The sequence below is a fragment of the Diplotaxodon limnothrissa genome, linkage group LG7, assembly GCF_057381915.1.
Source record: "Diplotaxodon limnothrissa isolate DT_005_m linkage group LG7, D_limnothrissa_male_GT1.1, whole genome shotgun sequence".
Taxonomy (NCBI): Eukaryota; Metazoa; Chordata; class Actinopteri; order Cichliformes; family Cichlidae; genus Diplotaxodon; species Diplotaxodon limnothrissa.
In genome coordinates this window covers 15,028,523-15,172,701 of record NC_140602.1, presented here as the reverse complement: position 1 = coordinate 15,172,701, position 144,179 = coordinate 15,028,523, and the positions used below count along the sequence as shown (strand labels likewise).

The 144,179-nt window shown below is 40.0% G+C and overlaps 9 protein-coding genes across 10 annotated transcripts in view; 6 read left to right on the top strand and 3 right to left on the bottom strand.

Annotated features, from left to right (window-relative positions):
• kcnc1b (potassium voltage-gated channel, Shaw-related subfamily, member 1b) overlaps positions 1–6,343 on the top strand; it is a 9,501-nt gene extending 3,158 nt beyond the window's left edge. The window contains exons 2-4 of one of the 2 annotated variants that reach the window (XM_085359293.1): positions 581–1,496; positions 2,140–2,316; positions 6,234–6,343. In XM_085359293.1, the coding sequence (XP_085215419.1) occupies positions 581–1,496; positions 2,140–2,316; positions 6,234–6,343 (1,203 nt within the window). Of the gene's footprint in view, positions 1–580; positions 1,497–2,139; positions 2,317–3,432; positions 3,573–6,233 lie in introns of those variants that run through there. The other variant, XM_085359292.1, reaches the window with a different exon arrangement.
• A 2,418-nt stretch (positions 6,344–8,761) lies between these two features.
• On the bottom strand, positions 8,762–20,272 carry sergef (secretion regulating guanine nucleotide exchange factor). The gene is made up of 11 exons (XM_085359302.1): positions 20,211–20,272; positions 19,796–19,934; positions 19,322–19,474; positions 15,235–15,329; positions 15,003–15,063; positions 14,415–14,528; positions 14,260–14,322; positions 13,870–14,028; positions 13,615–13,781; positions 11,404–11,440; positions 8,762–9,009 (listed from the first exon to the last, which is right to left on the bottom strand). The coding sequence occupies exons 1-11, from the start codon at positions 20,250–20,252 to the stop codon at positions 8,822–8,824; spliced, it is 1,218 nt and encodes a 405-aa protein (XP_085215428.1). The 5' UTR covers positions 20,253–20,272; the 3' UTR covers positions 8,762–8,821.
• Positions 20,273–23,657: 3,385 nt separating this feature from the next.
• On the bottom strand, positions 23,658–27,899 carry tph1a (tryptophan hydroxylase 1 (tryptophan 5-monooxygenase) a). The gene is made up of 11 exons (XM_085359300.1): positions 27,810–27,899; positions 25,902–26,036; positions 25,618–25,801; positions 25,431–25,531; positions 25,271–25,338; positions 24,993–25,189; positions 24,754–24,889; positions 24,543–24,669; positions 24,337–24,432; positions 23,982–24,115; positions 23,658–23,832 (listed from the first exon to the last, which is right to left on the bottom strand). The coding sequence occupies exons 1-11, from the start codon at positions 27,897–27,899 to the stop codon at positions 23,658–23,660; spliced, it is 1,443 nt and encodes a 480-aa protein (XP_085215426.1).
• Positions 27,900–38,203: 10,304 nt separating this feature from the next.
• Positions 38,204–46,256, bottom strand: saal1 (serum amyloid A-like 1). Its single transcript, XM_085359298.1, has 13 exons — positions 46,176–46,256; positions 44,042–44,241; positions 43,794–43,895; positions 43,088–43,171; positions 42,893–42,972; positions 42,546–42,605; positions 42,350–42,465; positions 42,018–42,183; positions 41,771–41,853; positions 41,471–41,656; positions 39,346–39,503; positions 39,145–39,237; positions 38,204–38,479 (listed from the first exon to the last, which is right to left on the bottom strand). Exons 1-13 carry the CDS (start codon positions 46,177–46,179, stop codon positions 38,402–38,404), a joined length of 1,410 nt encoding a protein of 469 aa, XP_085215424.1. The 5' UTR covers positions 46,180–46,256; the 3' UTR covers positions 38,204–38,401.
• Positions 46,257–54,630: 8,374 nt separating this feature from the next.
• Positions 54,631–73,056, top strand: LOC146628003 (uncharacterized). The gene is made up of 43 exons (XM_085359268.1): positions 54,631–54,706; positions 54,848–55,103; positions 55,507–55,621; positions 55,994–56,084; positions 56,172–56,305; positions 56,407–56,623; positions 56,854–56,979; positions 57,075–57,189; positions 57,280–57,430; positions 57,553–57,666; positions 57,747–57,816; positions 57,936–58,073; positions 58,510–58,674; positions 59,089–59,183; positions 59,267–59,393; positions 59,501–59,756; positions 59,892–59,944; positions 60,039–60,142; positions 60,256–60,407; positions 60,548–60,686; positions 61,138–61,248; positions 61,365–61,544; positions 61,797–62,036; positions 62,127–62,283; positions 63,244–63,372; positions 63,473–68,532; positions 68,710–68,884; positions 68,965–69,212; positions 69,325–69,508; positions 69,596–69,806; positions 69,907–70,082; positions 70,204–70,273; positions 70,435–70,535; positions 70,622–70,653; positions 70,747–70,927; positions 71,015–71,119; positions 71,312–71,352; positions 71,441–71,563; positions 71,691–71,789; positions 71,919–72,047; positions 72,146–72,185; positions 72,625–72,748; positions 72,849–73,056. Exons 1-43 carry the CDS (start codon positions 54,631–54,633, stop codon positions 73,054–73,056), a joined length of 10,818 nt encoding a protein of 3,605 aa, XP_085215394.1.
• Positions 73,057–81,232: 8,176 nt separating this feature from the next.
• Positions 81,233–91,179, top strand: LOC146628002 (uncharacterized). Its single transcript, XM_085359426.1, has 4 exons — positions 81,233–81,489; positions 84,397–88,421; positions 88,482–90,017; positions 91,061–91,179. Exons 1-4 carry the CDS (start codon positions 81,233–81,235, stop codon positions 91,177–91,179), a joined length of 5,937 nt encoding a protein of 1,978 aa, XP_085215552.1.
• A 127-nt stretch (positions 91,180–91,306) lies between these two features.
• LOC146628001 (intestinal mucin-like protein) lies at positions 91,307–102,877 on the top strand. The gene is made up of 18 exons (XM_085359423.1): positions 91,307–91,333; positions 91,441–91,615; positions 91,739–91,983; positions 92,172–92,355; positions 92,433–92,631; positions 92,716–92,900; positions 93,070–93,139; positions 100,624–100,724; positions 100,912–100,943; positions 101,065–101,242; positions 101,346–101,450; positions 101,543–101,583; positions 101,677–101,787; positions 101,888–101,986; positions 102,077–102,205; positions 102,328–102,367; positions 102,446–102,569; positions 102,667–102,877. Exons 1-18 carry the CDS (start codon positions 91,307–91,309, stop codon positions 102,875–102,877), a joined length of 2,256 nt encoding a protein of 751 aa, XP_085215549.1.
• A 5,772-nt stretch (positions 102,878–108,649) lies between these two features.
• Positions 108,650–110,398, top strand: LOC146628000 (mucin-2-like). Its single transcript, XM_085359419.1, has 6 exons — positions 108,650–108,713; positions 109,043–109,304; positions 109,413–109,527; positions 109,917–110,001; positions 110,083–110,195; positions 110,393–110,398. The coding sequence occupies exons 1-6, from the start codon at positions 108,650–108,652 to the stop codon at positions 110,396–110,398; spliced, it is 645 nt and encodes a 214-aa protein (XP_085215545.1).
• Positions 110,399–110,420: 22 nt separating this feature from the next.
• On the top strand, positions 110,421–141,014 carry LOC146627999 (mucin-5AC-like). The gene is made up of 31 exons (XM_085359411.1): positions 110,421–110,493; positions 111,381–111,506; positions 111,890–112,007; positions 112,086–112,224; positions 112,348–112,452; positions 112,543–112,612; positions 112,716–112,853; positions 112,936–113,100; positions 113,176–113,270; positions 113,374–113,500; positions 113,584–113,842; positions 116,195–116,244; positions 116,362–116,462; positions 116,566–116,717; positions 116,944–117,082; positions 117,159–117,263; positions 117,868–118,047; positions 118,137–118,376; positions 118,466–118,622; positions 118,772–118,900; positions 124,698–124,766; positions 129,243–130,931; positions 131,070–134,186; positions 134,655–134,785; positions 135,141–135,309; positions 135,421–135,674; positions 135,789–135,972; positions 136,311–136,509; positions 136,594–136,769; positions 138,064–138,129; positions 140,887–141,014. The coding sequence occupies exons 1-31, from the start codon at positions 110,421–110,423 to the stop codon at positions 141,012–141,014; spliced, it is 8,850 nt and encodes a 2,949-aa protein (XP_085215537.1).
• The last annotated feature ends 3,165 nt before the right edge of the window (positions 141,015–144,179 follow it).

Genomic DNA, 144,179 nt, shown 5'->3' with positions numbered 1-144,179 from the left:
AGTACTTTTTTTTTCCCATTAAGGGAAATTATGGCTTCACATAAAAGTCTGTCCTCAGCTCAGTGAGCCTCTCAGCTCACCGTCATTCCCAAGAGCTTTATGATGTGGACAGTATGACCTTGTGTAAGGGAAGACCTGCTGTGGTGATGGAGCTAAAGGGAAGAACCCCAGCTAAATTTAGTCCAGTGGGTTGACACTAGTGTCCTGTCTGCTGCTACTGCTGCTACAGGCGCTTAATAATTATATATGTACCATACCCTTGAAAATGCCACAACCTTGATATACAGCAGATGGATGAGAAGGAAGAACAGCAAGCTTGCATTAATTGTCCCTGTTGCAGTGGCGCTTCAGATTCAAGACACACATCAGAGAGGAGTGCAGCTGGGGTGTTATTGCCACTGTCAAACTAGATGCCACTGTCTGCGATAGAAGATTAAATTGCATTGTGTCTTACTAAGAATGGCTGCTAGGCCGTCAAGCTTGATTACACTGCATGTATTAGTGTGCTCATTCTCCTTTCTGTCCTTCTCCTCTTCCTTCTTTCCTTTCTTTTTCTGCCCCCTAAATATTTCCTGCTCAGTGGGTGGCTCTGGCTTCGCTGTTCTTTATTCTGGTGTCCATCACCACCTTCTGTTTGGAGACCCACGAAGCCTTCAATCCCATCATCAACCGCACAGAATGGGACGTGGTGGACAATGAGACAGTGATGAACACCTACCAGGAGACTGAGACCGCCATCTATCTCACCTACATCGAAGGTGTCTGTGTGGTGTGGTTCACGTTTGAATTTCTAATGCGAATAACTTTCTGCCCAAACAAATTTGACTTCATTCGAAATGCGCTGAACATCATCGACTTTGTGGCCATCCTTCCCTTCTACCTGGAGGTGGGCCTAAGCGGCCTCTCCTCCAAAGCAGCTAAGGATGTGCTGGGTTTCCTGAGAGTGGTCCGCTTTGTGCGGATCCTGCGTATCTTCAAGCTGACCCGTCACTTTGTTGGGCTGAGGGTGCTGGGCCACACGCTGAGAGCCAGCACCAATGAGTTCCTGCTCCTCATCATCTTCCTCGCTCTCGGTGTCCTCATCTTCGCCACTATGATCTACTACGCTGAACGGATTGGAGCTAATCCCAACGACCCAAGAGCCAGCGAGCACACGCACTTCAAGAACATCCCGATTGGATTCTGGTGGGCTGTAGTGACCATGACGACCCTCGGCTATGGAGACATGTACCCTCAGACGACCTCCGGTATGCTGGTTGGAGCTCTGTGCGCCTTGGCAGGTGTGCTGACCATCGCCATGCCCGTCCCCGTGATTGTCAACAACTTTGGAATGTATTACTCGCTGGCGATGGCAAAACAGAAACTACCAAAGAAAAAAAACAGGCATATCCCTCGGGCACCCCAACCAGGCTCTCCTAACTTCTGCAAAACAAGCATCAGCTCCCAGCATCAGAGCCCCATTGCCAATGACGATGTTTTCGAGATAAAGTTTCAAGGTAAGAAACAAGCGTGACATACTTTCTGATAAATGAGTTGTCTCATTTCTATTCATCCTATTTCTATTGTGCTGTTTCACTGTTCGTCTGTTCCCACACTTCAATCAGTTTATGATTCAGGCACGAGATTAAACAAAACGAGTTCTCCGCTCATAACAAATCAATAAAATATGTAATGAAAAGCATATTTGACTGGATAGGCGAATAGAGAGATTCAGCAGACTGTGAGTAATCTTGCTATTGATTTTGCACTCCTTAATGCAGTGATTCACTCCTCCTCTCTCTTAAAACTAACCGGATGCATGTATTTGTAAGATTAAGAAAAGTGTAAGTAGTTTGATGTCCCCCACCCCACCCTTGGTGTCGTTACAGCGAAGATATGTTGACCTTTGATTCAGTTTGCGCTCATAAATCTCCAAGCTTCAATAACAAAGCTTCAAACAGAGCTTCCGCAAAGGAGTGGAAGGTAAACAGCAGTTATGCAGACAGCATTATTGAACGAGTTTATCCCAGTGTGAATTAAGGTAGCAGAACATAAAAACAAACTACATATTCAAATATGTAGTGCTTGAATTAAATAAACAGCCTGTACAGAAAAATCTGATTGTTTGTTTGTTCGTTTTAATTTTTGGTTTCTTTTAAGATTCTAAACTGAACGGTGAGGCAGCTAACGCAGCTCTGGCCAATGAAGATTGCCCTCATATAGACCAGGCCATATCTCCGGAGGAAATCTTCAGCCCCAGCGAGAGAGAGCGACCCTGCTTCCTGGTCACCACTACTACTGAACGCCCCAACCACACAGGGGGCAGAGTGAGGAGGGGTACGTACAGTAACAGCCAATCACAGGCCCCCCTGAGACACTGACACCCTGTAGACCATATAGGCAGGACAAGCCCCCTTTTTTGCCTCTTTGCTGAGAGTTACACCTCAGTTTTTACACAGGCTCTCTCTCTCACACACACACATACACACACACACTCACAGAGACACAGGCACAGTTACACACACACATGCACACAACAACAAACCTCTTTATTACAGCTATCATACACGTTCACAGCAGCTGCTTCTCCTCAGTCATCCTGCTGGGATTTGTATATATTCCGATTCACTAAAACATGTTAAGATCAAGCACAATCACCACAAATGTCCAGAGTAATTGTCCACATCTACATACTATATTTTTTGATACGTGCATAATGTAATACCCCTATTTATTTACAAGTAAGAAAACTATTTTCGAGATTTATATGATCTAGAATGTGTTGTCTTATCTGCCTAAGAAAGTATTTACGTGTTACGCGTGTACCATGTATGTATATGTGTTTTAATGATAAATACCATGCGGAATCCTGACTTTTGAGAACATTGCTCTTGATCATAACGGTGCATGAAGTGTCTTGCTGATGGGTGCTATCAGTATGGTGAAGGAGCACAACACAGATGGATGACAGCTAATATCAGATGTTATTATTAAGAAGACAAGACAAAATTGAAATTTACAGATTTCTATACTTTAATAATGGGGATCGCCCCTTTGTTTTTGTTTTGCTTTTAAATTTTCTATTAATGATAAATCAAAACATTCCTCTAAGAACGTCCTGTAAGTCTCCAGCTGTGTGCAGAAAACGGCATACAGTGTGATATTCTACCTGTAGCTGACGAAACATTCCCTGCCTGAGGTGCCTAGCTTTCTTGACTTTTTAAGTGTTATACTCCAAACCATTCCAGTACCACCCGGTGCATGCTGTTGTACTCCTAATGCACTCAATGCATGGAGAATAATAATGTGTCTCACGTCTGTGTTGACCTGTTTCTTTGGAGTCAAAAACAAGAAAGCAACAGGTGTAGTATAACCAGTGAGGAACACCAAAACACTTTGTCGTGGATTCAGTGCTGCAGTGTACTCAGAACGTTCTCTGTTTTTCAACTGAAGGTTATGAAAAGCCTTGGAGCCTTAACAGCATGTCTGGCATGAGCGGGGATGCCTCTGGAGTGTCCTCAGTGTCCGCCCTGCCCTGCAGCCCACCCTGTCTAATGCAGCACTCACATTCTCCCATCCCATCCATTATGTAGCATGGTTGAGTAGCAGATACAATGCCATTGGAAGGCCAGTCCACACTTCTTATATTTCCTGTCAGATTTTGCTTTCACACTTGCCTTCACACCTGCTTTTGTTTCTTTTTCTTTTAAAATTATTATTATTTTATGTTTATTTTTCTGGAAAATTGTATCTTAACTGTGCTTATACTTAAGCTTCCCAAGTGTTCTCCTTGGGTGTGTCATCATATCATAGACTAGAAAACATTGGCACATGCCACTCTGCATGGGTCACCTCAGTTGCAGACAAAGCACCGTTCTACTTCTTATCACAGGCTAACCACACTCTTTTCCTTGTGTTTACATCATTGCCTGTTGCTCTGTTGCTTTTGATCTCTCATTCTCTTCTGCCAATAACTTATCTCATTTGCTTTTTTGGTTTTGGTTTTTTGTTTTTCAACAACTTTTTTTGTGAAATAAATTTTCATAAGATGTAACCCCTGCCAATAATATGCTGGACATTAATTATACAAGGCTTTTAAAACATATCCAAAAGCTGTTAAGGGAACTTCTCTTAAGTGCTTTGTACGTTGCAAAGTAGAGACGTCATTCTGAAAGTGCAGTCCAGATAATGTTACCCGAGTGGCCATTAGAAAAGAAAAAATGAACATACAGTTCATGATGTCCGATGCAATATGGAGATGATGACAATTCCTATGATGCCAGTGATGAATACATCTAATGTCAACAGAACTAAAACTGTTCATTTGCATGAACTGCATGAGAAATTATGTTCAACAAGAAGCTAACTGTATTGCAATTACCTGTAAGGAGAAAAAAAAAAGGTTTTCTTTCAAAAGCTTCATAAGCTTTGTCATTTTTATGCATTTTGAAACAGCTTTACAAGAGACTCAGTCATAGCAGAGGTTTTTATGTAGCCACCATTCTTTGCCTTTCCCCAAATTCATATATTTATTTTCTTGTATTTATTTGACTGGGGCCTCCAACAGAAAAAAAAATAGCGTGATTTAACTTGAACAATCTGTCATAAAGCCAACTAATGCTGTTATGAGCATAAATAGTTTTTATACAAATATATTTACTGGTAGTCACAAGTTTTTAAAGGGTATCAGTAGACTGCCACCACGTCTATACCGCTGTGCTGCTAAATTAAGGCAGGACTCATGAATTACGAAACAACGGTGCCTTCATACTTGGAGAGGCAAAGTAAAAACGAGTAATAAATTGACATGATATTAACATAAGTGCTCCCAGTGTAGCATCATTACACTTTATTCCATGCTCATAACAGTGTAACAAAAGCTTTATTTATAACCTTGTAGGTGAACCTTGTACCTTTTGCAAAACCCTCGTTCCCTTAATCACAGTTTTAAAAAAAATAGCCCTCTTGGATATTGTTGTTACACCACTGAACACATACTAGGACTTAACCTTTAGTAGGGATACATAGCACCAAGCAAAAAAAAAAGAAAAAAAAGAAGCACTAAAAAAGAAAACCTTAAAAAATCACTTATTAGTCCCCACGTCTTTTGTATAATAAAGCACAAAATATAAGTAAAGGGGACAAGGCAACTCCACAGAGCAAAAATATATTGAGTTAGGATCAGTTGGAGATGTCACGATGACTCGTGCAGTATGTATGTCTATTGATTTAAAACATCAATACTGTTACGGTTACATGTATTGATACTGTCCCAATAATTATGCACAAATTTTTCAGGGCACTTTAACAAATTTCTTCTTCTTTTCTTTTCCTCTTTATTTTTTGTTTTGTTGACCAATCAGAAATGTTCATTTCTAGAAGAAGATAGGCAAATTATAGCAACTAGTTTCTGTTTTTATTCTGAATGAGCAGAGTTTTACATTTTTTGAGTCATGTCTCTTGTGGTATTTAAGTGATGTTATATATTTAAAAAACAAAAAAACAACAACAACAACTTGTTAAGATTTGATGTGAAGAGATGCAGGTGAATTATATGCTCATGCAATTCAAGTGGAGGGGTGGGAAGGAAAAAAAAAGTACAGTGAGACATAGCATGGGCTGTGGGTTTACTTGGGGAAAGGTAAATGCATGTATTTTACATTTATGCAAAAGAAAAGTATTCAAATAAAAATATGTAAATATAAGTCCTTGCATGAAATAAATTTTATACACAATGAGTGTTTAGACTCCGTTTTTATTCAACAGCACATGCATCTACATACATCTTTCCTTTCCTACTAGCGTCCGGCTAGTGTTACCAACTGCTGTTTGACCCTGTCCAGGTCAAAGAGAGCTTTAAAAAAAAAGAGAAGAAAAAAAAGAGGTGACTGTGAGAGCATGACGCAAAGTATAAAAAAACGCATGACAATGACTGAACTACTGTACATAAACCTGTCAAACGCAGCATGATTGGGCATGTTTATTAACCGACTCAGAGTCTAACCTCTGCACACAGACAGTACATTGGTGTCTGACGCCTTCCGCTAAGCATGGGGAACAAAAACCCAAAACATGGTAAACCCATGTTTACCATGAAGAACTAACGGAGCACATTTTCTTTACTCTCCAAGCCAGTGTCATTTCACCTCTCCCTGCACCTGCAGAGGTAGCCATCATCGCCATCATTTCCACCATTATACATAATTTGTGTAATAATTTATTTTTGTTATTGTTGTTTTTTTATATGTTTATAGAAACCCAACGACAGCACCGGAGCAGACAACCAACAGAGTCAGTTTGTGTTATGAACCATGGTGTACCAACCACTATGTGTATGACCCATAACGGCCCATCACCCACCTGATAGTGCTGTAGCATTGTTGTGTGTATTAGTATTTTTAAATGGGTGTGACAGTGACAACCTGTACATCACAAAACTCAGCATAGATGTAGCACAGAGGACGTTTTGTTGTCAAGCCTTATGTAGCTCAGTATCTGTGACTGGTTAATGTGCTGTAATTTGTGTGCCTATTTTTGGTGTGTGCCAGTGCTGTAAATATGCTTTTTGTGTGCTGAAGTTGTGTGTACCAATGTTTTTTGAGTGATCATCAAATATTTGTGTGCTTCTTCTGTCCAAAAGTGAACAAAAAGAAATGTTGCTCCGATTTTAAACCGCAAACCCCCTTCAGCAAAAACCTGTCACGTGTCACGTCAGCCAGACTAAACCGTTGAAAACAAGTCATTAACTTTGCACTGTCATCGTCACACCTTTGTAGACTTTTGCACTGTTTTGCACCAGTGAACCTTTAACATTCCTTCGATATGTTTTCATGCATCAAAGATAATGTCCACAACAATATAGTAATAATAATGTCATGCTTTAAAAAAAAACTTTAAAAAAACTAAAAAACACACCACTCTTACCTTGTATTAAAGAGGCATTAAAATGGCAAGTTGTGCTGTTACAATAATAATAGTTTGTGATGCAAATCTTGGTTTTGCAGGGTAGGTAGGAACGAAATGACAGATTTTTATTTACTGAATGATGGTATGCAGTTGTACTTTGATTATCAAAGACGGCTCCTATATAACATGCATTCTCGTATCAAAGCACAGGCATTTAAATAATTGTTTAATTGACAATCACGTATAATTGGATTATACCTCTTCATCATTTTTTTTGGACACATCCAAATTGCTACATTGGTATGTAATACTAACTAATACCAAACCATTATCCTCATCATACTGGACAAGTGCCTCTGTTATGTAAATTCTTCTTACCATTCAGGATTACAGCTTAACCAACACGACGATGAAACAATATGCATTTTCTTTTAAATTAACCATCAGTCACCAGCACATTGAAAACAAGCATCAGCTCAGTACTTGAAAGCACGTGTACGCAGCATCGACCCCAGTGCTGATCAGCTTCTAAAGGCAAGCAACGAGCATAACCTAGTTAAAGATACAGAGTCCTGATCCACTGTTTGTGTAGACAAAGTTAGTGAGAAGGGACCAACTTTTTACCAAACAACTGCAAACACACTGCCAACCACTTGCTGAGATCTGAGTGCAGTCTGGTACAGCAGATCTGAATATGTCAATAGAGCTGGGGGGACTGTGTGCTGGTCAAGTTATAATACATGTAAGACAGAAAGCAAGAAAGAAAGCTATTATCATGAAACAGAATCAATTACACAACTTAGAGGCAACTAATTTGTGGCATTTGGTGCGATTTCAGAGTGTGTGTTTTGAACACCGTGCATTTTGTGGTTAGTTATCTCAATAAGGTGTTCAGTGGTCGTTCTGATTGGTTTGTTGTTTAGGGATTTTTGTGTCTTTTTTGACCAATACAGTTCAGACTTGTACAATAGTGATAAATAAAAAAGAACCACAGAAATTATCACTTTTCAGCGAGTGTCCATTTATTTTCCCATCCCGAACATAATCCTGGTAAAAGCACTTTAACATTTTTTAATGTTTCCACATTTAACTTATATGAACATTTAAAGTAAAAATTTTCATATAAAAGAAAGTCACGGAAAAGTCGGCATCAGCTTTTCTGAGTACCTTCACTGCCTTTCTCAAAGGCACTGCCTTAACAACTGCAGTTGGTATCCAGGTGCTGCACTGCGGAGGTCTACTCCTTATAAATATGTAGGTTGGGTCATGTCCAGTGGATGAGTTTCTTCCAAGATTAATGAAGTATGAAAGTGGTGCAAATCAGACAAACAGAAAATCAAAGAATATGACACAGATGGGCAAAGGCATAAATAATTGATAGACCAGTAGAAAAATGGAAAATAAAATGCTGTTGTGTGTATGTGCGAGTGGTACATCACATGACAGAGAATTTTTCACCATGGATTGCTGAGATTGACTGCCTCCTGACATTCAAGATCACAGCAATAAAACCCCTGACATGAGAAGATGGAGCTGTAACACTAGTCTAGCCCATCCCTCATATGACCTGTAACAGCTTCATTGAGGAAGGCAAACACGTCAGGTGGAGTTGCAGCTACAGGCGTGGCCATACCCTGCAAAGCCATTGACCCCATCGTGTCCATCATAGACAAATTATGGCCACATGAAACATAAATCACAGAACCATACAAGGATATTTATGACAAACTGCAGATTAAAGTGTGACCGCTTCAAGTAGCTCAGGTAGCCTTTTAACATGTGAAAGTTAGTGTTGAGTCAAGGGCACTTAAAATGATCGCACGTGGGTTTCACAGGGCACCGATAAACCACTAAAACACAAATGTGTTAACTCCCCAAAGCATTCGCTTTTTATAGCCTCTGATTGTCATGCAGAATAAATGTCCCTGCTCCAGCGTTACTCGAGTGGTGCAGAATTTTTTTCTGTGCCGGTCGTTGCAGCGCAAACTGCCATGGAGTGTCCGGCTCCGCAGCCAATGAGAACAGGTCTTAGACCAGGAACGAGCTGTGGATGAAAGACGTTGGCCTGCGAGCCGTCTCCGCACATTCCATGTTCATTCCAGCCCCACGAGAAGAGACTTCCCCCTGAAAGGGAGAAGGATCATGGGTCAGTGTAACTGACAGGAGAAAGAATGAGGGAGCTGTAGTACAGTGTGTACAATGTAGGCTAAAATCAGCATCCTGGATTACAAAAAAACAGGGTGCAAAAGAAAACACACACAGCTCCTGTTCCCCACCCTGACACTTGGTCAATAACAAAGCCTCGCTGCTCTTCACAGCTGGAGAGCCTATCGGTGGGTGTGGTCAGGTCTGCATCACCGAGGAGACACGTGCCATGGCAACACAGTTACCTAACAGGCTCCATTGCCATGACAACAGAAGCGAGCTTGCTTTCTCAAGGGTAACACATCTTCAAGCTCTCCCCGTACTGCAGTCGTGTGCCTTTCGTGTCATCTTTTCATTTGTTTCATCGCGAGGTTGTCTTTGTCTTTGTCTGCGTTTTCAGCTCGTCCCCGAAAAGCCGCAGCGCTTGCCAGAAAGACGCATATGTTTTCACCAGTTCACAGACCTCGATGCCATGCCAAGCAGCTCATGCCAATGTGACAGTTTGCCAGAAACCGCTTATGCGTTACAAACATGCATGTAGTGCCCGTCTTAAAGACAGTGCATGTATTTACGACTGGACTGACACCTTTTCTTTGATTTAGTGTTCAGAAAGTATTATTGGACTAAATGTGTTGAAACATTTGGTTCATTGGGAAGAAAAAAATCTTTATTTTGGTGCTGTGCTTAATTCATGGGCTCACTGACTGGAGTATAGCACATCAGTGTTTCCATGGCAACAAAGTGTCTGCATAATATTCTGCACGACAAAAGGATAATAAAAAAAAATAAGGAATCTCAAACCAAAAGGCCATTTGTGCATGCAAACAAATGCTGTTATTTGTTTTTGAAATTTGTCAATTTAAAATTTCACACCCAAATAACAACGCCACAGTGACACAGTCTGCGGAGGTTGCCTTTTTTTTTAGTGTGACTTGCATCATTCTACAGATACAGCTCTAATTTAAGGTGTTCGTGCTTCTACAATCCCATTAAGTGGAAAAATGTTCACATGAACCAAAAATCTTTCCTCAGATTGGCTGAGCTGTGGCCACAGAGTCTTTGACCCATCTCCCTACCTCTGACCACCGCTGATGATTTTCACACACCAGGAGAACTTGCTCAGGTTCTAATGAGCAAAGGATGAGCAGGCAACAGATATCATAAGCAGCATGCAATGCTCTCCGTTCCTTTCTGCCTGACCTACTTCAGCACCCGAAATAGCAGCACTCAGGTCTGCGCTTCCAATCCTGTTTTGCTATTTCATTGCTCCTGCCACCACACGTCAGACAGGAGGAGGAAGAGAGGTGAGCGTGGCAGAAGATTGAGATGCTGGAGGTTCAGATGAGACCTCTATTTGCTAGTTCTGCCTTCACGGCCCATAACTCAACTTTTTCAAAGTGCTTCTTGCGAACTATGGATGATGGACAATTTCCACATATTCAAATTAGAATCGCACATTCATTATCGCTATCAATTAGTGAGATTAACACCAGTGAATGGCATGGATGCTTGCAGAAACACCACCGATGTTCACAGTTTCCTCTCTTATGGAAGCATGCGCCTGTATTTCAGTGATAATCTGTGATATTTATATTCGTGCTCATGTAAAAAAAACTGGGTCAGTGTTCAAAAATTAATGTGATAGATTTTACTTCCAAAAACCCTTTTACATGCCTAGCTGGTTACTATAGAAAAGCAGGAGACTTTTGGCAGGCCTGGCAAGAATAAAAGCACATTTAATCTAATGAGCGATCGCAAACAAGCAGTCAGACATGTCTATCTTTGTTCAGTTCTCTTTGAGGGATGCATGTGAGTGTGCGGAGTCTGTTCAGCGGTTAAGCAGACAAAGGGAGATCGTTCTACAAACATATGACTGGAAAAACTTGCCTGTAAATGGGCATCTGGTTAATTCATCCCCTTTACAGGCCTGTTCGGGTAATTGCTTCTGTCAATGATATCCATCTATCCACACTGTAATTACATCCTCATGCAATAGCCACTGAGCAATGAGCTGACCTCAGAAATGCTCTGCAGCTTTACAAGGATTAATTGTTAACACTGTAATGCATTAGACAGCTCCCTTACTAACTTTTTAGTAGGGGTGAGGGCAGCTTGAAATAGTTTAGCCTCACCGATGTGTCTTCTACATTACTTCACGCAAACACAGCCAGAGTCACCTCAGGCCATTGAGGATGTCTCTCATTTCAGCCATGAGAATTTAAAGAACCCAGTAAGTTCAAACTTTGCTTTTAATTTTTCATAAAAGGCTTTTGTTTCCTATGGAAATGTTGAGTGCACTTGTGCATTATGTGAATAATAAGTTAGGAGAAAAGTGAAGAAACTGCAAGGACATTTTTGAGAGAACACACTCACCTACAGTAGCAAGGTTATGTTCTGATCCACAGCAAATCTGTGGAGAAAATAACTTTTAAATACATGTTGAAAAGCAAATGTGCAATTTTAAGACTCTAATATTCAATGACATATGATACTGACAATTGAATTAATCGCATTCTCCCTTACAAATTAAATAAAATGACAAGATAAAGCCACTTAGATTTAATTTTAAAATTTGATAATTTAATAATGATTTTTTTTCCACATCTTTACATACGTTTGGTACTCCAGCATACGATTCCCTTTAGCGCATAATATAAATTGAAACTATAGCAGAGACCCAACTGATTCATAACTCTTAAAAGCCACTGCTGGGCTTGCTGGAGGAGTTAATGCAGCCATTTGAGGATGCTTATACAGTCTTGCCCTTTGCTGACCGAAACCTTTTAGATTTTAATGGCCTTTTCTCCTGCTTCCCCCTTCACAAGTATGACAAGAATTGAGTGGACATGCTTAAATGCTAATTGAATCCTGCATATGAGACACAGTCCACTGCATGGCTGTTAAATGCAATTAAAGTACTGTCTTGAGCCACCCCTCATTTCTTTATATTTTGTTTCCAAAGAGCCAGACTTTCTTGCAATCTGTCTTGCAAGCAGTCTTGAGCAATAGTTCTCCAGGTTTTTTGAAGGTCTTTCAAAGTTCAAATAACTGTCAATTTGCATGGAGGAGGTCAGGATAGAGGTACAACAGTGAGTGTTTGCAGCCATCTGTAAAAAAAAGAAAAGAAAAGTGGAGGTTGTGTCATGGCTTGGGTGTGCACATTAGCCAGTGGCTCTTGTCAAAATTGATGGAAAGTACTGTCAAATTTTGATTTGTCATGCAGAACTATCTGGAACGCATCTAATTAGCAACAGCTTTAGTTTTCACAATGACAACGATCCTGAAAACAATAAAAGCATAGATGGATAGAAAAACATGCAAGAGATGGGCATGTGATTAACTGAGCTCATGTACAGGGACACCATCGGTCATGGATTGGCCTCCCCTCTGCCCAGACCTCAACATTATTGAAGCAGTGTGGGAACAGAACAGAATGACAGTTAGTCTGAAGGTCCTTCAAAGGTCCTGGAGAACTGTTCCTGAAGACTACTTGCAGAAATTACAACAAAGCTTCCCTAAGAGAGTTCAGGCAGTGTTAAAGAATAAAGGCAGCCATAACAAATATCAACTTTAAGCTTCGTTAGAAAGGTGCAAACGCAGTTTTTTCCTTATTCACTGTATTTACATGTATGTTTGCACTTTAACCAATAAATAAGTGTACAGAATTCCCATTTTTGTAGCAAAATATAGAATTTTGCATGTAGCACTTTATTTGACAAAGAAAACAAGTGATTAACTGAAACTGACCCACTGATCATGAACCACTGACGGGTTGAAATTTGTCCATCAGTAATGCTCACATGGCTCCCTCCTGGCACTAACAGCCATGTCACATTCAAAGTCACTTACATGACCTTTCTTTCACATTCAGATGTTCAGTTTGAACCTTAGCACATCGTCCTGACCACGTCTTCATACATCAGTTGGTGTCATGTGATTGGCTGTTGGTAGATGTACCTAAAAAGTGGCCAGTCAGTGTATATGTACAGTGCTTTAACAAAGTAGTGTGGCCTGAGTGATTCATATCCCACTCAGCCAATTCATCTTACTTCACGCTCAACACACAAGGTGACAAAGCTTTGACACCTTGTGTGTTGTTGCAATGATCTGTGCGCAGTGGAAAGATGAAAGGAGCGCTTGTCCTTGTTTGTCCCTGACATTTGCTTCATTGGCAATGACCATATTGTCACTATTTAGACTACAGGTTAGTTGCTACAATCCCATTCACATGTAATTGTCCTTACGGGAGTAGAGAAAACTGCCTTCACTGATAAACACAAGTCGTTTTTTTCCCCCTGCTGAACTATAATGACAGTGCGAGTATGCTTTGTACATAAGAGATAATTATCCAAATCATTAAGAACCTTCTGTTCAGGGGAAACATGCTTCGCCTTATACTAAACAATCAACAGCTACTTTAACTGTAACTGTCTGCTGCCTCCTGCTGGACGTCTACTGGCATTTTCAACAAAGCACTATCCTCAAGACCAACAATCCAAACACAAGTCAAGAAAACATTTAATTGTTACTGATTGCAGCACAGCTATAGGTTCTGCCATCTGGCGAAGTGCTAAACACTCCTACCTGTGTTGCTCCACAAAGGTTTTCAACCTCTGCAGGGAGTCCAACCTCCTGGGTGCCACCTTGTGCCGCAGGGCCAGCTGGCTGCTGCTCTGTGTCCTCACTGGCTGATATTTGACGGCCCAGCTGTCCATAATTTCCCCTTCCCCATGTGAACACTCTCCCGCTCTCTGAAACAGATAATGGGATTGCTTTTTCAGTTTGGGCAACTGTCCTCTAAATCCTGTAAAAACTACTGAACATCACAGACCCGAGTACCTGTCTGAGCAACATTATGAGTCCAGCCGCTCCACACATTTATCACTTTTTCTCCATCCAGCAGAGATCGCTTCAGAAGAGTGGGAGAAGACAGGAAGGGCTCTGTGGTGGTCAGCTGACCATGCTTGTTGCTTCCCCACAGAAACAAATCGCCATCTCCTGCACACATGACAGCGACAGCATTACTCTTCATTCAGCACAAGCAGCAGCAAAAAAGCAGAACAGCAATTGAGATGCTCTGGTGAACTAATTACAGGACATCAGAGAGGGCAGACTTGATGTATGATAAAGAAGTGTGCTTATGTGTGTAAATTGTCCCTATGAATGAGCAGTGCAAAATACATAGCTTATTATTGCAGAACATATTGAAGCAACTCACTACCATCCTACCTGTAAGGCACACACAGTGTGCTGACCCTGCAGTTACCCGGTGTGATATTCTTTGATCCAGACCTGCAACAAGGTCATAAATATCTGTCACATCTACAAATCACCAATAATAGAATAAATTATTAATTATTTATGTTCAGTACAATTTACGTTACCTGGTACCAGACAGGGCACCTTAGAGTTAAAGTGAGATGGGACAGCATGTGGACTGAATGCTCTCTTAGCATAACTGAAAAGACCAGTTCCCCACTGATAAACACAGCCTGAGCCTGAAAGTCAAACAGAATTACAGGATTTATAGCTTCACATGAAAAACAGGAGCAGTCAGAGTGCATACCTCCACCAAGACTGAAAATTCCCTGCATGCACTAAGTCCTATGAGATGAAAGATATCTGGTTGCAGACTGGTTTATGGTATTTTCTTGAGAACATCAAGCCAAAGTTTAAATTTGATAAAAGGCTATTTCAGCTCCACAAACAGCCGAAACGTGGTTTGGCTGTTTGTGTGTGTGTGTGTATATATATATATATATATATATATATATATATATATATATATATATATATATATATATATATATATATATATATATATATATATATATATATATATATATTTATATATTATAAATACAGCTAAGAAACATAAAGACAAAGAAACAAAAAGACAGGCAAAAAACCAATCATGTAACCACTTTGGCAGATGTTAAAAAAAACGAGGGCCGTTCACAATGCTACCTTACCAGTAACAGCAAGTGAGTGTCGGAGTCCTGCTGCTACACTAACTAGTGGCTCCTTCAGATTCTGTCAACAAACAGCACAATGACATCTGCCTTAATGAAAGTGATTAAGATGACAGGTAAGTAAAGATCATTTATACTAATGTAGATCACTCAAGATGTATTGAATGGATATTTTAAAAAAATAAATTAAAAACTTTACTTTATAAAAACTGCACCCCCAACGTGTTCTCACCTCAACAACCAGTAGAACTGCTGAGTGTGTCACAGTCTCTCCAACACCCAGTTGCCCAAATGCATTGGAACCACATGCTAATAGTTGCCCACCGTCTGAGAGTGTGCCATAACAAGAAAAGAAATATGCCTTTAACTAAGACACACTGAAAAATTACGCTTTTGGATGAGTGGAAAGTAGTTAAGGTGTCCTCCGTTATTCCCATTCTGTTAAATATGTAGGGTTTTTTTTTTTGACAATATAGCAATGAATGTGAGTTAGTTTTTTTTCCACCCTTTTTCTAGAAACACATGTATCATAATGGTCTAAGGATAATATACAGTGGCTTGCAAAAGTATTCGGCCCCCTTGAACTTTCCCACATTTTGTCACATTACAGCCACAAACATGAATCAATTTTATTGGAATTCCACCTGAAAGACCAATACAAAGTGGTGTACACGTGAGAAGTGGAACGGAAATCATACATGATTCCAAACATTTCTTTTTACAAATAAATAACTGAAAAGTGGGATTTGCGTTATTATTCAGCCCCCTTTGGTCTGAGTGCAGTCAGTTACCCATAGACATTGCCTGATGAGTGCTAATGACTAAACAGAGTGCACCTGTGTGTAATCTAATGTCAGTACAAATACAGCTGCTCTGTGACGGCCTCAGAGGTTGTCTAAGAGAATATTGGGAGCAACAACACCATGAAGTCCAAAGAACACACCAGACAGGTCAGGGATAAAGTTATTGAGAAATTTAAAGCAGGCTTAGGCTACAAAAAGATTTCCCAAGCCTTGAACATCCCACGGAGCACTGTTCAAGCGATCATTCAGAAATGGAAGGAGTATAGCACAACTGTAAACCTACCAAGACAAGGTCGTCCACCTAAACTCACAGGCCGAACAAGAAGAGCGCTGATCAGAAATGCAGCCAAGAGGCCCATGGTGACTCTGGACGAGCTGCAGAGATCTACAGCTCAGGTGGGGGAATCTGTCCATAGGACAACTATTAGTCGTGCACTGCACAAAGTTGGCCTTTATGGAAGAGTGGCAAGAAGAAAGCCATTGTTAACAGAAAACCATAAGAAGTCCCGTTTGCAGTTTGCCACAAGCCATGTGGGGGACACAGCAAACATGTGGAAGAAAGTGCTCTGGTCAGATGAGACCAAAATGCAAAACGCTATGTGTGGCGGAAAACTAACACTGCACATCACTCTGAACGCCATCCCCACTGTCAAATATGGTGGTGGCAGCATCATGCTCTGGTGGTGCTTATCTTCAGCAGGGACAGGGAAGCTGGTCAGAGTTGATGGGAAGATGGATGAAGCCAAATACAGGGTAATCTTGGAAGAAAACCTCTTGGAGTCTGCAAAAGACTTGAGACTGAGGCGAAGGTTCACCTTCCAGCAGGACAACTACCCTAAACAAAGCCAGGGCAACAATGGCATGGTTTAAAACAAAACATATCCATGTGTTAGAATGGCCCAGTCAAAGTCCAGATCTAAAACCAATCGAGAATCTGTGGCAAGATCTGAAAACTGCTGTTCACAAACGCTGTCCATCTAATCTGACTGAGCTGGAGCTGTTTTTCAAAGAAGAATGGGCAAAGATTTCAGTCTGTAGATGTGCAAAGCTGGTAGAGACATACCCTAAAAGACTGGCAGCTGTTATTGCAGCAAAAGGTGGTTCTACAAAGTATGGACTGAATAATTACACACACCCCACTTTGCAGTTATTTATTTGTAAAAAAACTGCAAAGTGGGGTGTGTCCTTTGGACTTCATGGTGTTGTTGCTCCCAATATTCTCTTAGACAACCTCTGAGGCCGTCACAGAGCAGCTGTATTTGTACTGACATTAGATTACACACAGGTGCACTCTATTTAGTCATTAGCACTCATCAGGCAATGTCTATGGGCAACTAACCAGAGGTGGGACCAAGTCATTGTTTTGCAAGTCTCAAGTAAGTCTCAAGTCTTTATCCTCAAGTCTCAAGTCAAGTCTCAAGTAATGTCAGGCAAGTCAGAGTCGAGTCTCAAGTCACTGGTGTAAAAGTCCGAGTCAAGTCACAAGTCTGAAATTTTGAATTTCAAGTCCTTTCGAGTCTTTAAAAAAAAAAAAGAAAAAAGAATGTTGCAGTTATGCTAAATGTAAATATTAGACCATGTAATTTTAAAAGCTGTGTTTTTCTCAACACATGACAAAATAGTGAACTTAGAAAATATACACAAATTGTGAAATTGCACCTCTTTAAAATGCAGCTCAATTAAACCTAGCTCCAAGAATAATTTTCACCGACAGTTCTGAGATAAGCTGCATGTTATTCTTGGATGCGGTTGTAGGACCGGCTTTAAAAATCGCATGACAAAAATATCATACATATTAAAAAAAACTGCATCACCAACGTAGCCTGGACAACATTTGCTAGTTAGATGAAGTCAGCTATCTCATTGTAGCACATTTATATGCATATTTATAATTATATGGTTCTTGGAGTGAGTGCACACACTCATGAAGTTTAGTAACTTCAGGTCACTGCAACAAGCCCAGGTACAGTTTACCGACGGATGGGTGCAGGACCTTGAAATGCACCGTGTAGAACGAAAGACCATCGTACGTATCATAAGTTTACCAGTCTCACAAATTGTCTTCATAAATACACATTCATTAACCGTTTATTAATAGGACCTTTGAGCTCAATGGTAATTAATTAGTAGGGGAAATAATTTCTGGTAGCGTTACAGAAATGTAGCAGTGACAATAATACTGTATGCTGTAATCGTACTGGGCAATTAGTGATACAAAAAACTGTTTTATCCTGTGAATAAAAGTATAGTTTTTGTCAATGTACCATAATAACAGAAGCGAAACGCAATATTGTGTCAGGACAATTCACTATTTATGCACAATAAACAAAGGAGCATAACGCGACAATTTCTGTTCAGCGCCAGACTTGCTTGTAACCTATATCACCAGTTATGTTGTGAAAATGACGCATTAACTACAACAGCAGACTGACCTTCGTGTAAATGCTTGGAGCAGACTAACCTGTGAGCTGGAGTGTTCTGGGACGTTATATTTGGTCTTTGAATGGCTGCAATCCAGGCCATCCGTCGCCTCTTTGTTACTTCGGAAACATGGCTCGAACAATTTCTCTTCAACGACGTAATCCGATAACAACCGATCTCTTTACCCGTCGGCTTCCCGTGGCTGTCATGCGACCGGCTATTGCAGTTAATAATACAACGGCTTCTTGACATTTTTGTGTTTCTTTTTATCGCTGTGTGACTGATTTCAATTGAAAGCCTGCGTGCGCTAGTACCTCTTGCCACGAGTTCCCAGAATCCTTTGCGGTTTACCCCTGAATGACGTCACATTTTCAATCTCTATATAATATGCATGTTAAATTTTATATTTGGGGTGAAATATCAAGTCTTTTCAAGTAAACCGGTTCAAGTCCAATTCAAGTCCCAGGTCATTGGTGTAAAAGTCCAAGTCAAGTCACAAGTCTTAGAACATTTTTTCAAGTCAAGTCTAAAGTCATAAAATTAATGACTCGAGTCTGACTCGAGTCCAAGTCATGTGACTCGAGTCCACACCTCTGCAACTAACAGCACTCAGACCAAACGGGGCTGAATAATAACGCACACCCCACTTTTCAGTTATTTATTTGTAAAAAATGTTTGGAATCATGTATGATTTTTGTTCCACTTAAGTGTACACCACTTTGTATTGGTCTCACGTGGAATTCCAATAAAATTGATTCATGTTTGTGGCTGTAATGTGACAATATGTGGAGAAGTTCAAGGGGGCCGAATACTTTTGCAAGCCACTCTATCTGCACTTTCAGAAAAATTAGATCTAATATAATGAAATTTCTAATATAACACAGCTATATTATTTTGTTTTATATACAATTCATCTATTGTATTATTCAAATATAATAAAATGTTATATTAGAATAAAAACTAACATTGCCATAAAAGATCTATTATCCCTGCCCCAAAGAAACACCTGTGGTTTGGCTAGCAATATCACCCTTAAACCAAGTACAACTAGAAATGAGGATAAATTCCTGGTAGGAAACGGTGCTGACTGCTCACCAGTGAGAAGAAGGGTAAAATCCCAACCACAGGCGATGTCTGTGACTCTCTGATTCAGGATGGGGCAGTGCTGAAGAGTTGCGATGTCTCCACTGTGGCCAAGTCCCAGCTGGCCTCTGTTATTCTGTCCACACACAAACACCTGGCCACTCTCTGTCCAGCATGGAAACAATCAAAGATTTTACTTAGATGTGTTATTTTTGGGACAGTTACACCTGTACACTCACTCTAGACATTTACTTAAACAAACGAGACTGAACTGAGTGGAAGTTTGCTTCTACCGTTTGCTGTTAGATCATTCATAATTTTTGCATTAACAGATTATCAACATAAAAACAAACAATTAATTTCACTGGCCAGAAGGAGGCGCCACATGACTTATGAAGGTCTTGCTCACAATACCACAACAGACTACAAACATCATTCGCTGGTGGGCTGAAGTTTGTGTTTAATATAGGACGAAAGGATACGTACCGGTAATAACTACGGAGTGTCCCCCACCGCCGCTGACAGCCCGGACTGGCCTGTTTTGTAGGGCAGCAATGTTAGAGAGCCGGGGCAAAGCCTGGTCCTCTACATGTCCCTGGCTCAGTTGCCCGTAACTGTTGGCTCCCTGACAATAACAGCACAGCTTAATAAAAGTATATGACAGACCGAAAACTACTATCAGTGCTCAGGTGACCGTGAACCAGATGTTAACATCTGTTTTTTGTCGCCTCACCTGTAAAGACAGTAAGTTTGGACGCTAGTTAAGCTAACGTTAGCAAAAGTGCTACGTCTTCTGCGTTTCCAATTGAAGAGTCACTTTGTTCCTTGCATTTAAATAAAGGAATTACACAACCAGATATACGCGACTTTTACAGTGTACTGTTCAATATAACAAACTTACCCAAGAATGTAAACAAAACTCCAACCGTGCGTGTGTTTCCATGTTGTATCTGGGCTAAACACTCAAGTATGCTTTGCGACACTGTCGCGAAGGCGCTTAAAACGGATATATGAGTGGCAAAAGTTACAAACTAAGTTATGACTTTGTAGAAATGTAATATCTAACAATATCTAACATACAGATACATAATATCTGGTAAAATAATGGGTGGATTTTTTTATTCACCTCAACATAAACTCATCATCATATTCTGTGTTATGATTAACTTGTTTGTGTTCGACAAGGTTTGTGGTTTTGCCAAACCACGTTTCGGCTGTTTGTGGAGCTGAAATAGCTCCACACGTGACTTGCCTTACTATCACCCATTATCACTGATTGAGAGAGTAAACACACATAAGATAAGATAAGATAAGATAACCTTTATTAGTCCCACACGTGGGAAATTTGTTTTGTCACAGCAGGAAGTGGACAGTGCAAAAGTTGTGAGGCAAAAATTAGAATACAATAAGAATAAATACAGTACACAACTGTACAGAATAGAATAAAATAAAATACTATATACAGTAGAATAAAATAAAATAAATATACAATAAGATAAAAATAGAATACAAATACAAATACTATATACAACTGAGTAAAAATACAACGATGACAGAAAGGATTATTGCACTTAGTATTATTGCATATGTATGGATGTGTGTGCTTGATCAGTTAAAGTCTTTATTATGGAGTCTGACAGCAGTGGGGAGGAAAGACCTGCGAAATCTCTCCGTCCCACACCGTGGGTGCCGCAGTCTCCCACTGAAGGAGCTGCTCAGTGCTGTCACAGTCTGCTGCATGGGGTGGGAGATGTTGTCCATCAGGGATGACAGCTTAGCCGCCGTTCTCCTGTCACTCACCACCTCCACTGGGTCCAGAGGGCATCCTAGAACAGAGCTGGCCCTTCGGATCACCCTGTTCAGTCTCTTCCTGTCCCCAGCAGAGATGCTGCCGCCCCAGCAGACCACGCCATAAAAGATAGCAGAAGCCACAACAGAGTCATAGAATTTCTTCAGGAGTGGGCCCTCCACTCCAAACGACCTGAGTCTCCGCAGCAGGTACAGCCTGCTCTGCCCTTTCCTGTAGAGGGCGTCTGAGTTATGAGTCCAGTCCAGTCTATTGTTCAGATGAACACCAAGGTACCTGTAGCTGTCCACAGCCTCAATGTCCATACCTTGGATGTTCAGTGGTTGCAGTGGAGAATGCTTGTGCCTGCGGAAGTCTACCACCAGTTCCTTGGTTTTACTGGCGTTGATCTGTAAAGCCTGATGCACATAAGCCCTGATGCATTTATACAGCCGTATTTCACATATCACCACGACAGGTGGAACTAGTGGAAGTAGTTCCTAGGATCCCAATAATACAGTTACGCTCCAATGTGTTCTTGTTAATCATAAACTACAAATTTACCTCAAATCACTAAAATGTTGATATTTTAATATGAGAATCAATTCTAGATCATAAATGTCTGGTATCGGAGGAATCGATATTTCAGTATCGATTGTAACGCCACTGCAGAAGAGACTACAGCTTCACAAAAAAACAACTTCAATGCTAAATGATCAAATTCTTCAGGTGACAAATTTAGAATAATCTGGGCAGCACTATTATGCTGCTGCCTAAGTTTTAATTTTATTCACCTTTAAATATAAGCTACCATTATGTGTGTCATTTCTTGAAACTATAGTTTTGATGTGTTAAATCAGACCAATTTCTTAAGCTGGGCAGTAAAGTAAGTTTTCTGCTCTGTCTGTCTGCTCTGTCCTTTGCTGCCTCTCCTCCTGTCATCTTCACTGTTCACACATATTTATTCTGTCTTCCTTCTAGTGACTTTAATTCCTCTTCTCCCCAGAGCATACCTCTATCTCTCCAGGCTGTCTTCCACCTGCTCTACTCTCACTACAAATCATACTTCTGTCTGCAAACATCATTGTCCACAGAGACTCCTGCCTGACCTCTGTCAGTCTGCCCACCAACCACTGAAAACAACAAGGGCTAGTCTCTGATGTTATCCCACCCCCACCACTGTCTTGCTGTCCTCATAGATGTCCTGCGCCACCCTCACATATTTCTCTGGTGCGGTTCCACTATTTGCACCCTGGCATGTGCTTTATCTCCACGTTTATCATCTGGACCTAGCACCTTTCCAGTCTTCATCCTCTTTCTCCTTAATAATCCTTTGTACTTCCAGATTCACTAACTCTCTTTCTCATTTTCTTCATTCATCAGATCCTCAAAGTATAAATAAATAATATAAATATAATATAATAATAACAACATAATAAAAATGAAATTGTATGACGCCATTTACGTGTCCACGAAATGCGTTTAAGAGTCATTATTGATTTTTCTGCTACCTATCTTGGAAAGTTCTGTTCCCAGTTGGACTTTTTCATTAGGTAATAAGCGTCCTGGCTCTCAAATCAAAGGCATATTTTTTTCTGCAACACTTTATTGAGATTTTGCAAACTCCAGCCTCAAAATAATTGTTATAATCACTTTCAGAGTCTTCGCTGCCATCATCTTGCATGTCTATCATCAACAGCAGCAGCATCCTCAGGGTTCAATAACAAAGTTACATCCACAAAAACTAATAAAAGTAATAAATCAACAATTAAACAACTGTTTTGGCATGCTATAAACACACAAATGACTTTTTTTTCCTTTTTTTTTCTTGTTTGATTCATAACCTAGTTCTAATTTCTATATTTCTTTACAGTAGAAAAATAATGTCTTGATTTCTGGAGTTCTACAACTGAATTCAATTCAAGAGGAAGTATTAAAAATCATCACTGTAAAGTAATCGCTGACATGGGTCAAATCGATCATAATCAATCACAAGAGCATTCTTATAAGAACAGCTAGTTAAAGGTGTCACTTTCATAATTTCCCTCAACAGCACACAAAAAAGGAATATTACACACACACACACCAAAAGACAAATACAAAGAAGGTACATTTTAAACATTTCACTGAAGAGAGGAGTATTAAACATGAAGAAGAAGAATGAAATGATTTACAAAAAAAAGAAAAGAAAACTCACACAATCATATACAAAAGCAGAAATAACAATTGGAGGTGTCTGTAACAGCTGGAAGTGTTTCAAAAGTGAACTGAAGTACCATCAAAGCACATAAACTGTTTGGACTATAGAAGCCAAATAGTACCTCAGATTAAGCAGCTCTTTGGGTTTGTCAAATATCTTAAAGTTAGCGTCTAAACATACCTAGTGCACCTGTAAATTGTGTAAGCTATATAAACCATGCAGTGGAGACGACAGAACATTTTTGCAAAAAAAAAAACGACGCACATTCATGTTACTGGCAAAGGACAACACACAAGCAACGTCTCTACAGCAGTGCCGGGGATGACAGACTGTCAGTGTAACTCCATGTGAACTGTGCGCAGTCAGACACCCAGGTGTTTGTTCAGCCGGCTGAGTGCGTCACCGACGATGTCAAGCTCGTGTCGCAGCTCCTCCACCACACTGTTGATGCTGGGAGTGTCTTTTAGCACGTCCACACTCTGGGTGTAGGGGTTGTATCGAACCGTGAAGGGACGCTTGATGGTCTTGGCAAACTCCCTGAAACACAATATTAAATAATATGCTATCAGCAGTTTAGCTTAAAAAGCTTACAGCTATTCTTGCTGGGTCTACCTATATATTATAATGTATAAGTTAAATGCTGAGTGTTGTAGTCTTTACAACACAGTCTTTACAATTAAGCTCACCTCATTTTGACTTTGGCCTCCTCAAAGCTGTCTGACACAAAGTAGACATCCTGAAACGTTGTGATGATGCATTCCTGCTTTGATGTAATTTTGGGGTCGAAAGGCATTATCCTTGCATTACCAGAGAGCGCATGCTGTCAGAGAGAGACACAGTGGAGATGTTGAAAACACAAGTTGATCATTTAATAAATGTGCATCTATATTTTCTCAACAAAAAAAGATTATTTATTGTGTGTCCTAAGGTGGAATATGATCAAGTTTGTAACGTAAAAAGACTATTCTGTCTGTGTTTTTAAAGCTCTTTGGATAAAGGTGCCCACTGTACCATCCTACCATCCTGTTTGGATGTCTTTACCTTGAGCTCACTGATAGATGACAGAAGTCCAGCTCCATAAGCTCGCAGCTGCCCCTCTTGTTTGCATAGACCAAACTCCACAGTGAAGAAATAGCACTGCAACCCAGAAGAAGAACACAAGCAATTAGGACGACCTTGTTGGATTTTAAAAAAGAAATATCTTCATAAATATTGTTTGAAAAGAAGATTGCAGCAGTGACTCTTACAGTGGCCAGTTTTTGAACTGAATCATCGGAGGCTCCAAGTGAAGCGAGACCAATCTCCTGAGAAAACTGAGCAAAGCTGGGCTCTGCCAGCAGCGGGACGTGGCCCAGCAGCTCATGGCATGTGTCCCTTAATAATAAAAGAAAACCAAATATTAAAACCAAAATTAACATTTAGATTACATATTTAGATATAGTGTTGGCTAGTACTCACGGTTCAGGGGTGTACAAGGGGTCGGAGCTGTGCCGCACATACTGGGTGCAGTGGAAAACGCGGAATGCCAAACCAGCAAGAAAGTCACGGGGGGACAGGTAACCTGCCACAGGCCTGATGGTAAATCCAGTACGTTCTAGAAAGATAGTGAAAATATATTGCATTGAGTGATTGCACCGCTAAAAGTGAACAAAATGATTTAAATCAAAGGAATATTTTAATCAAAATTGATAATTTACCCCTGAGGAAGCGTGACACATCTTCCAGCTGAGGGATGTTGTCCTCCCGACATTCACAATATTTGGACAGCAGTGGCAAGTTCTTCAAGTATTCCCGGCAGGCGTGGGTAGGGTACAGCTTGTTGAGCTCCCTGTACACAACACCCCAAGTCTTCACTTCCTCCTGTGTGAACTCAATACGAGGAATGGGATCTCCACTGGAAAAAGACAGAAAAAACTCCATAAGAATCATGATTTTTTTTTAAATACAATAGACATTTAAATAGATCAAAACTTACTGTTTGTAGGCCATGGCAAGATCTGCAAAATACTTTCGCCTTTTCCGATAGACATTGTCCTTGAAACCCTGATAAAGAGAAATGTAAAAATATAAGAATGCTTCATTTTAAGAGAGTTTGGTTTTGTTTGCTGAAGTGAGGCAGCGGGTTGATAATGTACCGGATGGTCAGCATCCAGTTCAGATCCATACATCAGGACTCGGTTAGCACACTTATCCAAGTCTGAAATCTTCTTTGGGAACCAGGGTACTTCATACATATCTGAGAACAGAAGAAAAAAGGTGCTCAAATTTAATGTTGTACCTTTAATTCAGCATCTGGAGTGTATTCACTCACTACTTTCTCACCTTCCTCGCGTAGACAGGAGTTATCTGGAGGCTCCATATCCACCACATTCACATGCTTCCGCAGCAGCTGGATGATTTCATTCAGTTGCTCGTGGTTGCTGTCACAGTCCACAAAAATTTCAAACTCAGAGTTGCGTCTTTTGGATTTCCTGGACTCAATGTGTACAAGGTTCACGTGGTTTTCCTGCGAGAATAAAACAAAAGAATTCTTTATTCATTTCAAAGCTAACAATGTGTCGCAATCAAGTCATTCTGTAAAAAGGAGCAGGGTTTGGGGGATGTACCTGGAAGAGTTTGAGTGCCTTTACAAGTCCCCCAACTTCATTCTTCAAGGAAAAGATGATTGTCGCTCTCCCTTTCTCTGATGAATTCTTCTTTTCGTTGTTTTCTTCAATTTTGGTGAAGGTTGACTTGTTTATCTGAAAATGATCAACAAAGACAGAGAGATTCAGTTGTGTATAATAGGGAGAAAAAAAACAGTGGAGCAAATGAACTTTTGCTAGCCAATCTAAACTGGCTTTAAAATAATAATTAAGTCTACATATTGCACTTATCCACAGACTTGATGCAGAGCTTCTAATTACTTAAGACTATAAAACCATCCTAAATAACAACAATAATAATCCTATAAATATAAAGAGTTGCAGACAGTCAGTCAGTCTTTAAAACATACACTGGCAGGTATATTTGTTACTCTAAAGGGAATCATTGGCTTTTTCTTGACATCGCTGGTGTAAAAAATGAGTAATGGAAGTGCAGTGCATGCGCACAGGCAGGGCTCAGATTAAGGCTGACCAACTTCTTTGTCCAGTTCAGCACCTCGGATAGCGCTCTCACGTTGACGCGTGCCTGTGCGCGCTGCACACGCCAGGGGAAAATTATTTTAATCCTGCCTCAGATTTTAGCAGCGAGGCTGTTAAGATGCCAACAGCACAGAATAACTAATCTGTTTCGATTGACTCCAAAGTCTTCTCCTTTACTCTACCTGTATACTGCTTATTGAGGTATTTTTAAAAAAATTAACCCGCGCTCCCCCCCAAAAATTTTCGAATTTGTCATCAAACAATAGGTACATAATGCCAAAGTCCAACGTTTAGACTGGATTAAAAGGATCACGCCCCTCACGTGAGACAATTAAATTCAGTTAAATTATTTCCTACCACATTTCGCCCTTCGTACATGGTGTAGACCGCGCGGCACACCAGTTTTCGGTGAGCCCTTGCCGGTAGTATCCCTGAAAGCATTAGTGCATGGAGTCTGGATCAGGACGCTGCCCGAGGTCAACGTTTTGCGTCTCGGTTTAACGAAGATGAACTTGTCTCTGTCTCAAAGAATCGCCTTACAGCAATCTCATTTGGAGAGCGGGGAAGCCTATTATTAGCTCCCCTCCACTCTGAAATCTCGCCACACGTTAGGGAAGCGCTTAATCACTACAGCGCGCACGTTTTTTAGGCCGTTAAGTGGGAGAACATCGCTTCCCCTCATCAAATACTTTACTTTTTATAGTTGTGAAATAAATACGATTTTTTTTTTTTAATCCAGGGGTATAAACGAGAAACATAAAAAATGTTAGATTTTTTTTTAAAACAGGTGTGATCACATTTGCATGCATGGGGGTATAATTTGTCCAGCTTTTACATTAATAGGATTTAGTAACGTGTTCCGCTGTAAAATCTGCCTTAAACGTCGTTGATTTCTTTTACTCCAGTTTAAACATGTGTGTTTTTCGTTTTATCTCCATGTCTAAAGCAGCTGCGATATTGTCCTGGAGTACCTGTCAGCGTTTTCTATTTTCCCCTTGCATGTGCTTGGAGACATCACATACTGCAGGTTGATCGGTTTATCTTTTATCTCCTCTGTCTGCGAATGGTGCTCAGCATGAGCACTGAAGTGTCTTTTATCATACCAAATTCAGATGTCTCTCTTTCTTTAACCCTCTTAACTCTTTGACGTAAATTACGGTATAACAAAACGGCTTAAATTAATCTGCGCTGACGACAAAGTGAAAGCTTATTCGATAAGATGACCCGCACAGATCTCCCCACCACTGTCCAAAAAAGTCACTTAAAAACAAAACAAAGCAAAAGTTCTTCATCTTGTTTGTTTCTATTGATTTGATCGAAGATAAAGGGGTTTCTTTAAGATAGAATAATAAAACCTTCCTCCTTCTTCTCTTTCTGTGAAGTTCTTACCTCATTGTTCAGCAGTTTTTCTTCAAAGCCGAGGTTCATAGAGTCAAAAGATCTTCCTCTACGTGGTCCTTCGATTTTGTTTGAGTACATGTTAAAGTGCTGCTGTTCTTGTTTTTTTTTTGTTTTTTGTTTTTCCCCTTTCAGGCCTTTTTATTTAGTTGGCTTTCCTCTTTGCAAAGTGGGGTGTCTACCCAGTGGAGTGGCGCGCCGTGCTATTTAACCGCACTGAGAAATAGGGAGGGGGCAATAAGCTCACCCAAAGCAGCAAATGGAAAAGGAGCAGCAGCACCGCCCACATCATTAGGGGGAAAGGGGTGTCTTTTTAATTCACCTAAAGGCCCGATCAGTCACGAAATCAGATTTTACCAGGAGAATACCAATCACGTTTCACGCCTATTAGGAAGCTTTGCTCTCTCTCTCTCTCTTTTAATGTTTGAATTGTTTAGCTATTACTAAATATGTTAAATGTGAACTCATGTTAGATTGGTACACAGAGGTCATTCTTATTGCTTGCTGACACCCTGAGACAAAGAAAAGATTGAGGTTTAAGATTTAAGTAGCCCACCAGCCTTCCATCCAGTGATCCAAACATGCTCCCCCCCACTTCGAAATCCCGCACCATAAGCTCCTCTAAGTTCTTGCACATAACAGCCATAATCTGCATGCTTTCCATTCTTTAACACAATGCACCTTTTTAAATGAGATCAAGACAGAAAGCAGAGAGAGCTTCAGAGGCCTCTACAGACAGAATCAAGGTGAAGCGGCGCTGGACGTGAGAGACCTCATTACTTTAAACAGATAACACCACTGTTTACTCTTAAGCTTTAGTCACCTTACACATAGGACGGGTGACATGTCTCTGGCTCTTAGCAAGCTCTTTTAGCTGCTCGCTGATCTAATGTGATGATACATGTGGCTAATGCACATGCTGTTTGTCTCAGGTGGTCCTGGGCTGTGTCACTCGTGACACGGACAGATGCTTTACACAACCCAAGCGGGCAATGAAGGGAACTTCCTCCTCAGATGTTGTGTAAGATAGAGCTAGAAGTGTTCACCTGACAGCCTCTTAAGACTCGCACTGATGTGATGTGGCCATAAAGTTTGTAGCAAAGAACGCGTAAACATGTTTACCTTACTGTTAGCTTAAGCTCCTTATTGCTTCCATGTAGAAGGTGAACATTTCTGCTTCACTGTGCAAACACAATATGCACACCCTGGGTAACAAAACACAGGCTGAACATAAACAAATCAGAATTTTATTAAGTTACATTATGGTAAGAAGCACTGAAACAGGAACTCTGTTGTTTATTTAGGGAGATGAAATAAAAATGTCAGTTAACCGTTTAAGTTCAGATACCCAGCTTTTTAAACCTAAGGATTTGTAATAAGTTAGAAGTTAAATTTCCCAATTTCCTCAATCCTAATTTTAAGAACATAATAATAGTATTTATTAGCAATAGGAAGAAAAAACAAAACCTAAAAAAATACACTATATATATATTTGTATATGTCTGTGTTTGTCATTTTGGTGCACTGCTAGAAAAAAACTAAACTGATTCAACATGTCATAAAATATGAAGGAATCAGCGCAGATCATTTTTTAAGAATAAATCAATCTCCATATGATGCAATTTAGACCTCTGATAAAAGTCTTTGTAATCCAGAGGCTCTTTATTTACACCACAATATGTTGAAGGTTATTAAGAAGACTGCTGCTGTGTAAAGCAATAAAGAGTGCTCTGGCAGGTATTGTGGCCACTAGAGAAATGTTAATAGATGGAACATTTTTTTCCTCTGCAAAGTATTGTGTCTTGCCTCTTGAGCACGAGGAGAGGAAAGCAGCCTAATGAACAGTGTGTCAGTATCGTTCAGGGCTCTCTAACGAACGGTACCTTTCAAGAATCAAGTAAGACGGTGTTGCACACAGAGCACCGAGCACATCCAAATTCCCTCATAATATAATTTCCACAGATCTGACTTTTATGCTGCACAGGCCCTGTCTATGTCTTTGATGTCCTTGCATCTTGACAGCTCCAGGACCAGCTCCCCTTTGTTTAATGAGTGTCAGAGGCTATTAGAGTTCATGTTGGATCCAGTTTAAAAAGCATCGGTTTATCTGTCCCCTCCTGTCTTATGTTGGGAATATAATTTTCTTTTAAATCACGTTTAAACAAAAATCTAAACTCTTATTAACAATGACTAGTGGCTCGTGCCGTTTCTGCTTCACCACTCAGAGGGGAATTGACTCAAGATGCACTGAGATGCTTTAAGCCAACAAGGGTCAGAGAGTGCAGCATGAATAAGATGGCTCAGTCTAGTTCGTTCTCCTGATGACTCACCTCTCTTATGTGAACAGTAGTCTCTTGATAATTAAGATGAAATGCTACAGTGCAACAATATAGCTAATAATAAACATCAATCTGAAACCCTGTTGTCCAGCTGAAGTATAATAATTATATTATTGGAAATTATATCATGAAAATTATGCAAAACCTCTTTTGTGAACACACTCATCACACAAACCTTCTAAAGTTTCAAGTTAAATGTGCAATTTTTGGTATAGTTACAGAAATACATCTACTTATACTCTTTTTTTTCTTGAACTCAAATACTCTTAGACTCAAAACAGATTTCTTCCAGCTTTTGATGAGGCTTTTCATGCTCTTCTAGAGTAAGATAATGAGACTACTCAACACATTAACACATCCGATTACAGAAACATAACCTACTTTAGAAGAAACCAGCCATGGGATTCTCTAATAGGCCTGCTAGGCTCATTGTGCAAGCACAGTTGTTTTTTAAGTTTCAAAGGAAAACGCAGCACATAAGTCACTGTACACACTCTTATTCCTGTGGTTTGTGACAGACGTGACTGAGCGCGTTAAAGCTGCATGGTAGCCAGTCTGTCCCAGTTCTGTTCCCTTTAATCAGAGGGATTTATTCACAGTGTCTGAGCATCAAGCTGCAAGAGATCTCTCTGGCTAATCTCACCCATGGCTATGGCTAACACGCGCATTATGTGTATTAGAACTTACTATATCTCACAGAGTGTTTGGAAAAAGAACAACACTAACTCACTACAATAACAATGAGCATTCATGGTGCACTCTCCAAGGAGAGGTCAGGGGTCACAGTGCAGGAGGTTTTGCTTAATGATACTTCAGCAGGGCAGATGCCACCTTTTGATGCACTGAGTCCTTCCCTAGTTTAGAAATACAAGGTTTACATTTGCACTCACATGATCAGTATACACCAACAACAGCTACACATACGCAGCACAGCAAAAACTACACAATAAAGAAGTAAATGCTGGAAAAAAACATGATCAAACATGCCTGTTTGTTTGGGATGCAATAAGAAAGATAAGAAACACTTCTTGATGCATTCTCAATCATCCAGGAAAGTAAATCTCCAAAAGTTGATTCTGTTCATCTGGATGTAGCGTTTTGTGGGAGAAACGTTTTGTCTCATAACGCTACGTCCAGATGAACAGAATCAACTTTTGGAGATAAGAAACACTTATTTATCATAAAAGATCATGATTAATCAAGATCTAACGAGGAGCTTAAATACAGACTGAATGTAACTATTTTGGTGTGCTATTATGTGCTAGCATTTATATGCTGATATAAAGATTAACTACAACTGCCTGCTATGCTGTGCTGTGTTATATACAGTGTTGGGTAAGTTACTTTAAAATAGTAACTTAGTTACATTACTAGTTACTTCTCTCAAAAGTAACTCAGTTACTTCAAGTTACTCGTTACTTTCAAAGTAACTAGTTACTAGGGAAAGTAACTCTGGTTTTACTCAGAATTCTCTTGTTAATGTGTTTCTTCCATAACTTTGCCAGTCTTCTAGCTTGCTTACTTGCCACAAGTGCACTGTGCCACCTACCAATAGAAAGGAAAAGATAATGTGCATATTTCCACGAGAGAAATCCCACGCCTGGACCGTCATTGACTGCTGCCATGATTCTAGCCTACGTCACAGCGTCATGTGCGCCTTTTACATCCAACACAAAAACTGCAGTCGTGGTGCTTTGATTGTACTCAGAACTCGGAAATTCTGCCTTCTGAATAGGAAGATGTAGGTAACACCAGACTGCAGATGAGCTACATACAGGGCTGGACTGGGACAGAAAATTGGCCCGGGCATTTTGACTAGGAAAAATCATAAAGCCTTTGAATGAAAATAAACACTGTTGTGACAGTGATGTACACTGTTTTGATGGTATATATGCATCAATCTATCAATCGTTTGTTGTAGAGCTGGGCGATATGAGATTTTTTCATATCACGATATGTTTTTTTCATTTCAGGCGATAACGATATCTATCACGATATAAGCCAAATAACTATATTTGTAAGATTTAAATGTGCCGTTGCTCACAAGTAAAATGTGAAATAATCAGCAGCTTGTTTTTATTTAAATATTTATTTCCCATAATAAGTTCAACAGGGTAGATGTACTTAAGGAACATGAGACTTTTTCAGATAAATAAAGGCAAATATTGCAAACTACACAAAAGGCAGCCGCTAAAGCGTTTAAGTTTCAAAATAGAACAAACGAAACAGACTAAATTGTCAATTCCACTTAGAAACAAAATATTAATTCTAAAAATAAATCTTAGTTTGTTTTACAGAAGAACAGACAAAACTGACTAACTTTTGTCAATATCAAATAAACTGAGAACTAAAAGGAAATTCTCAATCTCTCCTTGTTGTATAGCTGAGCTTTTCAAACAGTTTTAACAGTTACTTTAGTCTGACAAAAGCCGAATGACGAATTAGCGCTTCCAGTCAGAGACTGAGGCTACGTCCACACGTACACGGGTATTTTTGAAAACGGAGATTTTCCGTTTTCGTTTTAAAAAATAATCCCGTCCACACATAAAGGCAGAAATGAAGGAAAACGCTGCTATGAACATGCCAAAGCAGCAGGTGGCGCTAGATTCCTAACCGTGCAGAAATGTTGGCCAATCAGAAGTCTAGAAGCCTCGGTGGGAAAAAGTAAATAAAGCTGGGGCATAGAAGCAGAACCGAGTCGTATGTGTGGAGGGACAGTAACTGTGTGTATATGTAAGCATTTAAACACTGCAGAGAGTAGAATTAACAGTAACAGTATTGTAGAAATTCATTTCACCGAAACAATAACGCGGCGCACAGTGTGACGCATGCACCAGTTTATTGTATTTCCAGACTTGCTTTCGGCACAATTTACAGTGCACGCTACTCTGTTTTTTGTCAGACTTGAAATAGCCGAAATACCTTCACACTACGGAACTTCTATGGCTCTTCCGTTCGACAATCTCTCCGGCATTGGAACCATCATCTGTTTTCTCTTCGGTCACGCTCGGTTGATTTTTCTAGTCGGCGCACTCATTTCCTCCATTACGCGCTGGCTGCTTCCCAAACAAACACACGTGCGGCTTGGCACTTGTGCGGTACGTAACAAGTCACGCGACGTGACGCTGCGGCTGTGATTGGTTCGGCTCTGCGCTAGTTAATTTGGATTGGCTGACCTTTTTTTTTTTTTTTTTTTTTAAGAGGACAAGAGCGGCGAGGTCTATCGCGATAGCTTAATTTCTCTATCGAGTAAAAGTTATATCGCGATACATATCGTTATCGTTCTATCGCCCAGCTCTAGTTTGTTGTAAGATTCAGATAATTATTTTTTTAAAAGCTAGACATTTTAAATGAGAATAAGAAAGAAAAGTATTTCTTTGTGCCCCCCAATTCCCCGTTAATGCCCTACATGCCCCCCTGGCAACACTTTGCTAGATCCGCCCCTGCACAGTTACCAGCTGTCAGCTACCTAAAAAAGGATCCTGGGGTTATTTGTCTCCCAGAAACAGTTCATAACTTCCCTTCAACTCATTCATGTCACCTAAAAGGTAAACCTGTTTCTCCATCACCTGTTCAAACAAACAAGAGAGCCGATCAGCTGATCATTGATCAGTTTTCATGATTGAAGCAGAAACGGGAGAGGGAGGGGGGAGAGGATGAGAGAAGAAGAGGCAGCTGTGCAGTAAAGACACAGAATAACTCCAGCTTTGTGTCTTTTTCATTGTAGCTGAATTACGGGACAAACTGTTCCTTTTCACCTCAATAAGAAACGCGTAATATTTTCTCTGAATACCAGGCGGGACGGTTGGCAACTCTAATAACTTATGAACAAAATAAAGTTCAACATCATTAACTTCATAGCACCCACCCAGCTGTATAGAAACTCCGTCATGCTAGCTAGCACGCAGTACGGAAAAAGTCAGAATAACGAAAATAAACTCCACCTAAACTTGGTTCATATCTGACCCAGAGAGACTGCAGGTCATAACTTCTTACCTGAAGTTCAGTTCACACTTGGACCGGCGGCCGCCTCGGGTCTCTTTTCCTTCTGCGTCCCTTTTCCTTCATCCACCTGCTGGCCTCCACCACTTGCTAATGTTACTGAATCTGTGGAAGCTCCGCGATAGCCACCACACGAAGTAACGAGTAACGACCCTATCTAAATCCCAGTAACGACTAACGCGTTCCTGATTTTGGCATAATAACTAGTTACCGTGCTCGTTACCACAATAATAACGTAGTTACTGTAACGCGTTACTTAATAACGCGTTAGTCCCAACACTGGTTATATACCAGCGGTCTCCAACCTTTTTTGCGCCACGGACTGGTTTATGCCCGACAATATTTTCACGGACCGGCCTTTAATGTGTCGTGGATAAATACAACAAAAACTAGTACCGGTACTGGAAAAAAGAAGATTTATTCATAACACACGTGAAAAGACCCAGGAAAACCGAGTTAACGATCAAAACGATAACAAAATAACACCGAAAACCGATAAAAACCCTGAAAATCATACATTTCACACATGAGCCTCAACTCTCGCGGCCCGGTACCAAACGACTCACGGACCGGTACCGGTCCGAGGCCCGGGGGTTAGGGACCGCTGTTATATACGATGTAATTATAAATACATATGTAACCATTCACACTGGACACGTACAGATTTTGTAGAGTTAGAAAAAAAGAAAGGCAATTTACCCTTACAATTAAGGCTTTATTTAATATCACAGTAATTTGATTAGTTAATTGTGTGATTTTATAGTAACTTTATTTATTAATGAATCGAGTAATTTGTATTTTATTTGATATACAATTTTGTAATTTGACAGGCTTCAGTTCAAGTAAAGTACTGATTATTCTTCCTAAATAATAAAAGTTATTAATAAAGACATTATTGGAATTCGTTTAATGTGTTTTATTGAACAAACTCAGCCACACCAAATTTCTTTTAATGGTATATCAATAGTGAGGACTTGCATTTCATAGGAAAGCTCAGATACACGAGTGGGTATAAATTAAATAATTTGAGCGAATGTTTCTTTTCATATTGTAGGAAGATGAACGTTACCAGTGGGATGGGATATCTGTGCTCCCTTCCCAGCAGCTGATTATAAGACCAGTGTTTGAATTTCCAAATATCCAAGGTCTTCTAATAGCACTTCATCAATAGAATTCCAGTCTTTCACCTAATCCTGAGCTCTGTTTCAACAACTAACTAATCAGAGCAATGAATGGTCAGCTTGCGTACACTTCCTGTGACAGGGCTGCTTCTCTTTAATTAGCTCCATTTCTTTCAATGCAGAACAAACAGCAACATATGCCACTTGGTGACAGGCGTCAGTGTACACAAGAACCGGCTAGAGCTGCACCCATAAACACCTGCTGCATTCAAAACAGACGCGTTGGACGTGATGCAAAAAAATGATAGAGCATCACTGAACATGTTCCGCATGTTCTGTTTATTCTGGTGTCATATCAGATCATGTAAAAAACACAATTAGTTAAAGTGATGGCAATGGCAGTATTGCATCCCTAAATGTAACAGATTCACCAATACAAGCAGCTTAAAACATAATTCAAGGAAAAATATAAAGGATGTTTTTTAACACAGCACTTCTTGAAAAAACAAAAATATATTAATTAATTTACTTATGTGATACTAATTTATTTTATGAAATCATTTGCCTTCATATAAGCCTTTTACACTCTAATGATGACGTCCAGATCAAGGCAAGCAAATATAACTCTCATAGGCTGATGTCTAACAAATATGAAACACAGATTAATTCATTCTTAATTTATAATTATTATATCATTATATTTGAATTCATTTATTTGGTGATTCAAAACCTTTCCACCTCTCTATAAAAGAAATTGAGCTGCTAAGTAGCGCCCACGCTGTGTATTTTATCATTACAATATCCTTCCTTGATAACTTTATTAAAGAAGCACAAAAGGCGGTTAAGGCAAACGCAAATATCGTCGTAGCCACATCACTTTTTTGCGAGCAGCAAAGGTCAGAGGCTTTGATATCCAGGGATAACGTGAGGGGAACATTTTCATTGTCAATCTGTTGACAAGAGATAGAAAGCCAGGGAACTCAGGAAATGAACTGAAGGGGGCTTTGATTGCACCCACTGCATCACGCGTCTTTATTAACACGCCTTAACCAGGCGGATCTGAATAGGACGGGCCTTGGAATCAAAGGATGGGGACGTGACGCTGCACACGCATTCTTCATCCCTTCATTATCGCTCATCCACCCCCAGCAACAACCGCTAGAACAGTGTTGGGGCCATTCTGCACACTTGTGACAGCTCAATTATGATAACCCTGGCTTTAGAAAATGCACTTAAAGCACATTGAAAGATCAAGTCACAAAATCATAAAAATTAAACGTCTGCTGATTTTGACAAATTCCTTTTAATCTTAAATAGTCTTCTAATTTCATTGATGCGGTCCCTCAATTTAATGTTTAATGACTGTTTCTTGGTGTAGAAGAGACTTTTATTAACTCCTCAGTCTCTCAAAGAGAACATTTCCATGTCAGTGTTTTATGTCAGTGCTTTATAAAAGCCCTTTCACAGGACGTGACCTTAAGGTTAATCCAAAATTCAGTGTGAGGGAAAATGTTATGTCATTTAAAAGACCAACACATTTGTGGGCAAAAAACAAAGAAATCACTGACATCCAACATCAGGCTCAGACAGATCTGACATGCCTCAGTGCCAGTGATGTGTATAATACGCCATCCACGCAGCGAACAGCCTGCTGTGTTGTGTTCACAGAGTCGGATCATATCAACTCTACATGAAGAATGGCAGACCGACAATAAGGTTTGGCAGGGCAGCAGGAAACATCTGGGCTTCACCCTGATCTCAGTGACATGACACGCCTGGAAGCGAGGCTCCGAGACAGAGTAGCGAGCACAGTGCAAGTCACTGGCTACAAGCAAGCTTGACAGGCCAAGCGTGATTACACTCTAGCCATTTACAGCACAAACAGGTCATGACGTCTAGATCAAGACACTGGTTACCTCAACCTACGTGGATCATGGGTGTAGCTGACGCTCAAACACGTGTTTTGTTCTGTGTTTTCTCCCCCCACATAGGGCGATCTGTCTCACGTACACTCGGGATTTCCATTAGAAAGAGCGTTCACATCAATCCAAGCTTTAATTAAAAAGCTGCTATATTCACAGAGCCTTCCTGAGCTTTGCTGGAAATGCGCAGGTTCTCTTGCTCTTCTCCATGAGTGGGCGAAATGGGGTATTTGGAAACCAAATGAGTTCATTGTTGCCAGGCTCAAGCCTTTCATCTAATTTTATTGTCCTTACAAGAGTGACTGTCACCCTCTGGTAAACACTTGATGTTGTCATCAGCATTAGCATCATTACTCATATGCTTAAAAAGGTGAGCCCATACACTTATCTCAGTTTTATCTTAAATAAATATTTATATTTTTTTAATTTAATTAGATAAAAATCTAGAATTAATCAAATATACATACATTTAGAATATTTAACAGTGCATTTCGAAGTATTTTAGAAGTAAGCATACAGGTTTGTTAATGTTTGGTTAGAAATTTCTTTTCTCAGCCTGTGAGAAGATATTTTCTCCTGTGTATGTTCCTGACAGACACAAGGAAAGAAAAAAGAAACAGTCAGAAGCATTTAAATAACCAAAGTGAGTTCATTTACTTATAACCAAATATATAACTACTACCTTATATAAAAAAACACTTAAAATTGTGGTTTGACATTATTAAATTTTAGTGCCAGTTGGCTGTCTTAAAAGCTCTAAATTGTGTTGACTGAAGCTGAATGTTAAGAAAAATACTTTATTCCTAAAGAGTCTGGAATCAGAACGTAGTATTAATAATGACTTGAATTCCTCATTGCAGATTATTCAGCTCTTTTTTTGCAATTTCTACATGAAAAAACACTAAAAAAGGCTTAAAGACAAATTACTTTTAATTAAACACTGTCTGTAATTAAATACAAAAATAGTATTCTTAAAAAAGGCTTAAAAAAACAAACCCAAACTTTAATTTTCCAGACTTAACTTAAAAGTAGCTTACAATATTCAAATACATGACAGTTTGCCATTCGTGATGTTGTCCTTCCAGTGGAAATGCAAATAGCTCGTTTTGAAGCAGGATCTTTGGAGAGGAAATACTGGCTGCTATAAAAAGCAGAGGTGAGAGTCTGAATGAGTGCTGAACACTGATCTGCAGGGTGCTTCAGACGGGACACTGTGTCCTTATCACATCTGCCAACTGGGGATCAGCCTCTGACAACACGGTCTGCAGGTGCTGAAACTGCACAAGAGGAGGAAGGGCAGGGTGGAAACATAATGTTTATTTTCCACAGGAGCTGTGGGAGTATGGCAGCAGTCCATCACACATCCTGATCTGACACGAGCTCTAAAATAAGTATTTTGCTGTATTAATAGCATTACAGGTCAACAATTTCTGCCTACAGTTTACATCTGGACAAGTATTATGTGATGTTTTTTAAATAGTATAGTAGTATTCTATCTTGAAAACCCACCAAAGGTATTAAAGTATTAGAAATTCTGAGCATTTGCTTTTTATACCCAGTGAAGAATGTCATTGTTCATTTTGCTATGAATAAATCTTTTTTCTCAATAAATCTTTTCAAAATAATATAAATTTGAATTTTAATCAGAAAGTTTTAGGATTTCATGATGAACTGTGACTCACTGTAACATACCTACAAGGACTCCAGGTCTTAAAAATCTGACTGTAACTCTGTAACATGAGTTCATCCTTCTCAAGTAAAAGCAATAAGTCTGTGTTAAAATATTTGACAAGTTGTCCTGTTATTTCTGACAAAACAACAGTTGGTTGTGTTTGTGCAAATGAAACCTCAGTTAACTTAAAACGGCCTAAACCCCTTTGAACGGTATCTATTCACATGTACGTGTCTCATTGTAAATTAACCATTTAGAAGGAGCACTTACTGAATTCTTAAACTTGGGAAGTAAAGTGGCAGCAGCTGCGAGGCAGGTTTTCTCTGTGAGGTAAACTTTCTTCACCAAATCTGCAACTGTGTCCTAAAATGGGGGGTAAAAAAAATCCATATTTAAACCTTGGTTTTTACTGGCTGCTGATTAAAATGATCTGGCCCACAAAAGTGAGCAAAATAAATCCCTAAATATTACCTTTTGAATGTGAATGAAGAGGTCAGCCAAAAACTCTGCTGTGATCTCTGCAACAGTCTCGAGGTGCTCATCTTTTTCATCTTCTTTGTTTGCACTGCCGTCTTTGCACTCATTTTGGTACTGGCATACCCGCAAGATGCTCCCAATGAGAGGCAAACCTAGAGGTATTCAACCAAAAACGCAGCAAATTAAAAAAAACAAAATAATGTTTACCGTATATTCATTCATCACCCAAAAAACTGAAACTGCACAGATGGGTCATCCTTTTCAAAGAGACTAAAGCCCAAACACTTCCACACAGTTTAATCTTTGTTTACTGTTTGCAGTCCTGGGGTCCGTTCTTCGTACCTCGCTAAGTAAGTTAGCTGGATTTGATTGTTGACGATTTCGCGTGATCTTGGATCGTTCGGTTCTCCGAAGCTAATCCGGGACTTGCTGTCATAGCAACAGATCCGTAAGCGTAAACCTGCTCGGGAGCAGGCTTACTTTATGTAAACAGGATTAGATCGCAGCCACTCAGGTATGTCCGCTTCATTTATACGAAAGCAACAGTGACATTTTACCACTGTTTTACCATAAATAAATATTATCAATGTAACTAAAGATAATGCAGTACTTGATTCTTTTATTGATTTCATACAGATACATACAGGTCATTTCCTAAAAAAAGGGAAATGTACTATTAATCATTCTATTTCATGTATTTGATTATTTCAGATGTAATTCATATTTTAGAGTAGTAATAGTAAATTACTTCGTGTAATCAAGATGAGAGACCACGGCTATAAAAGCGAAGGTGGATTTGGGAAGTCTGTCGGAGCCATGTCCTGTCCGTATACGCGAGCCACCCATTGCGGAAGGTGCAAGATTGATAAGGAGAGTCCTCAGAATTCAGCGTATATTGCGGGACAGACAGGATCCTTTAGCTCAGCGCGACAGTGTGCTCATAGAGAGATATCGATTTTCCCGTGAGGGTATTATTTACTTAACCAACTTGTTGACGAGGGGGTGCAGGACCACCACCTGTCTTTTTTTGCTCTGCCCTTTTCTTGGTTGCTGTGATAAACAAACAAACAGATTATTTCAGGGTCTCTTTTCAAGAGACTAAAAGCAATATAAGTGATAACTATTACAAATTCTGTAGAATATTCTTATATTTCACTTTTACTTGTTCCCATGTTCTAGTGGGTCCTGTTGTGGCTCTAATGTGAAAGAGGATATAATGTAATATAATATAATAAATTTACCCTACCGCCTGCTGGTGTTGGCCAGAGGGGCCGATGGCGCGATATGGCAGCCTGGCTTCTGTCAGTCTGCCCCAGGGCAGCTGTGGCTACAACTGTAGCTGCCTCCACCAGTGTGTGAATGTGAGAGTGAATGAATAGTGGCATTGTAAAGCGCTTTGGGTGCCTTGAAAAGCGCTATATAAATCCAATATATTATTATTATTATTATTAAATTACTTACGAGTTTAATTTGTCAGCAACTTTCTGCCAGCCCTCTCTCCTTGCTTTTGCAGCCTTTGCAGTGTTCCCTTGCATTTTAATTAAACTCTGAAACTCCTGAAATCCCTCACTCAAGAGTTCTTGCTCTGCTGCCGAAAAATACCGAGCGCGCTCCTTCGACATTTTCGCCGACCAATCAAAGGGTTGCCGATCAATGTTTCTACTATCGATGCGTAGCCCCTGTTAAGCCACCCAGTGATCTCACATTACTTCATCCAGCTATACTAATCGTCAACAACAGGTGTGTTTGGAGAACCGGAATAGCGAGCTCAGAGTTAGCGCGATGATTTGGTCTTGGATGTTTTAAGCGAGGTACGAAGAACGGACCCCTGCTCACAGCCTAATGAGCTCAGCTGAATGTTTGTGAACACTGGTGACCTCTGGTGGTGTTTTAGGCTTCAATATGACAACAGCTTAACAGACAGACAAGTCTAATTTTAGGATGGCACTGAAAATCATACCGTGATATACAGCAACATTCATTTAAACTAATTATTCAAACAATGGGGTGACCACAAAATCTGCTTTCTTCACTTCCTGTATGGCTATCAAGAGGACTTATTATTATCGGCAACATTCTCTGTGCAGCTAAACATCAGTGTAGCTTTATGAAAACTTACTTCTGTCACTTTTGCTGCACCACTCATCGTGACATTTATAAAGAGCCTGCAGCACAGCAAGTGCTTGGACCAGAATGCTTTTCTGTTCATGCAGTACAACTGGAAGATCATTTGGTTGGCAGAGGTCCTCACACACGACGTCACAGACAAACTCCCACACAGATTTCCCCGGTCCATCAGAAGCAGCTAGAAGAAATACACAAAGTCTAATTTTAAAAGGCAACCGCTTCTCTATTGTTATCTGATAATGGTTTAAGAACAAGATTTCAATAAAGACCTTTTAGTACTGAAATGTCTCACCAAAAACCTGAATCCCCTCATCTATAGTTGTAAGTAACTGGAGGATATGAAGGTAAACCTCTAGGCTATTCGGACTCTCTGATCTGTGAAAACAATTTAATACTGTGGATTCTTGACAATCAACCTCACCTTTAATTTCACAAGTACATTGTATTTAGTTTAACTCTGCAGTAAGAGCCTGGTTAAATGATATGCGTCATCAAAAACAGTAATACAAATACTTCATAAAACAGATTCAGATTCCCACCTGAGCTGCTTGGCTGCTTCAAGAAGACATGAGGTCATCTCCAGATGGCTTTCACCATCATCCCCCTGCTCCTCATCAGGCTGAGCTGTGATCCAACTCTTCATTAACTCTTCATCAAGGTCAAACAATTTGTCAACTAGTTCTCCCACCTTCTCAAGCAGATCCGCTGTAAACACATTCAGTATATACTTATAATGGTAAGTTTACAACACACTCATGTCAACAATAATTATAAGCGTCACAGGGACTTGCAGTGTCAAACAATACAAGTAACCAGGTTATTACTGGAGAAATGGACTAAAACTGGAATTAAACAGAATAAAAATAAATACTATTGGTGGAGCTGCACATGATGAAACAGAGATTGGAGCGCACAGATGTGTGCTGTCGTATTCGCTGAAGCCACAGTGAACAGACATCTTTCTGAGAAAGACAGGTCAGCAGCAATCTGCAAACATCATGAGGAAATATGAATATTTCTCGTTCCGTTTCTCTATTTCACACGTCTACATAAAATGCAAATCGCACCTGCTTGTTTCCAGCAGTGTTGGAGGATCGGTATCTCCCAGAAGCAGCAGCACCACAGACCTGTGGACACAAAGAGTAGATTGAAACCCATTTATGTACAACAGGGGTGGGGAGCTCTGGGCCTCAAGGGCCAGTGTCCTGCAGGTTTTGGATATCACCCTGGGTCAACAAACCATTAGGTCATTACCAGACATCTGGAGAACTTGTTGAGGAGATAATTTAAACATTTGAATCCGCTGTGTTGGATAAAAGACACACCTAAAACTTGAAGGACACTGGCCCTTGAGGCCTGGAGTTCCCCACCCCTGATGCACAACATCTATCAAAGAACTTTTTTTTTTACCCACCCCAAGTCCTCATTTTGGCTCAAAGTCATACAAGTTTCAGGAAAACACGAAATATTCCCAAGGATTCCCACACTAATTTCCTAGAGGAAAAAAAGAAAGCACTGTATCAGAAATGTATTACCGGTAGAAAATAAATTAATTGTACAGGATTTATTCTGGTAGAGAAAGTATGCGTAAAAAAAGGATTTCACTCACTGTAAGTCGTGGACAACGTGATTTGGAAATCACTCCTAGAAGAATATCTGCAGCTTTAAATTCCTGCAGAAAACCAGCCACATCCTACAAACAGGTGGTAAATAAATAGTCAGTTAGTAAATATATAAACATTTAATTAATCACTTTTAACTGCAGACCATGTGAAAGCCAGGCAGGTAGAAACCAGCTTTATTTGCACTGCTTTGTAATTAAATTATTTAAATGCAAAAAAGATAGCTATTATAAACTCTGTTGTAATAACTCATACCAAAACAAGGTGTGATAAAACCAACTTGAGTTTGTTGACAAAACTACTTGCAGTAAAAAAATAGGCAACAGGTGAATTGTCTTGCCCAAGGACACAACGACCGAGACTGTTGGAGCCGGGGCTCGAACCGGCAACCTTCCGATTACAAGGCGAACTGCCAACTCTTGAGCCACGATCGCCATTAAACAGGACACAAGCTGTATGCATCATGTGTGACAGAGCAATATTTTAAGCTTTAACATCATTTGGTATTTGGAAAGTTTACCTGCAGAAATGCAAATTCTATTGTTATTTTTCAATTTTTCTTTAACGAGTAATTGATTTCTCTGTTCTGGGCAGTATACTTACCTCGATGCCACTTGTTCAAATGAAACTATTCTCCTTTAACAAGGAAAACAAACAGTGTGTGGTCTTTGGAACACAGAAGAGAAAGTCTACCTTATCCATTGCCATATCCCACACTCTGCACAAGTCTTCCTCCTCATCATCAGATAGCTGCATTGGACCTTCACAGCGCTCTTCTGAATGCTCTGTGACCATCTGCAAGACAATTTTACAGACATTAGCAAATGCTGCTGTAACACTGCACACTTTCACCTACCAAACCAGCAAACCGATGCATGACTTAAGTGCTGAATGAAACGTGCAATATTTATCACTTCAGTTTACATCAGCAGCCAGCCTACATGGATGAGATGAGTCAGGGTGCTAAAAAGCCAGTGCTTGCTGTAAACAGTGTCTCCAATGGCATCCACATCTTCGTCCTCCGCTCCATCTGCTGCGTCTGGGGGTGGTGATGGGTTACGGTCCATGATAGGAGACTGTGTTTCAGCTGGAGGGGATGAGCTCTCTTTCTCCACTTGCCCAGCACCGTCAGCGCCACCATCTGAGGAAATAAACCAAGGAACGCATTACAGAAATGATGAAGGAGATTATCAGCCAATATTTTGGTGTTTCTGATTTCTACAAACTTCTCCGTAGCACTTGATGTAAAGGCTCAGTGATTATGCAGATCTCTTCAGATTGAAAAATTTAACATCAATAAGTGGCAGCAAAATCTAAGTCATTTTACCCCTTACTTCTGTTAATACCCTAACAAAAGCACTTGAACCTCTATCCACATATGTACAACTGTAGTTAAAAAGCTTGGAGTTTTAATAGCTACTTCCTTGCATTTACCAACTACAAAAAACGTACAAATAATTATCCCTGCTTGTATTACCTCTTATATAAAATACTATAATTCCCTGTACACACGTTAATCCAATTCCAGTCATTTTTGATTGTCAATAAGACTGTGTGACACAAACAAAATGTTAAAAATCCTGTTACAAATCATTAGCAATGGATATAACAATATAGTGCATTTTCCGTAAAAATGAGGGAATAGTTTATATTATCACCACATCGAAACTACTATTTATATTTTTACATTTAAATTAAATAATTAAAAATGAATTAAATATGGGCCTTACATGGCATTATCCCGTTGTGACACACATTAGCTGACCCCAGTCACGCAAGAGCTTCCTCAGCTATCATTACTGCTCCTGTATGATTGTTAGAAAACTAGCTTGTCTGCAAATATTGACTACAGAGTGTCCAGTCTCGAATCAAGTGTGCCATTAAGCTCATACAGAGATGCGTTGTTCGGCTTGTCATTGCAGTGCAGCATGCTACATTGCAGATTTCCTCCAAAACTTCGGCCCAACACTCATAATGTGAAAGCAACAACTCAACTTGTTTGAAGTGTTTTCGGCTGGGCGTCGTGCTCCTTAAGTCTAGTGTTTTGAACAATGCATGAAACAATATATTTATAGATGTAAGTTGTAATAGCCGCATCTCTCAGGTCTGTTTCAGGCCATTGCTGGATTTTGAGTCAGTTATCTTTTTTTTTTTTTGTTGTTGTTTGGGTGATTGATAGGTCACGTGTTAAGTGGCTTAACAAACAAAGAAACAAACAAGGAAAAATATTTCTCAGAAAATAGTCAGGTACAAAGACTGGACTAAACCCTTTCTCCTTGGAAGCAAAATATGGCCAGGATGGCTCAAGAATTTGGTAACCAATATATTTTAATAATTTTTGAGAGCCCTTTAAGGATCAGCTGCATGATAGATTAGAGATCGATTATCTCCACATATGTCCTCATATTCAGCTCCCAAACCACACCTAAAAACCCAAAGTGGCTGGGATTTCTCTGTTATAGCCTGCTTGACTGTTGTCAAGCCTCATAGATTCCTCCCCCCCAAAGTCCACAGTCAAGGTTTTTCTTATTTACTCTTTTAAGTTTGTTAGGTTTTTATTTCACTTGTTTACTTTACCTTTCCTTTTCGTTATAGTCGTGCTTTAGTTTACGTTTGCCTTTTACATTAGACGTTTGCAATGAATCGCATTTTAAAGTGTGCCATATACGCGACAGCCACTGCGCTTGACATGCTCGGAGCATTAGAATGACGGCATACCTTAATTTTACAGGCATTTATCCGGACAAGGAAAAGGCAGCCAGCCCTCCTGGCACTTTGTCGTTAACGTAACGTTAAATGTACCGTGGCAGGGTTTGAATACAGTTTATAGTTCACCACACAAAGCTTAAACAGATTACAGTAAATCTTGTTGTATCATTTCAGTGTCATGCTAAATATTGAAACGCTAAATATCAAGAAACAACAAAGGCACACCCAGTAAAAGGTAAAGGTGGTGCTTATAAATACTAAATGTTGTCCATTTCACGTTCATTGGTTAAGCTAACAGCTATAATTAGTTATTAATGGTGGATTTCTATCTAACTTTCGCAGGCAGACGCACACTTTTTAACTCACCCATACTGACCGCTCTTGACTACCGTTATTAGCAGGCAATTAAAGGCAATATCATCGGATGCTTTTAACTTTTCCACCACAGCAAGCCGCTCGGTTGTTTCAAACAGCCTCCATTTAGTACTAGTGGGTATCTGCGCATGCGTGAAACCAGGACCAAGCTTCCTGCCACCCGCAAATAAATAACGCCATCTGCAGTGCGCAGACGGAACTACGTGTCCACATGTGAGAGAAGCGAAGCTGGTAGTGGATTGAATCTGCAAGATAGTGTCATATTTTAAAAATTATAAGTTGATTCTGAAAACTGTTGCACTTACAGCAAAAAACAAACAAACAAACAAACAAACAAAACGCACAGAGAGGCTTGTAGCATGTCTCTTTCTCCTTCTGTAAGGCACCTTCCGCTAAACAGCTTCTCTGTCCATGAAGTTACATAAAGGGCTGGGTTTCACTGATTTCACTGATCTCACTGATTTCATTCGATTCAATTTTGACCCAGACAGTCAGAAATATTAAAATTCTGATCATTTATCAGAATGTTTCTGCAAACATGAGGGCTTGAACTCACTGTACACAGTAGTATCTAGGTTATTGGAATATCAATTTACTTGCTGAAAACATAAAACAAGTTTCTGTTGTATTAACCAAGGCTGCTTATTAATTTAATGCTGATTTGATGTAAAATCTCCAAATAATATTAGAATACATAAACCAGGGAAATTCTATTAAAATTTAAGTCCAGTCAGAGAAAGTTTCCTCAAAGAAAGGTTCAGAATATCATGATGCTCCACATGCATTACAATGGAAACTTAAAAAAAATGTTTTTAATACTATATTTTTTATTTTTTTCCATAGTACACCAAACTATATAAGCAATACAAATGTATAATTTATAGATTAAAAAATGTTTTAATCTATAAATTTATCTTTATAATCTCAAATATATTACAAAATTTGATTCATATCTTAAGAGCATGCTTAAGTTGCTTAAGGACTTTATTTTATTGGTTTAAGCAGTGTTGAAACAAGTATCTAATGTTAAATAGTATTATGTAATCAGGGACCCACCTCTAATCAAAATTGTCTTGGAATAATTTGATGCATGTACTGTCCTCCCTGAATCAACACAATGTATACTCATAGACAGGAATAGCAAAAGACTTCTCATCATGCAGCTGTCCTCACTTGGGAGTGGTTCAAAGCCCTGTTTGCACTAAGAAGAGCTTTGCGTGCAAAATAACATTTGATTAAACATGTGTTTATCTGTAGATACATCTAATCACAGATAGCTTGGTTACATCCCTGCTCACCAGAGGAATGACTGCACCAGCTTCAGTAATTGATGACTATACAACTGCTTATACTTGTACTTGTGACGCACAATGCTCAAAAACTCTTTGACTTTTGCATGTAGGCAAATTTGTAAATTTAAAGCAGTTTGTAAAAATGCACATTTCTTGAAATTTGTTGTTAAGAAGAAACAAAATACATCACAGGACATCTGTGATTTTTGGACAGTAGAAATTTAATAGTGAACATAAATCATCATAATCATTCTTTGGGCATCTCTGAAGCTGCCCATCTTTAGTTTTTCTCTCACCAAGTTACTGATCTTTTATCCCATACAATTATTTGGTAAGCTGGGCCCAAAAGCCAGATGTTTGGTAGAATTTGGTAGAAGGTGTTAAACGTAGCCGAATGTGTTCTAAAAGCAAACACAAACCTACTGTCCAGACTGTGTGTGAGAGTTGAAAAATTTGCAGCTTAAGAGGCCACCAGACCTCATACAGTATCATGCAAACGTGATACAACACGTCGGCAATGGTGGTCACCAAGGATGTAGACCAGTCATTTTATTTGCACATCCTGTGCAATTCATGAGCCACAAGCAATTTAGATAGTGCCTTACACACTCTTACTGCACTACCAAATATTAACTTTAAGTAAGTAATATAATTTTATGATATGTTTTAAAATCTATTTTATTGTCAAATGAGAATGTCTTGATTTTATGGTAGCATTTATTGTTTTGTAGGATTTTAGTTGGATTTAGATATTTTAAATATTGCGAAAACAAAAAATCTTCACTGGAGCTGTGTGATTGAACATATTATAATTTCATTCGCAATTCTGGATATCAAGATATGATCACTGTCCCACAATTTGCTTTGCACAGATGATTTTTTTATTTTTGTTTTATTCACTTTATTTTTTTCTTTTCCATGTTGGATTGAAATAAAGTACAACAGAAGACTTGAAATACATTTAAAAGTTATAATATGATCATTCAAATATATGATCATTCAAATATAACATGCAAGACCAAGGAAGCAATAACTCTGTCTGGGGCTCGTTCTAAGTAAGCTCTAGCCTGTATGTTATACTGCATTGTTAACAGCTCATTTCACTGAACTACAGCACAATTTATTAAATTAATCTCAAATTCTTTTTTTATTAGCATTCTTATTATTAGATGAATATGTTATAAACAGGGAAAGTTAAAGATTAAGCTCTCAGAGAGGGAGTTGTGTTTGAAGGCCTAATGGGCGTCCATCCAGCCATTTTTTAACCAAGTGTCACAGGCTGGGTCTCTGTACCTGTTTTGAGTTTTATTTTGTATTTTTGAGTCTCTTATGTTAGGTTTTTGGTTATAAGTTCATGTTTTAGGGTTTATTTGAGTTTAGGTTTTTCATTATTTCTCATCTGTTTCCTTGGTTTATGTGTTTTGGTTTCTTGTCTAGTCCGTCATGTGTTTTAGGTCTGTCAAGCTTGCTTTGTCATGTCTATGTCTCCATGTTTCCGGTTTATTTTGAAAGAGTCTGGTGTGTTCTTGTCATTGTGTTGAGTATATGAGAATAATGGCTCGTTTGTTTTTTTTGGGGGGTTTTTTGCAGAAAACCGCAGTACCTCTTTTTGGTCCTGTAGTAAAACACACCCTGCCATGACAGCAAGTGTTGAATTCAGCATTATGCAGGGCTGGACTCTGTCCCAGTGTACATTTGGAAAGATTCCAAGACCAATTTACAATTACCATTTATTTACCATGCATGCTTTTGGAGCTCCGGGAGGAAACCTACTCATGGAACAGAAACAACAAGAAAACACAAAGATGCTATTAATGAAATTGAGTTTCTAGTTTTCAAAAAGTAGCGGGATCTTTTGAGAGATCTCGCAAAAGTTCATCTTATTTTTTTTTTCCCCCATTTTTTTCCGTACTACTCTGACACACCTGGAAGATTATTATTTCTTATGGAATGTGCATGTTTTGTCTTGTACCCAGGACCATGTACTGAATTTCATCGCACAAGGTTTGCCTTTTGATTAAAGCAACCATCTTTCCCCATCGACTTCAGGAAGTCCACAGAGCCCCGTGTGTCAATTCACAGGACAAAGGTTGTTGATGATCTTTTGGCTGTATTTATGGACAGTAACATAACGAATGTGACTTTAAAGATGAACTTTGTAAATGAAAATGCTTTTGATGATGCTGGAGTGTCAAGGGAGGTTTACACTGCATTTTGGGAGCGATTTTTGGAACAGTGTGAAGGTGAAACTGAACGAGTTCCAAGGCTGAGGCCAGCCTTTTGTAATGCTGAATGGCAAGCAGTTGGGCAGATACAGGTGAAAGGCTTCCTAGACCATGGTGTCTTTCCAGTGAGACTGCCAAATGCTTTCATTTTAGCTTGCATCCTTGGACTCAGTTGATCATGATTACGTCGTGGAGGTGGCCATTCTATGGCCACCTCCACGGGACAAGACTCGGCTGTCCATCTGCATCTAAAGAACAAAGGTCACTCTTTCAAGGATGCCAGTGTTCACATTTTTAAACAGGTGAAAATATATTTATGAGCAACAGGAATTAGTGGCGCTGAATCTTTGATTTTATTTATTTATTTGATGTGTTTTACTTGCATCTATTTGAAAGAATTAAATTAAATAAAATTTTATTTCAATAATGACTTTCAAAGTAAAACAGAACACATAACAGACACAGACTTGACTAAGGGATACAGCTGACAGAGAACAAAGGGAACAAAGCGGTAGGGATGACTGTTCACTAAATAGAAGGAGCACAGAATCACAACCTCAGAACTAGAACACAAGAAATGCTAAGCTGGGAATACTAGAGAGAGAAATCAAAAACCAAGAGACTAGGAAAGACGCATCATGAAATCAAAGATAACTGATGCAAACAGAAAAACATGGAGCCCACAGACACAGAACTGTGACATTTGTAAAGCCCATGTTGATATAATTGCTCCAATTTTACTCAGGATGGTGAACTGCTCCATTGCATGGTGCTCTTTTCTGATTGTGTGTATGATGCCCATGTTTGTCTTCTTCCTAAGAAGGACAGAGACCCCACCAATTAGTCTATTAATTAAAAAAATCATCTTGTCTTCACGTCTTAATAAATTTGGGGGCACTTTGATTTGACAGGATCAAACTTGGTTTATCACTGACAGATCTGCTTTCTCTAAGACCTGTCATATGTTGAATGTACTGTATGGAACAAACCCACCACATTGAGCTGCTATTTCCTAGACAACATTCTAGGAGTTGACTGATTGTTGGTAAATGGACTGATTTTTATATAGTGCTTTTCTACTCTCCCGGAGTACTACACAACATGCCTCATTCACCCATTCACACCCACCCATTCGAAGCACTTCTAAACTCAAGTGCAAGCTAAACTACATTCACACTCTGATGAACACATTGGAGGGCGACTTGGGGTTAGTATCTTGCCAAAGGATATTTGACATGCAGACTGGGAAAGCCAAGGTTCGAACCACCAACCTTCCGATCAGTAGCTGATCTGCTCTACCACCTGAGCCACCACATGTTGGGGTGGGTGTAGTTTTGCTGGTGTGGTGTGGTCAGGTGGGCTGCCCCGTGCTCTGTGGGTCTTGGCAGTGCTGCTGCTGGGACCCAGTCTGGATGGGCCTAGGGCCCCTGCTCTTGGTTGATTATGGAAAACGGGGGTGCCCACTGGCATCAGCAGGGAAGCTGGGTCCAGGGAGGGGGTAATTTTGATTGCTACTGTACCAGAAAGGAGAGGCAAAAAGGGAAAAAAAGCAAAAAAAAAAAACCCTAATTAATATATCTATATCTGTATCTATAGATAGATAGATGCAATATCCCTGATATAGCAAAGTATTTTATTCTATTTTCGTATAGTATATTATTCAATTTTATCTTATTCTATTTTATCTTACTCAATTCTATTAACGTTTAATTCTCTTAACTTGTACTGTCCACTTTCTGCCGTAACCAAAAAATGTCTCATGTGTGGGACTAATTAAGGTTTAACTTATCTATCTTATATAGTACTTGTGACACAAAAATGCAAAAATCTGAACTCTGACTTTCACATTGACTCAACATGGAGCCATATTTGTACATTTAAAGCAGTTTGAAATGTACATTTCTTAAAATCTGTTTTGAAGAAGCACCTTTAAAGCTGCATTTGATGTTTAGTTTTCCTCTCACTAAGGTGTTGATGATTTATCCTATACAAATATTTAGTAAGCTGTGACCAAAATACAGGTGTTTGGTAGAATTTTGTAGAAGGTGATGAAAGTCGTTCAATATGTTCTAAAAGTAAAAATCAAAACTACTGTCCAAACTATGTGTGAGAGTTAAAAAATTTGAAGCCTAACATGCCACCAGACCTAATGCATGTAAACATGACGCTGCAGGTCGGCAATGATAGTCACCAAGGATCTAGACCTGTGAGTTTATTTGCACATCCTGTGCAATTCATGAGCCAGTAGCAATTTAGACAGCGCCTTACGCACTCTTACTGCACTACCAAATATTAACTTTGCGTAAGTAATATAATTTTATGATATGTTTTAAAATATATTTTATTGTCAAATGACAATGTCTTGATTTTATGGTAGCATTTATTGTTTTGGTTGAATTTATATATTTCAAATATTACGAAAAATCTGTTCCCTCTGTGATATTCTCATAAGGGTCTTCTGAATCGCCCTTTGTCTGGTCCCTCACCCAGAACCAGTTCGCCATGGGAGACCCTACCAGGGGGCAAAAGCCCCCGGACAACATAGCCCCTGGGATCCCTGGGACACACAAACCACTCCACCATGACAAGGTAGTGATTCGCGGAGGGGAATTTCAAACATTGTAATGTTTAGACATATAGAACAAAATAAAACAAAATAGATTTTTATTGTTATTGCACATGCACAATAAAATTGTGGGTGTTCCACACCATCTGTACATGGACTAAAGCTATAAATAGTATTGCAGCAAGAATAAATATCAAACAAGAGGATTATAAACAAATAAGAGGAAAACGCATAATAGAGGATAGGTTGCAAATTGCTTGAAAGTAGTGCATTGGACTTGGTCTGAGTATAGTCCATGTGTGAGTGGCCTGAGTGATAAGGGTTCCTCAGATCATGGCTTAGATTGGTGGGTGGGTGGACAGGGATGGGGTGTGGGGGGATAGTGTTTGTTGACAGTCCAAAAGTCAGCAGCCGGTATCTTATGGACCCAAAATGCAGATACAGGAGAACGGAGTTGAATTCAAACAAAAGGCGAGACTTTATTAGGGCTGATGACAGGGGTAAAAAATAAAAGCAAGGGCGAAAGAGGAATGACAACTAACCTTGTAATCTAAACTAGGAAAATTAAAACAAGATAACTATGACAGAACTGTGAAGCTATGAGACAATATGAAAGCTCTGACATTATGAATGCTGTGACGAGCATGGAGGAAAATAGACATCCTGACAAAGATTGATTGACAACACAAAGACTAAATACACACATGAGGTGATCAGAGAAAGTGGAGACACATGAGGAAACAGCTGACTAGAAAGAAACATAATGACATCACAGGGGAGAGTAAAACTAAACACATTGTACAAAGAAACACAAGACATTTCAACATAAAACAGGAAATATGGAGAGACATAGACATGACACAAACCAGCAGGGAATACTTAACACAGGGGTGATGACATAAAGGGATCTAATAAACAAAGAAGTAAACTAAGTAACCTGGAAGCTACTACCAAAAGAACTAAACATACACAATCAATATCAAAATACATGGAAACTCAAAGCACTGGGTCACACGACCCAGGACCATGACACTGGCTCAGGGGAAGAAGTTTATGCGTTTGGAGGTGTGGGACCTGATTGACCTGAGGCGCCGACCAGAGGACAGCGGGTCAAGCAGGCAGGGTGCAAGGGGTCACCTGTGATAGGTCTGATTTTCCTGAGACAGAACGATCTGGCGATGCCCTTCAGTGGTGGAAAAGTACAGTGAATGATTTTTCGTGGTCCCTGAATAGAAAACATCCAGGCAGTAGGAGAACCCGCTCTCCACTGAGGGGCGGTAGTAGGCCAGTAGCAGCTTCAGGTCGAGTTTGTTCTTCCTCTGGATGCAGAGGAAGTGTGGCCGCTGATGGGCCTTCTGATGGGTCCCAAACTTAAAGTACTAATATCTGAGTTCTTTTGTATGAGGGAGGTTCAGTTTCAGGTTATCAATTCTCAACCTCTGCCCTGTACGCTGTCTCATCAGAGATGAGCCCAATAGCGGTGGTGACATTGGTCTACTTAACGATGACATTGGTTGGGTTGGTGTTCAGTCATAGATATATAGGGCATACAGTAGGGGGCTGAGAATGCAGCCCTACAGGGATATATGAGTAAACTGATGAAAATTAGTTAAAGACATACATTGGTCAATTGTGTATGTAATGTGTAAAACACCCCCGATCAAATTGAGACTTTTCTTTCCTCGGTTTAAAGTTCCTTTCTGTTTGTGAATTTGCAACATTCCCAAGAATGAGCTGCTAGAGATAAAGCTGAAGGAATCAAACTCTGCTGCTTAATGGCTTTTGAGTAGAACATGAATACATGAGCAAGCTCCCGAGTATTGCAGGATGTTTGTCAATGATCTTATCAAATGTAAAGCAGATGGTAGACAAGTTGGCATAAGCTTTGCTTAAAGCATGTCACGTAGATTTCATATTATGTTAGGTGATACCTGCATGGTCATAGTCACTCATGAGATCTTTACTTCCTTGGCAGGTTTGTAAGAAATTTGACATCCCAGTGTCTCATTTTCCCCTTTTCATTTCTGTTTTTAATAAATTATAATTATTGGATCCTTATGAAACAATAGATTTAGAACAGAGGAGCATTTTATTGCTGCCTCTGTTGTCTTGAAATGAAGATATATTCAAGTGCAAACATACTTGTTCAATCAAGAGGAAGGATGTAATAATAAGTTATATGGGATTTGTGAAGGGTGTTGGACAGCCATCCAGCACATGTTTGCCACGACTAGCAATAAATCTTCACGTCTTACACAGGAAGAAGCTGTGAGAAAAAAAAAGTCTGATCTCAATATAAAAGGTAGTCAAGAACCACTCTCTACATTACCCACTCAGGGAACATCAAGTCCACAGTGGCAACAATGAGGGGGAGTTCGGTGGGGTTGTGCTTCCTTGCTTTGACTATAGCCCATGTCACTGAGATCCAAGCCAGATTGGGTAAGACTCAAATAATTTTGGTCTGCTTTTAAACCTCAATTATTTAAATAAATGTATCTTCTTCATTGATGCATATATGAACACAACATTTATAATACTTCCACCAATATTCATCTTTTATTTACGTGAATGTTTCTCCAGTCCGCAACCATGTGAGCAGCATCTGTAGCACATGGGGCAGGGAGCACTTCAAGACGTTCGATGGTGATGTGTACCAGTTTCCTGGCATGTGTGAATACAACCTGGTCTCCGACTGCCATGACACCTTCCCAGAGTTCTCTGTGCACATGAAGAGGAATGAAAACAATGGAAACCCGACAGTCAGTTATGTGGTGGTCACCATCATCGATTTTGCATTTCACCTCAGCAAGGATGTGGTCACTGTGAACGACCTGCCGTAAGTTTAAAAAAAAAAAAAGCAACTCTGATAGAATTATGATGACAATGATAATCTTTTATCTCAGATATATATATATATATATATATATATAAACAATACATACACACAATCCTAATGACATGAATTAACCACTAAATCATCATCAAGTCTGAAATGGAGTAGGAAGAAATATCCACATGCTTATTAATCTTTGATTGATTGATTGATTGATTGACCATGTTCATCATTACGCACACTTCCCCTCAGCACTTGTATACACTCATAAAAAGCACAGCTGAAGTTCACAGAGTGATTTACTAATGCAAAAGACTTTATTCATTACAGAGATGCTTCTTATATAATGTTAATTATAGATATAAATGAATTATAATTGTCAAAAAGATATTATCTTTCTTCTCAGTGTCAAACTGCCACACTACGAGGCCGGAGTACAAGTGGAAAGAAATGCAGTCTACATCAAGCTCCAGTCCAAAGTTGGCATCATTGTCATGTGGAACCTTGATGATGCAGTCATGGTAAATCCTTAAAATAGACAGATCCAATAGGACATTATTTTAAACACATTTCTTTTATTAATGACTAACAGCCCAACCTCCAGAAATACTTAGCCATACTTTTATATTTTGGTCTGTGTGGCATTTAAATAAACACATTGTCCTCGAGTTGAATTGCCGATTACCTGGTTCACTACAACAATAGTTACAGTGGTTACTATTGTCCTTGCATACATGTAAAGTCCTTAAATGTGGCAACTTTGATGCATTCGTTTCATTTTATTTTGTTATTATTATATATATTATATATTATATATATATACTGTATTAATATCTTAAACATGTCATGTCTGGTTTCTAAAACTTTTTCTAACCCTTTACTCCATATTTAAGGTGGAAATTGATAATGATTACACTAACCGCACTTGTGGACTTTGTGGAGATTTTAACGGTGTTCCAGTTTACAACGAGTTCCTCCTTGATGGTAAAAGCTGTTCATCATTCATTAATTTTTAAAATCTTCAATATGCTGGCTATTGCGTGTCCCTACTAATGTAATTGTATGCAAAAGGTCGGAAAATCAGCCCCATTGAGTTTGGCAACATACATAAAGTCCATCGTCCAAATGATGATTGTGAGGACCCATATGAAGAGGAAGATGTCTCACAGGAAGCTATGAATGTGCCAGAGTCATGCAAAGAGTTTGTGAGTTTTGTTACCTACTTTAGCCAGGTTTAACGAAAGAGATCTGATGTTTTTTTTTTTGTTTGCATTAAATAATTGTGCATGTGTTTACTGTCGTTTAGCAAAACACCTGTGAAGAGATGCTGCATGCAGAAACCTGGAGCTCCTGTACCAAACTGATTGACCCCGAGCCTTACATTCAGGCCTGTGTGCAGGACATGTGTGGCTGCACCAACCATTCAGATGACTTTTGTGTCTGCAGCACACTCTCTGAGTTCTCTCGACAGTGTTCCCATGCAGGAGGGGAGCCTCCCAACTGGAGGACTTCTGAGTTCTGTGGTAAAGTTTTGTTTTTTCTTTCTTTTTCTTTTTCTTTTTGTATTTTATATATTAAGCGGTAGAGAGAGTACCAAAACACTGAAATCACCTGAGCCAAGTATATGGTGAAATTTGGCAAATGTCAGAAGTAAAATAAGTGCACAAAAAAATCTGCTGTTTTTACACTCAAGTGAAAAACTTCAACAAGTTGATGTTTAGACACTTTGCGTAAATTCCCACTTCCTTCACAGCCAAACAGTGCCCATTCAACATGGTTTATGAAGAGAGTGGATCCCCTTGTGTGGATACCTGCACGCATCAAGACACAAGCTCATTCTGTGAGGACCACAAAATGGACGGCTGCTTCTGTCCTCCTGGTTAGCGCGCTTGTCAAATAAGTTTCTTTCTACACACCTGTTAAAGCTTCTCTTTTCATGGGATGTTACCTTCAAATGCCAACCTTCCATTTCAGGAACCGTGTTCGATGACATTTCCATGAGGGGGTGTATTGCTCAGTCTGAATGCCAGTGCAAGCATGGAAAAATCTATGAATCTGGTGAAGTTTACAGACAGGAGCGAGAGGAATGGTAATGTTCATAATGCAATCAGAATGTAATTTTTAACAATGTGTCTGCATATTTTGTTTTCTTAATGAATTTGGGTTTTTTTTTTTTCAGCACGTGTTTTGAAGGTAGATGGGCTTGTGAAAGTCTTTCAACACCTTCTACGTGTGCGGTTGAAGAAGGTTCACATGTAACCACCTTTGATGGGAAAGACTTCACCTTCCATGGAGACTGTTACTACACCCTGGCAAAGGTGGAAAGAAAGGTAAATGAGCCTTAGTACAGTACAGTCAAATTTTAGACAATACTGTGTTGGGCACATGTAAGTAAAAATATATTGGATTAGGCTACATTTTTTTTCTTTTGCTTACATTATGTGTATTTCAGGATGATGCAAGCCCTGCGTTTACCATTCTGGTCAAACTGGTACCATGTGCACACCAAGAGTATGACACCTGTCTGAAGACCATCAAAATCCTGCTGAACAATGACAGACACAATGTGAGTTTAATACCGGGCTCGTGCTTTAAATAGATACTGACAGCTGCAACATTTTAATGATCGATTCTGTTTTTATTCAGGTGTTAACATTCACTGCTGATGGCGCAGTAAAGCAGAATATGCAGAGTATCAGTTTGCCGTACTTCTCAGGTTGGTCGGAAAATAAGGAACTTTCGATTTAAGATGTTACTTTCATTTATGCTGAGATGTAAGAACTTAGCCACTGAGCCACTGATACCACTGATTTTTGTGTATCTCTTCATTCACAGGGGATATCAGTATATTCCACGCTTCGTCCTTTCACATCATCCTCCAGACCAGTTTTGGTTTGCAAATTCAGATCCAACATGTGCCTCTCATGCAAGTCTATGTCAGCCTGGAGCAGAGCTACAGAGAAAAGACACGTGGTAAGTTTTACATTAGTCTTAAAGCATTATATCACGAGGGCTAGTATGCATTTATTAAGTAACTATTTATTGCAAGACTTAAAGAATGCTGTCTGTTGAAGATGGTTATATCTGTGCATTTCGAAACAAACTTTGCCATTTGCAGCTTAAACAAATGAAACAACAGCAGATTATGTTGACTTCAGTGATTCATATGTTGTTGTTTTTTTAATTAAACACTGCCAGCAACCTTATTACAACCTTTTGTAAGGTAGCCAAAGAACATAATAGAGAAATTGTGTTGTATGTGACCAGGGATGATCTCAGGATTGTCCCACTCTGAATACCACCCAACTAGCAAGTCATTGAAAATAATTTATTTTCATATACTTTTTTTCTTTAGCATTCTTATTTGCATTTCATGATAATTTCTTCATTAAGAATCTGTAATTTTTAGGTTTATGTGGGAACTACAACATGGTCCTGTCTGATGACATGAACACTCGTCAGGGCATTGTGGAGGGAAGTGCAGCAGCTTTCAGTAACTCCTGGAAGGCTAGCCATATATGCCAAGACAGAGAAGACAGACTCGATGACCCTTGTTCTTTCAGCGTGGAAAATGGTAAACTGGAAAGTGTTTTTGTCCATCAAGTTTATTTCTTATTCCTTATTTTATTGTCCACGTTTATGTTTTTTCTGAACTCCACCTATTTGTTTAGTGGGTTTGGATTAATTAGTAACTATAAATTGGTCATAGGTGTGGATGTGAGTGTGAATGGTTGTCTATCCTCTATGTGTTAGCCCTGTGACACACTGGCAACGTGTCCACGGTGTGTCCAGGGTGTACCCTACCTCCCACCCACCCCGCGACCCTGACAAGGATAAGTGGAAGAGAATGGATGGATGGATGGAAGGAAGTTTATTTCTTTAATTGCTATCATTTTCTTGAAACTTACTTTCCAGGCACTAATTGCAGCATATATAAACAAGCAAGAAATATAAGCAAGAAATGACATTTTTACTCATCTACTTATAGAAAAGTATGCCAATCACTGGTGCGCCTTGCTACGACAGCCAAATAGCACCTTTGCAGAGTGCCATTCTGTAGTGGATCCTGAGATTTACTACAAGGTACAACACAATCTATCTGTGTTTCTTTAACTAAATACAGTGGGACTGTAATACAATAAAAATGTGTTCACTGTTTTCTACAGCGATGTACTTATGCTAGCTGTAACTGTGAGAAGAGCGAGGACTGCCTGTGTGCTGTATTCTCCTCCTACACAAGAGCTTGTGCATCAAAGGGAGTGTTCTTGACAGACTGGAGAGAGAATGTGTGCGGTAAGTGTATCTGAAACAGCTCAGTAATGAAGTTTGATGAGCGTGTTCTTTTTTATTAGTTAGTCCAAAACTATGAGGTAATCATTAGCATATTTTCTGTAAAACAGAAAAATACACCAAGAACTGCCCAGCATCTCAGACCTTCTCTTACAAAAATCAGAGATGCCAGCTGACTTGCAGCTCATTGAGCTTAAAGCAGCAGAGCTGCACCTCTGATTTCTTGCCTGTGGATGGCTGTTCCTGCGCTGAGGGTCACTACCTAGATGACAACGGCATCTGTGTCCCAGTGGCAAAGTGTCCCTGTTACCATAATGAAGTCTACGTAAAGTCAGGCAAGTCCATCAGCACCAACAACGAGCGCTGGTGAGTCACTTCAGGATTTCAAATGAAACATCCTAAACTAAGGATTAAACAGGACCGTAATACATGTAGTATGATGGATTTACACAGACTTGGCTTTTTGTGTTGTATCTTTATAATTCTGGTGACTTTTTCTAGCATATGCACCAACGGAGTTCTTCATTGCCATTCTGGGAGAACCCGCATGTCAAGTCAGTTTTTTTTCTTCTTCAATGAGAGAGTTTTTTTAAGACAATATATAGTATATTAAAGGAATTTGTACTTTTTTTCCTACAGTTTCTACAGCTTGTCCTTCTCCAAAAGAATACTTCAACTGCTCCACTGCAAGCGCAGGAGTTGTTGGAGTGCAGTGTGCTCGAACTTGTTTAAATCTGGACAATGATGATTGTGTGAGTTGTTTTTGATGCACCTCCAAGTCTGAAAAAACAATATCTGATAAATATTATTTATTTATTTATTTATTTATTTATTTTTTATCAATGTGGTCTTTCTATCCTCCCAGGATGCCACAGAGTGTGAATCTGGTTGTCGGTGTCCCAGTGGCCTCCTTGATGATGGTAAAGGTTTCTGTGTGAAAGAAAGTGACTGTCCATGCAAACATGATGGCCATCTCTATGTCTCCGGGACACAAATACCTAATCAGTGCAACACCTGGTAGGATCTTATTTTATTTTTTTAGTTATTTTCTAATTAATACTTGTAGAGTAATAAACAGTATGTGATATATATGACATGTTTTTCTCACAGTATTCAAATTGTACTGTATTTACTTTTTTTTTTTTTGATACATTTAGTACCTGCCAAAGTGGAAAATGGACATGCTCTGAGAAAAAATGTCCAGGAACTTGCATTATTTATGGAAGTGGTCACTACACCACATTTGATCAGAAAACATATGCATTTCAAGGACAGTGTGGCTATATTGCTGTAAAGGTAAATAATGTATGCCAGAATCATCCAAAGCACAGCTGTCACCTAAATTGACCTTGTCATGTCCTGATCTAAAGTTTCTCATAGAAATAAACTCTGAACAATTAGGAGTAAAGTCAGTTATGCAACTCTAATTTCCTTTGTAAAAAAAAAGTTACATGCCATTCACACTGTATATTTTGTTTACCAAATACAATTACTTACTTAGAACTCATAGGTGAAATTGCAAGGAGCAAATGCCTTATATTGTAAATAATATCATTTTTTCTAAGTGCAAAGATTTGAGACAGTTAAGAATTACCTACACTGTGTCTCCAAAAGTCATTACATAAAGATTCAAAGGCAGTTAGTCAATATATAACATTTAAGTGCATAATCTTGTTCCTGTTATCGTCTACTTTAGCCCCCAAAAAACACAAAGTTTAACCTTTTTTTTCCCTTTTTTTTTTAACAGAACAACTGTGGCAATAAAACGGTGCACAACAGCTTTGGAGTTATCACTGAAAATGTACCTTGTGGCTCTACGGGCACCACCTGCTCTAAAAAAGTCAGAATTCAACTGGGGGTAAGATCACTTATAAACAATATCAAAGCTTTCTTATGCCATCAATAGTAAATCTAAGTAAATATATTTTCAGCATTGCAATTGAACCAACAGAAATTTCCTTTCCTTCATTACAGAGAAATGAAATTAAACTATCAAGGGGAAGAGTTGAAGAGGGTGATCTGGGACATGGACCTGAGATCAAGTACAAGATAAGGAATGTTGGCTTGTATGTGGTTGTAGAATCTGAGATTGGGATGGCAGTGATGTGGGATCGCAAAACAGCTGTTCGGATCCTGCTTGAACCAACGCACAACGTGAGTCACAGTAACTGTTACATTAAATTCTTGCATTAAAGTTTTACTATTTTATTGTACCCTTTTTTGTCTGACCACATACTTGTGGTTTTCAATACCTCATATTGAAAAAATTAACAGAATCATTTCTAAAAAAGAAAGAAAATTCCTAGGAGCCTAATATATTAATGAAATTATGATAAATGTAAATCACTAAATTATATCTATTAAGATCTCACATTGCTCGATTGACTCTTTTGTTTATTTGCACAGGGAGAGGTGTGTGGCCTGTGTGGTAATTTCGATGGTGATGGACAGAATGACTACACCACTCAGGGTCAGCTGGTGGTGAGCAATCCACTTGAGTTTGCAAACAGCTGGAAAGTGTCTAGCTCTTGTCCAGATGCGGAGGTGAACATTGATCCGTGCGCAGTAACACCCGGTCGACATCAGTGGGCAAAATTGATGTGTAGCATCATAATTGGAGAAACATTTAAAGAATGCCACAAAAAGGTAATGAGAATTTGTAACTTGTTCACATTCACGCAAATCTAAAACAATGCTCTAAAAAAAAATCATCATCAAATTTGCACCACTGTTCAGGTTAGCCCTTTTCCATTTTATGAAAACTGCGTAAAAGACTCATGTGCCTGCGACACTGGAGGAGACTGTGAATGTTTCTGCACAGCAGTTGCAGCTTACGCTCAGGCTTGCAATGAGCATGATGTTTGCATTGCATGGAGAACTCCAGAGATCTGTCGTGAGTAACAGTTTGTTTCCCCCCCCACCTTTTCTGACACATGACTTTGTCTTTGAGGCTTTAAATTCTATATATCAATCTGCTCAGTAAACATACCCCATCATTTTTTGTATTTTTTACTTTATTATTATTAATTAATAAACTTGATCTTTTCTGTATCAAGCTACACTCAATAACCAATACGGGCCAAAGTGGACACGTGCTTTTGCAAGCTTATAAAGCATCTGAAACTGAATTTTCTCATTTTTACAAACATAGTCAGACCATTTATTAAACAGTGTAAACTGTGTGTATCTTTATAAAATGTATGTATTAAATTTGATAAATAGATTATTTTGTTGTTTTTGAGATTATTAATCTGCCCCCCTCTCCGGACAACACAGTGTTAAATGCAAAAGAAAATGGATGTGGCAAAGTGATTGTTCCAGAGTCGGTGTTTGGTTTGTGTTAGCTTAAAAAAATCCTGTAATATAACATGTTGGGCTCTATTGAAAAGGATATGCAATTGTAGTGGGATCATTCTTAAATACTGAGTGTAGGTCAAACGTGATTAACGATAATCACAACAAAAATAATATGTGGAAAAGTGAAAGGAAACACATTTTGCATCTGTAATAAGTAAAGACTTTTTACTTATGTAATCTAACATCAAATATACTGCAGACAATATTTGCTTTAGTTTATAACACTTGCATATGTAACACATTCACTTCAATTTAAACTCAGTGTATATTATAGTCAGGGTTACTTATTTCCAAAATCAAATAAATAATCTCATTGCAATCTTTTTATTTTAGTGCAATCAGACAGAAATTCCAAAATATTTTCAATAACCTTATTAAATTTTAATGTGAGAGTGGAGTTTGAACTGCATTCACATTATAAATTGAAATTTCATATATTTTAGTCAACATTTTAATCATCTAAGTAAATGGCATAATTTGTATCTTTTTCTCCTAGCTGTCTATTGTGATTACTACAACGACCCATTTATATGCACGTGGCACTATAACCCTTGCCACTCTCCATGCTACAAGACCTGTTTGAATCCAGAAGGTGTATGTTTGAATCCGATACCCACCCTGGAAGGTAGGAGGTTCAGTCGTGTCAGTTTGTATTACCTTGAATCAGATAAATGTGCCATTCAGAAATATTAATTAAGGTTATTATGTGATATCCTTTTATACAGGCTGTTACCCTGTATGCCCAGAAGATAAGCCCATATTTGATGAGAAAAACAAAACATGTGTGGATGTATGTGAGCCAACTACGACAATACCTCCAACTACCACAACTACACCTACTACAACAACTACGACTACACCTACTACAACTACACCTCCTACAACTACAACCACTCCTACTACTACAACTACACCAACACCTCCTACTACAACAACTACGACTACACCTCCTACAACAACAACCACTCCTCCTACAACAACTACACCAACACCTCCTACTACAACAACTACGACTACACCTCCTACAACAACAACCACTCCTACTACTACAACAACACCAACACCCCCTACTACAACAACTACGACTACACCTCCTACAACAACAACCACTCCTCCTACTACAACTACACCCACACCTCCAACTACCACAACTACACCTCCTACAACTACAACCACTCCTACTACTACAACTACACCAACACCTCCTACTACAACAACTACGACTACACCTCCTACAACAACAACCACTCCTCCTACAACAACTACACCAACACATCCTACTACAACAACTACGACTACACCTACTACAACTACTCCTCCTACTACAACTACACCTACACCCCCGACTACCACAAGTACAACCACAATCTCATCGACTACTTGCATTCCAAGTACCACATGTGCGTGGTCAGACTGGTATGATGTGGATGATCCAACGGACAAAAGTGATTGGGAAACATACAAAAACATCACAGATAGCGGTCTTCAAATATGTGAAGATATTCAAGACATTGAGTGTAGAGCGGTACTATACCCGGACAAAACCTTTGATGACTTTGTGACTGAAACTGGCCAAGTTGTTAGTTGTGATCAGGACACTGGTTTAATATGTAGAGTAGAGGATCAGACTAGACCTCCAAGAAAGTGCTATGACTATGAGATAAGGGTATATTGTTGTAAGATATGTTCAACAACCACATCTCCTAGTACCACGACTACATCGACACCTCCGACTACCACAACTACACCTCCTACTACTACAACCACTCCTCCTACAACAACTACAACCACACCTCCGACAACCACAACTACACCTCCTACTACTACAACCACCCCTACTACAACAACTACAACCACACCTCCGACTACCACAACTACACCTTCTACTACTACAACCACACCTCCGACTACCACTACTACAACCACTCCTCCTACAACAACCACAACTACACCTCCTACAACTACAACCACACCTCCGACAACCACAACTACACCTCCTACAACTACAACCACTCCTCCTACAACAACTACAACCACAACTACATCTCCTACTACTACAACCACTCCTCCCACTACAACTACAACCACACCTCCGACAACCACAACTACACCTCCTACAACTACAACCACTCCTCCCACTACAACTACAACCACACCTCCGACAACCACAACTACACCTCCTACTACTACAACCACTCCTCCTACAACAACTACAACCACACCTCCAACTACCACAACTACACCTTCCACTACAACCACACCTCCGACTACCACTACTACAACCACTCCTCCTACAACAACTACAACTACTCCTCCTACAACAACAACCACTCCTCCGACTACCACAACTACACCAACACCTCCTACTACAACAACTACGACTACACCTCCTACAACAACAACCACTCCTCCTACAACTACAACTACTCCTCCTACAACTACAACTACTCCTCCTACAACTACAACTACTCCTCCTACAACAACTACGACTACACCTCCGACAACCACAAGTACAACTACAGCCACACCTTCAACTACCACAAGTACACCTCCTACTACAACAACTACGACTACACCTACTACAACTACTCCTCCTACTACAACTACACCTACACCTCCGACTACCACAAGTACAACTACACCTTCTACAACTACTCCTCCTACAACAACAACCACTCCTCCGACTACCACAACTACACCTACACCTCCTACTACAACAACTACGACTACACCTCCTACAACTACAACTACTCCTCCTACAACAACAACCACTCCGCCTACAACAACTACACCAACACCTCCTACTACAACAACTACAACTACACCTCCTACAACTACTCCTCCTACAACAACAACCACTCCTCCGACTACCACAACTACACCAACACCCCCTACTACAACAACTACGACTACACCTCCTACAACAACAACCACTCCTCCTACAACTACAACAACCACTCCTACTACAACAACTACGACTACACCTCCGACAACCACAAGTACAACTACAGCCACACCTTCAACTACCACAAGTACACCTCCTACTACAACAACTACGACTACACCTACTACAACTACTCCTCCTACTACAACTACACCTACACCTCCGACTACCACAAGTACAACCACAATCTCATCGACTACTTGCATTCCAAGTACCACATGTGCGTGGTCAGACTGGTATGATGTGGATGATCCAACGGACAAAAGTGATTGGGAAACATACAAAAACATCACAGATAGCGGTCTTCAAATATGTGAAGATATTCAAGACATTGAGTGTAGAGCGGTACTATACCCGGACAAAACCTTTGATGACTTTGTGACTGAAACTGGCCAAGTTGTGAGTTGTGATCAGGACACTGGTTTAATATGTAGAGTAGAGGATCAGACTAGACCTCCAAGAAAGTGCTATGACTATGAGATAAGGGTATATTGTTGTAAGATATGTTCAACAACCACATCCCCTAGTACCACGACTACATCAACACCTCCGACTACCACAACTACACCTCCCACTACAACTACAACTACACCTCCGACAACCACAACTACACCTCCTACTACAACAACTACGACTACACCTCCTACTACAACTACGACTACACCTCCTACAACAACCACTCCTCCTACTACAACTACAACCACACCTCCGACTACCACAACTACACCTCCCACTACAACAACTACACCTCCTACAACTACAACCACTCCTCCTACAACAACTACAACCACACCTCCGACAACCACAACTACACCTCCCACTACAACAACTACACCTCCTACTACTACAACCACTCCTCCTACTACAACTACACCAACGCCTCCAACTACCACAACTACACCTCCTACTACAACAACTACGACTACACCTCCTACAACTACAACTACTCCTTCTACAACAACAACCACTCCTCCTACAACAACCACAACTACACCTCCTACTACAACAACTACGACTACACCTCCTACAACTACAACTACTCCTTCTACAACAACAACCACTCCTCCTACAACAACCACAACTACACCTCCTACAACTACAACTACTCCTCCTACTACAACTACACCTCCTACAACTACAACCACTCCTCCTACAACAACTACACCAACACCTCCTACTACAACTACCACAACTACACCTCCTACTACAACTACTACACCAACACCTCCTACAACAACAACCACTCCTCCTACAACAACCACAACTACTTCTCCTACTACAACAACTACGACTACACCTCCTACAACAACAACCACTCCTCCTACTACAACTACACCTCCTACAACTACAACCACTCCTACCACTACAACTACACCAACACCTCCTACTACAACAACTACGACTACACCTCCTACAACAACAACCACTCCTCCTACTACAACTACACCAACGCCTCCAACTACCACAACTACACCTCCTACTACAACAAGTACAACTACACCTCCTACTACAACAACCACAACTACACCTCCTACTACAACAACTACAACCACACCTCCTACAACTACAACTACAACCACACCTCCTACAACTACAACTACTTCTCCTACTACGACAACTACACCTCCTACAACTACAACCACTCCTACTACTACAACTACACCAACACCTCCTACTACAACAACTACGACTACACCTCCTACAACAACAACAACGACTCCTACTACTATAACTACACCAACACCCCCTACTACAACAACTACGACTACACCTCCTACAACAACAACCACTCCTCCTACTACAACTACACCAACGCCTCCAACTACCACAACTACACCTCCTACAACTACAACTACTCCTCCTACTACAACTACACCTCCTACAACTACAACCACTCCTCCTACAACAACTACACCAACACCTCCTACTACAACAACTACGACTACACCTCCTACAACAACAACCACTCCTCCTACAACAACTACACCAACGCCACCAACTACCACAACTACACCGCCTACCACAACAACTACAACTACACCTCCTACAACTACAACTACCCCTCCTACTACAACTACACCTCCTACAACTACAACCACTCCTACTACTACAACTACACCAACACCTCCTACTACAACAACTACGACTACACCTCCTACAACAACAACCACTCCTCCGACAACAACTACACCAACACCTCCTACTACTACAACTACACCAACACCTCCTACTACAACAACTACGACTACACCTCCTACAACTACAACCACTCCTACTACTACAACTACACCAACACCTCCTACTACAACAACTACGACTACACCTCCTACAACAACAACCACTCCTCCTACTACAACTACACCAACGCCTCCAACTACCACAAGTACACCTCCTACTACGACAACTACAACCTCACCTCCGACAACAACTACAACAACACCTCCTACTACGACAACTACAACCTCACCTCCGACAACAACTACAACAACACCTCCTACTACGACAACTACAACTACACCTCCTACAACTACAACTACTCCTCCTACTACAACTACACCTCCTACAACTACAACCACTCCTACTACTACAACTACACCAACACCTCCTACTACAACAACTACGACTACACCTCCTACAACAACAACCACTCCTCCGACAACAACTACACCAACACCTCCTACTACTACAACTACGACTACACCTGCTACAACAACAACCACTCCTCCTACTACAACTACACCAACACCTCCAACTACCACAGCTACACCTCCTACTACAACATCTACAGCCACACCTCCTACTACAACTCCTCCACCAGACTGCCCTGATTGGGGTGTCTCAGTAAGACCCATTACACATAAAAAAATTTTTCAATAACTTTGTATTTAATGAGATTTTGACTGTTTTCACTTTTCCAGTAATTAACTTATAGGTTATAGCTTAATGAACTCATAGGTGTTTGGCAAAAAAACATCTTAAAGTACCTTTACTATTTTTATTTGTGCTATTTTCTTCAAGCAAAATGAGACCTTCTATTTGTGCAACTGCACCATGGCCAGATGCATAGAGAACAACACAATAGAAATTATTCCATATGAATGTCCACCTCTTCAAAACATAACTTGCACGAATGGAAAGAAACCAGTTCTGGTATATGACGAGTACTACTGCTGTCAATATTATACTTGCGACTGTAAGTTATTTTGTGAGTAAAAAACATTTGTTCCATTCATGTTTTTTCCCCTCCATTAAATTTTTTTTCTTTCTTTTAAGGTGTATGTGAAGGGTGGGGAGATCCACATTACATCACATTTGATGGACTTTACTACAGTTATCAAGGAAACTGTACTTATGTTTTGATGAAAGAGATCTTACCGATACATAACCTGGAGATTTATATTGACAATGTCTTTTGTGATCCAACTGAAGATGTTTCTTGTCCACGATCGATAACAGTATCATATGTATCACAAGTCATCACACTCATTAATCATAATCTTATTGGAGCTGCACAGTTGGAGGTAACTTTATGCATATATGATTGCCAATATTTTATTGTATTTTTCTGCAAAATAACCAAGATAGATTATTTCATAGTATATTTTTACATATGGTGCAATTATTCTTTTGTAGGCACTGAAAAATGGAGAAAGTTTGAACCTACCTTATTCTCAACAAGGTGTTAAGATCATGAATTCAGGTATTAACCTGATTTTAGAGATTCCTCGTCTAAAAGTGGTTGTTACATTTGGAATAACTGGCTTCAGTGTAACCCTTCCATTCCAGTACTTTGGCAAAAACACACAGGGACATTGTGGTGAGAATGTTCACTAAAATGGCCATATTTCTTAACCCTTACTTTGAGGTTGTACTGCAATATTAACTGTTTAATTACTATTGTCAGGAACATGCAACAATAATCAGGCTGATGACTGCATGTTGCCTGGAGGTAAGCTGGTGGAAAGCTGTGCAGTGATGGCTGACTATTGGCCTGTTGAAGACCTTTACCAGCCCAACTGCCCAACACCACCCGCACTACCTACCAGTGCACCTGAACCACCACCTACCTTAGCTCCATGCAAACCAGACTCCATGTGTGACCTACTTAAAACTAGGTAAGCATGATCTGATCTGTCCCAAAAGTTTATTCCTGTACTATTAACAGTTTGCACTTAAAACAAAATACATTAATTTTTGTGTCTTTTGTTAAAACAGTCTCTTTGCAGAGTGCCATCCATTTGTCTCTCCAGAAAATTTCTACAGAGGTTGTGTTTTTGATAGCTGTCACGTTTCAAATCCAACAGTGGAGTGCACAAGTTTACAGACTTATGCTGCAGCCTGTGCTCAGGCTGGAGTTTGTATTTACTGGAGGAACCACACCACACTGTGCAGTAAGCAACCCCTCATCATTTTGTAAATGTTTTGAAATGGTTGGAATCACAAGTGACACTTTGCCAGCATGTATATAAAAATCAAAGCACAAAACAATGAAGTTCTTTTCTTCATCATCAGCTGGTGAATGCCCATTAGGCAAAGTTTACAAGCCTTGTGGTCCTGCAGAACAGCCAACCTGTCAAGACGAGTAAGTTTCTGCAAAACTATGCAAAAACATTTCTAGGCACTATGATAATAACAAAATGTGGCAAAATATAAATGGTTACAGTGGCAATAAGTAAAAGTGACACTGTTTATCAACTTAACTGAATGAATTTAACTGCTGTTCCAACGTAACTTATTTTACAGTCCAAGTGGACCAACTATGAACTACACTACTGAGGGATGCTTTTGTCCTGATGGAATGAAACTCTTCAACCAGGAGTCTGGAATATGTGTTGAAAAATGTGGTAATTACTTTTTGTAATATTTTCAGTTTACTACTACATACCTAAGTATATGATATAGTTTTAGTGACTTTTTTATTTTCCAACAGGATGTCTTGATCCTGAGGGCATTCCTCGTGAGGTGATCTTCTTCCTCTTTTTTTTTTTCAGAAATTCTATTCTTTATTGTTTACTTACAGGAGAAAATAATATAAGTTGTGGTTTATTCTTTCAGTTCAATGAAAGATTTGAGTACAAATGCCAGGACTGCATCTGTGAAGAATCTACGAAGACTGTGACTTGCAAGCCTAAGGTGTGCCCTCCACCGTCAGCCACTACAGACTGCTCTGCTCCTGGGTTTGTCCTTGTCAACCAGACCAGTCCATCAGACCCCTGCTGTTCTACCTATGTTTGTCGTAAGACATATAGTATCAAAGCACTTTAAAATTTTCCAGAATGTTATTTGATTTTGGTAGTATCTCACTGTGCCATCATCTCTGCAGAATGTCAGCCTAACACCTGCCCAGTCACTAATATGAATTGTCCAATTGGATATAAGCCAGTTGTCAGTGTCCCTGATGGAAAATGCTGTGCAGAACATACATGTGGTAATCTCATTCAAACAGTTTGAATCTATCTATCTATCTATCTATCTATCTATCTATCTATCTATCTATCTATCTATCTGTCTGTCTGTCTGTCTGTCTGTCTGTCTGTCTGTCTGTGTGTCTGTGTGTGTGTGTGTGTGTGTGTGTGTACTTTCATGCAATTCACCTCGTCTTTGTCCAACTCTTTCCTAGAACCTAAAAGAGTTTGTGTACACAGAGAAACTGAATATCAGGTAAATAAGAAGCAGATGACTTGTCATTTCTCACCTTTTTGCCTTTAATGATGGAATAATTATGTATGACCTTCTCTTTATTTGTCAGCCTGGTTCTTCAGTTCCTGTGATTGCATGTCAGGATTGTACCTGTGCCAATCAGATTGACCCCAAATCTGGTCTATTAAAAATAATTTGTGTGTTTCAACAATGCAAAGAACACTGTGAACTGGTAAGAGACAATAAAGCCGTCATCTTCACTTACACCATACATCCCAGTTTGTTTTCCTTTGGTGGCTTTAGTGTGTCACTTGCTAGATTGGGCTTCACAAGCTAACGTCGCTCTCGGTGTCTCACAGGGATATGGATATGTGGAAAGTGATTCAGATGAATGCTGCGGGAAGTGTGTGCAGAAACACTGTGTTGTCAACATTAATGGAACCAAACACCTTTTGACTGTAAGCTGGTTGTAACTTCATGCGTTAATTCATCTAAGCCAACCCCCAATAAGTGCTTATTTGTGTGTTTAAATAAATACTACTAAGTTTGTGTGGATTTGTGTATACATCTATTTCACTGCTTTCTAGCAAGGAGAAACCTGGTCACCATCGGAGAATAAGTGTGAACATTACACCTGTGTTAAGAATGGTGAGACTTTAACAGCAAGTCATTCACAGACTGTCTGCCCACCCTTCCAAGAGAGCAACTGTCAACCTGTAAGTATGCTTTTAAAAAATAATCTTGATTGATTGACTGTATCTGTCTGAAATGAAATGAAACAAATTGTGTTAATGTTGTATATTTTCCTTGTTAGGAAACAATTCAAACTGCAGCAAATGGCTGTTGCAAAATTTGTGAGTATAACATTTTGATATATAATATTTTAATCAGAGGCAGCACAGTGGCGTGGTGGTTAACATTGTTGCCTCACAGCAGGAAGGGACTTGTTTTGAATCCAGCAGCTAGCCAGGGTCTTTCTGTGTGTAGTTTGCATGTTCCCCTAATGTCTGCATGGGTTCTCTCCGGGTACTGTGTCTTCCTCCAATAGTCCAAAGACATGCACTTAGTGGAGTTAGGTTAACTGTTGATTCTAAATTCCACATAGGTGTGAATTTAACTGTGAATTGCTGTTTGTCAGTGTTAGCCCTATGATGGCGTCGACAGAGTGTCGACCTGTCCAGGATGTACCTGCCTTTCAGCCTATGACATCTGGATAAGCGGAACAGTATGGATGGATGGATTTACATTAAATAGAAATAAAAGAAACTAACTCAACATCTTTTTTTGTAAAAGGTGTGGAGAAGGAGAAGGGATGCAAGTTAATGTCCATGAAAACCCATATTACATTCAGCGGTTGTCAGTCCTCCCAGGAGGTAGATATGCCATATTGTGAAGGATCCTGCAACACTTACACCATGTAAGGATAACCTTAATGTTATATGGTTCCCTGGAAAGTTACAAAAAGTGTTATTTTACACTTTGACTATATTAATAATCCTGTCCCCTGCTATCTTTAGGTACTCTGAAGCAGCAGCAGCTATGGAGCATTCCTGCTCATGCTGTAAGGAGATAAACTTCAGCAATCGCACTGTTGACCTGGTCTGCCTGAATGGAGACACGGTCCCCTACACATACATGTATGTGGAACAGTGCGGGTGTACCAAGACGGACTGCACCACAGCTCGACATCATGTTCGCAGGAAGAGAAGCTTCACACTGCTGTGATGAAACAGTCCGTCTCTTCACAGATGTGACATTTAAATGTTTCTTCCCATATTTTCTTAAAAATCATTATATATCTTACAAAGTAATTGGTATTGTAGTTTGAGTATTTATCTGCTGATCAAAATAAAAAAGAACTTGCAACTCAGTTCATGTCTCATCTCCTCCATCTTCTTTTTTTCTAGTAAAATAAAATCTAAACATTTATTTTGTGTTTACATTTACATCACACAAACCCTAAATGTACTGTCTTATTCTCCACAAAAACATTAAAGTTTAGCGAGCTGTTTTTTTTTTAATATACAATAAAGTTGGCAGGGTGAAATTTTGAAATAAAAAGACCAGGAGAGTCTGCATTTTGACTGTTCTTGGTGAAGCAGTAATAAGTAAAAATAGGAAAGAGTGGAGATGTGCTTATGGACTGTAGATATAGATACAAAATCACTAAACGCGTGGAGTATTTGAAACGTGGTAGGGGTGAAACAAGCTGTTACAACATTAGTAAGTATAAGAATGAAACAGAAAAGAATTCAGCAATAATGTTGCTCATCGACTTGGATGTGAGTGAAGATTGTTGGCCACATACTGTAGATGTGATTGAGTTACAGATTGTTAAGCTTCAGTGATACAGTTGGTGTTTATTTCAAAGCATGAAAAAAGACGCTAGAATTATGTGAGAGCCAGAGTTTCTATTACTTTGAATTCTGCTTTGACAACATACCAAAGACATGGCTAACTTTGCTATTTTACCACAGCCAGTCCACTTATGTAGTTGGAAACACGAACGCTTTTTGTTTTCAGAATTTAATTAAATGTATTTAAAAAATCTTGGATACAAACATTCTATCACTTCAGTCCTTTATTGATCACATCAGATCAATTTGAAATTATTATTATGAAATTATTCTAGATTTATATACAATTTTTATCTGAAAAAAGACAATATTTTCAGCTTCTTATATTTAATGGCTTCACTGCATGCAGATGAGTGAATAAACTGTAGACTAGTTACAATGATTTAATAGGTAGTAAACATAAAAAAATAAGTGAAGAAGCACTTTAAGATTTGTGCTTTAATTTGTAAATCAATCAAATATAGCAACACACCTCTGCAATGCAAATTAGCATAACTTTTGAATAGGTTACTAAAACAACCAGAATACCTTAATAATCCATAAGCAAATTGTGTAAATAAGGATGATGAATGCTTAAGAAAAACTGAAGTCCGGAATAGTTCATCCTATGTTTAGTGTCTGTTTGGGAGCTTCAGGGTTGTTTGGGGTTTTAGAATAAGCTGAAGCAATTGCAAAGACTTTACAGCTTTCTTTTTTCACATATATATTAGGAGCCAGCAGAGTAGGCCAGTCCATTTAGCAACTTCTACATAATGAACACCCTCTGCTGGGTATACAAGAACACGGCACAAATAACTGTCAGATGCTATAAGATTTCTTTTTCCTTCCATCAGTCCATTTTCTTTGCTGCTTGTTCAACCAGGCTGGAAACCATTCCCAGCCAAAACTGGGTAAAAGCCAGGGGTACACCAGTCCATAACCAGTCTAAAACACAGAAATAGACAACTACACACTCACACGCTCACAACTACAGTCAGTTTAGCATCACCAGTCAATCACATGTCTTTGTACTCTGGGTGGAAACTACAGTGATGTTAGCCAATTTTCAGACTCAGCTTTATTGTCATTCAGCTATTTGTAATGATAACTAGTTTCAGTCTCAGTATATGCAGTATGCTACTAAACACAATGCAGTATAAATAACTAAATGGAAAGCTAAAATAAACACACAACTAAGTGCTGAAATATGTTAATAAATAGTGTTCACACACACACACACACACAAACCTGTGTTTAAATGGAGAACTCAGTTAAGTAAATGTTTTGGGGATTTTTGGAGGCTCTAGCTGCTTTCGATGCTCATGTAACCTGTTTCTCATCCAACCACACTAAGCATGAATTGTATTTGCTAAAGTCTGTTTACTCAGTACTTCATCTGGGGTTCTGGAGTACAAACTGAAAATGCCAAGGTAATTTGAATGTTGTCAAACAAATACTCAGGTGAGAGCTCCTCCAAGGACAAATATGAGCTGGCAGTAAGAACAAGGAAGGAAGATTAAGTTCTCAGAAGCAGCACGCACTGCGTTTATTCAGGGAGGACAAATGATTACACTGAAGCAGTTTTGGTCACTAGGACAGCTGCACACTTAATCCACAAAGATATATTACTATTTAAGTTCCAACACCTTTTATCATCCTCTAAAACCTGTCTGGCGCTTTCAACTGTCACTAAGACGGTAGTGTGTCAGATTGCAGCACAAGTTTAAAATTAGAGACTTAGCAGTAATGTGATAAAACTCTGTGCGAGATACTGTAAAATGTATGCCTAAATGTTCCCCCAGTAGAGTTTCATACTCGATGTTAAATAATAATAAATCAATAACAGATAATCTGTTGGGATGTGTTAGCACTTAAATGTTTTACTGTGTCTGTTTTTGACTACAGTACTTTAAAGAAAACCTAACCTCTAAAGCAAAAGGCAACCTTGCTAAATGCATAATGCAAGTTTTAAATGATTTTGTGATTTAAAGAAATGTAATTCTTAAATCACCAATGTGAAAATGTAACCATCTCTTTTTATCGGTCTCTCATCACTGTATAATTTTAGGCACATATATTTATTACTTATTTGGAAGTTATTTGGCTTTAATTTAAACTGTCACTGGTCAAATCTAATGAAAACCAGTAAAAGAAACTTTTAAAATTATTATTATTATTATTATTATTATTTATTTATTTATTTATTTATTTATTTATTTATTTATTTATTTATTTATTTTTTATTTGGCCTTTCACCATCTTTGCTGTTACACAAATCTCCCAAGTATTTAAACCCAGATTTCTAACAGTACCACGTCTTCACATTGTAGCATCTCTGGTCCAGTTCAGTGAAAGAAATTAGTAGAGATGGGGCCTGGTGCGCAAGACTGGCTACAGCTACACCTGGCAATCAAAGCAGCCTTGCCTCTAACTTTAAGCTTGAACAGTTTCCAAATCAATGAATTCACCCATCGTATAGTTGTTACTGTTCAAAAGCTGTAGACGTGCATTTTAATTGTTAATGTGGGCATTTCACCATAGGAGTCTGTGGGATTTAGTTTCTCCACTTTGGAGTCAATGTCAAACAGCCTTTCCAGGATCTGCGTTTCTGGCACTTCCGTGTGGAAGTTTCTGCTTGACTAAATTTTCTGAGTTAAAGCCAGCTGATCTATTTGCTTTGAGTCAGACCAAGAGTTTCTGTTATCATTAAACCATGCAAAGACAACAGTGCATGTGCTGCTATAACATAAGAAAACCAAACATTGTCTACTTTGACATGTCTTTTGGGAAAGGTTTTGTTGACACAATTAACATTTGCTCTGGTAAAACAAGCAGTTCATTGTATCTGACCTTTAAAAAAAAAGTACATGGGCAAGAGATTGTCATTATTTATTATGATTATTCTTAATCTAAAAGATATCAGGTATAATAACATATATCATGTAGGACTTATTCTGAATGTGAGTCTATGATCTTGATATAATATTTATTATTTAAACTGACTTACCTAAATCCAGATAATCTTAGTGTCAATTAAAAAGAAATTACACCTCGTATTATTGGTGTTTAGTTTAGGGTCATGAATAAATATTCTTAATCCGAAAATGAAAAGGTTACATGTAGGGGTTAAAGGAGAATATAGCAGGTGTATGTGAGGGAAAAATATCCCTTTGAAATAAGTTGCATATTAATATGTATTGTGAACTCCACTATATATTAAAATGTGTACAAATTGTGGTCAGCTGACCTGTGACGCTGCTCTTTGTGGATTTGGCCAACTGAATTCAACATGACATGAGCAGATGTCTCATGCCTACATGTTATAAAGCTAGTATAAAATGTCAAATTTGGCAAGTAAATGTTATCAGCATCATCCTCTTAAATACATGAATGCTACCCTTAATGCAGCCTAATACTAACCATGTGCACCCCAACCTTTTTATTACACAATTATTATTATACTACAGTTTGTTTTGCAGGAAGTTTCACAAAAACAAAACTCTGCAGTATATAATATACAGTTCCAATATTTGATTAAAAAAATAAATAGGACTTAAGGGAAATTTCTGTCCAGTTTATCAAATGTCACCTACAGTGCAGTTATCTTTGAAAAAAACAAACAAAATCTTCCTGTCTTGTCCCGCCTTTCTTAAATCTTACTCTGACAGTGTCAGACCTTATTGTTATTTTTTAAACTTTTGACTCATCAAAGTAGCCACCTTTGGCAGATATACAAGGTGAACACACCCGTGGCATTCTTTCTACAATAGAAGTCAAATATTCTTCAGAAAGGTTTCCCATAAATGTGTTGCACTTGTCGGTTGCTTTGCTTTCACTATTTTGTCCAGTTCATCCCAAACCAGCTTGATGGGGTTTAAATCTGGAGACAGTGCTGGCCACTCCATGTTTTCAAGCATACCATTATGTTCTTTTTTTCCTGAGGTAGTTCTCGCATAGTTCAGACTTATGTTTTTGGGTCATTATCTTGCTGCAGGTTGAACCCCTGACCAACTAGATGCATCGCAGAGGGTATTGCATGACACTGTAGAATGCTTTGGTAGCCGTTTTGGTTCAGGGTGCCTCTCACTCTGTACCAGTCACCAGCCCTGGATCCAGCAAAACAGCCCCAGACCATCATACTTCCTCCTCCAGGTTTGACAGTTGATGCCACACACTGTGGAACCATCCTTTTGCTTACTCGACGGCGTACAAGGATCCTGCGTGATGAACCGAAGATTTCAGATTTTGATTCATCAGTCCATAATACTTTCTTTTAGTCTTCAGTTGTACAATGGTGGTGTTTCATGGCCCATAGCTTCTTTGTCTTATTCTGATATATTAGCAATGGCTATCTTACTGCAACTTGTCCTGTCAAATCTGAGACTTGCTTACTTCGACCACTATTAAGCTGTGCTTGAAGCTGTTGTCCTGTGAGCTGCCAATCACGGAAGCTGTTAATGCTCAGAAACTTGTCCTTTGACTCAGTTGTGGCTTTGGGTCTGCCAGACCTCTTTCTGTCAGAGTTTGCCCCAGTTTCTGACTGCATTTTGATGGTGCAGGAAATTGTACTCACGGACACCATGACTTTCTTTGTATTTCCTCCATAGGAAAGACCTACATTTTTAAGTGTTATGGTGGTCTGTCTCTCTTCCATTGTTTATTGCCTTTTTCTCACCCTTTTTTGGACCAACACACTACTTTCTGCAGTACAATACTGTTGAACCGATGCTGACGAGGGGATGGTACCACAGTGGGTTCCAACACTGCTTTCATAAAGACACAGGGGGTTGTAAGTAATGCAGAAAAGTTGAAACACTTTACCCTGTGACCCACCGCCCCTCTATGAAGATGAGCGGACCCAAGAAAATGAAAGTGGACAGAGAATGTCGAGTGTTCAAAAAGGAGTGGACAGCTAAATATTTTTTCACTGAATATCGATCATCTGCTGTTTGCTTGATATGCCAAGAAACTGTGGCGGTTTTTAAAGAGTATAATATTAGCCGTCACTTTGCCACAAAGCACGCTAATTATGCTAGCAAGCTCTCAACAAAAGAACGGGAAGCTGCTGCTGAGAAGTTGGCAGCTAATTTGAAGGCTCAGCAAAGTTTTTTTCACCGTCAAACTGCCATTCAAGAGTCAAGTACCAAGGCCAGTTTTATGCTTTCATTCAAAATAGCAAAGGCCAGCAAACCACTGTCAGAGGGCGAGTTTTTAAAAGAATGTATGGTAGAGACAGGAGGTATTTTGTGCCCGGAGACCAAAGACAAATTTGAGAAAATCAGTTTATCACGGTGGACAGTGACTTGCCAAACTAATAGATGAAGATATCACCAGCATATTAAACAAAAAGTCATTCACTTTTTATTCTTTAGCACTGGATGAAAGCAACGATGTCAAAGACACTACTCAGCTCCTTATTTTTATCCGAGGAATCAACGAAACCTTTGAAATAACGGAGGAGTTTTTGACAATGGAGTCTCTGAAAGGACAAACACGGGGAGAGGACTTGTTTGAACGGGTGTCTGCAGCCATCGAAAATATGAAGCTTCCCTGGAGTAAGCTTGTTAACGTCACCACAGATGGATCTCCGAATTTAACGGGAAAAAACGTTGGCCTGCTGAGGAGAATCCAGAATAAAGTCAAAGATGAAAACCCTGACCAGGATGTCATTTTGTCATTTTTGGCCCCCAGGATTACAGGCCCGTGGCACTGACCTCCCACATCATGAAGACCCTGGAAAGGCTCATCCTGGACCAGCTGCGACCCATAGTAAGACCACATCTGGATCCCCTTCAGTTCGCTTATCAGCCTCGTCTCGGAACAGAGGACGCCATCATCTACCTGCTCAATCGTGTCTACACCCATCTGGACCAGCCGGCGAGCACTGTGAGGGTCATGTTTTTTGACTTTTCCAGTGCTTTCAACACCATCAGGCCGACCCTCCTGGGTGATAAGTTAGCAGCGATGCAGGTGGATGCTTCTCTGGTGTCCTGGATTGTTGATTACCTGACAGGAAGACCACAATATGTACGTCTCCCACAGTGTGTGTCTGACAAGGTGATTAGCAACACAGGGGCACCACAGGGGACTGTCCTCTCCCCCTTCCTCTTCACCCTCTACACCACAGACTTCAGCCACTGCACAGAGACCTGCCATCTTCAGAAGTTTTCTGATGACTCTGCGGTGGTTGGATGCATCAGCAGGGATGATGAGACAGAGTACCGGGCTGTGGTCGACTCCTTTGTCACGTGGTGTGAGCAGAATCATCTGCAGCTCAACGTGGCAAAGACCAAGGAACTGATCGTGGACTTCAGGAAGACCAGGAAACACTTGACCCCTGTTTCAATCCAGGGGGTCAGTGTTGACATTGTGGAGGACTATAAATACCTTGGAGTACACATTGACAATAAACTGGACTGGGCTAAAAACACCACAGCACTTTACAGGAAGGGCCAGAGTCGTCTCTATTTTTTGAGGCGACTGAGGTCCTTCAACATCTGCCAGAAAATGCTGAGGATTTTCTATGAGTCTGTGGTGGCCAGTGCGATCCTCTATGCTGTTGCATGCTGGGGGAGCAGGCTGAGGGTCGCAGATGCCAACAGACTTAATAAACTGATCCGTAAGGCCAGCAATGTTGTGGGGATGGAGCTGGACTCCCTCAAGGTGGTGTCGGAGAGGCGGATGCTGTCCAAGATAAAGACAATGTTGGATAACACCTCCCACCCACTCCATGACATGTTGGTCAGTCACAGGAGCTCGTTCAGTGAGAGACTGAGATTACCGAAAAGCACCACTGAACGACACAGGAAATCATTCCTGCCTGTGGCCATCTCCCTGTACAACGCATCCACTTAACACACTGTTTGCTGCTACAACTACACATGTTTCTTTTCCAAATATTTATTTATAAGTGACTTATGTATGTATGTATGTATATATATGTATATATTGTACTATTCTTAGTTAGCGTATTGTCTGTCTTGTCTTAATGTTGGTTTAAAATGGAGCACTGTAACAAAAAATAATTTCCCCCAGGGATCAATAAAGTATTCTGATTCTGATTCTGATTCTGATTTTCCTCCACTGCATCCTCCACCAGGAATCTCTATGTAAATCGGTGTTACAGCTGAATCATGTTGTGAATCCTGTGGTGAAACTTGTCAACTTCATACGCGCAGGGGGACTTCAGCACCGTCAGTTCATTGCATTCCTGGAGGAAACTGATGCGGATCACCAGGACCTGCTTTATCACTCCCGTGTCCGCTGGTTGAGTTTGGGCAAAGTGTTTCAACGAATGTGGGAGCTCAAAGAGGAGATTGGCGTGGTTTTTGGAGCAGCAGGGGAAGACTGAGGAATTTCCTGAGCTGAGCAACAAGAGCTGGATGTGTGACTTTGCGTTTGCTACGGACGTATTTTCACACTTGAATGAGCTCAACGTGAAACTGCAGGGGAAGGAGCAGTTTGTGCATGACATGCACACAAACGTGAAAGCCTTCAAATCCAAGCTGGCTTTATTCTCCAGGCAGATTTTGAACAAGTCATTCACTCATTTTCCTACACTAGCCATGCTGAAAGAGGCCGGAGCAAAAGTAAAGAAATACAGTGAGTCACTGGATGCACTGCACGGAGAATTCTGCCGTCGGTTTTTGGATTTCGATAAAATTGACAAGTCACTGGCCTTTCCTCTGTTACAAGACCCCGAAACAGCTCCAGAGGAGCTTCAGCTCGAACTCATCGACCCTGCCTTAAAAGAGAAGTTCAGCTCTCTGAAACTAAATGACTTCTATGCTTCACTCAATGATGCCGCGTTTCCAAATCTAAGGCGAAAAGCGCAGATGATGTTGGCTTTACATTCAGCGTCATGAACATCAACAAAGCCAGCCACAGATCCAAGTTAACAGACCTACACCTCAGATCCATCCTGAGAATCGCCACAAGAAAACTAACTCCAGACTTTGATGCGCTGGCTAAAAAAGGAGACCAACAACACTGCTCCCATTAAAATGTGTGTGTCTCCGTGATACGCACGTTGTTAAAATGAACAGTGAGCGCAGATCAAATATAACGCTTCACAGACTGACTTGCTGCAACTGTTTTGTTCTTGCACTGGTCGTTGTTGACTTTTGGCACCGGGTAAACAAATTGAATAAAAGGAACAGGACAAGTACATCTGCATCTCCTACCGTTTTTGGGGGAAAAAAAAAAAAGAGTCAGGAGGAGAGTGATGTGATATCCTGAAGGATAACAGAACTTTCAGTGCTTTAAAATAAAATGTTCATTTATTTGATTTTCAGTCTTTAAAGACTCATTTCGAAGTCAGAGATTTTATTGTAATGCTTTTCTTCATTTTCATTGGAAATTAAAGCACATGTTTTCTCCATATCCCAAGATGTGTATTTTTCCCCCAATGAGGTGATGTTTTCAAAGCATGCCATCTATCTGCTCCGGTTCCGGCCCCTTTGTCAAATGTTAGAACTCAATGTGGCCCACGAATCAAAAAGTTTGCCCACCCCTGGCCTAGGGTGTCCTGGTGCCGCGTGCACTTATGGACACTCTTATGTTTGAACATGTGTGTTATGGACAAATTGTGATTTCCACAGAAGTCCAACAACAAAACACCGCTCGGGATCAGATCCAGGAGGTCGTTCCTCCCAATCAAGCCCCTCCAGGTCTCACTTGCATTGCCCACATGAGCACTGAAGTCTCACAGTAGGACAACAAAGTCCCAAGGTGGAGCACCCTCAAGCACCCTGCCCAGAGACTCCAAGAAGACTGGGTACTCTGAACCGTCAGTCAGAAGCACAGACAACAGTCAGGACCCATTCTCCGACCTGAAGGCACAGGAAACAAACCCTCTCGTCCACCGGGAGAAACCCCAACGTACTTTCAGCAAGCCACCTCCGCCTCTAACACTCAGGGCAACACCAGACTGAGTCCAGCCCCTCTCCAGGAGACTGGTTCCAGTGCCCAAGCCATCCATTGAGTTGAGCCCTGCCTAACACACATTGCACCCAAAGTCTTGCAGGTGGTGCTCTAGGGTCCTGTGTATATATATTAGCTGTTCCTAGCACTGCGCTCTTCTGGACAGACATCTCAGATGTTGTTCCTGGGATCTGCTGGAGCCATTTGCCTAGCTTGCTGATCACTGCACTGAGTGCTCCGATTAACCACTAGCACATTACAACATTGGGTTGGTTAACCATCACCAGTTTCTGTCTGTATCTGCATTTTAAACTTGGGACTTCCATACTCTGCACAGATGTTCCTGTATACTATGCCAGCCACTTGGTTATAACATTCTATGTATCCCCTGCCTGCTAGCATCCTCCTGTTAAGTGCCAGATTGTGTCAGCGACATCTTTACACAGCCTGCACCTGGAGTCTTGCCTGGTGCGGTTGACCCCTCCCTCTCTGGATCTTATACTTAGAGTTTGTTCCCATGTTTTTCAGTCCAGCTTTGTCCTGTTACTGGAAGGATTTCTGGATGTCAGCCAGTTCCTCTATCTGCCGGTGGTACATACTGTGCCATTCATTTTCTATGGAACACCACAGATGTAACATAGTTGACTAAAACACTCAAAATTCAACAAAACAGGTCCTCATCACTTTTAAATGTTCAAGTGCATAGCGCGGAGGATGTTATAAGACCTTGAGACAATCAGATATAAAACACAATATTTATGAGTTTTTAAATTTCTAAATTGGTCAGATTCGACCTGAATACGACAGGAAGGGCTAGGGACCCTTACCAGATTCATATACCCTGGTCAGGAGTGGAACCTCTGACCTGAAGTTCCAAAGGCGTGTGTCTGTGTGTATGTGGTTTTTTGTAAAATATGACACTGACAATTTTTAAGAGGTGATAAGGTCATAAGATTCATACTTAATTAACATTTTTTAAAAATGTACATCAGGTCTTCTATTTTAATTTGATTTATTGAAAACTAGCATCTAGTAAATAGGCTTAAGCTTGATTTTTCATTTACACACATTTCTGTTGGTTTTTTTTCTTTCTAGCTGTATTTTGTGATTACTACAATAAACCAGGTGAATGCACATGGCACTATAAAATGTGTCCCATCAACACTCATAACAACTCCAATCACTGCCTCAAGACCTGTGACAATCCAGAAGGAATTTGTCCTAATGATATGAACTCCCTTCATATACACCAACTTGAAGGTAAGCATATATGTATATATTCCAATGTGTTAAAGGTGAGAACTGAAGACATAAAAGGTAGACAATCCCCACTTCACTCATTTATTTAAGAAACCGTGACACTAGTTGGACCACTGTCCTACATTTCAAGAACTTTTTAATTAAAACAAGGAAACGAAATCAGTATATGAAATTGCTGTAACTTCACAATGTTTTTGTTTTTCATTAATGCAGGTTGTTACCCTGAGTGTGGAGAAGACACGCCGTATTTTAATGAGGACATACAAAGATGTGTAACTCATTGTGAAACAACCTCAACAACTACAACTGGAATACCGACTACAACACCAACTCATTCTACAACTACAAGCTGGACTACAACAACAGGTTTTACTACAACAACACCAACTCATTCTACAACTACAAGTGGAACACCGACTACAACACCAACTCATTCTACAACAACAAGTGGAACACCGACTACAACACCAACTCATTCTACAACTACAAGCTGGACTACAACAACAGGTTTAACTACAACAACACCAACTCATTCTACAACTACAAGTGGAACACCGACTACAACACCAACTCATTCTACAACAACAACAACAGGTTTTACTACAACAACACCAACTCATTCTACAACCACAACTGGAACACCAACTACAACACCAACTCATTCTACAACCACAACTGGAACACCGACTACAACACCAACTCATTCTACAACTACAACAACGACTACAACAACAGGTTTTACTACAACAACACCAACTCATTCTACAACCACAACTGGAACACCGACTACAACACCAACTCATTCTACAACTACAACAACGACTACAACAACACCAACTCATTCTACAACAACAACTGGAACACCGACTACAACACCAACTCATTCTACAACTACAAGCTGGACTACAACAACAGGTTTTACTACAACAACACCAACTCATTCTACAACTACAAGTGGAACACCGACTACAACACCAACTCATTCTACAACTACAAGTGGAACTCCGACTACAACACCAACTCATTCTACAACTACAACAACAACTACAACAACAGCTTTTACTACAACAACACCAACTCATTCTACAACCACAACTGGAACACCGACTACAACACCAACTCATTCTACAACTACAACAACAACTACAACAACAGGTTTTACTACAACAACACCAACTCATTCTACAACCACAACTGGAACACCGACTACAACACCAACTCATTCTACAACCACAACTAGAACACCGACTACAACACCAACTCATTCTACAACTACAAGTGGAACACCGACTACAACACCAACTCATTCTACAACTACAAGTGGAACACCGACTACAACACCAACTCATTCTACAACTACAACAATGACTACAACAACACCAACTCATTCTACAACAACAACTGGAACACCGACTACAACACCAACTCAATCTACAACTACAAGCTGGACTACAACAACAGGTTTTACTACAACAACACCAACTCATTCTACAACTACAAGTGGAACACCGACTACAACACCAACTCATTCTACAACTACAACAACGACTACAACAACAGGTTTTACTACAACAACACCAACTCATTCTACAACTACAAGTGGAACTCCGACTACAACACCAACTCATTCTACAACCACAACTGGAACACCGACTACAACACCAACTCATTCTACAACTACAAGCTGGACTACAACAACAGGTTTTACTACAACAACACCAACTCATTCTACAACTACAAGTGGAACACCGACTACAACACCAACTCATTCTACAACTACAAGTGGAACACCGACTACAACACCAACTCATTCTACAACTACAACAACAACTACAACAACAGCTTTTACTACAACAACACCAACTCATTCTACAACCACAACTGGAACACCGACTACAACACCAACTCATTCTACAACTACAAGTGGAACACCGTCTACAACACCAACTCATTCTACAACTACAACAACAACTACAACAACAGGTTTTACTACAACAACACCAACTCATTCTACAACCACAACTGGAACACCGACTACAACACCAACTCATTCTACAACCACAACTGGAACACCGACTACAACACCAACTCATTCTACAACTACAAGTGGAACACCGACTACAACACCAACTCATTCTACAACTACAAGTGGAACACCGACTACAACACCAACTCATTCTACAACTACAACAATGACTACAACAACACCAACTCATTCTACAACAACAACTGGAACACCGACTACAACACCAACTCAATCTACAACTACAAGCTGGACTACAACAACAGGTTTTACTACAACAACACCAACTCATTCTACAACTACAAGTGGAACACCGACTACAACACCAACTCATTCTACAACTACAAGTGGAACACCGACTACGACACCAACTCATTCTACAACTACAACAACGACTACAACAACAGGTTTTACTACAACAACACCAACTCATTCTACAACCACAACTGGAACACCGACTACAACACCGACTCATTCTACAACTACAACAACGACTACAACAACAACAACTCATTCTACAAGAACAAGTGGAACACCGACTACAACACCAACTCATTCTACAACTAAAAGCTGGACTACAACAACAGGTTTTACTACAACAACACCAACTCATTCTACAACTACAAGTGGAACACCGACTACAACACCAACTCATTCTACAACTACAAGTGGAACACCGACTACAACACCAACTCATTCTACAACTACAACAACGACTACAACAACAGGTTTTACTACAACAACACCAACTCATTCTACAACTACAACTGGAACACCGACTACAACACCAACTCATTCTACAACTACAAGTGGAACACCGACTACAACACCAACTCATTCTATAACTACAACAACAGCTACAACAACAGGTTATACTACAAGAACACCAACTCATTCTACAACCACAACTGGAACACCGACTACAACACCAACTCATTCTACAACCACAACTGGAACACCGACTACAACACCAACTCATTCTACAACTACAAGTGGAACACAGACTACAACACCAACTCATTCTACAACTACAACAACAGCTACAACAACAGGTTTTACTACAATAACACCAACTCATTCTACAACCACAACTGGAACACCGACTACAACACCAACTCATTCTACAACCACAACTGGAACACCGACTACAACACCAACTCATTCTACAACTACAACAACGACTACAACAACAACAACTCATTCTACAAGAACAAGTGGAACACCGACTACAACACCAACTCATTCTACAACTACAAGCTGGACTACAACAACAGGTTTTACTACAACAACACCAACTCATTCTACAACTACAAGCTGGACTACAACAACACCAACTCATTCTACAACTACAAGCGGAACACCGACTACAACACCAACTCATTCTACAACTACAAGTGGAACACCGACTACAACACCAACTCATTCTACAACTACAACAACGATTACAACAACAGGTTTTACTACAACAACACCAACTCATTCTACAACCACAACTGGAACACCGACTACAACACCAACTCATTCTACAACCACAAGTGGAACACCGACTACAACACCAACTCATTCTACAACTACAAGTGGAACACCGACTACAACACCAACTCATTCTACAACTACAACAATGACTACAACAACACCAACTCATTCTACAACAACAACTGGAACACCGACTACAACACCAACTCAATCTACAACTACAAGCTGGACTACAACAACAGGTTTTACTACAACAACACCAACTCATTCTACAACTACAAGTGGAACACCGACTACAACACCAACTCATTCTACAACTACAAGTGGAACACCGACTACAACACCAACTCATTCTACAACTACAACAACAACTACAACAACAGGTTTTACTACAACAACACCAACTCATTCTACAACCACAACTGGAACACCAACTACAACACCAACTCATTCTACAACCACAACTGGAACACCGACTACAACACCAACTCATTCTACAACTACAAGCTGGACTACAACAACAACAACTCATTCTACAAGAACAAGTGGAACACCGACTACAACACCAACTCATTCTACAACTACAAGTGGAACACCGACTACAACACCAACTCATTCTACAACTACAACAATGACTACAACAACACCAACTCATTCTACAACAACAACTGGAACACCGACTACAACACCAACTCAATCTACAACTACAAGCTGGACTACAACAACAGGTTTTACTACAACAACACCAACTCATTCTACAACTACAAGTGGAACACCGACTACAACACCAACTCATTCTACAACTACAAGTGGAACACCGACTACGACACCAACTCATTCTACAACTACAAGTGGAACACCGACTACGACACCAACTCATTCTACAACTACAACAACGACTACAACAACAGGTTTTACTACAACAACACCAACTCATTCTACAACCACAACTGGAACACCAACTACAACACCAACTCATTCTACAACCACAACTGGAACACCGACTACAACACCAACTCATTCTACAACTACAACAACGACTACAACAACAACAACTCATTCTACAAGAACAAGTGGAACACGGACTACAACACCAACTCATTCTACAACTAAAAGCTGGACTACAACAACAGGTTTTACTACAACAACACCAACTCATTCTACAACTACAAGTGGAACACCGACTACAACACCAACTCATTCTACAACTACAAGTGGAACACCGACTACAACACCAACTCATTCTACAACTACAACAACGACTACAACAACAGGTTTTACTACAACAACACCAACTCATTCTACAACTACAACTGGAACACCGACTACAACACCAACTCATTCTACAACTACAAGTGGAACACCGACTACAACACCAACTCATTCTATAACTACAACAACAGCTACAACAACAGGTTATACTACAAGAACACCAACTCATTCTACAACCACAACTGGAACACCGACTACAACACCAACTCATTCTACAACCACAACTGGAACACCGACTACAACACCAACTCATTCTACAACTACAAGTGGAACACAGACTACAACACCAACTCATTCTACAACTACAACAACAGCTACAACAACAGGTTTTACTACAACAACACCAACTCATTCTACAACCACAACTGGAACACCGACTACAACACCAACTCATTCTACAACCACAACTGGAACACCGACTACAACACCAACTCATTCTACAACTACAACAACGACTACAACAACAACAACTCATTCTACAAGAACAAGTGGAACACCGACTACAACACCAACTCATTCTACAACTACAAGCTGGACTACAACAACAGGTTTTACTACAACAACACCAACTCATTCTACAACTACAAGCTGGACTACAACAACACCAACTCATTCTACAACTACAAGCGGAACACCGACTACAACACCAACTCATTCTACAACTACAAGTGGAACACCGACTACAACACCAACTCATTCTACAACTACAACAACGATTACAACAACAGGTTTTACTACAACAACACCAACTCATTCTACAACCACAACTGGAACACCGACTACAACACCAACTCATTCTACAACTACAAGTGGAACACCGACTACAACACCAACTCATTCTACAACTACAAGTGGAACACCGACTACAACACCAACTCATTCTACAACTACAACAATGACTACAACAACACCAACTCATTCTACAACAACAACTGGAACACCGACTACAACACCAACTCAATCTACAACTACAAGCTGGACTACAACAACAGGTTTTACTACAACAACACCAACTCATTCTACAACTACAAGTGGAACACCGACTACAACACCAACTCATTCTACAACTACAAGTGGAACACCGACTACAACACCAACTCATTCTACAACTACAACAACGACTACAACAACAGGTTTTACTACAACAACACCAACTCATTCTACAACCACAACTGGAACACCAACTACAACACCAACTCATTCTACAACCACAACTGGAACACCGACTACAACACCAACTCATTCTACAACCACAACTGGAACACCGACTACAACACCAACTCATTCTACAACTACAACAACGACTACAACAACAACAACTCATTCTACAAGAACAAGTGGAACACCGACTACAACACCAACTCATTCTACAACTACAAGCTGGACTACAACAACAGGTTTTACTACAACAACACCAACTCATTCTACAACTACAAGCTGGACTACAACAACACCAATTCATTCTACAACTACAAGCGGAACACCGACTACAACACCAACTCATTCTACAACTACAAGTGGAACACCGACTACAACACCAACTCATTCTACAACTACAACAACGATTACAACAACAGGTTTTACTACAACAACACCAACTCATTCTACAACCACAACTGGAACACCGACTACAACACCAACTCATTCTACAACTACAAGTGGAACACCGACTACAACACCAACTCATTCTACAACTACAAGTGGAACACCGACTACAACACCAACTCATTCTACAACTACAACAATGACTACAACAACACCAACTCATTCTACAACAACAACTGGAACACCGACTACAACACCAACTCAATCTACAACTACAAGCTGGACTACAACAACAGGTTTTACTACAACAACACCAACTCATTCTACAACTACAAGTGGAACACCGACTACAACACCAACTCATTCTACAACTACAAGTGGAACACCGACTACAACACCAACTCATTCTACAACTACAACAACGACTACAACAACAGGTTTTACTACAACAACACCAACTCATTCTACAACCACAACTGGAACACCAACTACAACACCAACTCATTCTACAACCACAACTGGAACACCGACTACAACACCAACTCATTCTACAACCACAACTGGAACACCGACTACAACACCAACTCATTCTACAACCACAACTGGAACACCAACTACAACACCAACTCATTCTACAACTACAAGTGGAACACCGACTACAACACCAACTCATTCTACAACTACAACTCAGACTACAATAACACCAACTCATTCTACAACCACAACTGGAACACAGACTACAACACCAACTCATTCTACAACTATAACCCCGACTACAACAACACCAACTCATTCTACAACCACAACTGGAACACCAACTACAACACCAACTCATTCTACAACTACAAGTGGAACACCGACTACAACACCAACTCATTCTACAACTACAACTCAGACTACAACAACAGGTTCTACTACAACAACACCGACTCATTCTACAACTACACCTGGAACACCTACTACAACAACAGGTTTTACTACAACAACACCACCCTATTCTATAACTACAACTGAAACACCAACTACTACTCCTACATCAACAACACCAATTCATTCTACAAACACAACTGAAACACCAACTACAATTTCAACTTCTCCAACAAATCATACTAGGATTATAACTGGAACACCAAAATCCACCATGCATTCTACCACTCATGTTACAAAGGTATGATTGAACCTTATTTTATAATTTTACAGCCATGTACTTTCTCTGGTTTTGCAATCGTGTTTTCTCAACATACCCCCCCCCCCCCCCCCCCCAATTTGTACCAGGGACAAGAGTTTCATCCTTTTTGCAACTGCACTAAGGCCATATCCCTTGACAACAACACATTTCAAATACTTCCTCATCACTGTTCACCCATTGAAAACATAACTTGCAGCAATGGAAAGAAACCAGTTCTTCTATATGACAAGTTCCAGTGCTGTCAACATTACGCTTGTGATTGTGAGTCTTTTTTTGTAAATTTGGTTAGTGCTTTTGTTTTTGTTTTTTGTTTTTTTAATGACATATGTTTGTTTTGTTTTTTTAATCAATTTCATATTTTAATTTTTTGCCCTCTTTTTCCAGGTGAATGCAAAGGATGGGGCAATCATCATTACATTACATTTGATGGCTTCTATTACAATTATCAAGGAAACTGCACTTATGTTTTAATGCAAGAAATTAATCCAAGGCATCACTTAAGGATTTACATTGATAATGTGTTTGATTCCACTGAAGATGTTTCCCGTCTTCGATCTATAATTATTTTAAATGGATCGCAAATTTTCAATTTGACAAATCATAACCTTACTGGAAGATCAAATTTGGAGGTAAAGCAAGGACCAGTGATTCTCTATTGTTGCTTTGATCTTTCTTGCACCGGCAGTTATACAGTATTTGTATACAGTATTCATATTTGCCTAAAGTCATTCAAAGATAAGAGAACAACAAATAGAAGCACTCATTGTTAATTTTGAGTATTCAACCTTTTTTTTCATGGCACTGGTTTCTGATATAGGCACTGAAAAATGGAGTACGTCTGAAGCTGCCCTATTCACAAAATGGTGTTACAGTCATGAATTCAGGATTTGACTTGGTTTTGGAGATCCCTTCACTAGAAGTGGTCATTACATTTGGAGGAACTGGCTTCAGTGTTAATCTTCCATATAAAAACTTCGGCAATAATACCAAGGGTCATTGTGGTAAGAACTCTCTCTCTCTCGAGTAGCCCTTGGTTTGAGGTAAACCTCTATATTAATTGTATTATAATTACTGTCAGGAACATGTAACAATAACCCGAGTGATGACTGCATATTGCCTGGAGGTCAGCTTGCTGAAAGTTTTGCAGCGATGGCTGACAACTGGACTGCAAAAGATATTGGCCAAGGCAATTGCACTGTACCGCCTACAAAATCTACAAGTGCACAAGAACCACCACCTCTATACAAAACAGGCGTTTGTGAGCTGCTTAATAGCAGGTAGACATTATCCAATCTATTCTGCCAGATTATCTCCATTCCGTTTGCATTTAAAACACAATATTTTTCTTTTCTTTTTTACAGTCTCTTTGCAAAGTGCCATCCTATTATATCGCCATATAATTTCTACAAGGGTTGCATTTTTGATAGCAGCAATGTTAACAAAACAGAAGTGCTGTGCACAAGTTTGCAAACTTATGCAGCAGCCTGTGCTCGTGCTGGAGTTTGTGTTTACTGGAGGAACCACACTAAAACAGAAAAGTGGTGTGGTAAGAAAGCTTGCGATATTTAATTGTAATTTCATTGGCTTGTTTGAGGAATTTTTTTGTTATCCTATAGTATTTAGGAGATAAAACAGTCTACAGTACATGTTATTTAACAAATTGGTTTAACAGGATGTATATTTAAAAAAGATTTGTTTTTATATTTCACAAACAGCCAGTCACTGCCCATCACACCAAGTTTATCAGCCTTGTGGTCCTGCAGATCAGCCAACCTGTGAAGACAAGTAAGTTGTAATGGAAAAGGCATGTGTGTAAAGTGTCAAGCAACAAATTAGAAAAATATCCTTAATCTTGAAAACTGAAACAAATTTCAGAGTGACTCCTGAATGTTTTTATTAGAGGAAATGCTTTAAAAATAAATAAAACATCTAAGACTTTGGAAAATGCACAGCTCTAAAATAATTCTTATAAAGTTTATGTAAGCATTTGTATTAGTTTCCAATGGCTCGTAGGGTCATAGTCAATTCAATTTACATAGCACAAAATCTAAAAAAAATATTTGCCTCAAGGCACTTTAAATTTTAAGGTAACGACCCTAATATTATACAGAGAAGACCCTCTGTAGTTTTGCTGGCTTATGGCAAAACAACATTTGCCTCATTCAGCTAGGGGGTGAAGAGAGGGAGACAGGACAAAAGATGTGCTGTGGACGAGAGTCAGAGATTAATAAAAACTATGATTAAATGCAGAGTGGTATATAAACACAGAGAGAGTGAAAACAGTTCAGTAAGCAAGAGACACTTGTGGTATAATGCAAAGCCAACAAGCAGACTATTCCTGCTGCAGCAAATCTAAAGAATGGTTCGAGGACAATAAAGTAGTTCTACACATTTCCTGGTCAAAGTGACTCCAAGTTTCCTTACAGTGTTACTGATTAAAACCATCATCAACTTGGGCCTTACTCAGAGTTCCTATCAGAATTCTGACTTTTTAAACAGATTTAGTCCTCAGCTCAGATAAAATAATCAAAAACACTTGCACTCAGTACTCAAGTAAATATGACTCATTCAAACACACATTCCTTTTCTGCATCTAAGTGTTTTCTTTTCTAACATTCACACACACTCTGATAAACACACCATAGGCAACTTCAGTTAAGTATTTTGATTAAGGATAATTTGGCATAGAGATTGGAGCAACCAGGGATTACATCAAGTACTTGAGGGTGGTTGTGGCTCAAGAGGTAAGCCGCAACAGAGGGTTATTTGCAATACGATAGATGATGCAGAGATGGATGTATGTGTCACGGCGAGTGAGAAGAGCCGTGTGGAAGAAATGAAGGAGGATCCAAGCGCAGGCAGTCGTGAAGGTGTGAAGGTGGTTTATTGAATAAATGGCAAAGGAAAAATGGCAAACGAAGACAAATGAAACTATACTGGAAAACAACTGAACTACAGTGCAGAAACCAGAACATGAACATGGAGGGTGAGCAGAGGCAGACGATGGTAGACAGCAGGGAACACACGGATGAAACATGGTGAATACACAGACGGACCAGCAACTACAATGACAGAGGACACGACTTAAATACACAGAGAAACACAGGGGAATTACACACAGGTGGTGGACACAGCTGGGAATAATCAACAAGACGAGACAGAGGTAAAACTGAACACACTCACATGAGAAGCAGACCTTCACAATAAAACAGGAACAAGAAACCATCACACTAAGACGCAGACTCGACATAGAGAGACAGACAGAAAATGACACATGGAACTAAACTAAACCTGCAAAAACATGACAACTCAAAATACTGGGTCAAACTGACCCAGAACCGTGACAGTACCGACCCTCCAAGGGCTGTGTCCCGACAGCCCAAAACAAAAAAAAAGAGCACCAGACCAAGGCGGGCGGAGGGGGTCCAGGAAGGAGGGTCCGAAACAAAAAACAAGGAGCACAAGAGTCCAAACACACAAGAAAACAGTCCAAGAACACAGGAAAACAGATCAAAAACAAAACCAAATCAGAGCTCAACAAGAGTCCATGAAAAGTTCAGGGGGCCGACCGTGCACATGGCAACGGCGGCGACGGGCAAACAGTTCTGGAGGCCGACCGTGCACACGGCCACGGCGCAGGCAAAACCAATCGGGAGGCCGACCACTTGGAAGGCAGTGGTGGCCACTGAGCAGGTCTGGAGGTCGGCTGCGATGCCAGCGGCGGCGACGAACTCTTTCCGGAGGCCGTCCACAATGGCCATGAAGCCAACTTAGAGGCCTGGAAAAAAAATCGCCAGAGGTGAGGCAGAATAGGCCGAGCGGGCTCTGCCGGCGGTGTTGCAACCGCAGGACCAGACGAGGCAGGACCAGACGAGGCAGGACCAGACGAAGGCGGAGCTGAAGCTGGACCAGACGAAGGCGGAGCTGAAGCTGGATCAGGCGGAGGCGGAGCTGGACCAGACGAAGACGAAGGCGAAGCTGGACCTGACGGCAGCGGGACGGCTGCGGAACCTGACGGCAGCGGGACGGCTGCGGAACCTGACGGCAGCGGGACGGCTGCGGAACCTGAAGGCAGCCGGACACCTGCAGGCGGTGATGCTGCAGGAGGTGATGTGGATGCAGGCAACGGTGTAGAAGTCACAGGGGATGATTCAGCAGGTGGTGGCTGAACAAACTTCCCCGGACCGTCAGCAGACGTGAGGATGTGCTTGCTGGGTACTCCAGGACCCCCAGCAAATGAGGCGTGGTGCTGGACGGGCTCCTCGGACCCACCAGCTGACTTGGCTTGAAGCTGGACGGGCGACTCGGACCCACCAGCAGACGACACTTGAGGCTTGACGGGCGACTCGGACCCACCAGCAGACGACACTTGAGGCTGGACGGGTGACTCGGGCCCTCCAGCAGACGACACTTGAGGCTGGACGAGCGACTCGGGCCCTCCAGCAGACGACACTTGAGGCTGGCTGGGTTCTCCCGAACCCCCAGCTGACGACACTTGAGGCTGGCTGGGTTCTCCCGAACCCCCAGCTGACGACACTTGAGGCTGGCTGGGTTCTCCCGAAACCCCAGCTAACATGGCTTGAGACTGGACGGGCTCCTCTGGCCCTCCGGTGGAAACAGACACTGAAGCAGCAGGTACGGAGACCTCCGCCAGTGTGGACACTGGCTGGGACTGAGCAGCACAGTGGCTAGACTCAGGCAGCAACAGTGGGATGCAGTCCTCAGAGGGCTGAAAGTGTTCCCCAATACACTCAGCAGAGGACAGAGGCAGACGGGTGAACTCACTTGAACTCTCAGGGGGTGCTGAGAGCTGAGACTGTTCTGGTGAGTTCTCCGGTGAGGCTGCTGGCGCTGGCGTCTTGACCTCTAGGGGTCCAGAGTTAGCTGGTGACTGACACCCAGTCTCTGGGGAGGCCCTAGAGGGAGCAACTGTCTCTGACATGGCCAGCTTAAGAGAACCAGCAGATATTGTGGTGAAGTGTGTTCCCTGCTTTGAATGAGACAGTGAGGATGGTGGCTGAGTAAATGAGCGGGCAGACAGCTGAACTGGTGGCGACAGAGCAATAGGCAGCGAAGCGGCTACAGACTGACCTACAGGTAGCGGAGACGATTGTAGTGGAGTCATAATGAGTGGTGGAGTGGCTGACTGAACGGAGGGCAGCGCGGCTGCTGACTGAAGGGAGGGCAGCGTGGCTGCTGACTGAACGGAGGGCAGCGCGGCTGCTGACTGAACTGAGGGCAGCGCAGCTGCTGATTGAACCGTTAACTGAATTGCAGACCCAACGTTAAACTGTGGTGAAAGTGTGGATGGGAGAACATGATCAGGAAAAACTGTTTTGGTGAGGTTTACAACTTCCCCTGAATGAATCAGTGCAGGTGAAAAAGGGTCCCAAACATTTTCATTGTCTAAATTCATAATACCAGGCTTGGAAACAGAATGGAAACAGTCATTAACACAGAGCGTAGGCTCAAGAGAAACAGTCTTTGAAGCAGTGGCCATGGGTGAGACAGAAAAATTATTGTTATCTTCAGAAGACACACAAACAATAGCTCCAGAAAACACAGTCACAGAGTCTGACGCAGCAGAAAAAGTGTCCCTTTCACTCACCACAGCCGATTGTTTACATGTCTCGACATCCGGCTGTGGGGTGCCACGCCGACGGCGCAAACGTCGCTTCTTTCTTGGAGACGGCTCCGACAGGCCGGGTAATCCCTCGTCCGGCGGTTCGGACGGCACGTCCTCCGTTGAAGTGAGCAGGCGAGCAGTAGCGGCGGGGGGGTGTAGGTGAAGCTCGTGGAGAACGAAATTCTCCCAAAGCTATCATATACAGTGAAGACATAACATCACTAACAAGATAATGGGCCTCTGTGAGAGGAATTTAGGTAGCTGCTTTGCACTGGGTTGGCACATGGCACTGAAGAAGTGGAGGAATTATATGCTATATGCTTTACAACTCCTTCAGAAATACATCTGCAATAATGAAATATATTCCCACTGCTATATGATCCATAATTGTAAATGTAAACATGAATGTTGCCATGAATTATCATTTTACAAAATCAGTGTTTATCCGTAGTTTCAGCGTTTCTTCAGTTTGGCCCCTGGAAGACAATAGACTATGGTTTCAAGGTATCTCTGTCTTCTGTTTGTCAAAAGGTTTGTTTCCAAGTGAGGTAAAACAATTTGAAACGTAAATGGGTTGTCCTGTTTTCTCAACTGCTCTGGACAATCTGTTGGGGGAAAGCTAATAGTGGTTAAACTACTTTCAGGGGCCTGTCTAGCTACACTTATTACAAGTATTGTCATTATTAAAGGAGGTTGAGGAGCAGTTAAACATTTGACACAGTAAGTAGGAAATTGTGGAAGGGACAAAAAGTAAAATTTAATTTATAGATATTAAATGAAGGCATTAATTATGCATGATATGTCATCATCGTATATCATCGTGCTTCCTAGCAGCCACCTAACAAGTTATTTCCTCATAAGTCAACTACAAAGACTGGCATGATTAGTAAATTTGTGCCAGTCAAATCCGACCTGACACTGCTCCCTAAATCACTCTGCTTCACGTCTCCTCTTGCAGTTAAGCAGAAACAACACTCTGCCACTAAATATATGTATTTATTTATGCATTTTATACATTTGTTAAAGACCCTTTAGTTTAAAAATACAGGGTACATTAGATTGGGAACAGCTTTCCAGGTTGAATTTAGTCTTCTCATAGTGGGATTGACACACTAATGTGTTTGAATGATGCAACGCTTTTAGGTTACTGCTATCACTGATTCCTTTTTTTTCTTGTGTCATGGTCTTCAACATGACATTTATTATTCACTGAGTCGTCAGACCTTTTTTTTTTGCCTTTTTATATTACCTAAACTAACTAAGAAACTACAGGCAGATCCACACAAAAATGGGCAGAAGCTAGCAAAAGGAAGCAAAAAGGTATGTCACATTTTGAGCAACGCTGCTCTTAATCAGAGGATAATAAACACTGTGATGCCATTTCAAATAATGTTATGCTACACACAGTGAGGTTACATGAATGTAAGATGCAGATGTAAACATATTTGTATTACAACATTCAATTCAATTCAGTTCAATTTTATTTATATAGCGCCAAATCACAACAAAAGTTGCCTCAAGGCGCTTCATAGGTACAGAGAAAAACCCAACAATCATATGACCCCCTATGAGCAAGCACTTTGGCGACAGTGGGAAGGAAAAACTCCCTTTTAACAGGAAGAAACCTCCAGCATAACCAGGCTCAGGGAGGGGCGGCCATCTGCTGCGACCGGTTGGGGTGAGAGAAGGAAGACAGGATAATAGACATGCTGTGGAAGAGAGACAGAGGTTAATAACAGATATAGTTCAATGCAGAGAGGTCTATTAACACATACTGAGTGAGAAAGGTGACTGGAAAGAAAAAACTCAATGCATCATGGGAATCCCCGGCATCCTACGTCTATTGCAGCACAACTAAGGGAGGATTCAGGGTCACCTGGTCCAGCCCTAACTATATGCTTTAGCAAAAAGGAAACTTTTAAGCCTAATCTTGAAAGTAGAGATAGTGTCTGTCTCCTGAATCCAAACTGGAAGCTGGTTCCACAGAAGAGGGGACTGAATACTGAAGGCTCTCCCTCCCATTCTACTTTTTGCAGTAGTCCAGCCTGGAAGTAATAAATGCTTGAACTAGTTTTTCAGCGTCAATCTGAGACGGGTTATTTCTAACTTTAGAGATTTTGCGCAAATGGAAGAAAGCAGTCTTACATATCTGTTTAATATGTGCGTTGAAGGACATGTCCTGGTCAAAAATGACTCCAAGGTTCCTCACAGCGTTACTGGAGACCAAGGTAATGCCGCCCAGAGTAAGAATCTGGTTAGATACCATATTTCTAAGATTTTCAGCTCCGAGTAAAATAACCTCAGTTTTATCCGAATTAAGAAGCAGAAAGTTAGCGGCCATCCAGGTCTTTATGTCTTTAAGACATTCCTGCAGTTTAACTAATTGGTGTGTGTTATCTGGCTTCATGGACAGAGTTGGGTGTCATCTGCATAGCAGTGAAAATGTATGCTGTGTTTTCTAATGTTACTGCCTAAGGGAAGCATGTATAATGTTAACCGAATTGGTCCTAGCACTGAGCCCTGTGGAACACCATAATTGACCTTAGTGTGTGAAGAGGACTCTCCATTTAAATGTACAAATTGGAATCTATTAGATAGATATGATACAAACCACTGCAGCGCAGTACCTGTAATACCTACAGCATGTTCTAATCGCTCTAATAGGATATTATGGTCAACAGTATCAAACGCTGCACTAAGCTAGCAGGACAAGCACAGAGATGAGTCCACTGTCAGAGGCCATAAGAAGATCATTTGTAACCTTCACTAAAGCTGTTTCTGTGCTGTGATGAGCTCTGAAACCTGACTGAAACTCTTCAAATAAGCCATTCCTCTGCAAATGATCTGTTAGCTGTTTGACAACTACTCTCTCAAGGTTTTTTGATATGAAAGAAAGGTTGGAGATTGGCCTATAATTAGCTAAGACTGTTGGGTCTAGAGATGGTTAACATGACTGAAGGACAATAAACAAAAAGAAGAATCTTTATTATGTGGGGCTCAAATCAACCAGTAAAACTGCTCATGCCTCTATATTGTATTTATAGATTTTCAAAGGTGTACAAATTCCATAGTTGCTGTGACAGTGAGGTTTCACAAACAGTGTTGCAATTTAGTGTATAAATATTTTAGTAAATACTTTACACTTGCAGTGAAAAACAAATGCAGAGAGAAAAACACCCGATAGGCTATCCTAAACTGCTGTCAGACCTGTTAACTATCATGAAGGATCGGACAACTTTAAAGACATTACACAGAAATGTAAAATATCAGCTAATGACCAACAAGAACAAATGTAAGAAATAAACTTGGGATGTTGAAACACATAAATATCAAACATGCAGATGCCACTTGCACATGTTCAGTTCCGGTACAACTGGGAGGGGTCACAGTATGAGTTATTTATTCTATTTTTTTTAAGCTGGTGAAATTCTAGTGTTAAGATTTACCAGATTTAGAAATGCCTGATTGTTGGTCACATTTTTTCTGGTGCAACTAATAGATCAAACTGGAGCCCTGCCATGTGTTTTTTTTTTGTTTTTTGTTTTGGTCCTCCCAGCAATGGGAAACAGTTTGTGTTATTTGCCTTGAAAATCCATTATAGTCAAAAGGGCTAATGCTTTTTCTCACTGTCTGAATATTTTAGTTCTTACGAACCCACCATGAACTTTACTGCTGAGGGCTGTTTTTGTCCTGATGGAATGAAACTTTTCAGCAGACAGTCCAACATATGTGTGAAAACATGTGGTAAGTTTGGTATAATTGCCCGAGTTGAATCATTTCAGTGAATACACATTGTGATGCTTGTGATCTATATGTGTGGAGGAAATTCTAAGTGACTTGTAATATAAGAAATCGCTTTACTGCAAGCAGTGAATGAATGATTATGTTTGGAATTAATTACAATTAAGATTAAATAATTTTGTTTCAACAGGATGTCTTGATCCTGAGGGTAATTCTCGTGAGGTGAGCAAAGTCTTAATTTCATGTTCAGTTAAAATCCTAACCTTTACTTAGCTGCAAGAGACAAATGTGACATATCAAATGAAACCACAGTATTATATATTACTTTCTATATGACTTTCAGTTCAATGAAAGATTTGAGCTCAAATGCCAGAAGTGCACCTGTGAAGAATCCACAAAGACTGTGACTTGCAAGCCTAAGGAGTGCCCAAAACCAAACATAACAGAATGCTCTGATGATGGATTTGTCCTCATCAACCAAACTGATCCATCAGATCCCTGCTGTTCTACCCCTGTTTGCCGTAAGACTTGTAGCATCAAGGCAATCGTGTGTTTAATGTGTTTAGATGACTGTTAGCTCATGTTAATTCTTGACTCTGAATAAATGTTTTATCATCTCCACAGAGTGTAAACCTGGCGGTTGCCCAGACATAGATGTGACCTGTTCAATTGGAAAAAAGCCAGTTGTCAGTATTCCTAAGGGAAAATGCTGTCCAGAACTTAGATGCGGTAAACTAAAGACTGCAGTTTAAATTGATGCATAACCTAATGACAAAATTAGCACTTTCACTTATCTTTAGTCATTTTTTACTTTTTCCTAGAACCTAAAAAGGTTTGTGTTCGGAATGAGACTGAATACCAGGTAAATAAGAAGCAAATGATTGGCCACCTTTTTTACCTTTAAGGATTTCTACTGCACATAATTCTGTACGGCTATTTTCTGTTTATCTGCTAGCCTGGTTCTTCAGTTCCTGGGTCTGTATGTCAGGAGTGTACCTGTGAGGCTGAACAAAATTCTACTGTAATAAGCTGTAAGGATCAGGAATGTAACAAAACGTGTGACATGGTAAGAAACACCCAGTTTAAACAATATCAGTGTAGTGTAGATGTAGCTTTGTTATATTGCACTTGGCAACCAAAATGTGCCCCCTCTCTTTGTCTTTCAGGGATATGAATATGTAAAAACTGATTCAGATGAGTGCTGCGGGAAGTGTGTGCAGACACACTGTGTTGTCAATATTAACGGATCCAAGCAACTCTTGTCTGTAAGTTGGCTGCAAGGCCACATGCTTATGTTTATTTATGTTTAAATAAATATGTGTGTGTACATATATATCTCTCTCAATTATCTTCAGCAAGGAGAAACCTGGTCACCAACTGAGAATAGGTGTGATGAGTATACCTGTGTTAAGAATGGTGAGATTTTAACAACAAGCACTTCACACACAGTCTGCCCAGTATTCAATGAGAGCAGCTGTCAGCCTGTAAGTATCCATTTTCTCATTATTCATCTTGTTTGCATTCATCTGTGTGAACAGAAGTTGAACAACTTTCGTTGCTGTATATTTTCTTGTATTTAGTCGTTGTTGTATATTTTCCTTCTTAGGGGACAATTCAAACTGCAGCAAACGGCTGTTGTAAAATTTGTGAGTATAACATTTGAGTTTGTTTTAGGTTAAGATACTTAAATTAAAATAGGCTAACTGTGCATCTTTTTTGAAAAGGCGCAGAGAAGGAGAAGGCATGCAAGTTCATGTCCATGAAAACCAATATTACACACAACAACTGTACGTCTGCCCAGGAGGTAGATATGCCATATTGCGAAGGATCCTGCAACACTTATACCATGTAAGGATAATCTTAAAAATAATTTCCTCTGAAACGTTTTAAAAAATACTATTATATAGTTTCAGTATTGATTAAACCCATCCTCTTCTGTATTCAGGTACTCTAAAGAAGCAGCAGTCATGCAGCATTCTTGTTCCTGCTGTAAGGAGACATGCTTCAGCAATCGCACTGTAGACCTGGTCTGCCCAAATGGAGACACGGTCCCCTACACATACATGTATGTGGAGGAGTGTGGTTGTACCAACACAGAATGCACCGCAGCTGCTGGACAACATATTCGCAGGAAGCGAAGCTTCACACTGCTGTGATAAGCCAGTCTGTGTATGAGGAACACGTTTCCTCCCATATTATTAAAGCAATCATTAAATGTCTACAAAATAAATGCCAATATAAGGAGAGCATTTATGAACATTGATTCAATAAAAAGGATGCAACTCAGTTCATGTGTCATTGTTTTCAGTGTCTTGTATATGCCACTTAACCATGTATGACAGAAATTGGAATTGTTTTTGCCAAGTTTAATGATAAAACAGTCCTTTATTTATCTATCTCCCAGTTTTGCATGGTTTCCTTTAAATATGCTACTGCAAAGAGAACAAATTACCCTGTAATATTTTCAACATGGAGAAGTATATTGCTTTGTATTACAAAAAGCAAACCAAAAAAAAAAAATTCAATATTCAAATATTTAAGGTATCAAAAAGTTAAGGTTATTCAAGTATTCTCTTAATTTTGTTACACAGTCGTTTGCATGTGTATTGTGTATTGTGTGTGTATATATATATATATATATATATATATATATATATATATATATATATACACATACATATATATACATACATATATATACATACATACATATATATATATATATACACATACATATATATACATACATACATACATATACATACATAGCAGCTGGATAGCGTAGTGGTTAGACTACACGCCTTTGGAACAGAGGATCGCAAGTTCGATTCCTGCCTGGGGCGTCTGTATCCAGTAAGGGTCCTAAGGCTAGACCCCCTATGCTAAGCAAGCCTACCGCAGACATGAGCGAGACAGATAAATATGAAGGCATGCCGGCTCGGACGTCGCCTGGATCAACAAGGTCCGCGTCAGGTGTTGAGGAACCAGGGCACCCTGACGAAAAGTGGGCTACTGGAACAAGAAGGCATCGGTGGGCAAGAGACGAAAACAGGGCGTTGTTGGAATGCTACTACGCAAGTAACCCCGGCGGAAGGGGCTACATGAATAGGATGAGGGACCTATGGATTCTTCGATACCCAACATCCACAATGACGGCGAAACAACTAGTAGCTCAGTGTTCCAACATTCGAAAGAAGGGACTGCTCTCACAGCTAGAGATTGACGAGGTACAAGGAGGTACGGCAAGGAGGAGTCAGGACGCCAGGTCAGGGGGGAGATATCATCACCCCCACCCGAGATTGGGTACATAGCCCCAAGTGCGAAGGATCGTTGAGTGCGAGAGGAACTGACCTGAAAAATAGGATCATGAAACCTCGATCCCCCGTAGCCGGTTACCAAGATTACGTGAAGTACCCTCAGAAGGTCTGCTAGATGATGTTAATGCAGCACTACGGGCAATACCTACAACCACGATTACCGACACTAACAAGCTGATCTACAGTACGGCAACAGTGATCAGTGAGATGCTTGGCTACAAGTTGAACAGCGACAAGGAGCAGTACCCTCCATGGAGAAGGAGGCTAGAGGGCAAGATCAAAGTAGCACGGAGGGAGGTTAGCCAACTAACGGAGTTGCAGAAAGGTGCGACAAATAAGGTGCCTAAGAAATACAGCAAGCTGTCCATACCTGAGGCCTTGGAAACTGCCAAGCAAAGACTCACAGCCTTGGCCAGCCGCTTGAGGAGGTACACCAGAGAGATAGAAGGCAGGAGAATAAACCAACTCTCAGTGGCAAGAGAACAGCACCACCAAGGCTGGAGACGGAGCAATACTGGAAGAGCATATGGGAGAAGGATGCAATGCTCAGTGGCTAGAGGATCTGAGGGCAGACCACAGCGACCTCCCTGAACAGGGTCCAGTAACCATCACAGTGGCAGATATCCAAGAAAGGGTCTCCAGTATGAAGAGTTGGACAGCACCAGGGCCCGACATGGTTCACGCCTACTGGCTGAAGAAGCTGACTGCACTCCACGAGCATCTGGCAACACAAATGAACCAGCTGCTAGTTAACGAGAGACACCCGGAATGGCTAACTGAAGGCCGGACGGTCCTGATCCCCAAGGACCCCAAGAAGGGACCGGTCCCCTCCAACTACCGACCAATAACCTGCCTCAGTACTACATGGAAGCTCCTGTCAGGCATCATATCGGCTAAGATGAACATGGGTCAATACATGAGCGGGACACAGAAAGGAATTGGCAAGAATACCAGAGGCGCAAAACACCAGCTACTGGTAGACAGAACAATCAGCCGAGACTGCAAGACCAGACTGACCAACCTGTGCACTGCCTGGATTGATTACAAGAAGGCCTATGACTCAATGCCCCACAGCTGGATACTGGAATGCCTAGAATTGTACAAGATCAATGGGACCCTAAGAGCCTTCATCAGGAACTCAATGGGGATGTGGCGTAAAACACTAGAGGCCAACTCCAAGCCCATAGCACAAGTCACCATCAAGTGCGGGATCTACCAAGGAGATGCTCTGTCCGCACTGCTGTTCTGCATAGGCCTGAACCCCCTCAGTGAGATCATTAACAAGACTGGCTACGGATACCGACTACGGAACGGAGCAGTTGTCAGCCACCTCCTGTACATGGATGACATCAAGCTGTATGCCAAGAGTGAACGAGACATCGATTCACTGATCCACACTACCAGGCTATACAGCAATGACATTGGAATGTCGTTCGGACTGGAGAAGTGTAGTCGGATGGTAACAAAGAGAGGGAAGGTAGTCAGAACTGAGGGGATTGAACTACCAGAAGGCAACATTGCAGACATAGAGGACAGTTACAAGTACTTGGGGATCCCGCAGGCGAATGGGAACCATGAAGAGGCCGCTAGAAAAGCTGCAACCACCAAGTACCTGCAGAGGGTCAGGCAAGTCCTGAGGAGTCAGCTGAATGGTAAGAACAAGATCCGGGCCATCAACACGTACGCCCTGCCCGTGATCAGGTACCCTGCTGGGGTAATAGGCTGGCCAAAGGAGGAGATAGAAGCCACTGACATAAAGACAAGAAAGCTCCTTACCATGCATGGAGGGTTTCACCCCAAATCCAGCACCCTGAGGCTGTACGCTAAGCGGAAGGAAGGGGGCCGGGGACTGGTGAGTGTCAGCACCACAGTCCAGGATGAGACAACGAACATCCAAGAATACATTGGGAAGATGGCCCCAACTGACCGAGTGCTCAGTGAATACCTCAGGCAGCAGAAACCCAAGAAAGAGGAGGGAGACGAGGAACCATCATGGAAGGACAGGCCCCTGCACGGTATGTACCACCGGCAGATAGAGGAGGTGGCTGATATCCAGAAATCCTACCAGTGGCTGGACAAAGCTGGACTGAAAGACAGCACAGAGGCACTAATCATGGCAGCACAAGAACAAGCTCTGAGCACAAGATCCATAGAGGCTGGGGTCTATCACACCAGGCAAGACCCCAGGTGCAGGCTGTGTAAAGATGCCCCAGAGACAATCCAGCACATAACAGCAGGGTGCAAGATGCTAGCAGGCAAGGCATACATGGAACGCCATAACCAAGTGGCCGGCATAGTGTACAGGAACATCTGTGCCGAGTATAACCTGGAAGTCCCGAGGTCAAAATGGGAGATGCCCCCAAGGGTGGTGGAGAATGACCGAGCTAAGATCCTGTGGGACTTCCAGATACAGACGGACAAAATGGTGGTGGCTAACCAACCGGACATAGTGGTGGTAGACAAACAGAAGAAGACGGCCGTAGTGATCGATGTAGCGGTTCCGAATGACAGCAATATCAGGAAGAAGGAACACGAGAAGCTGGAGAAATACCAAGGGCTCAGAGAAGAGCTCGAGAGGATGTGGAGGGTGAAGGTAACGGTGGTCCCCGTGGTAATCGGAGCACTAGGTGCGGTGACTCCCAAGCTAGGCGAGTGGCTCCAGCAGATCCCGGGAACAACATCGGAGATCTCTGTCCAGAAGAGCGCAGTCCTGGGAACAGCTAAGATACTGCGCAGGACCCTCAAGCTCCCAGGCCTCTGGTAGAGGACCCGAGCTTGAAGGATAAACCGCCCGCAGGGGCGTGCTGGGTGTTTTTTTTTTATATATATATATATATATACACACACACACACACACACACACAATACACATGCAAACGACTGTGTAACAAAATTAAGAGAATACTTGAATAACCTTAACTTTTTGATACCTTAAATATCACTATAATTTACCCGCAATATTCAATATGACCCAAAATAAATGACCAAACCCATAAACACATTTGGAATGTTTCTATAGGAGCCAGGGCTGAGAGCCATTTTCCAATAACTGTTTCTAAAACCTACAATCATTTTTCAGCCACAGTTATTGCCCCCTTACTGGCCATTAAATAGAATGTGGACTTAAGGGCACTTCCACTTTTCAGTCCCCCATGTTTTCATCATTGAGGTTCCTTCGTTTGCCTGTTAAGACAGAAGTGCTAGTATCATTGTTTAGATATCTTTACTAGAAACATTGCATCTATCGAGAAGATTCTATTTTATATACACACACTGCTAGGTAATTGTATTTTCTGTATTAATTAGGTTTTATCTTTATATTTATAACTATTAAAAGCAATTCCTTTTTGCTATACCAAAGGTTCTATCTCAACATTTTTATTACACTCAAAACAACGTGTAAAAAAAACTAACTGACTAATTTAAAACTATAACTATTTCTGAAGTTTCTATGTGAGGTTTATTTTTCTGCTTCACAGAAACACTGTAAATGCCTAACTGACATGAGCATGAGCATACACAAAGAGCACAACTTACATGCTAGTGCATAGTGGTTATGTTAACTCCATCTTGTTTCAAAGGTATAATACAGATTATTTGAAGTTCACTATCTTAGTTTAATGTGTCAGCAAGCTAAAATTTAATTACTTGCACAAAGTTGAGTCCTAATGAGACTGTTTTAAAACAGTACCATTAAATTGTTATAGTTACATCTGGGGAAGTTAAAATGTACCTAAAGTTAGTAGAATCTATCTTCTTGGGGCTGTGAGACATTAAACCAAATGTTACACTTGTTGAGCAAACTACACAGAAAATAGTGCCGTTATCATGATAACTGATGATATTTGGCAATGTAAAAATATTGGCAAAGCCTCAGAATTACATCAGTCTCATCATCTCACTTTTTGAGCATTTGCTGTATGTTAATCCAAAGCTACTTATGCTGATTACATATACATCCCATCATGTAGTTAAATCTTAACTTAAATGTGAATAAAGTTACCTGGTAAGACAAAGCAGACTGTCTTAGTGTGTAAACCCTTTCATATCTACACATCTTTGACAAATGTTTACTCAAAGTATGATTCAGTGATTCATAGATGTATTTTACATCAGCAAATTTACTTATGTCAATGAAAGATACAGAGGCCAACCCACAGTTTAAATTCTCTGGGCTGGTCTTTCTGACAATGATGTGAGAAAAGCATGCAATCCTTGTTTGACAATGTGTCGTTCTCATGAAAATCTGTCCTGAAAGTGTTCCATAATAAAAACAAACAAACTGTATGACAATTCAGTTTAAAATATTTTTCTTTATAATGTTGATGTTTGTCCAAGATTACCATTAAAACTGAGGTATGGAGCATGAGAGAGGGAGTGACAAAATATATCATGACTCAAACAGATGAAGATGAAATGTTGTTATAAGACACTTCATGGGTGTGATTTTAATGTAGACAAAAAGGTGAACACCCAGGATGCATCTTCTGCTCCTCCTAAACTGCAAACATCAAATGAACTATATTACACGGCCCTTTCGGTGAGGTATCAGTTGGTGCACCTTTCCCTCTCTCTGGACAGGGATTGCTCAAAGCCATGAGGTCAGCCAGCATGCAGCTAGAATGGGTGATACCATGGCTCAGCCTTTGCCTTGGCCTATCAGCAGCCACCATTGGTATGTAGTCTATTGTAACACAAAGAGAGTGGTATCCATGACTGTGTGAAGATGAAACTTTAATTATTTCAGCTTTTTTTTCCTTCTGTTTTGTGTTACATTAAGATGAACAGAACTCAAGTACAAGTCATATTTGTCTTCTGACATAATGACGATATGTAGGTGTTATAACTTTTATCTTCTTTTTCTTCTTTTTAAGTCACGGTTCAGGACACTGGAAAAATTCCAGTAATTACAGGTAATTTTTTTTTCAGAGACAAAATAACGCAATGAATAAATAAATGATTAACCATTACACTAGTGTAATGACTTATTTTCTTTCAAAATAGTAGTGAGCCCATCTCACAACAACCAGTTCTGCAGCACATGGGGAAACTACCACTTTAAGACATTTGATGGGAATTTGTTCAGGCTTCCATCCACTTGCAGCTACATCTTTGCATCCCAGTGTAAGGCAGACTACAACAGTTTCAACATTGAGCTCCAACGACAGGAGTCCGATATGGTTACCACCATAAAGAAAGTCACAATGAAACTGGATGGTGAAGTTGTGGAATTAGGCAATGGATTCATCAAAATCAACAATGAACCGTGAGTCTGTCTTACAAATGTGATTTTTCATTGACAGCTGATGCACTGGTTTAATAGACGATTAATATTTAATCTAACTATGATGATTATTTTTTTTATTCCTTATAGTGCTAAAATACCCTTCAGTCGGGGTGGCATTTCAGTAGAAAGCATTGCATCCTATGTTAAAGTTCAGGCAAAGCTGGGATTGGTCTTAATGTGGAATCAAGAAGACTCCCTCTGGGTATGCTTTTTACCTACTGTGTTCGACGCCACTAATGTTTCTGAAGTAATCTATAATAAATAAATTATGCTGATTATAATTACTAAAGAAAGCTAAGTGGATTTTGTGCTTGATACAAATAAATCTTATATACTGCAGATTATAGTAAATAAACTGTATATTATAGTGAACAAATAACTACCAAAGTGTGCTATATGATTTAAACACACTGTGTGTGTCGTGTATTGCTACAGAAATGTTGAGTTTTTTAATTAATATTACCTTTAGCACAGGTAAAAAGCAGCTTTACCAGAGTATTCCTCACTGCACTGTATTATTCAAATAGTAATTATAGATTTCATCTTTATTTTTGCATTTAATTCATATCTAATTTTTGAAATGGTTTTAAGGTTGAACTGGATGCAAAATTCAGAAATCAAACTTGTGGTCTGTGTGGTGACTTCAATAAACTGAATAATGAGTTCACAAATTCAGGTAAGAACTAAATCCTAAAGCTTAAAGAAGACTACAATCCAATTCAGTGATCACACTTGCTAAAACATAATTTCCTATTAGATACAGGGGCTTCTTACTGTATTGAAGAATATGGGGACAAGTGGAAAATCAGTGGTCTGTCTGACAATTGTGAGACCACGTCCTTTAAAGCTAAAGAGTCATGTGAAGTTCCGGTATGTCAAATTATTTTTGCTTGGAAGTATCTTACATATATTTAAATGCATGATATTAAATGCATAATAATCTTTGACCAACAGGAAGATCTCTGCCAGAAACTGAAGACTGAAAGTGCATTTGACAGTTGTCAAGGCCTGATTGAAACCGAGTCCTTCATTGACGCCTGTAAGGAAGATCTGTGCTCCTGTGTCAGCAATGATACGTCTTGTGTGTGTGCGACCATGTCAGAGTACTCCCGTCAGTGTGCTCATGCAGGCGGGACACCAGGGCAGTGGAAGAACCCAGATTTCTGTGGTAAGAACATAAACAAGGGGATTTGTTGTTTTCACTGTACTAACATCCAGTAGCGGTTTCAGATACGGGCGATACGGGCGGTTGCCCGGGGCGGCATCGTGGTGGGGGGCGGCATCACGGGCACCGGCAAAAAAAAAAAAAATGCTCGTACTCATGCTGCCCTGACGTCAGCCAGCGCTTATTGGGAATGGCATAGGCACCGATTGGTTTTCTATTGCCCATTTGCTGGGAGAAAGGGCGCCCTTCCTGCTGCTTGCTGTGCAGAGAGGGGAGGGCGGGTGATTCTGTGACCGGCTGGAGCAGCATCTAATAACCAACTCGCAAAATAAAACAAAATAAAAACAAACCAACAAACACAAAAACACCAGACATTATGATACAGACTTATAATTTGCACCGATGTTTTTTCGAAATTCTATACACAAAAAGTGAGCGCGAGAGCCCTCGGTGCGCCTGCTTGCTGCTGAAGTCAAAGTAAACTTTATTGCCATCTCCACTACATACAGTCCAGTATATAGAGAGACGAGACGACGAGGCTCCAGTTACAGCAGTGCAAGTAAACAAACAATAAATATAAGAAGAGTAAGAAAATAAATCTACACTTTAGGACTAGAGGTAAAGGGATCAATAACAATTTAAAAATTTCTGAAATCTCATAAATGCACCCTAGACAAAGTGAATCTGTGAACTAAGGTGTAGGTGTGTTAGATCATGTTGTGGTGATCCTTGGGTTGAGGGATGGGTGTTCATTCTGGGGTACAAAATTAAAACCAATGGAAATGGACAAGAAGTGTTCGCCCAAGGCGCCAAACAGGCTAGGACTGCCACTGCTAACATCACAATTACTTGTTTATTAATTTTAATTCTAACTTTTGTGTGCTTAAAAGGAAAATCATGCCCCTTCAACCTGGAGTATAAGGAATGTGGTAATCCCTGCATGGACACTTGCAAAAACCGGGGCACAAACCGAGTGTGTAGTGAACACTGTGTTGATGGATGTTTCTGTCCATTTGGTAAGTTTTGTAGCTTCTAGAGGATAATATTCTTTCTTTCTTTTTTTAAATTGGGGCTAGTATGTATTCACTATTATAATTCTTAGGTTATCACTTTTATTCTTTAAATGTATTATTTTTCCTTTTGACACTCTATAGTGTATTTGTGAAGCTAAATTGGATAATATTTGATCAAATGTTGCCATCCTGGGTTGCAACGTTTACCACAGTGAAATCTAAGAAAATTTCTTCTTAGGTCTTTTTAGCCCATTGGGAAAGTGAGGAAAGTGAGGACATCTATGTTAAAAAATAGGAACATTTGGGGCCTCAAAATGTGCCGATGACATACCCATCAGACCTAATGGTGATTTTGTGTATTATCATAAAACTATCTGTTTCCAAAGGGACTGTGTTGGATGATGTCACACATACTGGGTGCATCACTGTTGACAACTGCAGCTGCCCGCATAATGAAGAAATATACCAACCGGGGCAATCCTACTCCGGGCCATGCAAGAGCTGGTAACTGTATCATTTATAACTTCATATCTATATTCACACTGGTTTATGAAGATGAACTGACGGACCTCTGTTTAACAGCACCTGCAAAAATGGTGACTGGATCTGTAATCTTAAAGACTGCCCTGGTGTTTGTTCCATCCTGGGTGGCTCTCACATCACCACCTATGACGATAAAACGTATATGTTTCACGGAGAGTGTTCTTATGTTCTGACAAAGGTGAGGTGAAACAGAAAATAACTTTCTTTTGTTTTTTATATTATTTTTATTGTTATTATTCACAAACATGTATTATACATGTAAACTACATGTGTAAGTGCATTTTTGACTTTTCAATTTTAGGAAATCAAAGGGACTTTCAGCCTTCAAGGCGACTTGGCTAAATGTGAAAAATCTGATAAATCAACTTGTCTGGCTTCAATCACTCTACTACTGTCAGATCATGTGGTAAAATATGTGTATATTTTTATCCAGTTTATTTTGTTTTCCAATGGTTCAGATGGCTTTTCTGATATAGTAATATACTTTGTCCTATAGATTGTTAAAATTGATGCCAGTGGGCGAGTCTTTTACCACACACTGCTCACTCAGCTTCCTCTCTTTTTGGGTGAGCACTTGTTTATCTTTTAGTGAATGAAATCTCAACATTTAAATGAGTCTCATCATTTAATTTGAAAATATATACATATAAAATATATTTCCCTTTACAGATGATATCACAATTTTCCACCCATCTACATTCTTTCTTGTAATGCAAACCACCTACGGGCTTGATGTTGAGATTCAGCTCACACCTGTTATGCAGGTCTACATCAAAGCCAGTGTATCTAATAAAGGAAAACTCGTCGGTGGGTTTGGATTTTGATTGGTTTTGGGATTAAGTTTAAAGTGTGAAGATTGTTATGTTACACCATGATCATCTTTATCCAGGTCTGTGTGGAGATTTTGATAACGATGGATCACAGGACTTCAAAACAACCTCCGGTATAATTGAAAATACAGCTTGGACATTTGCCAACACATGGAAAACCAAGCCAAACTGCCCTGACGTGACAAATATACTCGGGGACCCCTGTAGTTTGAGTACAGAAAAGGGTAGGTCACAGTCATCATGCTCTATGTTTTGTTGATGGCTTATCACTTTTTAAGTAAACCTGTTTCTTTCTGTAGAGGAATATGCCAAACACTGGTGCTCCCAGCTGTCAGACCCAAAAGGTGTTTTTTCACCGTGCCATCCTGTGGTACACCCAGTAAAGTATCAACTTGTAAGCAGGGATTTCTTCTTTTTTGTAATCAAGTGTATGTTTTTATTTTAATTATTTATTAGCTTTAACTGATGATTAAGCTTTTTGCTGTTTCTCTTCGCAGAATTGTATTTATGACACCTGTGCCTGTGAAAAAAGTGAGGATTGCTTGTGTGCTGCTTTGTCCGCCTATGTTCATGCATGTGCTATTGAAGGTGTATTATTGACTGGATGGAGGAACAACACATGCCGTAAGTTTAAATGAAATTATCTACTACAATAAATCATATCTGTCTCTGTTTAAACTGTAAAGGGTCCTTTTTTCTTCCAACAGAGAAATACACAAATGACTGCCCACCTACTTTTGTGTATGACTACAAAATGACAAGCTGTGGTCGCACCTGTCGCTCTCTTAGTCAGTCAGATTTAACATGTGGGGTTGATTTTACTGAGCTTGATGGCTGTGGCTGTGCTGAAGGAACTTATCTAAATGAGAAGAACGAGTGTGTGTTACCCTCACAATGTTCCTGTTACGCTGGAGACACAGTGGTGCATCCCGGGCAGGTTACTACACTCAGTAATGGACAGACTTGGTATGTTTTTCCATATATTCTGTATTTTTATTAATTCATTAATTTAGTTATTTATTTATTTTATGTTTTGATGATGTTTGATGGTTAACATAAAGTAGATAAGAACAAGGGAAGAGAAAACACCAATAATTTAGTATGCTGTGAAGTACTGCACTTGTGCTTGCCAAGATGTTTTTTTGGTGCCTTTATACTTGTAGAAGAGTATGCGATTGATTGGTTGTACTTTGCCCTACAAAAGTCTGCCTAAAGTGGAGTGAAATTGTGGCCAATATATGAGACAAAAACTGTAAACTTGTTACATTTCTATTTTTTGTCTGGAACTTTTTTCCCATGTCCATTTTTCATGGGGCAAGATATTTGATACTCTGAAACCAGGTACTAGTAACCAATGTTCCTTCTAATTTTTTATGTGTCTGAGCAAACACACAAACTCTCTGAGCGGTCCCTTGGACCACCATAAGCAACATTAGACGTGTGCACATCATTGAATCCATCCAAGTTACATGGTTTATTAAAATAATCAAATTACAGCATTTACATTTATGTTGGACTACTTTTAATTAACTGCTTTAATCCACTTACAATGAAAATTTAAAAAATAAATCTTGTTCAAGACCTGTGTAGTATGTTAACACTATTGGAAGTAAAAATAACTTGAACTCCAATTTTGAAAACACAATTTTTTATTATTATTTTTTAAATAAAGCTCTGACTGTATTATGAGTATGAGTCTGTGGTCTGGGAGAGAGTCTTGTAACTCTCTGTCTGTAAAATACAGTATATGATGACCAATGTTGGGCAATTAATTATATAGTTCTTCAAAAAAATGAGTTTTGCAAACAACTAAATTTTTTGCAGCTATTTACCTAAAAATGCAGCCAAGGCGTTTAAAAAAAAAAAAAAACATTTCAAACTACTTACAGAACAATCAACTGTTCTGCATCAAATTTGATGCCACACAAAGTATTTGTGCCACTCCAAAAAATAATTTTTGTCCACTATGAGATAAAGGTGAACATCACAAGCCTGCAGACCTGGCAACAGGAGATGTATCACTCCTGTAACACCTGCAACATTCAGCAGTCGCCTCATTGTTCTGACACACACAACAAAACTAGTGACTACACTACACACTAACTACACAACACATTAACTTCAGACTCCAAACACACGAAACATCGTAAATCTCTCACATCTCCAAACCCTGCCGTCACTCCTAAAACTTCCCCCCTTCCTAAACATCTAAATGTCATGCTGCCAACATTTTTAGATTGGTCAACATGGTACATTTGTCCACCAATAGGAAAGGATGGGGCGGGGTTAGTTTTGTTTTTGCTCACATCATTGGCTGGAGCAGCCACTTACTGACTCACACTACAAAACAGAATAAATTGTTTTAATTCCAATTCAGGTTAGATTTTTTTGGTGCGCAACACAGATTTTCTGTGTGCGGAGACCGTGCCAGCAGTGTGCGATTACACACACTCTTAGAAGGAACATTGCTAGTAACCATTGAATCCAGTTGGATGTAACATCGTTTCAAGTTGACATTGGGCCATAGCAATGCAAATGTGTGGGTTTTGATAGGGTGAAGCAAAGTCAATTAAATACAATAAATAAAATTACGTTTTTTGCTTTACAGTAGTTAGCCTTGGGGGTCCTAAAAACACCATTGTGCACCATTTCAAATATTCTTGTCAAATAGTCCAGCTTGATAATTATTGATATTATTGTGAGATGTAAAATAAAACTGTATTATTGGCAAATTATACATTAAGTAACAAACTGAAGCCACTGTGAAGTGGACATGGACACACTCAGAAAATGGAGACATGCCACACAGTCCAATGTGAATCAAAACAAGCATGCTAGACACACTTGTCAACAAAAGATGGCAGTAATTTAAAGGACGAGTGCAAATAAATAAGAAAAGTTAAAAAAGAACATTGTTTGAGATGAAATGAAAGAGAAATTGCTTTCACTTTGGTAGTTTTACTTGATAGCTATTTTTAGGCAGGGGCAGGGCATGCGTGTTTGGCTTCTTTGTTTTTTAACCCTGTTACAAAACAAATAACTCATTTCATTCAGCAAGTGGACTCACTTAACTCTCAGGGCCTATGCAAATGTGCAAAGAAGTTAAGATTCTGGCAAATTCAAGTTTCATTATATCAAAGAACTTTATTGCTTCACTGATGTGGTTCAGCTTGTGACATGCCCAAGTATCACCAAGTGAAGTTGTCCCAGGAATGTTTAACCTGAATACACACAGCTGCAATTGATACCTTGTTATTTCATTGAACTGATACAATGCATCTCTTTTCTTTGTCTTGCCTATCTTCATTTATGTTTCAGCTCTTGCTATGGTGGAGAATTAACCTGTTCAGGAAAACAAGTGATTCAAAGTAGGTACAAAGTACTTAATTACTGTTCATTAAATGGTTATTTCTACTGAAAAGCAAAGTATAAGTAAATACAACCATACAGTTGTGTCCCTTTAAAGACACTGTCATTGTTCTCAGCATGCACAAGCCCAATGGTTTTCCTCAACTGCTCAAATGCAAAGCCGGGAGAAAAGGGATCTGAGTGCCAAAAAAGCTGCCAGACACTGAACAAACAATGTGTAAGACTGAGAAGCTGATTCATAACTGCCACACATGGACATTACAACAGCATAATCAGTTATTAAGCATATTGATGAAATATGTCTCTGTTATCCTGAACAGATCAGCACAGATTGTATCTCAGGATGTGTATGTCCTGATGGCCTGCTATCAGATAATAATGGAGGCTGTGTAAAGCAGGAGGACTGCCCCTGCCCATATAATGGACAATACTATAAACATGGACAATCTGTTAAAGTAGACTGCAATACATGGTGAGGGCTTTTTTTGTTCTTCTTGGGGTTTTTTCTAACAATTTCCTGTTATTTACTCATCCATCAACTCTGTTTAAATAAAGAGTATATTTTAAAAACACACTAAATAATACTCAAACTCTGGTGTCCCCAAGCATGTTTTTCACATCACTGAAACTTTTTTTTGGGGGGGGGGGCTTTGGGAATAGTTATTTAACAAGATTTAACTTCCCTTTTCAAATCTAAGCACATGCAAAAGCAGCATATGGGAATGTACAGGTCAAGACTGTGGTGGAACCTGTACCATTTATGGAGCAGGGAATTACATCACTTTTGATGAATCAAGATTTGCCTTTAGTGGAGGCTGTAGCTACATCTTCACCCAGGTACAGTCTGCACTTACGTTTAATCTTTATGACCTGTTAAAATCAGTCCTGTGATACTGACATGAGAATCCTGCAGGATTCCTGTGGAGGTGAGAACGGCACCTTTCAGGTACTGACTGAGAGCATCCCCTGCGAAAATGCTGAAAGCGTCTGCTCCTTTGACATCACGCTCTATTTAGGGGTATGTAAATATGAACAGAAATTGCATTTACAAGTTGTTTTTTTTAAAAAGATAGATACCTTAATAATTAATAATTATGCATTACAGGCACCTTCCTTATCTGTTTTTAAATCACGTCTTAAAACATATTTATTTACCTTGGCTTTTAGCATAGCAGGACTTGTTGATGTCTCTTAATATGTTTCTTATTAATTATATTATTTTTAATTTTAAGATATTTTATATGTAATTTAAACTGTTTCCTCTCTGTTTTATATTTGTAGCACTTTGGTCAACATTGTTGGATGTAAAGTGCGTCATAAATAAAGATGCTATGCTATGCTATGCTATTACCTCATTATTATTATCACTATATGAGAAAATGGGTTTTTTGAAAAAGAAACAGGGTACACAGTGTTGTCGTTAATATAGTGAGTTGGACTGTGTGTTTCAACATGAGCCCTGTTCTATTTTTGAAAATTAAGCATGGCAAAAAATTAAATATTAACCTTTTGCTGGGTACTGTAATCTGGTCTACAATTGTTGCAAATCCATACGTATTAATGTTCCTAAATGGTCACATCGTTTTTCACAATTCCCAATTAGCATGTTTTGTTTTTAACAGAACAGTGAAATTCGTCTCTCAGATGAACATATCAAAGTTTTAAAAAAAAACAGTGGGGAAGAAATACCCTATCAAGTCCACACTTTGGGTTTATATCTCGTCATTGAAGCGAAGAATGGCCTTATTGTCATTTGGGATAAAAAGACAACCCTCATGATAAAACTCAGATCTACATTCAAGGTCTGTGAGCACACACACACATACACACATACACATATATAGATAGAGAGAGAGATAGAGAGATATAAACAAACTTGTTCTTTTCTTAGGGCAAAGTCTGCGGTCTGTGTGGAAATTTTGATGGAAATATCAAGAATGATTTCACTACCAGAAATAAAGAAGTTGTGGTTGATCCCCTTATATTCGGAAACAGCTGGCAAGTGTCACCTAGCTGCTCAAGTGCACAAACTCCAAAGGATGCATGTACACTGTACTCACACAGACAGGCATGGGCAGTGAAGCACTGCAGCATTATCAAGAGTGCAGTATTTGAGGCCTGCTATTCAAAGGTAAGTGTTTATGAATGTAAGTAAACGTTTAGGCTATAATGGACCAAAGTCACTCTTTACTTACATTTACAATTACTTATTCCAAAAAGGTGGATCCCCAACAATATTTTGATGCCTGTGTGAGAGACACGTGTGCCTGTAATTCAGGAGGAGATTGTGAATGTTTCTGTTCAGCTGTAGCAGCTTATGCAGCAGCCTGTAATGAGGCAGGAGTGTGCGTGAAATGGAGAACTCCCACCATCTGCCGTGAGCGTTTTTTTTTATTTTTCTGTGACAAGATACATATAAAATGCAAAGTATAATAATAACTGTCAGCATGAGCTAAGTTTACAAATAAGGTTTAATGTAAAATCGAGTTCATTGTTATTTATGATTTATTACTTTTGTTTTATTAGCTGTATTCTGTGATTATTACAACCCTGATGGACAGTGTGAATGGCACTATAAGCCTTGTGGAAGATCATGCATGAAGACATGCAGAAATCCCTCTGGAATATGCTACAATCAACTTCCCGCATTAGAAGGTATGCATTGTAAGAAAAGGAAAGTACATGCATTTGTAGGTTCATAATTATACAGCCAGGCATCACTGACCATGTCTCCTCCTTCTAAGTAAAGTAGATAATGTAGTGTAAATGTGCCCCCATGTTCAACGACTGTTTGAAACCAGCTGTATTGGTGTCCTATATCTACCTTTTAGCTAATTTACTGACAAAATACTTCAGAAACTGGTGACGGGGGCTGCTGCTCTCACTGACATCATGATATTATTATTGACCTATTATTGTACAGTCTTTACTTTACAATACTTTTCAAATTAAAACACCTCGAGGCAACTGTTGAAATTAAATAGAATTTAACTGAATTGAAAGAAAGAACGATTGGATTTTAACCACACATTTATTTCTTAATAAATAAATACGAGGACATCACAAGTTTTTTTTTAACAAAATAAAAAAGCAGTCAAAAAACACATGGTTGAAATAATATTGACCATCGACAAAAGAACAGACCACATTATTAAAACACAACTGAGAGAAAAAATCTGTCAAATGATCCACCAATTAATAAAACAGAAATTCAGCTTTAATATTTAACCAGTAAAATGACCATTTGAAAATGGTCCAAGCTTGAAAAAGGCTGTTATAAAACATTGGCATTTAATAAGAAGATGAGATCAAATTACAATTTCATAAAATTATCCATTCCCAACTATCCCATTCCTCTTACAAAGCACTAGTTACTGGTTTCCTGAAAACATGTTCTTCCCTTCCCATCAGGTATTTCTGAATTATCTGCATTCTGAAAGCTGCAGTTCTGCTCTCTAGGTGAACTAGTCCTTGTCCACCTTTTTCTTTGTGCAAAAAAAGCACAGCCTGGGATATCCAATGTCAGTTATCCCAAAAAAACTTGATCATCAAAGACTGAATTTATTTAATAATAAGGAAGTGGGCTCTAAACAAGTTAATCTATGCCACAATAAAAAACAAACTTAGTTTATAATATATTTATAATAGGCACCCTACCTTTATATGACATCTGCGGTAACAACCATCTCCACTTCCCTAACTTCCCCTCAATTCTTGTTTAGTGTGTCTTCATGTCCCAGTTACACACCCAGATACTTCAAACATCCTCTTTTCCATTTCAAACCACATGGAAGTTTTGGGACCCCAACAATATGACATCACAATGAGCTTGAGACCTCCAAAATATCTTTGACTAGTGACACATTATCAACAATAGACCTGCCTGGCACGCCGTAGGTTTGTGTTCAGTGGACAACATGATTCATCACCTTCTTTGGTCTGTTTGCCAGCACTTTTGACAGTGCACATTATAATCAGTGCACAATAAAGAGACAGGCCACCAGTCCTTAATATAGTGGAGATCACCTTTCTTTGGTAAGAATGTTAGAACAGCTCTCGTGTAGCTCTGAGGCAAAAAAAACTTCAGCGAAGCCCTTCTCAACAACCTCCATGATATCATCACAAAGGTCAGACCAAAAAGCTTTATTGTGCCTTACTGGCATACTTTGTAAAGCAGTATAAACTTCTTTTAATGTTAGAGGCTCCCCCAGCTCCTTGTTGAACTCCTCAGAAACTCTGGATTGACTAGTCCAGAAGTTATTAAAAGTCTTTTAAAAGCTATAAAGATCTGAGTAAAGATCCACTGTGCTTCAATGATGTCACTATCTGCTGTTATAAGATCTCCAGCAGATGATTTCAAACCATGCATGAACTTGATCTGTCCTTTTGGGGGGTTTTCCAATGAAAAGAAAAACTTGTATGTCCATCAGGGAGAGACTTGAGGTTCTCAAACCAACCTTGAGCTCCTGTGAAATCTGCAGACACCTGTAGCTCCACTATGTCAATCTCCAGTTCTCTCATATATTTGGCCGAAGAGACATTGACAGTATACTGTTGACAAAATTCTTTGATTTCAGTTTTTCTCCAATCCCATCACTGCATTAAAGACATAAAATCATATTTTCTACATGTATACACTCTCCAGAAAAAAAAATAGCTGTCTAATCTAGCTGCAGACAAAAATGTTCTCTACTCCTGGCCCATGTATATTGTCTTTCTTGATTGTACATATCCTTCCCTACATCAACTAAAGACTGTGCTTCTGTCAAACACTTTAGAAATGTTTAAGTGCACAAATGAGGTTCTAAATGATTCCTGTCCAACTGATTATTTTCTATACAGCTAAACTCTCCAGCCAAATAAAGAAACTCATCTGGCTGGCAGTTGCATAAGATATCTTCAAGCTTCTGTAAAAAAATAAAAATAAAAAATTCTCTCTGGCCCTGTATTCAGAGCATACATATTCAAAAAATACAATTTTAAAACACTCATACTTTGCCTTCACCACTATTAATCTGCCCTTTATCACCTGATGAAATTAATTGGAATCTGGTAAAAAAAAAAAATTAAGGAGTGCCATTCCATCACTAGCTCTGTTTAAATGAAAATATTTAACATTTTGCACACCATTTACAGATTTAATGGTTGAACTGGCCAGACTATCTGCAGTCCAGCCTTCCTCTTTATCTTCATCCTCTTAGTCTATATCACTATTATGCAGTGTTGGTCAAGTTACTTGAAAAAAGTAATCAGTAACTAATTACTGATTACTTCCCCAAAAAAGTAATCCCATTACTTTACTGATTACTTATTTTCAAAAGTAATTAATTACTTAGTTACTTAGTTACTTCAGTTTCACGATTTACAACCTGAATAGGTGATAAAGTGATAGATCTTTCAGCCCAATTCTACTTTTTCTACATAATCCATCATACAGAATGTAATCAAATGGAAAGGTCCCTTTTTAAAACTTGTTTTCAATGAATCTTTATTTATAAAGCACTTTTCATACAAAAAATGTAGCACAAAGTGCTTCACATAGTTAAAAGCAGCCCACGCCACCCTCCAATTCACTCCCCGCACTCTCATTAACATAAATGATGTGAATACACACATATCCCCCCCCCCCCCCCCCCACACACACACGCGCACACTTAAAGAGTAAAAATTGGGCTGGGTTCACATGAGCCAAGTGAGGAAACACTATAACAGGGAGCCGTCTGCACCGGGAGCCGGTCACAGACCGCAGCCTCCAGGCTGGGCACACAGCAGGAGGGAGGCAAAGGAGCCCCCCAGCCAGGCTGAGAGGACCCCCAGAGACCCAGCAGCCACGGTCGATCACAGCCCCGGTGCAGAGAGCCCCCTCCGAGGAAACACTGGAGATATAACACAATAGGCTATATACAGAGTAAAATGATCAAATAAATAAGAAAGGGATACAATATAAATATAAATAGAGTAAGAAGATTAAAAAAATGAATAAGAATAAAATCAATAAATATTAGGTAGAGCCTAAATTAATAATAAAATAACAGGATAGAATAAATAAGCATAAAATAAATAAACGTTAGGTGAAAGCTAAATTAAAAAGGTGGGTCTTGAGCCTGTTCTTAAAAACATGTACGTTCTCTGCGGCCCTGAGCTCCTCCGGCAGGCTGTTCCACAGACGAGGACCATACCACTGAAAAGCTGCCTCTCCGTGAGTATGTGTCCTGACTTTAGGGACAATCAAAAGGCCAGTACCAGAGGACCTCAGGGTCTGCGAGGGTTCATATGGTAAAAGCAGATCTGAGAGATAAGAAGGCCCAAGACCATTAAGACATTTAAAAACCAATAAAAGAACTTTAAAATCGATCCTGAAACACACGGGGAGCCAATGCAGCGATTCTAAAACCGGTGTAATGTGGGCCCGCCCTCTGGTCTTCGTCAGCACACGAGCTGCCGAGTTTATTAGTTTTAATCTTTTAACTTTATGCATCAAGCAAAAATTTTATTATATGCACCATTCTCTGGCTGAAAGAAATTTGTTTAATATTTAAACCTATTTTCTGCACATTCCAGCACATAAAATATTTTTTTTGTGTGTGTTTACACTCAGTCTTTCAAATAGATGCAAGTAAAACACAGCAGAAAATAAATAAAATCAAAGACTCAGCGGTCCTTTTGCTCTATTTTCACCTGTAAAGCAGGAGTAGGGTAGGCGGAGGTTTACCCTGGTGCAGGTGTGCCGCGGTGGTCAGTGGAAGAATCCGCGAGTTTCTCTGTGAGTTTCCCATTACGTCGTAGCTACTCGGTGCTTGCTTGGAAGTTTAGGGGGTTATTTTCGCTGTAAAAAGAAGTTTTCTTCCCACGCACAACGGACACTAATGTTTTTGTCACTTTTTATGGAATCAAACTTAAAGTAAGGTCAGTACTTCCACGCTTTAAACGCTGCACGCTCATACTCTCTCCCGCACTCGATATATTATCCACTGTTGATCTGCAGACAGCTGTTGTCAAGAACGTCACACTCGCTTACGTCACTGTCATGAGACATTCTCGCAAAAAAAATCACGGTTTTAGTAATGCAGTAACGCAGCGTTCCTACGCGAAAGTAACGGTAATCTAATTACCGTTTTTGCAATAGTAATCCCTTACTTAACTCGTTACTTGAAAAAAGTAATCGGATTACAGTAACTACTTACTGCCCATCTCTGCTATTATGTTCTGCCAGATTGTTTCCTGAGCTTTCCATCTCTATTTTATCTGTGACTTCATTTTCAATTTGAGAGCTAACTATACTCTCTATTAATTTCTTTTTGACAGAAACTTTAAAGGAATCTTTTATCAGCGTTTGACTGGCTTCTGTATCCACGGTTCCATTTGTAGTCATTTTCCTTTCTTGAGGCTTCTGTTAACTCTGCTTTTACTACACTTGTGTTATTCTCCTGATTGTCCTGTGTATACATCACTGTTTGACTTTGAGTTTTTTCCAGGACACACTCAAACTAAATGTCCAACTTTACCACAACTAAAACACACGAAAGCTCCCAAAGTTGCATGGATATTATTACCAAATCCACAAAGATCCACTCGCACCCTAAACACTAGATTAAGGTCCTCATCCCTTTTATTAATACTCATAAGAACCTGTTGCCCGTGTGAAACAACATGCTTTCACAGCGCTGATTTGAAACTTGATGACAGCTTTCTGATCTGAGATAATTTTTCCATGCAGAGACAATTCTTTCACCAGAGATTTATTGCTGATAAACAGAGGAATGTTGCAATATGGACTTAGCTGGCATGCTTAAAGGAGAAACTGACAAAAAAAATATAATTCACCAATTTACACTTTTAAATTACATTTTGCCTTCTCCATACTGTCAACAAAGATCACCACTGCGCTATTTGTCTGAGCAGCAGATTTAATGCTGCTTTGGCCCAAAATTTCACCCAACACCAGACTACACTCCTCGATCTTAAAACCATGTTATCTCATAAGTTTAGTGAAGTCCATTTCGGCAACTTGTACGCCAACTGGCCGAAACACTGGTATTGCACACTCAAAAGAAAATCAGTAACACTCACTTAAACTCTAAGCAAACAATCAATTCTAAATATAATACCCAGTAAAACACACACACACACAAACACACACAACAGGTAGAAAAGTAAAGTTAGAAGCAAGTCCTCAATCTCTCAGTGAGACTCACCACATGCTCCACTACCACACTCCCAGCATGCAATTCAGAGAGTAAGGAAGAAAGAATAAGGATTTTTTTTTTTAATTGTGTTCAGAGCAGTCACAGCATGGGAATCCACTGTGAAAAGCATAATACTTTGTACTGTGGCGTTACCTATTGTTTTATTTCCACTTCTCAGAGTTGTTCAAAATAGTTAGGCTAGATTTCATGCATGCACCTATTTTGTGTGAGGTTTGAAAATTTACAGTGATTTCTCAATTCTTAAGGCTGCTATCCAACTTGCCCACCTGAAAGGCCTTATTTGGAAGAAGAAACCATGAAATGTGTTGATATATGTGGAACAACACCCATAACAACCACAACAGGAACACCTCCCACAACAACAACTACATTTTCACCTCCCACAACAACAACTACAATTTCACCGCCTACAACAACAACGACAGGATCGCCTCCCACAACAACCACCACGGGAACACGTCCCACAACAACAACCACTGGAACAACGCCCACAACAACCACAACAGGAACACCTCCCACAACAACAACTACATTTTCACCTCCCACAACAACAACCACAGGAACACCTCCCACAACAACAACCACAGAAACAACCACTACAACACCTTGCAATGACTACGAGTGTACATGGTCATCCTGGAGTAATAAGAATTATCCCACTAGTACTCCAGATGGTGGAGATTATGAATCCATCGCTAACATTACTGATCTGGACCTGAGTGTGTGCAAAAAACCGCTGAAGATACAATGCAGAGCTAAAGATTTCCCAGATATGTCGCTGGAAGACTTAGGTCAAACTTTAGTATGTGACCAACAAGATGGACTTATCTGTCATAACAAAGACCAAGGTTTTCCTCCAAAATGTAATGACTATGAAATACGAGCTTTATGTTGCCGTTATACTTGTGAGCCTACCACAACAACCACTGTATCCACAACAACAACTACAGGCTCGCCTCCCACAACAACAACCACAGGAACACCGCCCACAACAACAACTACATTTTCACCTCCAACAACAACAACTACATTTTCACCTCCCACAACAACAATGACAGGAACACCTCCCACAACAACCACAACTGGAACACCGCCCACAACAACCACAACAGGAACATCTCCCACAACAACAACTACATTTTCACCTCCCACAACAACAACCACAGAAACAACCACTACAACACCTTGCAATGACTACGAGTGTACATGGTCATCCTGGAGTAATAAGAATTATCCCACTAGTACTCCAGATGGTGGAGATTATGAATCCATCGCTAACATTACTGATCTGGACCTGAGTGTGTGCACAAAACCACTGAAGATACAATGCAGAGCTAAAGATTTCCCAGATATGTCGCTAGAAGACTTAGGTCAAACTTTAGTATGTGACCAACAAGATGGACTTATCTGTCATAACAAAGACCAAGGTTTTCCTCCAAAATGTAATGACTATGAAATACGAGCTTTATGTTGCCATTATACTTGTGAGCCTACCACAACAACCACTGTATCCACAACAACAACTACAGGCTCACCTCCCACAACAACAACCACAGGAACACCGCCCACAACAACAACTACATTTTCACCTCCAACAACAACAACTACATTTTCACCTCCCACAACAACAACGACAAGAACACCTCCCACAACAACCACAACTGGAACACCGCCCACAACAACAAGTACAATTTCACCGCCCACAACAACAACCACTGGAACACCTCCCACAACAACAACAACCGCAGGAACACCTCCCACAACAACCACCACATTTTCACCTCCCACAACAACAACTACAATTTCACCGCCCACAACAACCACAACAGGAACAACTCCCACAACAGCAACCACTGGAACACCGCCCACAACAACAACAACCACAGGAACACCTCACACAACAACCACCACATTTTCACCTCCCACAACAACAACCACAGGATCGCCTCCCACAACAACAACAACAGGGACACCTCCCACAACAACCACCACAAGAACACCTCCCACAACAACAACCACTGGAACAACGCCCACAACAACCACAACAGGAACACCTCCCACCACAACAACTACATTTTCACCTCCCACAACAACAACCACAGGAACACCTCCCACAACAACAACCACAGAAACAACCACTACAACACCTTGCAATGACTACGAGTGTACATGGTCACCCTGGAGTAATAAGAATTATCCCAGTAGTACTCCAGATGGTGGAGATTATGAATCCATCGCTAACATTACTGATCTGGACCTGAGTGTGTGCAAAAAACCGCTGAAGATACAATGCAGAGCTAAAGATTTCCCAGATATGTCGCTCGAAGACTTAGGTCAAACTTTAGTATGTGACCAACAAGATGGACTTATCTGTCATAACAAAGACCAAGGTTTTCCTCCAAAATGTAATGACTATGAAATACGAGCTTTATGTTGCCGTTATACTTGTGAGCCAACCACAACAACCACTGTATCCACAACAACAACTACAGGCTCGCCTCCCACAACAACAACCACAGGAACACCGCCCACAACAACAACTACATTTTCACCTCCAACAACAACAACTACATTTTCACCTCCCACAACAACAACGACAGGAACACCTCTCACAACAACCACAACTGGAACACCGCCCACAACAACCACAACAGGAACACCTTCCACAACAACAAGTACAATTTCACCGCCCACAACAACAACCACTGGAACACCGCCCAAAACAACAACAACCACAGGAACACCTCCCACAACAACAACCACAGGAACACTTCCCACAACAACCACCACATTTTCACCTCCCACAAAAACAACTACAATTTCACCGCCCACAACAACAACCACTGGAACACCGCCGACAACAACAACTACATTTTCATCTCCCACAACAACAACTACAATTTCACCGCCCACAACAACAACCACTGGAACACCGCCCACAACAACAACAACTGGAACACCGCCAACAACAACCACATTTTCACCTCCCACAACAACAACCACTGGAACACCACCCACAACAACAACAACCACAGGAACACCTCCCACAACAACCACCACTGGAACAACGCCCACAACAACCACAACAGGAACACCTCCCACAACAACAACTACATTTTCACCTCCCACAACAACAACCACAGGAACACCTCCCACAACAACAACCACAGAAACAACCACTACAACACCTTGCAATGACTACGAGTGTACATGGTCATCCTGGAGTAATAAGAATTATCCCAGTAGTACTCCAGATGGTGGAGATTATGAATCCATCGCTAACATTACTGATCTGGACCTGAGTGTGTGCAAAAAACCGCTGAAGATACAATGCAGAGCTAAAGATTTCCCAGATATGTCGCTGGAAGACTTAGGTCAAACTTTAGTATGTGACCAACAAGATGGACTTATCTGTCATAACAAAGACCAAGGTTTTCCTCCAAAATGTAATGACTATGAAATACGAGCTTTATGTTGCCGTTATACTTGTGAGCCTACCACAACAACCACTGTATCCACAACAACAACTACAGGCTCGCCTCCCACAACAACAACCACAGGAACACCTCCCACAACAACCACAACTGGAACACCGCCCACAACAACCACAACTGGAACACCGCCAACAACAACCACAACAGGAACACCTCCCACAACAACAACCACTGGAACACCACCCACAACAACAACAACCACAGGAACACCTCCCACAACAACCACCACATTTTCACCTCCCACAACAACAACCACAGGATCACTTCCCACAACAACAACAACAACAGGGACACCTCCCACAACAACCACAACTGGAACACCGTCAACAACAACCACAACGGGAACACCTCCCACAACAACCACCACATTTTCACCTCCCACAACAACAACCACAGGATCGCCTCCCACAACAACAACAACAGGGACGCCTCCCACAACAACCACCACAAGAACACCTCCCACAACAACAACCACTGGAACAACGCCCACAACAACCACAACAGAAACACCTCCCACAACAACAACTACATTTTCACCTCCCACAACAACAACCACAGGAACACCTCCCACAACAACAACCACAGAAACAACCACTACAACACCTTGCAATGACTACGAGTGTACATGGTCATCCTGGAGTAATAAGAATTATCCCACTAGTACTCCAGATGGTGGAGATTATGAATCCATCGCTAACATTACTGATCTGGACCTGAGTGTGTGCAAAAAACCGCTGAAGATACAATGCAGAGCTAAAGATTTCCCAGATATGTCGCTGGAAGACTTAGGTCAAACTTTAGTATGTGACCAACAAGATGGACTTATCTGTCATAACAAAGACCAAGGTTTTCCTCCAAAATGTAATGACTATGAAATACGAGCTTTATGTTGCCGTTATACTTGTGAGCCTACCACAACAACCACTGTATCTACAACAACAACTACAGGCTCGCCTCCCACAACAACAACCACAGGAACACCGCCCACAACAACAACTACATTTTCACCTCCCACAACAACAACAACGACAGGAACACCTCCCACAACAACCACAACTGGAACACCGCCCACAACAACCACAACAGGAACACATCCCACAACAACAAGTACAATTTCACCGCCCACAACAACAACCACTGGAACACCGCCCACAACAACAACAACCACAGGAACACCTCCCACAACAACCACCACATTTTCACCTCCCACAACAACAAGTACAATTTCACCGCCCACAACAACAACCACAGGAACACCTCCCACAACAACCACCACATTTTCACCTCCCACAACAACAACTACAATTTCATCGCCCACAACAACAACCACTGGAACACCACCCACAACAACAACTACATTTACACCGCCCACAACAACAACAACGACAGTAACACCTCCCACAACAACCACAACTGGAACACCGCCAACAACAACCACAACAGGAACACCTCCCACAACAACAACCACAGGAACACCTCCCACAACAACCACCACATTTTCACCTCCCACAACAACAACCACAGGATCGCCTCCCACAACAACAACAACAGGGACACCTCCCACAACAACCACCACAAGAACACGTCCCACAACAACAACCACTGGAACAACGCCCACAACAACCACAACAGGAACACCTCCCACAACAACAACTACATTTTCACCTCCCACAACAACAACCACAGGAACACCTCCCACAACAACAACCACAGAAACAACCACTACAACACCTTGCAATGACTACGAGTGTACATGGTCATCCTGGAGTAATAAGAATTATCCCACTAGTACTCCAGATGGTGGAGATTATGAATCCATCGCTAACATTACTGATCTGGACCTGAGTGTGTGCAAAAAACCGCTGAAGATACAATGCAGAGCTAAAGATTTCCCAGATATGTCGCTGGAAGACTTAGGTCAAACTTTAGTATGTGACCAACAAGATGGACTTATCTGTCATAACAAAGACCAAGGTTTTCCTCCAAAATGTAATGACTATGAAATACGAGCTTTATGTTGCCGTTATACTTGTGAGCCTACCACAACAACCACTGTATCTACAACAACAACTACAGGCTCGCCTCCCACAACAACAACCACAGGAACACCTCCCACAACAACCACAACTGGAACACCGCCCACAACAACCACAACTGGAACACCGCCAACAACAACCACAACAGGAACACCTCCCACAACAACAACCACTGGAACACCACCCACAACAACAACAACCACAGGAACACCTCCCACAACAACCACCACATTTTCACCTTCCACAACAACAACCACAGGATCACTTCCCACAACAACAACAACAACAGGGACACCTCCCACAACAACCACAACTGGAACACCGTCAACAACAACCACAACGGGAACACCTCCCACAACAACCACCACATTTTCACCTCCCACAACAACAACCACAGGATCGCCTCCCACAACAACAACAACAGGGACGCCTCCCACAACAACCACCACAAGAACACCTCCCACAACAACAACCACTGGAACAACGCCCACAACAACCACAACAGAAACACCTCCCACAACAACAACTACATTTTCACCTCCCACAACAACAACCACAGGAACACCTCCCACAACAACAACCACAGAAACAACCACTACAACACCTTGCAATGACTACGAGTGTACATGGTCATCCTGGAGTAATAAGAATTATCCCACTAGTACTCCAGATGGTGGAGATTATGAATCCATCGCTAACATTACTGATCTGGACCTGAGTGTGTGCAAAAAACCGCTGAAGATACAATGCAGAGCTAAAGATTTCCCAGATATGTCGCTGGAAGACTTAGGTCAAACTTTAGTATGTGACCAACAAGATGGACTTATCTGTCATAACAAAGACCAAGGTTTTCCTCCAAAATGTAATGACTATGAAATACGAGCTTTATGTTGCCGTTATACTTGTGAGCCTACCACAACAACCACTGTATCTACAACAACAACTACAGGCTCGCCTCCCACAACAACAACCACAGGAACACCGCCCACAACAACAACTACATTTTCACCTCCCACAACAACAACAACGACAGGAACACCTCCCACAACAACCACAACTGGAACACCGCCCACAACAACCACAACAGGAACACATCCCACAACAACAAGTACAATTTCACCGCCCACAACAACAACCACTGGAACACCGCCCACAACAACAACAACCACAGGAACACCTCCCACAACAACCACCACATTTTCACCTCCCACAACAACAAGTACAATTTCACCGCCCACAACAACAACCACAGGAACACCTCCCACAACAACCACCACATTTTCACCTCCCACAACAACAACTACAATTTCATCGCCCACAACAACAACCACTGGAACACCACCCACAACAACAACTACATTTACACCGCCCACAACAACAACAACGACAGTAACACCTCCCACAACAACCACAACTGGAACACCGCCAACAACAACCATAACAGGAACACCTCCCACAACAACAACCACAGGAACACCTCCCACAACAACCACCACATTTTCACCTCCCACAACAACAACCACAGGATCGCCTCCCACAACAACAACAACAGGGACACCTCCCACAACAACCACCACAAGAACACGTCCCACAACAACAACCACTGGAACAACGCCCACAACAACCACAACAGGAACACCTCCCACAACAACAACTACATTTTCACCTCCCACAACAACAACCACAGGAACACCTCCCACAACAACAACCACAGAAACAACCACTACAACACCTTGCAATGACTACGAGTGTACATGGTCATCCTGGAGTAATAAGAATTATCCCACTAGTACTCCAGATGGTGGAGATTATGAATCCATCGCTAACATTACTGATCTGGACCTGAGTGTGTGCAAAAAACCGCTGAAGATACAATGCAGAGCTAAAGATTTCCCAGATATGTCGCTGGAAGACTTAGGTCAAACTTTAGTATGTGACCAACAAGATGGACTTATCTGTCATAACAAAGACCAAGGTTTTCCTCCAAAATGTAATGACTATGAAATACGAGCTTTATGTTGCCATTATACTTGTGAGCCTACCACAACAACCACTGTATCTACAACAACAACTACAGGCTCGCCTCCCACAACAACAACCACAGGAACACCTCCCACAACAACCACAACTGGAACACCGCCCACAACAACCACAACTGGAACACCGCCAACAACAACCACAACAGGAACACCTCCCACAACAACAACCACTGGAACACCACCCACAACAACAACAACCACAGGAACACCTCCCACAACAACCACCACATTTTCACCTTCCACAACAACAACCACAGGATCACTTCCCACAACAACAACAACAACAGGGACACCTCCCACAACAACCACAACTGGAACACCGTCAACAACAACCACAACGGGAACACCTCCCACAACAACAACCACAGGAACACCTCCCACAACAACCACCACATTTTCACCTCCCACAACAACAACCACAGGATCGCCTCCCACAACAACAACAACAGGGACGCCTCCCACAACAACCACCACAAGAACACCTCCCACAACAACAACCACTGGAACAACGCCCACAACAACCACAACAGAAACACCTCCCACAACAACAACTACATTTTCACCTCCCACAACAACAACCACAGGAACACCTCCCACAACAACAACCACAGGAACAACCACTACAACACCTTGCAATGACTACGAGTGTACATGGTCATCCTGGAGTAATAAGAATTATCCCACTAGTACTCCAGATGGTGGAGATTATGAATCCATCGCTAACATTACTGATCTGGACCTGAGTGTGTGCAAAAAACCGCTGAAGATACAATGCAGAGCTAAAGATTTCCCAGATATGTCGCTGGAAGACTTAGGTCAAACTTTAGTATGTGACCAACAAGATGGACTTATCTGTCATAACAAAGACCAAGGTTTTCCTCCAAAATGTAATGACTATGAAATACGAGCTTTATGTTGCCGTTATACTTGTGAGCCTACCACAACAACCACTGTATCTACAACAACAACTACAGGCTCGCCTCCCACAACAACAACCACAGGAACACCGCCCACAACAACAACTACATTTTCACCTCCAACAACAACAACTACATTTTCACCTCCCACAACAACAACGACAAGAACACCTCCCACAACAACCACAACTGGAACACCGCCCACAACAACGACAACAGGAACACCTCCCACAACAACAACTACATTTTCACCTCCCACAACAACAACTACAATTTCACCGCCCACAACAACAACCACCACAGGAACACCACCCACAACCACACCCACCACAGGAACACCGCCCACAACAACAACTACATTTTCACCTCCCACAACAACAACCACAGAAACAACAACAACAACTGGAACACCGCCAACAACAACCACATTTTCACCTCCCACAACAACAACCACTGGAACACCGCCCACAACAACAACAACCACAGGAACACCGCCCACAACAACAACAACAGGTTCACCTCCCACAACAACAACCACAGGAACACCTCCCACAACAACCACAACAGCAACACCTCCCAAAACAACAACTACATTTTCACCTCCCACAACAACAACTACAATTTCACCGCCCACAACAACAACCACCGGAACACCTCCCACAACAACCACCACATTTTCACCTCCCACAACAACAACCACTGGAACACCACCCACAACAACAACCACAACAGTAACACCTCCCACAACAACAACCACAGTATCACCTCCCACAACAACAACTACAGGAACACCGCCCACAACAACCACAACAGGAACACCTCCCACAACAACAACTACATTTTCACCTCCCACAACAACAACAACTACAATTTCACCGCCAACAACAACAACGACAGGAACACCTCCCACAACAACAACCACTGGAACACCTCCCACAACAACCACAACTGGAACACCGCCCACAACAACAACTACATTTTCACCTCCGACAACAACAACTACATTTTCACCTCCCACAACAACCACAACAGGTTCTCCTCCCACAACAACAACCACAGGAACACCTCCCACAGCAACCACAACAGCAACACCTCCCACAACAACAACTACATTTTCACCTCCCACAACAACAACTACAATTTCACCGCCCACAACAACAACCACTGGAACACCACCCACAACAACAACCACCGGAACACCTCCCACAACAACAACTACATTTTCACCTCCCACAACAACCACAACAGGTTCACCTCCCACAACAACAACCACAGGAACACCTCCCACAACAACAACCACAGAACAATTCTCCACAACAACCCCTAAAATAATTACAAATTCAGTGGTGGTAACAACAACAACAACAACAACACCAAAAACAAATCCTCAATGTCTGTGTAAATACCAGGATCATTCATTTTATGCTGGTAAGTTTTGTGCTTCTTTCCTCGTTGTTGTCCATGCAATAATTATTTAGTTATTAAACTTTAGTTTCTTATTTTGCCTTTTTTTCATAAAGTGTTTAAAAAGATAGTTTTTTTTATCCACGTCCATTGAGGAATAATTAACTTTTTTTGCAGAAACTTGAAGTGGCCACAGGAAAATCTAATAATCAACTCTGTTGCCAGTGTGGCCAACTCACAATGTTAACAACTGTACATTTTATAATCCATTATTAGTTATTTAGCTCTAACTCAGTTCTTATTGTCACATAGGTAATGTCATGTACAATTGGACTGATGGAAAAGGCTGGTGTTACACTGCATATTGCAATTCATCATGTGGTACTGAAATCCGTTCCCAGACATGTAACCAAGACTGCTTCTTTCTCAATCCACCTAGAAAGGTATTTGAATTAAAATATGTTGGTGAAGAAAAAAATCCACTGCTGTCTTTACTAAGTTATTTAGGCTGAAATATGAAACAAGGTCAAATTTATAATTTTATGCAATGTAACAGCTTTGCTAGCAATTCCACTGTGGTTGCATTTCTCTGTGTTACTGAAAGTTCTTACTGAAAGTTTACAGCAAATTAATTTTGTAAACAGTCTCTGCAACATTTGTGGACATACAGATAAGTGTTAAATTTAATACATCCAACGTGATTTATAGTGTGTATCAGTGTGTATGCCTCTTTTAGGCTAAAATATAATGTAACTCATGTGTAATTCATTGCTAAAAGCACTGTTTTTCTCTCATCAGAATGGTGAAACCTGGCATTCAAACAACTGCACCACAGAAACATGTCAAAATGGTCAACACATTACAACACATGTGCAATGTAATGTAAAAGATATTGTTTGTGAGAATAGGCAAACACCAGTTAAAGTTTATGATGAAAATGGCTGTTGTTTCCACTATGAATGCAAATGTAAGTTTCAGTAAAACCCTTTTAAAATTCCACATATCAAAGCTGCTAAACATGTAAATAAATTAAAAAATTATTTTTTGTTTTGATGCAATCTCAATCTAATATTTGCAGGTGTTTGTGGTGGCTGGGGAGATCCTCATTATGTGACATTTGATGGACAATACTACAGCTTCCAAAAAAATTGCACTTATGTCCTGGTTAAAGAGATCACACCTCGACACAATTTTAAAGTTGATATTGAAAATGAAAACTGTAATCCCACTGGAACTGTGACCTGTCCTAAATCCCTTATTGTGTATTACAAAAACTATACAGTTATTCTCACACAGGAGAGACAGGAGAGAGGAGCAAAGACTGTGAACAAGGTGGGTATCACTTAGACAAAGTGTCGTAAAAGTACTGACATTATAATATATTCAAATATTATGCAGCACCATTGAGATATTTCACTAATAGTAATTAATGCTAAAATTCCTTAGGTATCTGTCAACGGTGGTCTTGTCACTACTATGTTTACAAATAATGACATGACCATCACAAATCAAGGAATTGAGATGCGGTTAACAATCCCAGAAATTGAAGCAGTTGTGATGTTCAAAGGTCTTTTATTCAGCGTAGATGTACCAATGACTCTTTTCTATGGCAACACAGAGGGACAGTGTGGTAAGCTAATAGTTGAATGTCTTAAAGTATTGATTGTGAAAGTTAAATGAGCATAATATGGTAGTAAATAATGCTAGAAATAAGTCTATGTTCTAATTAAAAACCTATATTTACAAGTCAAATTTTCCTTCACGATCTGTGATTGATATAACATTCTCTTCTGCATTAACAGTTGCAGTTTTATTGAACTTGTGACGGTGCTGTTTGTAGCCCATATGATTAAAACATGGGCTACTGTATCGCTTAGTAAAGAATGCCAGGCTCATATACAGGCTGATAGTCAGTTTGTCCCTGTGTTTGGCTGTAATCTGTATAATGTTAACATTTCTTTTCACAAGGTACCTGTGACAATAACACAAAAAATGACTGCAGACTGAAAAATGGTCAGATTTCTCCATCATGCTCTGACATGGCATATGATTGGCGTGTATCTGTCAACAATACGCCATACTGCAATGGGCCTCCACCTCTACCTCCACCTCCAACTCCACCTCCAAAATGCGACAACAGCTCACCTTGTGAAATCCTAAACAGCAAGTACGAATTTAAAAAATAAACACATGTTAGTTCCATCAGTGAGACCACTGGAGTAATCTTCTTTATTTGACATTGTGTTTTAAGGGTATTCAAGGAATGCCGCAAAGTAATAAATGTAAAACCATTTTATGAAGCCTGTAAATTTGATGTTTGCCACACAACTGTTAAAATGGGATGCAGCAGTATTGAGGCATACAACTTGATGTGTGCTGAGGCATCTATCTGTGTAGACTGGAGGAAAGCTACTAAAGGAGTGTGTGGTAAGACAGAGCTTTTTTTCTTAGTTTTTTTTTTTTATCATAATGTTTTAGATGTTTTCTACCCATTTTCATCTTAAATACATATTTGTTTCTTGTAGAATATAAATGCCCAGACAATAAAGTCTACAAGCCTTGTGGGCCAACTGTTGTTCAAACTTGCAATGCAAGGTAATCACTACATTATCATAACTGCACCCAAGTAACACTAAACACAAAGTACAGTTACAGGTGTGATAAGAGCACTCAAAGAGTGCAATTCCCCACAGCGAGTGAGGCCTATACTAAAACTTTGATGTTTTACATCTTTTTTATATTAAAATGTCCTCAAATGCTCAGCTAACCTAGGTACTCATGTCTCCAAAAGCCTAGTTTGTTGTTGGAAAATTTGAAGATTATCCATAACAAATGTGGAGAATATAAAGTTTTTACTGATTTTCACATTTGATGTCACATTGACTGGATTTTTTTACCCAAATTAAATCTGTTATTGGTATCTACCGTCACACAAAATGTAAACGTATCTTAAAAACTGAATGCTGGACAGCTAACAAACAGACAGACAGAGAAACAAACAGAACAGATTACATCATCCCCTGGGGAGGATAAATACAATCAGTCTTGAACTAACTGAAAGTTGAATGCAAAGTGGTATGAGATGAAAAACATGCATCAGTTTTAGTGACATTTCAGGTCATTATTTGTAGTAACAGATTTCAGCCTGAACCAAAGGGGACTAAGTGATGCTACTCCTACTCCAGTACAAAAGTACTACACTGACATATAATTATAAATTCTTGTTCTATTTCTGAAGTAATGATACCTCTTAACTGACTTCTTATTTAGATACAATGAACAGTTCTCTCAGCAATGTAATGCAGAAGGTCCCCAAAACAAGAACTGCAATTCTTTTGGAGAGGGGTGCTTCTGCCCAGCGGGAATGACTTTGTTCAGTTCAACCTCTGATGTCTGCGTCTCCTCTTGTAAGCATATTTTCTGTTGCATATTAAAGAAAAATCTAATGTGAATCTTTGTAAGTATACATGTGAGCTGCTTGTTTTTATGATTTAAGGTTGCGCTGGACCCGATGGCAAACCTAAAGAGGTAAATACTATGATATTCTACATATACATTTTCAATTATTCACAGTGTATTTGTTGATGTTGTGTAAATAATTCTTTTTCATCACCCATATAGCTTGGTGAAACCTGGAAGATTGGTTGTCAGGAATGTGTTTGCGATAAGAACACTTTTAGTGTGGTTTGTAAAAATGTAAAATGCGCTACTCAAAATCCAGCAAAGTGCACCGAAGGTGAGGTGCTGGTGAACAAAACAGTGGACTGCTGTGTGACACCGACATGTGGTAAGTTGTTTTGGATATCACGTATCCTCTTCTGCATGAATCAAAGCAAATATGAACAGTTCTTCAAAATAAAAAATTAAAATAATATTTTAGGGCACAGTTTAACATCATTTAACAACAGCAATAATCAGCTCCTTAGATTAACTGGGTTTAGAAAAGGATTTTTTTTTTGGGGGGGGGGCAGCTGCTCACTCACTGAGCTAAACTGCCCTTTAAATATGATATTTTTAGCTCATCTAGTTGAAGGACCTTCATCTGTCTGTCTGTCCATCCACAAATCACAATGCTCCTCCTAAAGAGGAATTGAAACTTGCACACAATGATCAATTTGGTCTATAAGACTAATTTTGCTCAAGGTTAAGGTTGGGGGTTTTTTTTAGGAAAAAACCTGTGAGTTGCAACTGATTTTGAGCCAGATGAGCTACTGCTAAATATCATTGATGTTCTGGATCTATTTCCATTTTTTTTAAATATATGTTTTCCAGAAACACCTGCTGTAAAATACTCTAATTCATTCTGGATTTTACTGGTTTGTTTTGTTTTATATCCACTAATGCTGGAACTATTTCCACCAACAGAATGTAACACGAACACGTGTCCATTGCAACCACATTGTGACGTGGGATTTGAATTGAAGGTTAACACCCCAAAGGATAAATGCTGCCCTGTTTACAGCTGTGGTTAGTGCAACTTATAGGTGTTGTTTATTCAGTGTGTGAAAAGTCTTAAACTTTAATCTAATTATTTTTGTGAACACTGTCTTATTTAGTGCCCAAAGATGTTTGTGTCTTTAATAATACCGAGTACAAGGTAAGGAAAAATTATAGTGAATATTTATATTTATTTATATGTATTTTGGAGGGTTTCTTTAAAGGCAATATTTATATTATGTGTTACTATTAAAACTGTTAAAACATTACTTTTTATTTTCACACACAGCCTGGTGATAATTTCCACAAAAGCCTATGTGAGCAATGCCTCTGCACTGAAACCAAGAATTCCAAAATGGAGCTGAACAGCTACAAGTGTAATGAAAAACAGTGTTTAAAAAATTGTGACAAGGTACTTTTTGATGAAAATTTTTGTATTTTCATTCATTCTGAATGTGAACCACTAAAATTATATGTAAATAAGGTTTTTAAATGACCTCACATTTTACATCCAGGCTCATTTACTCACATACTTTATTTTTTGAAATCTAAGATGAGTGTGTTTTTAAAACAGGTGAAGATTTATGTAATTTATGTAGTGTATTATTATTGATATGTTTGAAGACCTGATCTAAATATTGGAAAGTGCTGCCCTAAATGCTGTTGCTGATTTGTGAAATCAATCTTTAAAAGGGTTTTCATTTGTTCACTTTACAGCTAGCTATTCACATAGTTATGTTGATGTGATATGCTCTGACTTTACATGTCTATCTATAAAATATTTGTTAAATATCTGATAAATATAGTTTTTACCAATTCAGCAAACCTTCTACTCAACCTTCTTAAGTAGCAATGAGAATATTTCTGGAAAATAATATTTCTCTAATATTTTACTATTTGAGTATCACAGATCTAATAGCTACCACAATCTGCTAAATACCACTTGCAGGATGATTATTAAGTATTTTGTAACTGCTGCCTACTAATCATGCTATATGTAGATTTAACTGGGTGAAGTTTCAAACAATATTAAATGTTGTATTTTTTAAAAAAAAAAATAGGGCTATGAATATACGGATGTGCCTGGGTCATGTTGTGGAAAATGTATAAGGACAAGCTGTGTTGTGAATGTCTCAGGCGTTTCTTCTCCAGTAATTATTAAGGTTGGTACAACATAATTGAAACACTTAATGAGTTGTGATATGAAAAAAAATATCTTCTTAATAACTGACTACTGTTCTTCACAGCCTTCTCAGACTTGGTGGTCAAAGGATCAGTGTACCAAGTATGACTGCGTGAAAGTGAACAATGAATTTGTAGTTGTAGTACAAAACACAACATGTCCTCCATTTGATCCCAACAACTGCATTCCAGTGAGTACAATCCTTTAAAAGCAGAGGTTTTGTTTCTTACAGCCAAATATTGACACTCAAAAAAGAACATTTGAAAGATTAGTTAGTTTCCTTCTTTCTTCCTTCCTTTCTTTGATTTTGTTTTATAATTATAAAATACAATTCCTAAAATTGTAAGTTTGATTTAAATGTATTTAAAATGTACAGAAGCCAAAAACAGTCAATGTAAACTACATCCAAATAAAAATATGCATCATTAAATTAAAATAACTGCAAAGCCAAATTTTTTAATTAAACAGAATCAACCTGCTATTGGGTCTTCCAACAGTTTTTTATACAAGTAAGTTGTGTAAGTTGCTAATGTTTACAGTACAAACTCCCTGTTTTTCAGGGAACTGAGCAAACAGATGCAAGTGGTTGCTGCAAAATTTGTAAGTATTAAAAAAAATCACATTACACAGTATTACTTTATATTTTTGAAAATGTAATTTCATATTAATATATGCCTTCATAAATCATTTATAACTGTTAAATCTCAAATATTTTCTTCTGTTACCCCAAGAAAGAAAGCCAATGCTTATAAATTTCCTGTCAGGCAAACCACAAACAAATCATTTCAGCAGCATGTTTTCATTCACAAAGGCTTCTAGACTTAAGAGCTTTTTTAGGTGACGATCAAATTATTAAACATGAACAACAAACAGAACATGATAATTACCAATCCGGTCATTCAAGTGATTTTCTGTCATTCACAGGTCTGCCTCCTTCCCCCTGTAAAATCCACACCAACACCACCTATCTGTACATAAATGACTGCAAATCAGTTGAGAAAGTGGAACTCACATCATGTGAGGGATCCTGTGGAGCATCCTCCTCAATGTGAGATTCATGAAAATATGCAGAAACAAACTATTTACTCATTCATGCTAAACTGCATGTGCTGTTTTTTTATGATAATTTCTTATTAAACAGTTGTTTGTTTTTGAAACTATCTTTATTTACAGGTATTCGGCAAAGGCCAATAGCATGATGCATTCATGCACCTGCTGTCAAGAAATGAAGACCAGCGAGAAGGAAGTGCAGATAAAGTGCGCCAATAACACCACAAAAATGTACAAGTACATTTCAGTTGACCAGTGTGGCTGCAAAGCTGCTGAATGCAAAGAGCATGATTGTAAAGATTGTGAAAAGAAAGATGGAAAACACATATATATGTAAATTATTTCTTCCTAAAACCTATCTAAACAATATAAACTTAATATCAGAAGACTAAAAACAAAACTCGATGCTAAACCTCTTAGACAGCAGAGATGTTTTAGTCTGAAACTTGCATCTTCTTAAGTTGTCTCTTTCTAACTTACAGTCCCTCTCCAAACATTTGCATGTACTCTTTTGGAGGTGGGAGAAAATGATATATTTCTGTGGTGGGTGTGTCCTTTCATCTCTCCAGAAGTCATTCCCTTACAAACTTTATAATGTGCCGTTTCAGCTTCCACATAAATTTAGAAATTCAGATTTAACTGAAATCGCAGTAATTCAGTCATGGTTCTTTGAATTGGGAAAAGAGTTCCATATAAGAATGGGAAAACCAATAACTTGAATTTTAAATTATAGTTGAACATTATTTCTAACAACACAATTATGTAACATTCAATTTTATTATTAGCAAAAGAGTTAAAAGAATGTCTAAAATATCTTTGTCAAATATCTAATATTTTCAACTACTTTCTATTTCAATAAAATTCAGCTTTGATCATGATCATGTGTTCTTGTTTTGGTTTTATATCCATTTTCTGTGTGGTCATTCCTCATTTGTAGCAATAATTGCATGGTATTTGAAAATATACCATCATTAATATTACATGTATTGAATTTGGATTATTTGATGTGATGCTACTTGAAACAGCTATTGGGTGCAAAACCTTTCAACTCTAAAATATCTTTCTGCAATTGTCATTTGTAATAAACCCAAACGTATAAGCCAATTTGTTGGCAAGGAGTCAAATGCACTTGCAGCACAGATTTTGAGTAGCTAGAATAAAAACCTCATCCAGAATTCACATTAGATTCAGATTAACTCTGACAGAGGGTAGACAGGGTGGCGTGGGTGGAGACAAGTGTTAAGGCTTGATTGGTGACAGAAGGATTGCAGCACGATTGAAAGGGAAGGGTTTCAAAGCTGTAGTGAGACTTGCTATGATGTATGGTTTGGAGATGGTGGCACTATAAAACAAAGAAAAATTGGAATTGCTATATATGCAACTGGGTATAGGTAATACATATGAAAATGTGATGTTAATAACCTATAAAGCAATAAGGAGGGTAAAGCTATTAGTGAAGCAGCTGAGATTATTTGGCCAAAGCAAACTTTGTTTAAAAATTTGAAACAGCCAGGAAAGTAAGAGCATGGAATCTATTTTTATAATATTATGAGCATTAAGAAAATTAGAAAGAGGTATTAAAAGGTTGTTTTTATTCGGGGTTTTTTTTCTAAAATACTAACACTTTTAGACTCTATATAACACAAATGTCATGGCAGCAACTCACTGTATGTAGATGTATGACCAAGATGACCTGCTGAATGTCATTACTCAACAGAATTCCAGAATGAGGAAGAAAGTTGATTTAAGTCACTTTGAACATGGCATGGATGGCAACCAGACTGGTCTCAGTATTTCAGAAACTGGTGATCTACTGGGATTTTCCCGCCATCTTTACAGTTTACAGAGGATGGTGCCACAGTGAGTGGTAATAGTGAGAAGGACTCATCCAGGCTCATCCAGGCTGGAAAAACTGATCAGGAAGGCTGGCTCTGTGGTCGGCATGAATCTGGACACTATGGTGACAGTGGCAGAGAAAAGGACACTAAAAAACTGCTGGACATTATGGACAATGCTGGGCATCCTCTGCACACGGCCATAAACAACCAGAGGAGTCTGTTCAGTGACAGGTTGCTTCTCCCAAAGACAAGAACCAACAGACTTAAAAACTCCTTTGTCCCACACGCCATCAAACTGTTTAACTCCTCTCTGGAGGGGAAAGGGAGGGGAAGCAGGAGGACAAAGGAGGGGGGAACAACTAAGCTGTAGTGCCTTTTCACTGTCCAATACTTTTTGTTAATAACCAACGGCGCAATAGACTTCAATACTTGAAATGTGCAATTCCCTTGTATTCTTATTCCTATTTATTCTATTTATCCCTTTTGTATACTCTTTATTTATATATGTCTCTGTATTTATATATGTGTATATATGGTATTCTGCTCACATTCTGTAACTTCTGTTGGTGCTGTGCTATTTGGAAACCGAATTTCCCAGAGGAACCCACACGAGGGATTAATAAAGTTCTATCTTATCTTAAATCTTATCTTAAATCTTATCTTATCTTATCTTATCTTTTATCTTATTGTCTTGTAAAGTCAGAAAAGACTAGCCAGACTACTTCCAACTGATAGGAATGCACCATTAACTCAAATAACCGCACACTGCAACCAAGGTATTCAGAAGAGGATCTCTGAATGCACAAGATATCAAACTTTGAACGCAATGAGCTACAGCAGGACCACAATGAGTACCACTCAGAAACTCAGCTACAATTCATGCAGACTGACTAAAACTAGACAACAGAGGAATGGAAAAACATTGCCTGGTTTGATGAGCCTTGATTTCTGCTGGAACACTCAGATGTTAGGGTCAGAAACAGAAACTGACAGTTCAGGCTGCAGGTGCTATGATGGTGCGTATATTTTCTTGTTAAACTCTGGGCCTGTACCTAATGAGCATCATTTAATTGCCACAGTCTCCCCGAGTATTGCTGTTGACCACGTTCATCTCTTTATAACCACAGTGTACCCATCTTCAAAAAATATTGTTTCCAGCAAGATACGTGTGCCACAAATCTCAAAACATCTCAAACTGGTTTCGTGAACATGACAATTAGTTCACTGTATTCAATGGCCTCACCAGATCTCAGGTCAATAGAGCACCTTTCGGAAGTGGATGAACAAATCTGCAGCAAGTGTGCGATGCTGTCAGATCAATATTGACTA

Excerpts from the sequence above, each read along its gene's own strand:
- sergef (XM_085359302.1), bottom strand. The coding sequence starts at position 20,252 with ATGGAAACACACGCACGGTTGGAGTTTTGTTTACATTCTTGG. Across the intron at positions 19,935-20,210 it reads AGTTTTGTTTACATTCTTGG|GGAGCCAACAGTTACGGGCA; the intron begins GTAAGTTTGTTA and ends TGTTATTGTCAG. Across the intron at positions 15,330-19,321 it reads TTTTACCCTTCTTCTCACTG|ACGGTGGGCAACTATTAGCA; the intron begins GTGAGCAGTCAG and ends GCACACTCTCAG.
- tph1a (XM_085359300.1), bottom strand. The coding sequence starts at position 27,899 with ATGTACTCAAACAAAATCGAAGGACCACGTAGAGGAAGATCTTTTGAC. Across the intron at positions 26,037-27,809 it reads AAAAACTGCTGAACAATGAG|ATAAACAAGTCAACCTTCAC; the intron begins GTAAGAACTTCA and ends GATCATTTTCAG. Across the intron at positions 25,532-25,617 it reads CTCCTGTCTACGCGAGGAAG|ATATGTATGAAGTACCCTGG; the intron begins GTGAGAAAGTAG and ends TTCTGTTCTCAG.
- saal1 (XM_085359298.1), bottom strand. Across the intron at positions 41,854-42,017 it reads GAAGCAGCCAAGCAGCTCAG|ATCAGAGAGTCCGAATAGCC; the intron begins GTGGGAATCTGA and ends TTGTTTTCACAG. Across the intron at positions 41,657-41,770 it reads TGAGGGGATTCAGGTTTTTG|CTGCTTCTGATGGACCGGGG; the intron begins GTGAGACATTTC and ends TATTTCTTCTAG.
- LOC146628003 (XM_085359268.1), top strand. The coding sequence starts at position 54,631 with ATGAGGGGGAGTTCGGTGGGGTTGTGCTTCCTTGCTTTGACTATAGCC. Across the intron at positions 59,945-60,038 it reads TGGGAGAACCCGCATGTCAA|CTTGTCCTTCTCCAAAAGAA; the intron begins GTCAGTTTTTTT and ends CAGTTTCTACAG. Across the intron at positions 60,687-61,137 it reads GTGGCTATATTGCTGTAAAG|AACAACTGTGGCAATAAAAC; the intron begins GTAAATAATGTA and ends TTTTTTTAACAG.
- LOC146628002 (XM_085359426.1), top strand. The coding sequence starts at position 81,233 with ATGCTGAAAGAGGCCGGAGCAAAAGTAAAGAAATACAGTGAGTCACTG. Across the intron at positions 81,490-84,396 it reads GCCGCGTTTCCAAATCTAAG|TGGAACACCGACTACAACAC; the intron begins GCGAAAAGCGCA and ends TACAACTACAAG. Across the intron at positions 90,018-91,060 it reads AAGCTGGACTACAACAACAG|ACTACAACAACAGGTTCTAC; the intron begins GTTTTACTACAA and ends ACTACAACTCAG.
- LOC146628001 (XM_085359423.1), top strand. The coding sequence starts at position 91,307 with ATGCATTCTACCACTCATGTTACAAAG. Across the intron at positions 91,616-91,738 it reads TCAACATTACGCTTGTGATT|GTGAATGCAAAGGATGGGGC; the intron begins GTGAGTCTTTTT and ends CTCTTTTTCCAG. Across the intron at positions 101,788-101,887 it reads GTAACAAAACGTGTGACATG|GGATATGAATATGTAAAAAC; the intron begins GTAAGAAACACC and ends TTTGTCTTTCAG.
- LOC146628000 (XM_085359419.1), top strand. The coding sequence starts at position 108,650 with ATGCAGCTAGAATGGGTGATACCATGGCTCAGCCTTTGCCTTGGCCTA. Across the intron at positions 109,305-109,412 it reads ATCAAAATCAACAATGAACC|TGCTAAAATACCCTTCAGTC; the intron begins GTGAGTCTGTCT and ends TATTCCTTATAG. Across the intron at positions 110,002-110,082 it reads TAATGAGTTCACAAATTCAG|ATACAGGGGCTTCTTACTGT; the intron begins GTAAGAACTAAA and ends ATTTCCTATTAG.
- LOC146627999 (XM_085359411.1), top strand. The coding sequence starts at position 110,421 with ATGTCAGAGTACTCCCGTCAGTGTGCTCATGCAGGCGGGACACCAGGG. Across the intron at positions 113,101-113,175 it reads TAGTTTGAGTACAGAAAAGG|AGGAATATGCCAAACACTGG; the intron begins GTAGGTCACAGT and ends TTCTTTCTGTAG. Across the intron at positions 136,770-138,063 it reads AGCTACTAAAGGAGTGTGTG|CAAAGTGCACCGAAGGTGAG; the intron begins GTAAGACAGAGC and ends CTCAAAATCCAG.